Source organism: Ceratotherium simum, chromosome 5 (genome assembly GCF_057802395.1).
Source record: "Ceratotherium simum simum isolate JZ-2026a chromosome 5, ASM5780239v1, whole genome shotgun sequence".
NCBI classification, from domain to species: Eukaryota; Metazoa; Chordata; class Mammalia; order Perissodactyla; family Rhinocerotidae; genus Ceratotherium; species Ceratotherium simum.
Genome location: NC_141904.1, coordinates 5,742,249 through 5,855,287, shown reverse-complemented (window position 1 = coordinate 5,855,287; position 113,039 = coordinate 5,742,249). Strand labels below are relative to the sequence as shown.

General features: G+C 40.7%; 2 protein-coding genes and 1 pseudogene across 5 annotated transcripts; 2 read left to right on the top strand and 1 right to left on the bottom strand.

The window, feature by feature from the left end:
• Nucleotides 1–17,179: 17,179 nt before the first annotated feature.
• HPS3 (HPS3 biogenesis of lysosomal organelles complex 2 subunit 1) lies at nt 17,180–53,489 on the top strand. Of its 4 annotated transcripts, none has more exons than XR_015552138.1 (17): nt 17,181–17,444; nt 24,364–24,855; nt 25,411–25,582; nt 25,685–25,770; nt 28,786–28,978; nt 32,716–32,797; nt 35,262–35,416; nt 36,920–37,028; nt 38,825–39,006; nt 39,848–40,028; nt 40,915–41,148; nt 42,372–42,557; nt 42,904–43,092; nt 44,045–44,152; nt 48,430–48,636; nt 49,246–49,340; nt 52,648–52,792. XR_015552138.1 is itself a non-coding variant. In XM_004419265.3 (17 exons), exons 1-17 carry the CDS (start codon nt 17,228–17,230, stop codon nt 52,773–52,775), a joined length of 3,012 nt encoding a protein of 1,003 aa, XP_004419322.1. In that variant the 5' UTR covers nt 17,181–17,227; the 3' UTR covers nt 52,776–53,489. The 4 variants fall into 4 exon arrangements, 1 of the variants encoding a protein (XP_004419322.1); XM_004419265.3 differs by having other exon boundaries at nt 49,250–49,340; nt 52,648–53,489; XR_015552140.1 differs by lacking the exon at nt 52,648–52,792 and having other exon boundaries at nt 17,180–17,444; nt 48,461–48,636.
• On the top strand, nt 44,175–48,419 carry LOC147916954 (transmembrane protein 256 pseudogene; annotated as a pseudogene).
• On the bottom strand, nt 47,272–99,411 carry CP (ceruloplasmin). The gene is made up of 19 exons (XM_014788896.2): nt 99,269–99,411; nt 90,456–90,703; nt 88,473–88,685; nt 87,510–87,683; nt 85,402–85,656; nt 84,287–84,458; nt 81,221–81,360; nt 79,931–80,083; nt 78,264–78,475; nt 67,890–68,040; nt 66,337–66,549; nt 65,019–65,229; nt 63,516–63,655; nt 62,218–62,346; nt 59,286–59,392; nt 57,592–57,808; nt 57,023–57,162; nt 55,783–55,945; nt 47,272–47,375 (listed from the first exon to the last, which is right to left on the bottom strand). Exons 1-19 carry the CDS (start codon nt 99,409–99,411, stop codon nt 47,272–47,274), a joined length of 3,285 nt encoding a protein of 1,094 aa, XP_014644382.1.
• Between the last annotated feature and the right edge of the window lie 13,628 nt (nt 99,412–113,039).

Below are 113,039 nucleotides of genomic sequence, written 5' to 3'. Positions count from 1 at the left end.
TTCAGGTTTTTAATCAAGAGTTTCTAACTAGCTTTAACAAACTTGAAATGACATATTTTGAGTAAAAATAATTTTTAAGAGCTTTGTTAAACCTATACATTTTAATTAAGGGCATATGTTTATTTTTTTTTACACTGAAAATAGGTGAATAAATATTATTACCTTTGCCAGGGGTTCCTGGCCTTGGGCTGGGAATTACAGAGGTTTATGTGCCAGACACTGTATATACACATACAAACAAAAATGAATAGTACATGGCCATTAAGTATAAAAGATGAGTAATATACGTTCTCCAAATATACAAAAGAACATAATGCATGTCTTGCACTGGCTTATAAATCAGCAAAGTACACAAAAAGAGATACAAATCACTAAACTGCAAGGGAGATTAACAAAGTGGGGTAATAGAGATAAAATACTGTGCTCTGGGAACTAGGGAAAGGGTGTTTGTTCAGAGGCTTCCTGGACTAGTTAGCAGCTAAGCCGAAGGGGAATGATGAATAGATTTCAATGGGTGTGTTGTGCAGGGGTCTTCAAAGCTGGAGGAAAAGGCACCAAGTCACATACAACCAGCACATTCAAAAGATGATAGAGTACTTATTTTGGGTAAATGGATGTCTAATGAGAGACTGTACAAAACAGAGATACGAAAATCTCATCCAACTAAAGCCAGAAAGAATGCAGTTATGTATTTCTCAATATCAATTCAATAAAGAATCTGAGGTGGCCTACAAAAATAACAAGAGGGTAAATACTTTCCTAAACACTAGGGCTTGCCATGCTTTTTGCTGAGGTTAATTAGCCAAGAGGTTGTCCTGCTATCCACCACCCACCCCAGGAGTCTCTTGCAATCAATGCCACATTTAGCAAGTGTGATACTATGATTTATAAGAAATATATATTTGGTCATTCAGATGACCAAAATATATCTGTCATGTACATTTGGTCTTCATCCACAGTTCCTGGGTCAGAGCTCCCAAAACCCTTGGAATTTCCTAACTTTTGAGAGTGATAAATGTGTCTTTTGTTATGTTAGTGAAAGCAACTTTGGGACCCCACCCAAAGGCGGGGGCTGGTTGCCAGGAGAACCAGCAATGTGATCAGAGGATTGGAAATTTTAGTCCCACCCCCTGATTTCCAGAGAAGGGGGCGGGCGGGGGTGGGGGCTTGAGGTTGAATCAATTGCCAATGGCCAATGACTTAATCATGGCTACATAATGAAGCCTCCATAAAACCCCAATATGACAGGTCAAATTGCCCTTCTTTTTCTGGAGGGCTTCCACATGCTACCACGCCTGACCCCAAGCTCCACAAAGACAGAAGCTCCTTTGTTCAGGACTTTGCCCTATGTATCTCTTCATCTGGCTGTTGATCCTTTAATATCCTTTGTAATAAATCAGTAATCTAGTGAGTAAATAGGTTTTCTTGAGTTCTGTGAGCTATTCTAGTAAATTAATCAAACCCTAGAAGGGGGCACGGGAACCTCTGATTTATAGCCGGTCAGTCAGAAGTATAGGTAACAACCTGGACTTGCAATTGCCATCCTGAGTTCATGGGGGTTCCTGGAACCTCCAGTTTGTAGCAGGTTGGTCAGAAGCACAGGTAACAACCTGGGCTTTTGACTGGCATCTGGAGTGGGGGACAGTCTTGTGGGAGGGAGCCCTTTACCTGTGGAATCTGATTCTATCTCTGCGTAGATGAGGTCAGAATTGAGTGGAATTCTCAGACACTCTGCTGGCATCTGAGAATGCTTGTTGGTGGAGGGAAGCCTCCACATACACATTAGAGTTAGGTACAGGAACCCTTTGCAGAAAGAATCTTCCTTAATAGATATCCTCTCTGCCCAAAACAAACTAAAACTAAAACAACAGAAAACAAAACAAAAATCCAAAACAAAACTAAGAGAGACCCTCACAGCAAGTTTTAACCCCCCATAATTAACGTGGCCCCCAACGTATTTCCTCTCCCACCCCACCCCCCACATTAAACACCACATAAACAATAAAATAAAAGTCCACATCAACTTAAAAATCCTACTGTAATTCTACTGCATAACTAGAATGTTGTTATCCTCCTTTACCTATTTACAAAAACTATCCTCATTCAAAGAGCCAGGGAAGCATTACAAATACTGCTGCTCTAGATTTCTATCCTAGGTAGTTGCAAGTCCCAAAACAAACACAACAAAATTCCATATTTTTCTTCATCATCACAGAGGATTAATTATTCTAAAGGGTCTACAATCTAAATCCTCATCTCCTGATTCTCAGAGTAGCGTAGTATTCTCCCTCAGGTCATACAATTTAACCTAACAACTGAAAATACACACAAACATTAAAAGACACACAAAAATCAAAAGTAAAAAAAAATGCAAAAAAACTATAGACATTTTAGAAAGCACTTGAGAAATTAACAGTTTATAAAAATGGGGTAGAAATTTTAGGTGGGAGCAGAAAACTAAAATCACGCCATACTTTGCCAAAGTCTTCTTACAAAAAGCCACATCCTCAAAAATTATGTCTTAGGAACCTCTTAGGCTGAATCATACACGAGATAATTTTCAAGCCAATTCACTCTGCTTTTTTCCTCATGCTTGCTTCAAAGTCGCCGCCGGGGGGGGGAGGGGGGGAGAGTCATTCTCAGTTAAGAACCACCACCAAACATGATCTCACCTACACATGACTTTAAGTCCTGTATATATGCTGATCACTCCCAAATGTGTATCTCTAACCCTGACTGCTTCTGTGAGCCCCAGACTCATGTAATAGATATCTTAACCTTACAAATCTAAAACAGGACTCTTAATTCTACCTCTCCCCTTCCTCAACATGCTTATTCTTCTGGTTTCCCCCATTTCAGTAAACAGCATGTCAAAAAACTTGTAGTCTTCCTTGATTCTCTCTCTTTCACATCACACATCTTATCACTCCTATTAGCTCTACCTCCAAAAGATATCACAAATTCACATAATTCTCTCCATCTTTACTGTTATCGCCCTGTCCAGCCACCGCGGTTTCTCACCTGAACTGCAATCTTGTAATAGTCTGACTGCACTCCTTCCTTCTGTTTTCCTCATCCAGCCCTACTCCTGGTTCCATTCTTCATTCACCCAGAGAGATCTTTTTATGATGTAAATTGTATCATATCACCGCCCCCCCGGCTTAAAATGCTCCAATAAATTATCTTTGCCTTAAAATGAAATCCAAATTCTTCCACAGCACGTTACCTAGCCCCTGCCCGTCTCTTTTTACATAATTTCATACCACATCGCCCTGGGCTCCTTATGTGCTAGCAACACTGGCCTTCTTTCTCCTTACGGCATAGGTACCGTCAAGCTTGTTCAGACCTCTGCTTCTGAAATACCTGTTTCCTCTGTGTGGACCCCAGCCCTTTCCATGCCTGGCTCCTTCTCATGTTTCAGGTCTCAGCTCAAAAGCCACCTCCTCAGAAAGGCCTTCCTTGACTTTCTGATCTAAGTACTCATCCCTCAGTTACTCTCCATCCCAGGGGTCAGCAAACTTTTTCTTTAAAGGGCCAGATAGTAAACATGTTCAGCTTTGACTACCCAACTTTGCTGCAAAACAGGAAAGCACCCATAGACAATAGTTAAATGAATGAGTGTCTGAGTTCCAATAAAAACTTTATTTACAAAACAGACAGCAGGCCATAGTTTGCCTACCCCTTCTCTATCACATTGTCCTGCATATCAACTTCATAGAACTTACAACTAACTGGAATCATCTTGCTTATTTTCTTGATTACTACCTGTCTCCTTCCCCAAGATAAGCTCCACCAAAGAAAGGACCTTATATTGTTCACAGCTGATCTCACAGCACCTTGAAGAGAGTTTAGGTGCTCAGTAAATGTTTGTTGATTGAATAAATGACGTAAATCACCTTTTCTTGCATTTGATATAATTTATAAAAATAATCATTTAAAAGTCAGAGTCTATTCTACTATAAAAGATGCTTTCTCTTGTATATTCTTACATTATAGTTGAAAGAAGACAACTGATAATCCCCCCAAAACTTCTCAGAAACTTATCCAAAACTTTTTTTAGATATCTCAATTCATCCAGATCACTTTTGCTTCCAATTAGATCTTTTCCTATAATTTCATACAAAATACATCTATATTTTTACTTTTAAAATAAAGAAAGAAAATAAAGTCATACAAATCTGACAACCTTGACAAAAATTATAAGCCTAAAGGAGAGCAAGGAAGGTCTCCTTCACCAAACATTGGAGATAAATCTTATCCCCTTCTCGTCCCATAACCAGCTAGTCTCCCAGTTCATAGCCTCCTTTCCTTGTCCTCCTCTGCCATTCCTTAGGCTTTGGCACTTAGAATGTGGTCTTACATAGACCAACTATAATCAGCTTTCTACTTATTTTGTAGTTTTTATGGTGATTGCTACTGATCATTTTAAGTTTCTCGGGGGCATTTTTAGTCCTCTTTAACGTGTTTCTGGAATTAATCTGTTGATGTAACATGGAAGTTTTGAACAGATCACTGTGTAATCAGCAGTAACTTTTCAGACTTACAAAGTTTCAAATTATCTTCTGGGTAAAGGAAGTTATAAGGTGGTTTTTGGAATTTAGATCTAAGATTCATTCTACTTGTCTTCCAATTGAAAATTTACACAACTCTTAAAATGGGCAATGAATGCTACTATATTTTTCTTCTGAAGCTGGAGGCAGGATAACCTGAGAATATGAGGCTAAAAGAAGAACTAATAAGAAATGAGGCTCACACTTAGCCTATTCAAAAAATATTAAATCAGAGGCATAATGGATGGTTAACCTGTAACTCTTATAGGATTTATCAAAATTAAGGGGGTCTTTTCTCTCCAGGCAAGACCATACTTTAATTTCCCCCTCAGGCCTCTTTATTTTACTGCATTAGCTAAGGTAGTACTGAATACTGTTAATATTCAATTTTTCACTTGGTTTTTTGAAAATTATTTATTGGTCACCTCCTATGTGACAGAGCCTTCTACTAGGCACTGGAGGTGTCAAGTAGCTGACAATCTAGCTTATATGTGTAGGTCACAGTACTGTCTGTGAGTTAGACTGATTCAATTCCTATCTGCTTGTTACAGGAATACAGATTGGACTGCCCTATTGATCAGTCACTGGGAAAAAGGACACTTCAGAAGAATAAATGTTCTGGGGCTATAAGGGCCTCTCAAGCGGTACCCGTGTGGGAGGTTCTGCTGAATGATAGACCCCTCTCCCTCCACTGCCCAATGTAGTCTCTGTGTCCTGACACTTGTAAGGAAGCAGCTTGGACCCCTAGGATAGGTCTGAGAAATTAACAGTAACAAAGGCTTTCTCTATTTGGGAAGATTTTCTCCAGGTGTGGAAATCCCCCAGGCACTTAAACCCTCATACAATCCCCAGGGAAAGACCATCCCTCTACCAGCCTCTCCTCCAAGCCCTGCTATCGCCCCCCTTCAGTTACTCCACACATGGGAGCCAGCCCAGAGGGAGCTATGTTACTGGCAACCTAGGGCTTCTTCTGAAATGGAAGTCTCCTCTTCTCTGCTCAGCTGGAGGTCTCTTCTGTACTGTTCTCTATTTTTGATTGGAATAAAACCATTAGCCTAGTTCTCACTTCTCTCTCCCTGTGGGCAAACCAGCTCCCACCTATCTTCCTCCTGCCAAGGACACGTGCTACAAGCCCTGTGGAGCCTCTCCTTAGCCTGGCCAAGAACCTACCTAATAGGGAAATCCCTTACCTGCTGGCTCAGGCTGGCATTGCCTGTGTCCCCATCCTGCCTCTGGGAGAGCCCCAGAAGAAAACAGCTTTTTAGTTTCCCTGCCACTTCCCAGTCTGCTCCCCAACACAATATGCATGCTGACAGTTCTGTGGTTAGATGGAGGCTCTGAGTGTTTATTAATTTCTCCACCATAATCTCCATCTGGTTAAATCAACACAAGCAAACCTTGATTACACCCCACCCACTTCCATATTTGCATTTTCAAAGCCTGGAAGATGTGTTATTTCAACCATTCTCTCTACTTCTTTTTAAACTGTCAAGCTGGGTTCCTCTCTTCTATGGAGGAATCTCTTATCTCTCGGTGCCATTATCCATGGACAGATACATTAGAAATCCTTTAGTATTTAAGGGTCATGCTTAAAGTGTCACATCCTCCCTCCATAGGTTTAGTTTTGGAAACTAAACCAAGAGAGGTTAAATTACTTGCTCAAGAGCAGAGTGAAAAGGAACAGACCCGGTGGTGTGTAAGGAGAGGAGTGAAGGGCTTAGATCCCAGGGCAGGGACCTAGTTTGAGTCTGTGCCCTTCCCAGTATAACACAACATGTGCATTTGTGTGAATGTTTGTGTGTCTGTTTATCAGTACGTTGCAAATTATGAGTCTACATGCACATATTGTATAAACGGTTAGGAATCTCCATCCGTTTATTTTTAGAATGAGATAATTCATAAATAAAGACATCATGTAAGGGCCGCCCCGTGGCTTAGCAGTTAAGTGCGCTGCTCCGCTGCTGGCAGCCTGGGTTGGGATCCCACGCGCGCACCAACGCACCGCTTCTCCGGCCTCCCGCTTCTCTGGCCATGCTGAGGCCACGTCCCACATACAGCAGCTAGAAGGTTGTGCAACTATGACATACAACTATCTACTGGGGCTTTGGGGGAAAAATAAATTAAAAAAAAAAAAAGACATCATGTAAGAATGTTTGGGTACACGTGTGTGAATTTCCCTGTCTAGTGAATGGCATCACCAGAGCCACCCAAAGTAATCCATCACTCCCCCTAAAACCAATAACCATTCTTTTTCTAGCCTAGCTCTGAAATATATCTCATTGCCATAATATCATCTCCTATCCATCTCCACGGCTCCTATTCTAGCCCAGATCACTATCATCTCTTCCCACAATTCCCAACTCCAACTTCAATCGGCTTCACGATGGAGCGGAGTTCTTCTAAACCCCTCTTCAGAGCAGGTAAGGGCTGTGCCTAGAGCTCTAACGTCTCCACACTCCCCTGGGGATAACGTCCCCGTTCTGTTCCTGCTTTAGGTGGTCCTTCTCCCCATCCCCACCCTGCTCCCCCTCACCCTCATCTCTGTCCCCACAAAATGGTGAAGTCCTCTTGATTAATTCCGCTCTGTTCTTTTGACCTCGGGGGGACCTCTGGTGACCAAGGGACCTTCCCGGCCAGTGTGAGTTAGAGAAGACCTGGGCGCTGAGGACCCCTAGGTCTTCCGGTCACCCGCCTCTGCTTGGCACAGGGCGGGGTCGGGCGCAGCTGTGGGGATCCCCGCGCCTTCCGCTCCCTCCAAAATCTCCATTTCTCCGAACTTCTAATGACACCGTAAGCTAAAACACTGTGACAAGTCTAAACGAGCCTTCGCAGACGCCATCCCGGGGAAGCTAGAGACTGCCTCCATTCCCGCGGCGGAGGGAGAGACGGCTTAAGCCTACCCTCTGAGTTCCCGGTGAAAGGAGAGCTTCCAAACCCGGAGCGAAGCCCTCCGGGCTTTCCGGGAAGTACTGTCGCGGACCTGGAGGACGCATTCCCAGAGGATTCTGGGAATAGTAGTTTTCGGGCTTCGGATACGCATGCGAAACGCCGCTGGATCTCGCGCGAAGGAGTCACGCGTGCTCGTCCTCTGAGGCATGGGTTGGTGCAGCCCGAGGGAGCGCGGGCGCGGGTGTTGCTGCTCGTTCTGCCGATTAGTGGAGGCTCTGTCTGACTCTCCTACAGGATAGAATTTATTCCTTCCAAAGCTCTCAGTCTGGAAAGGGCTAACGAGCCAACTGACAGAACAGCACGGGTAGAACGGCATGTGTTTTAATTGCTGGGTTGGGCGGAAGCGGGCGGGTGGGAAGGTTTGTCAGAGCGCCTGAGGGTCCAGCAGACACCTGGAGGACCAATAGGGTGGGGTACGGCCAGGGCCGCGGTCGCTGGCAGGGGTTCTCATAAAACCACCAGAGGTCACTATTGACTAACTGTTTGAAGAGAAATTTAGTTAGTTTAAAACTTGAGGCCAGCGCTGTTAGTTTTACACACGTTGCTTAGAAAAATCAAACAATGTCCCAGGTAAAGGCTTCGATTTATTCAGCACCCTAAACGCAGAAGGATAAGGAGTCTGTTAAGCCAGTGGTTCCCAAACTTTTTTGCATATTGGAAACTTTAAAAAGTACTGATGCCTGACCCCTGTCTCCAGACATTCTGATCTCACTGTTAAGTGGTGCAATGTGGGCATCGGTACTTTTTTTTAAATTTTTGACCAATTTTCTTTTTTTGTGTGTGAGGAAATTGGCCCCTGAGTTAACATCCGTTGCCAATCTTCCTTTTTTTTGCTGAGGAAGATTAGCCCTGAGCTAACATCTGAGCCCATTTTCCTCTATTTTGTATGTGGGATGCTGCCACAGCATGGCTTGATAAGTGGTGAGTAGGTCCACGCCCCGGATCCAAACCTGCGAACCCCCGGCGGCTGAAGCAGAGCACACGAACATAACCACTACACCACTGGGCCGTGGGCATCGGTACTTTTACAAGCTCCCCAGTGATTCTAATGTGCCACAAAATTTGGGAACCACAGTCTTAAGCCTTTCTCTCAGTTTTAAGACAGGATTGTGAACTTGATCTAAACTTTATATGCATCAACTTCATAGGAGCAAAGCAGGAGTCCTCAGGAAAGCATTTCTAGGAAAGAGCTTGATGCAGCTCCAGCTGGAGACGATAACGGCCCCTCTGTGCCATTTAGTATGCCCGGAAACAAGAACCTCACTGGAGTGACCAGAGCATTAAATTGAAAGATGATAATAGCAGCTGTCACTTATTAAGCTCTTATAAAGTGCCAGGTATGTCTTACCTTTAACAAGTTTTAGTTCATTTAATCTTCGGAATAAGAGGTTAGATGCTGTCATTTCCATTTTACACATGAGGAAACTGAGGCACAGGTGGTTAAATAATTTGCCTATAATCACACAATACAGCTAGTAAATTGCAGAGCTAGGGTTATATCTAGGCAGTCTGTCTCCAAGAGCACAAACTCTTAATCACTATACTATTCTTCCTAATCCACAAACAGTGAAACTTGCCCTTTTCTCCCTGGAATCAAATCCCTTTTCATCCCTCATTCCTTCTTTGCTCTCATCTCCAAGGCCTATCTTTCTGGCCATTGTTCATTCTTAAATGACTCAAGCCTCTAGCACCACATGACACTGTGTGCTCTGGGGAGATATAGGGATATAACATTTATTTCCTCCCTATGTGGCAGGCCCTTCACTAAAAATGTGTGTATTCTCTCATATGAGGCTCGTGATAACAGTATCGCAGATGAAGAAACAGGCTTGGTGCCGTGGAGTAACTTGTTCAGCTGATATGGTTTGGTCTCAGGCTCTTTGCCCTGGCTTCACTCAGGGCATTTCTGTCTGTCTTACCTGGGTCCTCACAAGTATTTATCAAAAAGGAAAAGAAAGGAAAGGAAAAGAAGAAAGAAGGAAGGAAGGAAAGAGGGAAGAAGGAAAAGGGGGAAGAAGTTTCTTCTCTTAAAGATATTATTAATATTGTGGAACAGGTCCAAATGCCCTTAGTCAGAGACAGTGAAGACGTGGTTTTCCGAACATCATATCACCAGAGGGAATTCTGAAGCAGTATGATTTGAGATTTCCCTTTGGCTTGGGCTGGTATCCTTTTCTAAGGGGCAAGCTCTCTGTCTCACACCCCGTACAAGCATGCTGGCTTGTACGCAGTAACATTAAAGACTCCTCAGGTGCTTTCAGAGGTGGATGACATCTTAGGGGTCATCTTGGTCACTCCCCGCAGTCTGCAGATGTGGAAAGTCGGGTCGAGGGAGATTGAGTGTTAGCACCAAGATCACAGTGAGTTGTAAAGCTTGGATTAGAATGCAGGTCATCTTGGCTATCAGCTCAGTGGTCTTGGCACTCTTCCAAATTGAATAAATTCAATTTGTTGATTTGTGTGTTGATTTAATGTCAAAATGACCTGTCTTGTGGTTGATATATTTTACATATGGAAGCTTAGAACTATTTCATGAGATATTACCATTGTAAATAATTTTTGGCTTTAATAAGATTTCAGATTCATCCAGCCAAATAGTTTAGTGAATGGTTCTCAAAGTTTGCTCTGGACAGCAGCAGCATTAACATCACCTAGGAATTTGTTATAAATACAATTTCTCTGATTCCACCCTAGAATTATTGAATCAGAAACTCTAGAGGTAAGGCACAGCAAAATGTATTTTAACAAGCCCTTCAGGAGATTCTGATGCACACTCAGGTTTGTGGACCACAGGTTTAGTGTGAAGTGTCTGTCTGTTTGGTTTAAGAAATATATAACTACAGTCATGGATTGCTTAATGACGAGGATACGTCTGAGAAATGCGTTGTTAGGTGACTTCATCATTGTGCGAACATCATAGAGTGTACTTACACAAATCTAGATGGTATAATCTACTACACACCTAGGCTATATGGTACTAATCTTATGGGACCACTGTTGTATATGTGGTACATCATTGACTGAAATGTCGTTATGTGGTGCATGGCTGTATAATGAAAAGACTCATTTGAAAGATTTTGTATCAGATATCTTATTTATATATTATCTTGACTAGGACTTGTCTGGCCCAGAAACAAGGAAATGTCACAAAGTATTTTGTCAATAATCCAATTTTTACCATATAATTATTCTCTAGAATAAATCCTTTATTAAAAGATTTAGGATTAGACTGTCATGACAAAAGCAGTCAAAAGCCAGTAATTGCAAGTATATGTGTTTAACAGGCACATTCTTATTTCTAAAAAATTAACATAGGTAGTTCATACTTCACAAAAAAATAATGTTAACTCATGAAATAGATATATTTATAGCAGGTATAGTTAATTTATATGTGGTTGCCTGTGTGACAAAAGAAGGAATATGTGCTTAGAATGTTTGAATCTGAGAGCTCTGTGTTAGGTACAATTCATACAATTTCAGCAATAACTTAGCCCAGTAGAGGATGCTACCAGCTCTTTGAAGGTAGGAGTCATTCTCTATAAGGATATTCCAGAAGGGGCTACTCTTGAATAAGTTAGAAACTGAGTGAACTACGCATAACCCAGTCTGAAGGCCACCAGAAATGTAAATTGTCCCTTTGAGCAAAGGAGGCATCTATTCCATCAGCCTTGCTTTATTGGGCCAAAAGGTAGGGATAGAAATGTGTGTGTGTTTGTGTGTTTGTGTGTGTGTGTGGCATTGGGGGTAGGGAGAAATTTACTTTCTCAAAGGAAATGGGAACTGTAGCCCAGAGGACTATTCTGAGAACTTTGTGAGAATCTGTAACCTTTGGAGTTTACCTGTATTTGTTATTTACTGTCACTGCCTGTTTGTTTTGTTTTCCTAATAGTAATTAGGAGCAAATATGTTCAAAACTAAGAGTGCCTGAAGATTGGTTTTAGTAGTCGTCTTGTGGGGGAGGGAATCCCAAGGCAAAGAATGGGTAGTGATGGGAGCTGCAGAAGGGAAGAAAAGCCAACAACACTGTCCGGGCTCAGCTCAGGGAGGCCCTGGGTGGATAAATAGAAAGGCCCACGTGGGCGGCCTCTGGTGGCTGGGAATCAGGGCTAGAGGGCAGCTTGTGGCAACGTGGGCATAGGTGCCTTTGCTACCTGGCATTCTAAGCTAAATATCATTCACCCTTTCTTTAAAGTCCAGGACAAGTTCTGGACACCAAGATACTTTTGGTTGCTGTAGTAATCTACAAGGTCTACCTTAATAATATTTAGTATTTTAAACTTCTAGAATGGTTTGCCCACTCTGCCTTTTGCTCTAATGAGTTGGTCTCTTTAAGTAGAAAACTGAAAAGATGTGGGCGAAGTGTTGGTAAGAAATTCTGAGCTGGGGGACTGGCCCTGTGGCCTAGTGGTTAAGTTCAGTGTGCTCTGCTTCGGTGGCTCAGGTTTGATTCCTGGGCGCAGACCTACACCACTCATCGGTGGCCATGCTATGGTAGTGACCCACATATAAAATAGAGGAAGATTGGCACGGATGTTAGCTCAGGGTGAATGTTCCTCAAGCAAAAAGAGGAAGATTAGCAACAGATGTTAGCTCAGGGTGACTCTTCCTCAGCAAAAAAAGAAAAGAAAAAAAGAAATTCTGAGCTGGGATGTTTTGTTCCTTTAGACAAGCATTTCCTGAGTGGAGCTTCTCAAACATGTTCTGGACATTCATGTTTTTAAAACACAAACAATATGTTTTGATTTCTATAATTTTAAATTAATAAATAAGTATTGAAATAAAATGTCCCATTAAAGCAAAATGATAGGAAATCTCTTAAAAGTTTTTTCAGTGAGGAATTGGGAGTTAAAGGAGATCAGATGAGCATTTGCCGTGGTTACCCCAGTCTGTGTTGCACACTCAACCATGTGGTCAGTGGGTCTGGGAATGTCACCAGAAAAAGGAGGAAAGACATGGAGAGCAAAGATGGAGACAAACTCTGCTACAGCAGAGAATTCAGAGGATGACGTATTATGTGGAAGGGGCACTGCTCTCTATCCCTCCTGATCTCTGGATGATGGCTTGGTGTCTGTCCCCAGGCTTGTTAGATTCACTGATGAATGTTACAAATGTAGCAACTAACCCCAAACTTTTCTGTGGGCTGAAGGACAGCCAATCCAACTTCACTGCCTTTCCCAGTTAACAAGTGACAGGGTACTAGCCAATGGAGGGGTACTCACAGCACAGGTGTGGGTTGATCATGAATCAAGGGCATGTGGGATTTTGACAGCAACTCTCCATTTCTGTAGAAGCCATCGAACTGATCCAAACGCTACAAGTAGTAAGATTCACTTGAGTGAGAGATTATGATCTTTGTGTCACTCTATTGTCTGAGTGCCAGCCTCTGAGTGCCCTAGCTTTGCACATTCTGGGCTCTACGTGCTAGACCGTCAGTGGAGATGAGGGGTGCCCAGCGAGGCCCTGGCAGCCTTCCGAGGTCTCCACAGCTGGAACCCACTTCCGCTTGAGGCCTTTAAAATTCCTATTAATAACAAGGGTTCTATTAAAATAACATGTCTTCTAGAGTTTCAGTCGTGATTATTGTTCTTGTGATTATTCAGCAAACCCATAAAGAAGAAAAGTGAGTCCACGTGGTCTGTCATCTCTCCAGGCTGGCATCTGCTGAGATGTTTGTATTCTCCACTGATTTTCCAGAGTCAGTCCCTACAGATTGCTGCTGCATTCTGGTGACTGCAAGGCTTTTCCCTCCTTCCTTCCTTCCCCTCCAGTCTAGTGCTGGGTATGGCCCCCACCACCTCCACACTATTCCTGGCGGCTCTGCCCTGGGGTGCACAGGGAGGCCCCACCGTCTATTCCCACCTTAGAGCCACTTCTGCTGGGCCTTTGGCATCACTGTGGGCCAGCTCTTTGTCTTGCTGCTGCTGTTTTCTAGTCCTTAGCTCTTGGATTCTTTAAATCTAAGTGAGATTTCTGTCATTTCGCCCTCCCTGGGCCCATTTTGTGTGATGGTGGGGAGCCTGAGTTTGGGCAGAGCCAGGGCCCCTTCTCAGGGACATACACCTGCCTTTAGCTCCTTTGCTTTCCTCAAACCCTCCCTCTCTCACCTCAGTTTAGCATGCTTTGTCTAGTCAGTGATTTGAGAGGCAACCGGTACCAGCTGATGGCATAATCTTTCAAATCTTTTTGTCCTATGAATCCATCTAAACTTTTAAAACTTAAAAGACAAGAAGTAGATTCTCTGGTTCTGTTGTCATCCTCTCCCTGAGGGCAGTGAGTATATAATTCCTGGCTCCTGCTGCCTAAATTGGGGGGAAGGGTCATAGGTCACAGAAAAATGGCAGAAATAACAGTTATATCAACAATAAAAGAATAAGAGAATGTGCGAGGCACCTGCCACGTGCCAAGCACTGTCTAAATGCTTTAATGCGTTATCTCATCGAATCCTCTCCTCAGCCCTTTAAGGTAGGAAATGAGGAAACCGAGGTTGTGCGAGTTTAAATAACTATGACTATATGATAAGAAGGGTCCCATTCGACTGGGTCCAAGCTTGTTCACTCAGCAAATACTTATCAAGCTCCTGCGACATGTCAGACAAGATTCTAGGTACCAGGGATACAGCTGTGAAGAGGACAAAGTCTCTACTCTCCATTTGCTTCTTTTCTAGGGAGGAGAAGGACAAAAAGAAAACAATATATAATATGATATATAATAGGATGTCAGATAATGATCACAGCTAAATAAGAAAGAGAAAACTACAGTAGGGTGAGGTGATAGAAAGTACCCAGAGTCTGGGGTTGAGGGTATATTACATGGATGTCAGGGAAGTAATACCAGAAAAGACCTATAAAGAAGCTAGGCAGTGAGTCATGGGAAGATCTGGGAGTGAGCTCTAGGCCCAGGGAAAGCAAGTGCTAAGATCCTGTGGAGAGAATGAGCCGGGGTGGTTATGAGACAGAGAGAGGGCTTCTGTGTCTAGGGGGCAATGAAGAGAGTGGTAGGAAATGAGGTTGGAGGGAGATAATAAGGTTGGCCAGATAATGTAGGGCCTTGCAGGCCAAGCTAAGAAATTTTAGTTTTAATCTGAATATCATGGGAAGCCACTGGAATGTTCTGAATTGGAAAGTGACAATATCTCTTTCTCCCTCTGTTTCTTATTTTAAATTTTTTTTTTTTTTTTTTTTTTTTGCTGAGGAAGATTCGCCCCGAGCTAACATCTGTGCCAATCTTCCACTATTTTGTATGTGGGTCGCTGCCACACAAGTGGTGTAGGTCTATACCAGGGAACAAAACCTGCTGAAGCAGAGCGCGCCAAACTTAACCCACTAGGCCATGGGGCTGGCCTCTTATTTTAAATTTTTGAACAAATATTTATGAAGTATATAACTGAGGTTCATACAGTGAGCTTTACTTGCCTCTAAGGAGCAATATGATTTGGGGTAAGTCTCTTAGCCATTATATGTCTTATGGTCTTCAAAAAAAATTCCACATATTTAAAGTATACAATCTGTTAAGTTATGACACATGTATATACCCATAAACCCATTACCAAAATCAAGATAATGAACATATCCACCACTCCCAAAAGCTTACTCATGCTCCTTTGTAATCTCTCCCTCACGTCCCTCCCTCCCACTCAGACCTAGGCAATCACTGCTTTCTGTTACTATAGATTAGTTTTTATTTTCTAGAATTTTATATAAATAGAATCATTTATATAAATAATACTATTTTTGTCTGGCTCTTTCACACAGCATAATTATTTTGAGATCTATCCATGTTGCTGCGTGTATCAATAGTTCATTCCTTGTTATTGCTGGGTAGCATTTCATTATACAGCTAAAGCAAAATTTGTTTATCCATTCATCTGTTGGTGAATATTTGAGTTGTTTACAGTTTTTTGACTATTACACATATAACTGTTATGAAAATGTGTGTACAATCTTTTTAGGGATATATGCCTTCCATTCTCCTGGGTAATCACCTAGAAGTAGAATGGTTGGATCATATGGTAGGTAGACGTTAACTTTCTAAGAGACTGCCCAACTGTTTTTTTTTTTTTTTTTTTTTAAAGATTTTATTTATTTATTTTTTCCCCCAAAGCCCCAGTAGATAGTTGTGTGTCACAGCTGCACATCCTTCTAGTTGCTGTATGTGGGACGCGGCCTCAGCATGGCCGGAGAAGCAGCGCGCCGGTGTGAGCCCGGGATCCGAACTCGGGTCGCCAGCAGCGGAGCGCGCTCACTCAACCACCAAGCCACGGGGCCGGCCCTGCCCAACTGTTTTGTATCATTTGACATCCACATCAGTTGCTCCATATCCTCAGCAACACTGTTATGATCAGTCTTTTTAATTTTAGTCATTATAATAAATGTGCAGTGGTTTCTAATGGTGGTTTTTTTTTGTTTTTTTTTTTTAAAGATTTTATTTATTCATTTTTTTCCCCCCAAAGCCCCAGCAGATAGTTGTATGTCATAGGTTCACATCCTTCTAGTTGCTGTACGTGGGACTCGGCCTCGCGCTGGACGGAGAAGTGGTGCCTTGGGGCGCGCCCGGGATCCGAACCCGGGCCGCCAGCATCAGAGCGCGCGCACTTAACTGCTAAGCCACAGAGCCGGCCCTCTAATGGTGGTTTTGACTTGCATTTTCCTAATGACATGATGCTGAGCACATATTGGAACCCTAATGCCCAATGTGATAGTGTTAGAAGGTGGGGCCTTTGGAGATGATTAGGTCATAAGGGTGGAGCCCTCCTGAATGGAACTCATGCTCTTATAAAAGAGATCTCACAGAGCTGCCTAGTGTGCCAAAGTAAGACAGCATCCTTCAATCCATACTTACATATTTTCTGGATGAATTGGAAAGAGTAGCCACACTACCCACTTCATCTAAACCTGCAACAACAACAAAAAATTGGAATTGCAACCACAAACTTCGTGTTGAGATGTCAGGAACAGATACAAGGTACAGATTACAGGATGGTTCTAAGACTGAGAGCCCGTGGATAGAAGGCCCTAGCCCTAGCCCTAGGCCCTAGCCCTTCTATCCTCTAGGGCTCAAGCTAATCTTTGTCAACTACCTGGAGCACTAGATGATGTTCTCGGATTCTTACATTCAGCAAATATTTTTCTTTTTTGCCCAGCACGTTCTAGGCGTGGCTCTTTCCAACTAGACCACTCTAGAATTTCCAGTATTTCTGAGCACCTCTTCGGTGTGTTTAGCCCCGAGCTGAGCCATGTGCTCCTCACTTCAGTTTTTACAGCCCTATCCTCCAGAAGCTCACAGGCCACTTGGGAGACGCGAGTAATGCCCCTGAAGCAAGCACGAAATGCTACTAGAGAGCAGACGATCAGGTGTTAAAACGTACTCAAGGGCCTGAACACCTCGCCTGGTCCACAGGGGTAAGGTGAAAAGACCACGGGAAGGACGCAGCGGTCCCTGCGCCCCAACCGCTGAGCGCGGAGCAGCGGCCGGTACCAGGCGGCCGGGTCCAGGGCGCTGGGACCGAGGGCCCGCGGGGCGGGGCGGGGCGGGGCCCCGGCGCCCCACCTCGGCCTCGCCCGGGAGCGGCCTCTTTAAGCAGCGGGGCCGCAGGCGGGCCGGGCCGGCGCTCACGTGACCCGGCCCGCAGTCGCTCGCGGAAGTGGCCCGGCCTCCGCGCTCCCCGGGGGCCCCGCGGGGCGGCAGGCTGGAGCGGGCGCCGCCGGGCCGGCCCGCAGCCGGTCGCCGGGATGGTGCACCTGTACAACCTGCACCCGTTCGGGTCGCAGCAGGTGGTGCCCTGCAAGCTGGAGCCCGAGCGGTTCTGCGGCGGGGGGCGCGACGCGCTGTTCGTGGCGGCGGGCTGCAAGGTGGAGGCGTTCGCCGTGGCCGGCCAGGAGCTGTGCCAGCCGAGGTGCGCCTTCTCCACGCTGGGCCGGGTGCTGCGCCTGGCCTACAGCGAGGCCGGTGAGTAGCGGCGGGGCCAGGGGGCGCCTGGGCCCCCGCCTGGGGCCTCCTTCCAGGGGACCGAGAGTCCTGGGCGGCCGCTCGGGTGGGGAAGGGACCTCGGGCTTCCCAGAACCTGCCGGTGTCGCGGGGTCACGGCCGATTACTGCTGGAGCGCTGAGCTGTGCGGTTGTCGTGGTAACCACAGGTGTGAGCCTGCTTCCGGAGGGCGGGGCACGCTGACTGCGCCCCCTGGTCTCGCGCCCTCGCCGGAGAGGCCGGTGGTTGGCTAGCTGGGTTCCACTCAACCCAGACACTTAAAAACACCAAACTCTTTTAGTATAGAAAACTTCAGACACATACAAAAGTACAGAGAATAGTACTCTGAACCCCAAGTACTCCAGGCTTCAACAGTTGTCCCAAATCACGGCCAGTCCTCTTACTTCTATACCTTGATTTTTGAAAGCTCGCATTATATGCTGGTTTTTAAATCGGTATAAGCGGAACTCAGGTTGGGACCACCCCGCCCCCTCGAGCCCCCCCACCCCACCCTCGTCCCCTAGCATAGCAGCATCCACTACTCTTTTTCCACCAGAAGTGCCAGGCAGTACCAAGAGGGTACTGTTTGGTGTATCCCCATTTTGGAGAAATCCAACATTTAAAAAGAGGTATTTCTTCAGATTACAGAAGGATTCGCCATAGGAGTCTTTTAACTGCCTAATAATACACTTAAAGTTTAATTCCTGCTTTTCAAGAGGGGTGTAAAGGTTTAAATTGCAGTATTTACGCTGGAAAAGCCCGTGGCTGAGGTATTAACGAAGTGAAGACCAGGAACCTGGAGGATTGGAGATCTCCGTCTAATCCCTACTTTGTCTGCAGCTGGTTGGGTGTGAGTTTATAAAAACTTTTGGGTCTCAGTTTCTATTTAAAAAAAAAAAAGTAAGTTGAATTACTAGATCATTGATTTTCAGACATTGGGATTTTGTGGATCAGTAAAAAACTGTGGGGCACCATACCTATTACCTGACTATTCATTTTGTGGAGTAAAGATACGTATTTAAAAAAATGAAAAGCCTTACTGTTTACTGTCACCATTACTTATAGCAGAAGAAACAACCCCAAACATTGGATGTCTTTGCTTTATGAGCAGCTTACTATGCTCTTGTTTTTTCTTTCTGGCTAGTGAAGACATCAACTGGGTCCTGCACTGGTCCACAGACCTGTTTGAAAACCAGTTATTAGATGTGTAAGTTTTCTTTCAGCAGAAGATTCTGATTTTGGTATTTCTTATAAAATCCTTCTCTTAATGATTTCACAATATTTGTAGCTTCTCCATCCCACCCCTCTTTTAGGCACGGGAGTTCTCACCTTCAAGAGCTCTACTGACTGGCAGACTCACCAGTTTCAATTTCAGTGCGCGCGCGCGTGTGTGTGTGAGAGAGAGAGAGAAACAGACATCATGTTTACGTAATTTGCCCCATTCTTCCAAGTGTACGTTATTCTAGAATTGGAAGTGGCAGGCTGTCTGTAAACCTCTAGCTCTCTTGCCTGTCTAGTGATAGTTCCGGGGACCCTTGGATGCTACTACTTGTGCATAAGAATCACCTGGAGGAGCTTTAAAAAATATCGATGCCTGGACCACAACCTCAGAGAAACAGTGTCAGTTTCCTGGGGTGTGGCCCAGCATTGGGGTGAGTCTAATGTTCAGCCAGGATTGAGAACCACTGGCCTAGAGCCATACTGGCTGCGGTAGGCCGGGAATAGCATGGTAACCTCATTAATGAGGCCTTGAAAAACAAAGATGTTTTTATAATCCAGTTAGCTATCTTAAGAAAGTCAGGAGTCATGTGGTAGGACCTTAGCGTGGGTCATGTAGCTCAGGGGTAACTTTCAACCCTTGGCTTGAACTTCAGCCCCTGGGAGCAGCTTCTGTTAATCCACACGTAGCTGACTCCTAGCTATGCCGAGATCCAGGTAACTTGTCTTCACTTCTCAGCTTTTTCTTTTTGGTGTCTTTCTTCCCATTCACAGTAACTGGGACATGGGGATTCCTGCTCTAAGCGCCCAGTGTCTTCCTGTGTAGCAAAGCCCCCTCTGTCAAAAACGGAATGAGTCTTACATCAGCCATTTATATTTACGGTAAATGCTTTGCAGGTCTCTTACCCAAGCAGAAAACAAGGCCCTCGTCGCTGTCCGTTAGCACAGGTGTGTTAAACCAGCCCTAGCCTGTCTGTCACCTCCCTCAACTTTTCTAAAGTCATAAAACGTATTTTGATGCATCGTATATTTTTTCTGCCTTGGGATGTCAATTTTGTCATAGGAGTGCAGCCTTTTCCCCTTATCTGGTATTAGTGTTAACTAAGTTGATGATCTTGCTACACAAAAGGAAAAGTGTACTGATTTTTAAAAATCAACGACTCTCAGCTTAAATATGGGAATGATTTTTTAATTTACTTAGTGAAGACAGAGCTGTTGTAAATAAAATAAGTAAAACAAAGCCCTGGGCACACAATGCTTAAAAAAGTTTAGTTCCTTTCTCTTATACAGGGCTATAACCTCCACAGAATCCTCTAGACTTATATCTCCATTCTAACATTTTGAGAGACAGCATTATTAGGGAATGAGCCTTAGCTTTTGAGCTAATGAGATCCGGGTTTAAGTCCTAGTTCCATCATTTGTTGGCTGTGTTGCCTTAGGCAAGTTACTTAGCTTGTCTGAGCCTCAGATTCTTGATCTAGAAAATGGGGGAGGAGATAATATCTTGAAGGTGTCTTGTGAGAATTAACTGAGAGAACTCTAAAGCTCTTATCATAAGGCTTGTCAGGTAGACACACTTAGCAAGTTCTAGTTTATCTTTTATAAAGTAAGTTCTTAATTTCAAAACGTACAAGACAGTGCGGGCAGGATCTACAGTTTGCAGATTATATATAAACAGCTGATATATAGACTTTATAAATGAAATAGGCCTGTATTTATAAATGCATGAATAAAAAGGTCTTATTATAACTAAACAAATATTCTTAGTTTTAAAATTCATTTACTAACTTGAATATGACACCAAAGCACAGGCAACAAAAGAAAAAAATAGATAAATTGGATGTCATCAAAATTAAAAAAGTTTTATGCATCAAAGCACACTATCAATAGATTGAAAAGGCAACCCACAGAAGGGGAGAAAATATTTGCAAAGCATATGTCTGATAAGGGATTAATGTCCAGAATATATAAAGAACTCCTAAAACTCAACAACAACAAAAAATCCCAGTTCAAAAAGGGGCAAAAGATTTGACTGGACGTTTCTCCAAGTGGCCAAGAAGCACATGAAAAGATGCTCGACATCACTAATCATCAGGGAAATGCAAATCAAAACCAAAATGAGATACCACTTCATAACTATTAGGATGGCTATTATAGAAAAAGAAACTAAGTGTTGGTGAGGATGTGGAGAAATTGGAACCGTTGTGCGTTGCTGATGGGAATGTCAAATGTCAAGCTGCTGTGGAAAACAGAATGGCAGTTCCTCAAATAATTAAACCTTGAATTATCATAAGCAGTTTCGCTTCTGGCTATCTACACAAAACAATGGAAAGCAGGGACTTGTGCAGATATTCGTACACCAGTGTTCATAGCAGCATTTTTTCACGAGAGCCAAGAGGTGGAAGCAACCCAAATGTCCATAATAGATGAAAAGATAAACAAAATGTGGCACATGCCTATCTGCACCCCCATGTTCATTGGCAGCATTATTTACCGTAGCCAAGACGTGGAAACAACCTGAGTGTCTGTCGACAGATGAACAGATAAACAAAATGTGGTCTATCCATACAATGGAATGTTATTCAGCCTTAAAAAGAAATGAAATTCTGACACATGCAACAACACAAATGAACCTTGAAGACATTATGCTCAGTGAAATAAGCTAGACACAAAAGGACAAACAATGTATGATTCAATTTATATGAGGTACTAGAGTAATCAAATTCGTGGAGACGGAGAGTAGAATGGGGGTTGCTAGAGCCTTGGGGAGTGGGGTGGGAAGGGATGGGAAGTTATTGTTTAATGGATACAGAGTTTTTGGGAAGATGAAAAAATTCTGGAGAGGGATGGTGGTGAGATTGCACAGCAGTGTGAATGTACTTAATGCCATTGAATTGCACACTTAAAAGTGGTGAAAATGGTAAGTACTGAGGGAATTCTAGGAAGATAGAGGCCTCAGTGCATTTTTTTTTTTTCTGGTGAGGAAGATTGGCCCAGAGCTAACCAATCTTCCTCTGTTCTGTATGTGGGACACTGCTGCAGCATGGCTTGATGAGTGATGTGGGTCTGCATCTGGGATCCGAACCCACGAACCCGGGCTGCGAGAGTGGAGCATGCTGAACCTAACCACTGTGTCACCAGGCCAGCCCCCACAAGGCATCTTTGTGTGTGTCTGTGTGTGTGTGTGTGTGTGTGTGTGTGTGAGAGAGGAAGATCAGCCCTGAGCTAACATCTGATGCCAATCCTCTTTTTTCTGAGGAAGACTGGCCCCAGGCTAACATCCGTGCCCATCTTCCTTTACTTTATATGGGACGCCACCACAGCGTGGCTCAACAAGCGGTGTGTTGGTGCGCGTCCGGGATCCGAACCAGCGAACCCCGGGCCGCCGCAGCGGAGCGCGCGCACTTAACTGCTTGCACCACCGGGCTGGCCCCCACAAGGCATCTTTTGACCCCAGCTCCATCCAGACTGCTTCTCTGGAACAGAGTGAGCAAACTCATGGAGCCTGCAGAGTGTACTTAGGCGTTCTACCAAGCGCTCCAGGGACAGAACAGGTGCAGGCTCCATCTCTGTGGCATCAAAGGAACCAGCATCAGGAGAAGGCTTGCCTTTCTTGAAGTCTGGCTCATTTTGGAGGAGGAGGGGCCCTGGCCAGCCCAGTAAGTGTCCCAGAAAGGGCCTGCACCTGCTTCCTTGGTGCATCTGTATATGGGAAGTCAGTATGCTGACAGCAGTGTTTTCAATTTCAGTTCATTGGAAAAGGGCTTGTTTACCTAATAATGTTAGTATATAGTAGGTTCTACATTTGGAAGATCCTTGACTTGTTCCCCCACAACTCCCTCCAAAGTTCTAAAACTTAAAAATTTAAATAAAAAAACCACTAAAATAGAATATGTAAGAGTATATTTATGTAATTTGAAAAACATAGGAAACTCACGTTTAAGCAAGTTAGGAAACTCAAGCCAAGAAGGAAAGGTTACATCTCTGACTACATAAAAATTGTATGGGCAGAGATGCCATAAGCACAGTCAAGAAACAGACAATCGACTACCGAAAACGATTTGCTATTCATGGGCAAGAAAGTGTTAATATCACTTTTACCCAGAGAGCTGCTATTTCTTGCTAAGAGAAACAAATCAAACAACCTAATAAAAAGTGGGTAACTTGGGCCGGCCTGGTGGCGCAAGCAGTTAAGCGTTTGCACTCTGCTGTGGCAGCCTGGGTTTGCGGGTTCGGATCCCGGGTGCGCACCGACGCACCGCTTGTTAAGCCATGCTGTGGTGGCATCCTGTATAAAGTAGAGGAAGATGGGCACGGATGTTAGCCCAGGGTCAGTCTTCCTCAGCAAAAAAGAGGAGGATTGGCATCAGATGTTAGCTCAGGGCTGGTCTTCCTCACAAAAAGAAAAAAAAAAAAGTGGGTAACTTGCAGAAGAGAAATTATACATAGTTGATAAACATAGGAGAAGATGGCCAGCTTTATAAGTGGTCTGGAAAATATAAATTCTAATAACCATGAGAGTCCATGTTTCCCCCATCACATCGAGTTAAGTGCTAGTGAGGATGTGGGGAAACAGGCGTGTTCAAACAGTGCTGCTGGCAACGTGAGTTTATGTTATGTGATTGTGATAGTAATCTGGCAGTACCTATTAAAATTCCAAAGGTACCTGCCCTTTGGCCCGACATTCTCACTTTTACAAATCTATGCCATTGAAGCAAACCCCAGTAACTAAATATGTAGATACAGGCCTATTTATTACAGCATGAAGTATAGTGGCAAAAAACCTGGAAATACTTGAATGTATGTCAATAGGGGAATTGTTGAATAAATTTGGCACATGTATGTACAGGATATTATGCAGATATTGAAAAGGATGTTAGATATCCATGTATTGAGGGAAAGATTTGGTATTTTTAAAAGTTGCAGATTGTGAAATATATTTAGTCTAGTTCTATTTTGGTTAAAAAAAATAAAAAGACAAAATACCACTCTGGTCTATGTTTATATGAGAGAAAGGTGTAGAAGGACATGTATTAGGCCGTGTGTGTTAACGTTAGCTCCTCAGGGGCCTGTAGCAGGGGAGAGATTATTATGCTTTTCATTTTGCATCTCTTTACCACTTTGACTTCTCACAACAGAAAGTAATTACAAAATTACTTTGTAATTTAAAAAATCTAATAGAACAACAATTAAGGGAAAATTAACTTGGATTTAAATTTTATTTAATATGTGCAGCTTTGTCTTATTTCTCAGAGTTGACAAGATGTGACTTGTGGGAAGGGAGGGGTTGTAGTGTAAGTTCTGCTAACCTCCTCAGAGTTCCTTAATTTATTTTTAACATCACACTAATACTGCTGAACTCTGTCAGGAGCGCTTTGTTGGAGCTGTAGATTCAGAGCTACAGTAAACACTTAGCTAGGAGTAAAATGTAAAATTTCTATGTCAGCTAATGAATAATTAATAGTTATCTTAAGACATTAAAATGGGCAGAGATTGTATTTCCAAACCTAAATGCCTAATGTCAGTTAAAAATACACCTAAGATCCTGTTACTTCGGGTTTTGTTCTAGGCAATGTTTAACTCAGCCATTCACGTTAGGACGCATGAATTGTTCCTTGTATGGCACCAGGTCAGTCATTGTTTCTAATTACAAATTCTACATGTAATCTTATTTCCTTCTCAGGAGACTATTTGGTAGCAATTGAAGAGAAAAACAAAGCTACGTTTCTGCGTGCTTATGTGAACTGGAGGAGTAAAAGGACTGAAGGCTCCCGAGTGTGTATCCGCATGGTCGGACAGAACGTGGAGGCGCCCTTCAGTGAGACCCTCAGAGACCAGATGTCTATTGTGGAAATGCCGCTTTCGGAGGCCCCCTTGTGCATTGCCTGTTGCCCTGTGAAAGGAGACCTTCTTGTCGGCTGCACAAATAAGTTAGTCTTGTTTAGTTTGAAGTATCAGATCATTAATGAGGACTTCTCAATATTGGACTTTGAACGCTCTTTAATTATCCACATACATAATATCACGCCTGTTGAAATTTCTTTTTGTGTTGGATATGTCGCTGTCATGTCAGACTTAGAAGTCTTAGTCCTAAAACTGGAGTCGGACCCTAAAGATGAAGAGAGTGTTAACCCCCATTCACATGAGACCAGCAAGCCAGTGAAATGGGCAGAAGGTAAATGATGAATTTAGCTTGCTTGCTTGTTTTAGGTGTGGAGAAAACCCTTATTTCTGGCAATCCCTGAAGGGCTCTAATATATATATTGCCAAGCCACATTATTTATAGATTTGGTTATTCCTAATACTTGGGGTTTGGGTTGATGATCTGGCTGCCCGTATCTTATTCTGTAGCCTGTAAATGTATTTCAACATAATATTTATCAGTAGAAATAATGGAACAGCTGCTGCTAGATGAGGAGTTTCTAGTCCCAGTTCTTGTATTTCCTCGTTGAATGACCTGGAGTTAGGATACCGTTGCCGAGCTTCACTTTCCTCATGTGTATAGTGGGGACGATGATAATATCCTATTGTGCCATATCAGTTGTTGTGAGGAATAAATGAGTGAGTGCTAAAACTTTTCAAAACCATAGGGCCTTCTAAATATATGAGATGTGTGTGTATAAATAAAATTATTACCTGTTTAATTGGTGGGGAGATGTTATGAAATCTAATTTTCATTCAAGTAGTGCTTGGAGTTATTAAACTCTTTTCTTAAATTTTACTTTTTAAGGCATCAGTAATGAGACTTTGCAGCTTGAGTCAGATGATTTTGTTATCTGCCAAAAGCCCATGGAACTTCTTGGTGAAAAAAGTGAACAGTCGGGAGTATCTGTTACACTGGAGTCAACAGGATTAGCTGATGAGAAAATAAAATATTTCCACGTTCAGCACCTTCTCTATCGGTATTAGAAAGCTTTTAATTTACCAGCATTTAATATATATTTACCTACTTAAAGTACATGGAAATTAGATCTCTCCCTCTCGCTCTCTTTTTAAACTCACAGACGTTTTGCTCCTGATGTTTCGTCCTATGTCTTGTCTGATGACATCAAGTTGCATTCACTTCAGCTGCTACCCATTTACCAAACTGGTAAGTAAGACAGTGCTACAGTGCAGTGAGGTGAACAGGCTCTGGGCGGGGAGGGGAGACCCATATAGGTAATGGGTTCGGTTCTTCCACTGAGTCTTCCTGTGGCCTTGGAGCTTTCCTTAGCAAATACCTGTGAGCACTAGAAAGGAAAGTCGTGTCTGCTAGGAGAAGCCATGGAGAGGATGTGCCAGACAAAACCCACTGCCCTTCTTGAAATGGTCACTAGGCCCCAAAAGGGAACTCAGAGCCCTGTTCTAGCCAGGGTTTATCTGGGTTCCGGCTGGATGTTAGGCAGAGCTTCTGATGATGGCCGTGTGAGCCAGGTGGGAAATGTGGGCTGAATGGAAATTCATGCAGAGCAGTGGTTTTCAACCGTGCTGCACATTGGGCTTACTTGGATGCTTTAAAAATACTGATGCCCGGGCTCTACACGCTGGAGATCTTGACTTAATTGGTCAACTATGGAGCCTGGGTATCAGTATTTTCTGAAAGCTCCCCAGGAATCAAATGGGCAGCCAAGATTGAGAATCACCATTGGGTTCTGTACTTAGTCCTGGCCTGCTTAACATCTTTAGATGTTGCCTAGAGAAAGATATAGGTGTTATTCAGATTAAATGTGTTTATAACCTTCATTTATTTTTTTCTTTCTTTTAGTAAACATTTATTGAGTACCTGCTGTGTTGGGTGCTGTGCTGAATACTAGGGAACCAATAATGAGCAGAAGCAGGCAAAGGCCTTGCACTCATGGGGCTTACTGTCTGGTGGGGGGCAGACATTAGTTGACTATTACACAGCGAAATGAGTCTCTGTGAGAAAAGATCCTGCCTTGAGAGCCTGTAACAAATCTCCTGGCCTCATCTGGGGGCCTGAGAAAGAGGATATGAGGAGTGCGTGGGGCTGATTTGAGGACAGGGCTGGTGCAGAGGAAGCAGAAAGGCACTGTGGTGGAGGGAGAACCTTTTTGTTTGCGGAACCGGGAGAAGCAAGACTGGGGAGAGTCGAGCATAGGAGGGGTGTGTGAGATGAGGCTGGAGACCAGACAGGCCTGCAGCCAAGTGAGGGGGTTAACCCTTTATCCAGTGGCTTCTGCTAGCACTTGGAATAAAGTCCCAAATCCTTTCCGTGGCCTCCATGCTCCTAATTCTGAGCTCATCTTGTCCCGCTCACCCTGCTTAGTCTTCTCCATCCATATGGCCTTTCTCTGTTCCTCGGGTGTGCAGCGTGCACTCTTGTCTAAGCCCTGCTCTTCACTCTTCTGTGCTCAGAATGCACTTTACTCAGATCTTGCATAGCTGGTCTCTTCGAGTCATTCAACTCACAGCTCAGATGTCACCTCACCACAGAGGAGTTCCCTGACCTCTCAATTTAACTGTCCCCTCTCTATGTACTGCACAGTTTGTTTATTCTCCACCCCAGTCCCCATCACAGAATGAATGCAGTTACCTTGTCTTGTGCACTCTTGTATCCCCAGAACCTAGAATGGTGGCTCTTGGTAGGTACCTGATGAATATTTACTTAGTAGACAGATGAATGGGTGAGCTGGATCCTAATGGAGGAGTAGAATTTTTAGAAGATGGAAATTTTTGGTAAGATCTTAGAAAAGAGGAACTAACATGTGCAAGGTGTAAAATCATCATGTGTGTTTGGAGATTAGTGAGCAGTTCTGTCTGACTAGAGCACAGAGGTGTGTGGGAAAGAAGAGGGAGAAAACACTGGCAGACTGCTTTGGGCTAATTGTAGAGGGTGCAGAATTGGACTTCTATGCTGAAGGTGTCAATCAGAGCTATACATTTTTTAAAAACTTTGATTATGAAACATTTCAAGCACATAGATGTAGAGAAAATAGTACAGTGAACCCTGTGTATCCATCACACAGCTTCACTATCGTTCCTCAGGACCACTCCCTGCCCCATGTCAGATTATTTTGATGCAGATCCCAGAGTTTGTACCATTTCATCCATAAATATTTCATCATGTGTTTCTAAAAGAAAAGGATTCTTTTATTTAAACAAACCCCAAATACCATTTTACATTTTAAAAATATTCCTTGATATCATCACATATCCAGGGTTCGAATTTCCCTGATTGTCTAAAAATTTTTTTCTGTAATTTGTTTGACTCAGATTTCAAATAAGCTTCGTTGATTGCAATGGTTGCTGTGTCTTTTAAGTCACGTTTAGCATGTAGCCTCTCCCTTCCTCTCTCCTCCCCTTCTCTTTGCAGTTTAGTTAGCAAGAAACTGGACTGTTACTGTAGATTTCCCACAATCTCAGTTTTGCTGGTCAACTCCCTACGGTGTCGTTTAACTGTCCCTGTATCCTCTGTATTTCCCTGTGATTTGGTAGTTAGGTCTAAAGCTGCCATGTTCAGTATGGTAGCCATTAGCCACATGTTGCCGCTGAGCACTTGAAATGTGACTGGTCTAAATTGAGATATGCTGTAAGCACAAAATTCACACTAGATCTGGAAGACAGTACAGCAAAAAAGGATGTAAAATATCTCAATTTTTTTGTTGATTGCTTATTGAAATGGTGATATTTTGGATATGTTGGATTAATACAATACGTTGTTAAAATTTTGTCTATTTTCTTTTACTTTTTAAAAAATGATTACTAGAAAACTTTAAATTACTTATGTGGCTCACATATTTCTATTGACAGTGCTGGTCTAGACAGGCTTGATCAGATGCTGCTGCTGCTGATTTTTGCAGTAACACAAGTAGCGTTGAGTTCTCTTGGAAAGTACATAGTATGTGGTTGACTTCTTTTGTGATGTTAACAGCTGTTGATGATTATAATCTAGGTCTGATCATTTAGTAGGGGTTGCAAAATAGTGATATTCTAATTATATCACTCCTTTTTCATCTCTTACTGGCGTTCTTCTCTAGAGAGCAACTTCCCCTCAGCAGCTCCTTTGTTCTTCACTGATAGGCTTTTTTTGCATAGAAGAGTCAAGATATTGATTCTCTTTTTTTATGGTTTTGTGTTATTTACTTTTTTTCATTTTCTCATGCAGGTTTTCTTACTTCTGATAGAAAAAATTCATCTCAGGAAAAAGAGTTGCAGAGTCTCTTTTGTTTTTTCTCCTTACCTCACGTGGGCTATCTCTACATGGTTGTCAAATCTGTTGAGTTAATGTCAGTCTACCAGTATCCCGAGAAATCTCAGCAGGCAGTGCTCACGCCACAATTTTTGCATGTCATTACAAGGTATGTTACACTTCACTTTCTGGCCTCTGAGTCACTTATTTTTCTGTAAATTCTTGAGGCGCTTCCTAGATCTTTTAATGAGAATTATGTGAACCAGTATATAGCACTGTAAATTAATGATACACATTTGTTTTTTTTTTATGGTCCATACCTGCCTTTTCAATGTCAAAGATTTAGATTCTGGTTTTCCTTTGTTTTATTTTCTTGGACTGGATGTGGATCTTTGAAAGGAGGTATAAGATTCTTCATGAGGGAAGATTTTCATAGGGAATTCTAATGAAAAGTCAGTGGGGCTGACCAGGGCATCTCTTTAGATTTCTTTTTAGATTTCCTAATTTTTTTTTTCACTGTTGTCATATCCTTTCTGTATTAGTTGAGATATTTCATAATGGTTCAGAACTGGGATGGGGCCAGAAAGGCTATCTGATTCTACCTTCTGATTAGTACAGATGGGGAAATAGTCCAGAGGTTGGAATTGGTCAAGGGCATGTGGCTGGTTGGTGGTAGATCTCTTCTGAGTTATCTTTCTCTAGTAGGCTGCATGTAAACTGGGTTCCTGAGTAGGACTTGAATCTCATTTCCTTTCATCTCAGCAGTGAGTGGTGCTTTTGGTTCTATTTCCTGTTTTTTGAGCTTAGATTATGTGCAGGGCACTGCACTGGGCCTCTGGCCAGGCAACTGTGAATAAGATATACCATCTACTTTCTACAGCAACAACATAGGAGAGGCCTGGAGACACATGCACGGGACACAAACACTGGGAGTTTTGTGAAAAATGTCTTAACACTTTGTGAAAGTGCTATAGGCTATGGGAGGAGGGAAATTACTTCTGGCTGAGTCATACAGGAAAGTTTTTTGTGTTTGAAGTGAGGCCTGAAAGCTAGTTAGAATTGGACAGATAGAGATTGGAAGGGAAGGGCATTATAGATAGAGGGAAGGCTGTAAACAAAGGCTATGTCCAGTTTTGTGGGAGAATCCCATAATTAATTGCATAGGACAGCGACTTTTTTTTTCAGCTGAGTGGTAGTATCAGAATCTCCAGCAGGTGCTAGAGTATGTTTCAAACAGCACAGGACCCACCTGGAGATTCTGATACCCACTCCTAGTAGGGATGCTCTCCCCTCTTCCCCTTCCCTCGTGTAAGGAAAAATGCTATTGTGTGTTTCCTAAGTGAACAGTGTAAAGGTAGCTAGTCTTTTCAATTTCCAAAGTGTGTAGTGATCTTCTTTAAAAATAAAAAAGCTGAAATGTAAAGAAGTGATACAAATAATGCTTGAGAGATAACTCAGGGCCTTGGAAATTTAACTAAGGACTTTTTTTAAGGTTTGACCAAAGAAAGTGAGGTGATCAGAGCATTGCCTTAGGAAAATTAATGGTGGCCATTGTGGAGGATGGATTGAACATAGATAAATAAGATATTGAAAAGGTTCAGGTAAGGATAATGGGGGCTGCATTTGGGCAGGGCAGTTGCAGTGAGAGGAGAAGGAAGAATGGATGGGAGAGGCTTAAAGGAGAGAGTTACAAGACTTGGTATCTGATGGGATAATGCGGATGGAGGAGGCATGAAAAACCCCACCAGGGTTTTCAGCCTGGTGTAGTGTGGGAAGAAAGAGAAGTCTGGGTTAGACAGTTGGTTTGAAGTGCTTAGGGAATATCAAGAGGAAATGTTAAGTAGGCTTTTGGACACATAGGACTGAAGATTAGGGAAGAGAGGGAAGCTTAGACATGTTATTACCATCAAAAAAGAGCTGATTATCCAAGGATTGAGCATGGCCCCATGAGTATATAGACAGAGAAGAGTAGATGGGGAACTAAACTCTGGTGAAGGTCATATTTAGGAAGCGAGAGGAGGAAGAGAAGGATCTTCAAGGATGCAGAAGAACCTAGGAAACTATAGCAGCTCAGAAACCAAGGAAAAACTAAAGGGAGAAAGAAGGAGTAAAATATGAATTTTTGTCCCAAAATACTGATGCAAAAAACTCTGTTCTCCATCAGATTGCATAGATATTCAGGACACTGAGAATTTAGTGAGTGGACCCTCTAAACTTATTCCTCCTTCTCTCTTAAGTGTAAGGCATGAACCACTTGGGAATGTAGAGTCCTGAAAACACAGCATTATGTGGATTTGAAGAGATTTAAAATGTGTGGGTTTTGCCTGCCTCCAGGTGGGAAATTATTGAAGCTTTTCTTAATATTAGCACCAAAAGACACTCGGACATCAGTAACTTGACTCTGCAAGCATTGGACGTTAGAATAGCAGTTGTTAGCTAACAGAAGCAGATCGTATGCTGTCCACTGTTCAACAACTGCTCCATGTAGCAGCATATCCTGGACATCTTTCCATGCCAACACATTCGGTTCTCTTTAGTCTTCTCCTACACTGCCTCTTAGTATCCCAACAATAGCCAACAGCTGGATTACTGTAGGTGGAAGTGAGTCAGAGTACCCGGCTTTTTTATCTCAAGAACCTAAAGGACATTTATCTTTGTGGTCATAGCGACTCCCACTTGTCATTCTGGCCCCACTGCAGGTGCCCTACTGTCTCAAAGTCCCTTCCATTCAGTTTTCTTCCTGAGGAGCTAACTCTCAGCTCCAGAGTAGTGGTGGTGCTGCTCTCCCAGCCATCGTCGTGACTCCAGAAGTCATGTTCTAGAACTTTGTGGAAATGGACAGAGGTGGCAGTGGGCTGGGGCAAAGTGGAAGCCCAAACAAACAGGTGGAGAGTCCTGACTGACAGCTCCTCCATTGTGCAAAGTCTCCCAACTGTGAAAATGTCAGAATGCCTTTCTTGTTAAAAAAAGTATTTCTTCTAAGATCATTGTTAGTCCTTAAGATCATTTGCTTTAGTCATTTATTTTTTTATTTTGACAGAGTTCATTTTTACTTCTCCCACTTTCTCGTTTGTTTTTAAAAAATCATTCCTGTGAACCCACTACAAGATGGGTTTTGTAGTAATTTCTAAGTGAATTGCTAACTATTTCTGATATCAGTATTGGAGTGTTGACTTCTCCGCCAGTCACTAGCCATCTATTGTGCACTTACGGGGGTCCTAGGTCGTTTTCCTGGGGTTGTGGAAAGAGCTAGATAAGTGAGGAGACCTGGATCTGATTTGGCTCCATTCTCCAGAAAGGCCTTGGACCAGTCATGAACTTCCCGTGCCCTAGTCTTTAAAATGAGCTACTGGACTAGTTAATGCTGAAGATTCCTTCAGACAGTCTCTGATTGGATTTGTGTTTGCAATTCGTGCAGCAAACCAGGTGTGCTGCCTGGCGTAACCCAGGCTCGGTGTCCTCCTGGAGAGTGGGATGGAGAGAATAATCAGGGAATGTGGGTTCTCATCGTGGCTTTGACAGTCACCTCTCTGAACTTGGGGCAGATCCTTGGGTCACCGTTTTGCCTATGAAATGAGGTCATTGACCCAGATCCACGGTTCTTAACTAGGAGGATACATCAGGGCCACACGTGGAGCTTTGTAGAAATAGACATGTCTAGATTCAGCCCGTAGAGATTACATTCAGCAGGGTGAGGTGGGACCAATTATATATTTTAAAAAACACTCCATGGGGATTCCGAGTTACTCTCCTTGTTAAGAAGCAGTCTAACTTGTCAGCATTTGACAAATACTTGCGTCTTCCCCATCCCCGCCATTGTTCTGCTGGCCTGTGAGATCCTCCCAACTCTGGGCACGTTGATCGTGGGCCTCCGCTCTGCTCAGCGGCCTCTCTCCTCTTCCTTAGTAACAACCTGCAGTGTTTCACAGTGCGGTGCAGTGCAGCGGCAGCCCGAGAGGAGGACCCGTACGTGGACACCACCCTGAAGGTTAGAACTGGCTGTGATGACAGCGAAACCTCAAGATCGAGGGGGAACAGATGGGTGCTTGCAAATTTGCTGTTGGGTCTAAGGTTGACAACATTAAAGGTCTCAAGGTCTTGTTTATTGAATTAGAACTTTTGGATGTAAAATAATAAGCATTTTGTAATTCGTGGTTTAGATGACAATTTTTAAGATTACTTTGAAAACATTTCACTTAGAATTTAGGTATGGTGAATAGGTTTTAAAGTTTAGTAAAGAATATGTATAGTGTACCTTCAGAGAGAGCACTTCACTACTATAGTATATTACGATTTTATTCTTTTTTAACAGAAATATTGGTGGCAATTGTATAGAACTGTTAACAAAGCAGAACAGAAATCAGTATATTCAAGAGCACAAAACTGAATACAGTGCATTGAACTGATTTTTTTATACTGTTAATATACTGATAATTTATACTGTTATCAGATATGCGTGTAATTCTTTTGCCGTTTTACAAGCCTTCAGCAACCTGCTGTATTTCTGCAGTCTTAATCTAAGAGTTAATGGGTATGCCAGATCAATAATCTCCTTTTTAGTGAGAAGTAATATGCTTAGTCTCTGGAAAGCTCCTGACCACAAAATGAACGTAGGCAATTTTATGATGAAATTCTGTATTTTCTGACCTTGAGTTTCTGTTCTCAGAAATATACTGATCATTTGTGTAACATTCATCATATGCACTTTCACCACTGAAGTGTAAGCTGTTTGGATGAATGTTTGTTATGAATGACATGCTGCAGGGAACCCCCTTGTTATGATGGCCTGTATTTCATAAGTTCATTTATGTCCATGGGGCACCTGGAACACCTTTTTCTGGAAAAATCAGCGTTCAGTAATGATGGTTATGTTAACAAGCTAGCCCCCATGTGGTGCTTAACGTGTCTGAGGTACTCGGCCACTGTCACTGCTGCCCCCGTTGTGATCTGTGAGAGCGTTGTACGGACATCGTGATCGGAGCTCTCAGCACCTTTTGCTCTGGCCTGACCAGGCTGCCCGTCTGCCTTCAACCTCTTGGGAAACCAGAGCACAGCTGTCCCAGGCCTTTCTGTCTGTGTTTAGGATACACACATAGCCTTTTCCAGAGATTATTTTAAAAACAAAGGTTATGTCCCTTGTAAAAATGGACAGATTCTTTGAACCTCGCTTCTTCTCCCCCTGCCTTGCCTTGTTTTTTGTTTTGAACCTCAGAAAGACTTAGGCTTACATACATGGTGATGGCGGAGCGAGGGGGTACGTAATAGATTGAGGTAGAATCACTCTACATTTGAAAACAAACCGTAATTCCAGGTCTTCTCAGAGGGAAGGAACAAGGAAGAGAGGGAGGGAGGAAAGAAGAGAGATGGGCAGCTGCAGGGAGGGGATGCTGGCCTGAGGGCAGTGCTCCTGAAGGGGGCAGAGGAAAGGACAGGGATGGCCACACCTCGTGGCTCCCCCTTCTCTGCCATTCCACCACTCTGAAATCCTAGATGCCTCCCCAGCCAGCGCGCAGTCACTGAGCCCGCTTGCTCACTCAGGCTTTGGGAGCCCTAGTCTGAGAAAGGTTTCACAACCTCGGAGCCTGGGCCAAAGGGCACGTGGTCTTTATCTCCCTTTCCTCTGAGATTCTGGTTTCTTAGCACTAGCCAAGGCCACTTGAACTATTCTTAGGAATGAAAAATAGACGGAAGTGTTTCCCAAAGCACCTTGTACAAAGGGACAGTGAAGATGACCTCAGAATCAAAACAGCATTAATGGAGGAGAGGGAGGAGGCCTGGCAGCATCATTTTGTGAGCTCCCAGAAAGAGCTCTTGCATTATCTTTCTTATCCATTCCACTTGAATTAATGGTCACTTATAAGGACAGGAGCCTGGCTTCTGGTCCAGGGTTTCCTCCAGTTTACCTGACACACCACAGCCTGTCAGCCGTCCCAGGCAAAGTTCATACCTAAGGAGCTAGCAGTCGGGCCATCTGAAGGTGCAAGCATTTCTCTCATACACCCGTACACTAAGAAACCATTTTATGTACTCTTCATTCAGTAGAATGTCCTCTTACAGTGTCTGATTTTGGCCTAGAACCCTGTTTCGGGCATACCCCTGAGCCAGCCCACAGTTAGTGGGGATTCCCTGGGCGGCAGTTTACCAGCCGCCGGCTGTGCTCCTGGAGCCACTCTAGCCATGTTGGGGTTCCCACAGCTGTGAGGGGCCTCAGGTGCACCCGCTTCCTGCCTTCATTCAGTCAGCAGGTACTGAGTGGCTCTTTGGCAGGCAGATATGAAGTAGATAGTTGGGCACATAAGTTTGCATAGGATAACCTTGCTCTGATAAGAATAGGAATTTGGATTGTTTTAGGAGGGTGGGGCAGGAGAGATTTTATCAAGGAGATTGATTTTTGAAGATTAAAGTTCATGTACTTTATTCTTTGGCTAAATTTGTGATTTTTCCTTTACTAGGCTTGCCCACCTGTCAGTATGGATGTCTGTGCTTTAAGAATACAGCTTTTCATAGGCTTGAAAGCCATCTGTCACTTTAAAAACCACGTCGTACTTTTGACCAAGGCCGACCCTGAGGCCATTCCAGAGAGAAGAGAGTCACCCAAGAGGCTTCTGTAAGCGTCCCCTCACTGCCAGATATTCCTGCCAAAGTTTCTGGAATGAATTGTTCCTGGTATATTTTGTGTGTGTCTTTTTTAAATCAAAACTTTGAATGATCAGATGGTTTTCTGTGGTGTTCTTTTTCCAGAGTAAGAAAAGAAGATTCTAATGATCTCTGTAATATTCTTCATAATTGACCTTGAACTTTTAGAAGAAAATGAGTTATAAAATAGTTTCAATAAAAATCTGTGGTATTTCAGATAAGAAGCTAAAGGACATGCTCTTCTGTGTAATTAACACATAAGAAGAGCCTCCAGTGCTAATCCAAACTATAAGGCTCTTTGCTCTTTTCTTCTTTGAACTTCCAGTGGTTACATTTTTATCCAAAGATTATTTTCTGGTATTTCAATTCAAAAAAAGTTAACAATGCATTTTTTACCTTAAAGCACATTCATGATGTATGGATATGTGCTGATCTACCCTAAAATAAAATTGCCCTTTGATAACACTAATCTCTGGTTGACTCTTCAGTTTTCTGCTTTCACATTGTTACAGTAGAATGCTTAATTCCAGACTAGTTGTGCTTCTGTTCGAGTTTTTTATGTTGTGAACTTAGTGGCAGGGCATCAGTCTAATTTGAACATTCCTCTATGTGAAATTTAATCAGAAAGAAATCTGTTTGGGGGAAGAAACATAGTGTATTTCAAGTTGAACGTCGGTTTTTATTTTTAACATAAGTTTTTGCTTTTTCGAATTGTTTGAGCCTGTGCTTTGTCTCACCAGCAGGAGTAATCAGGTTGACTTGGGTAACTGGTCACTTAGTGTGGGCACAGAGTAGTCGGAACTGATCCTAAAAGCTGCTGGCGAGAGGAAAAACAACTTGTAATCGTGCATATTTGACATTTAAAAAGTGTTGTATTTTTTAAATGATTTTTAAAAAATTCTAATTTATTTGAAAATTGATTTGGTCAAAGGTCTACCTTTTAAAAAGATTGTGTACTACAGAAAATGCATCACGTAGTGAAAGCAAGAGATGAGTTAGTGCTTTAGGTAGAACTGCAGTTAAATGTGTCTTCTGCATTGTCCCAGCAGCTGTGAGTGTTCTGCCTGCTGCTCTGCTGGAGCTCCTGCTTAGACTTGTGGTGTGGGGCGTGCTGGACTCAGGAAGGCCACGTGCAGGAGAGCCTGGGTGTAGGGACTCGAACAGCCAAGTCTGTCTTCCTTTTGAGGGGCCTTGCCCGTTTTTTGAGCTTATTGCCCACTTAAGAAAGCTTGTGGAATGAATTGGAAGTGATTGGTTTGTCAGTATACAAGAGCTGTGAAACATTAAATGTCATAGCCTGTGTAGCGTTGTGAACTAATAAAAATCAACTGTACAGTTAATCACAGAAGAAAATGCTAAATGAAAATAATTTCATAGTTACATTATTTTAGGTATCCAATATTTACCATTTAAAATTGCCATTTGTTAATAATATGTCTTATTTTACCATTCTTGTCCTTTGTTTTGCTTTTAGTTCTAGAACAGGTACCGGTATTAAGCTCAAAACACCTCCTGTAGCTGAGGCTGGGTGGAACTTGTATATTGTGAATACGATCTCACCAGTGCAACTGTACAAAGAAATGGTATTCCTTTCAGACTTTTAATTCTTATTTGTAGAAATTTGGAGTGGAATTGATTCTAATTGTCGTACATTCAGAATGCCGCAGCCAACCCACTTCCAGGCTCTGTCTGACAGTGGAGCACCTATCTTCCTCCCCTTCTCATCTTCACAGCTCCTGGCCTTTGAGGAGCCCGTAGAAAGTCACTTCATTAAAATTCATTTCCTCCCTTGTTCATACCCACCCTCCCATGACGATCGATGAACCAGTCTAAACATAAACAGCCTTTGACCTTTACTTTGAACCCTAGCAAAGAGAACCATGAAACGGAGCTGAAAGAAATCTTTGGTCATTGATCCCCGTCTCTCTCTTCTTTGAAATGTTAGCAGATTGTCCTGGGGCACTGCAGCACTGTTCTGTGGACGGGGGCCCAGAGTGGGCGTCCTATTCTTTTTGTATGAGTGACAGCTGCCTACTCATCCCTGGCAATTTTTTTTAAATCTTTATTTTGAAATAATTTCAAACTTACAGAAAAGTTGCAAGAATAAGAATAGTACAAATAAAACCGTATATTCCTCACACAGATTCACCCGAAGTCAACACTATACCCCTTTCGCCTCTCTCTCTTTTTTATTTGTACTCTTGTACTTTCTAAATGCACACACACGTGTTTTTCTGATCCATTGGAAGGTAAATTGCGTGCATCATAGCCTAATGCCCCTGAATACTTCAGTGTGTTTTTTTCCTAAGAATCGGGATATTTGCTTACATAACCACAGTACAGTTGTTTGCTCCAGTAAATTTCACATGGACACAATACTTTAGTCTATGGTTCATGTTCCAGTTTTGTCAGATGACCCAACAATGGCCTGATAGCATTTCCCCGCTCTGGTCCAGGATCCAGTCTGGCATCGGGTCGTGTATTTAATTGTCACGTCTCTTTAGCCTCCTTTAATCTGGAATACGTTCATAGCCTTTCTTTGTTTTTTATGACATAGATATTTTTGAAAAATATATTTTTCCTCCTCCACCTTTTTGTTTTTTGATTTTTTGTTTCATGATTAGATTCAGGTTATGTGTTCTACTTCTTGGCCAGAATATTGTGTAGGTGATACTGTGTCTTGCTCAGGTATCACACTGGGAGGCATGTGATATCCATCTGCCCCTCGCTGGTGCTGGTAGTTTCATCATCAGGTCAAGGTTTTGCCTGATTTGTCCCTGGCATTTTAATGCTGATAATTATATTAGCTTTGCCCTGCCTTTTTGGTCTTGCTTTATTGAAAGTCCTAGACCTCATCTAGATGGTTTGCCTCCTGGAGTCTAAAAATACCGATTGACTCAGATTAGCTGGTGATAATTTTTATAAGCCCACTGTGAGTTACAGAAATAGATGTAGTAGAACCTAAAGACAGCAATTGAAAATAAGGGAGGGATACTCAGTCTGAATTTGAGAAGGATTTAAATCACAGAACTTAAAAGTTAGCTATTTCAGATATGTTCTCATCAAATTGTGATCAAATTATCACTAAGTTACCAGTGTTATTAGTATTGTAGTGCTATTTGTACCTTCTGTAATGATTAGTGCTGTTTAACAAGGAGCATTTACACTCATGTACGTATTAAACTGTCTCATAGATTGTGGGGAAGAAAACACTTCAGCTAGGCCTTATCAGAATGATACATAACCACTTTTTATTTTTTAGGATTTAATGTGTCCAAATATTAACTTTACTCACAAAATACATAGATATCCTTAAGAACTGGGAAACTTTTGGGAGTTTTTCTGCAACAACACGAGCTGTTTGCCTTTTTTGTTTTAGATAGACTACAGTAATACCTACAAGACTGCAAAAACCCAGGGCTGCATCCACCTTCTTAGTGAGGCTCATCTGCTAGTGCGAGCGGCCCTGATGGATGCCAGTCAGCTGGAACCTGGAGAAAGAGCAGAGCTTTTAGAAGCGTTTAAAGAAAGCTGTGGGCACCTTGGAGACTGCTACAGCAGGTTGGTGGTGCTCCTTGGAACCTTGTTAGGGAAGCCGTCTGAGCTTTGGGTGACTCTCCCGTTTCTGGCAGTTACCTGATAAATGGGGGAACGCGTGAGGAGAGGTGGTTCATGTATTCATTTATTCCACAAGCATTTGTTAAGCGCCTGCTGTGTGCTAAGCTCAGAAATACAAAGATGAATATGACCTGTTGCATGCCTTCAAGGAATTACAGTTTATTAGATGAGCAGTGAGTCTCAAGTTCATGAGTCTCCTACCACTTAGCTTAGGAATTTGAAGTTTCTTTTTAGGTCTTTGAGGGGGGCCCGTGACCAGGGAAATTCCCAGAGACAGCCATGTGACTAGTTTACTGCCTCTTAGCTTGAAGGGAGAGATACCAGATGGACAGTCAGTGATTTTAATCTTAGTAGTCAATGCTTGTGTGATGTCAGAAAAGTACACTAGGATCCTAGAATAGCGATTTTTATTTTTTGAGAATGGTGTTTATAAATCTTTTTGTGTATGATTCAAAGGCTTACTTGACTCATGGGAATGATTATAAATTAATAAAACAGACATTTCCCAGCTATAAACACCATTATTTTAGAGCCACATTATAAATATTAAAATTCACCTCTTGTTTTTCTATTTTTATTATGAGCAGACAAAAAAGAAACTACATTAAATAGAATGACTTTGCAGAATAAAACTTAGGAGCTTGTTCCAACCACTAATGGTGGTAGAAAAGTATTTTGAGATTTATGTCTTCAGGAAAACGTGACCTGTTTTATTATCAAATGTAATAGACATCCAGGCTTAAAAATGACAAATTTCAGGTTTGTTTTCCTTCCTTCCCTTTAGGCTTGACACCCAGCATTCCCACCTCGCCTTGCCATACTATAAGATGTCTGGTTTGTCTATGGCTGAAGTTTTGGCCCGAGTGGACTGGGCAGTAGAGGACGGGTCGCAGAAATACGAGAGAGGATTAATCTTTTACATTAATCATTCCCTGTACGAAAACCTGGATGAAGAATTAAGTGAAGTGAATACAGTTTTCTATTGAGTTATATCTAATATTTTTAACTTTTCATATTAGCAATTTATGTAATACCATTTAGAAGTCAAGTTCCAAATATTTTTCTTGGGTATTATATTCTTCTTTTCCTAAAAGGGTAACTAATGTGCCCTTTTATTCATTAGTAATCATAGGATTATAGCTTGGAAAAGAACTTATAACCATCTTCTCATACTTTCTCATTAGATAGATGGGGGAATGGGGTCCCTTGTGATTGAGTGACCTGCCCAGTGTGACAGTGGCATGTCTTTGGAAGAATGACACAGAACCTGGGCCTTGCCTTCCTCTTCTCATCTGCAGCCCTTTCTCCAACCCTAGATGCCCCACCCTTCATGTGTCTGAAGCTTCACTTATCAATTCCTGGCCCAGTGACCTTAAGACATTAGTAAGGATTATTTTTAGCCCCTCATGTATTTTTAAAAAGAGTTGAATGCAAATATGCAAAGTTGGATGAATGTAAGTTTTGAGAGAAATGAAATTTTCTCATATAAAGACCTCATTAAGTATATCTTGTACTAAGCTGTAATTTTTTATAATGGGCTTTCAAGTATAATTTAATCAAATATTTTCTTCTTCTGAACTCTTGTTAAAATTAGAAATGCTGGCCACAACTTGGTACATTTTTCACTGCTGTTTCTTCATTATAACTCAGCAAAGAGATCACTTCAAGTCATCTCAGGTCTCCCAGGTTATCACCATCAACTCTGTCTTTTTTAACCAAAACATAATAGTATAGTTTTATCTTAACTAGAATGTTTATATCTTGGCTTTGTATCGTTTTTTTTTTTTTTGGCTGATTTTGTTGCTTTCTATTGCTGACTGACCTTCTATTTCTCGTTCCTGCTCACCAAAGGAGTTAGCAGCAAAAGTGGTTCAGATGTTCCATGTGGCCGAGCCGAAGCAGCTGCCCCATGTTCTCTGTAGTCCTTCTATGAAGAATATTAATCCTTTAACTGCCATGAGCTATCTAAGGAAGCTGGATGCTTCTGGGGTTTCATCCATCTTAGTGACATTGACCAAGGCAGCAGTGGCTCTGAGAATGGGAGATCTGGACATGCACAGAAATGAAATGGAAGTCCATTCAGAGGTATGGAGCCCTGCCTGGTATGGGCTGAAACAGGACCTGGTAGTCCTAAAGTGTGTAGCTTTCTTCTGGCTTCTGTCCAGCTCATTTTTCCTTAGTCGTAAAGGAAAACAGACTTAATATTAGAAAGGAAATGACCCAAAGTGGGAGTGCTTGGGCCTTGATGAGAAGGGTAAATGGCAGCAGTGGGTATCCAAAGACTTTTCACTTTAGAGCCAGGTACTCCGTTCAGAGCACGGAGCCTGGTACTGAAGAATGTGCAGGCTCTGAACAAGTCCACAGCCTGATCTGGCACCAGGGATATGGTGTGTTCACTGGAAACAGAACAAAGTGATGTGTGTTCAGGTGAGACATTAACCATGAGCCTCAGGAGTCCAGTAGTTGCAGAAATAGCTGCACTTGGGACATCACAAATGACAGTATGGAGGACTGGGCATTCGAATGGCATATCGATGAAAAGGGAGCTTTCTCTTGGAAGAGAGGCCATTTAGGGACATGAATCAAAGATGTAAATCATTAGGGGAAGAAATTAAGAGGTGAGGTTAATTGAGCACTTACTCTATCCCAGGCCTATTCTAAGCCCCTTGCATGTGTTATCTTACTTAATTCTTGCAACAATGCTATGAGGTTGATGCTGTTATACAGGTGAGGGAAACTAAGACAAAGAGAGGTTAAATAGCTTGTCCAAGGTCACACAGCTGGTGAGTGGCAGAGCCAGGATTTGAGGCCGGCTCTCTGACTTCATACCCTGTGCTACCACGTTGTTTTGTTGCCTGACTATCATCAAATGCCTACAGTATGACTTTAGTTTCTGAAACAAGAAGAGCGGAAGTGCTTTATCACTGTACAAATGACACACTTTTGTCATGATGAGGAGAGCAAGTCAACACTGAGGTGGCCTCTGCTCTGAAGAGTAGAATTCTAGAAAGATGAATTTTCTTTTTATAATTTTGAAAAAACTTAAGGTATATTATTTTTAAATCAAGTAGACCTTACATTGTAAAGCTCTCTACGAAAATAGGACATCTTGATGCTTAATGAAATATTAATAACTTCTATAAAGACATTAACAATGATGTCCTTAGAGGGAGAACCAGTCTTTGTAGTTAAAGAAAAAATTGAGATTAAACTATTAAAGTTTAACCATGAATCTTGAATGCACTTGCATGTATTTCCAAGATGAATGCAATGTACATTTTGTTCCTAAATTTCTTTTTTATCTGAAGATGAAGTTGGTCTGTGGCTTCATTCTGGAACCTCGACTGTTGATCCAGCGGAGGAAGGGACAGATTGTTCCATCTGAGCTTGCAGCGCACTTGAAGGAGACTCGGCCTGGGTTGCTTGTGGCTTCAGTCCTGGGCTTACAGAAGAACAACAAAATTGGAATTGAAGAAGCAGATTCCTTCTTTAAGGTTTGTCACTTTGAAAATGTGATTGTTCTGGGTGACCTGATAAAACTGGTTGGGGGCAGGGAGTAGAATAAGAGAAGTGAGTTTTCATTTGTTTATTGAAAAAACAGACTTACACATAACCACTTTATAAAAGTACAGGTTAAAAGAATGTATCTAGAAAAATTCCGTTCATGCAACCTAGAATCTGTTTCCTGTTAAAATGCCTAAATTTGCTTTGCCATGACACTAATACTAATGATAAATTATTAAATGCATGGCCCACATGATGGAGTGCTATTCAGACCAGCTGTAACTTGATCAGCACTGTATTTATATGGGTTACGGGCACTTGTTTCACTGTTTCAAGGTGCTCTGTGGTAAGGATGAAGACACAATTCCTCAGCTCTTGGTAGACTTTTGGGAAGCTCAGCTGGTAGCGTGTCTCCCAGATGTGGTGCTTCAGGAACTCTTTTTCAAGCTCACATCGCAGTACATCTGGAGATTATCTACGAGGCAGCCCCCTGACACCATACCATTGCGAACATCAGAGGATCTGGTAAGATAATGGAATAATACATTCAATTAAACTTGTACGTTACACATTTCAATAATGTACCTTCTTATTTTTAATGGCTTGGAATCAAACATAGTTTATATTACCAGATGTCTTTTTTAAGCAGGAGTTAAAAATACACTTAAAACTTTTCCAGGAGTGAAATTGCCCACATTTTAAATAATTTTATTTTCTGAAGAAGGCCCCTCCTGCTCATGTCTCACTTACTTGCAGTGGTACCTCAGTAGCAAAGTGTGGGAGAGGGACCTTCCCCAGAATATGTCTTTGCAGGGGATGGTCACCGAGTGGAACATGAGGGAAGAGACGTCTGCAGGCCTCCCCGAGGGGAGAGGAACTCAAGAGGCTTGTGGGGGAGAGACTTCCTTCCTGGGCCCCATTTCCTGTGGGCTGCACACGCAACTGTTCTGCTGCCCTAGTGGCAGCCCTGACAGCTCTGCTCTTAGCCTTCCTGCTCGCCTCCCCTCCCAGCCCCGTGCCTCTGTGATCCACGGCTAATGTGGGTTCACGGGCAAAGGCACCAACTTCTTGAATAAGGGGGCTTTATGGGGGTTGCCTTGAGAACTTATGGAAGAGATTTTGCCTACCAAGGAAAGTAGTAGAAATAAAAATTATTTCCCATAATACTGTTAACTGTTTTTAAGTATAATTAGCTTAAAAGCAGTATTGCTCTTTTTGCCAGAAAGCACCTCTTAGGAATATTTTAAAGTTTAAAATATAAGGAAATATTTAGTGCAGATTTATTCAGTGAGAAGCAGGAGTGCGAAACTTTTTCCAGGGGAGTATGTCCTGAAAGACTTCCCTTCCTTCCTGGGAAAGTGTGTATCTGATTCTGTGACGTGACAGAGGATTAGCGATCACTTGCTTTTTGTGGAATGGGTGAGGAGAGTCTTGTTTTGTTGTATTTTGCTTACAATAAATTTCTTTTACATTTTAGATAAATGCCTGTAGTCATTATGGCTTAATCTATCCATGGGTTAATATCTTAATATCATCTGATTCCTTAGCTGATAAAAATTATACTGAAGACCTTTCAAAATTACAGGTAAATAAAAATACTTTTTCTTATGAATATGCATATTACAATATAGTGAAAGATTTAAATTTGGTAAGACCTCAGGTGTCCTGTTAATCTAGGGTGTATAATTTGGGGGCACAGTCGGTAGTTAGGCATCCTCAGGAGCTCGCAGGGAAATCCTGCCTCTGCCTGGAACTGCGGACAGGAGGGCTCTGGGCTCCAGGAAGGCTGGTTTTGTGGCTGGTAGATGAGTGAGTGTCACCAAGTCCCATGACTGTCTTGCCTCATTTTCAGGATGTGCTTGAAAACATTTTGTGAAATGAAAGTATGCCAAATGTTTAGCAGTGTTTCTACTGATGTGATTCTTTTTTTTCTAGTGTTTACTCACACATTTTAGGCCTCTAGCCCAAGCCAACCACTGCTATCTGTCTAATAGGAAATAGGTCAAAGTAGCCAGTTAGCTGGCTCCTGAAAAGAATTTTTTAAAAAAATAAGTGTAATCAGACAATATAGATCATTCTGCAAGAATTCTGACCATGAGGGTGTTCGTCGGGCACGTGACCACCCGTGGCCATGGCTGGACCAGGGACTGCTTTCTCTTGGGCGCCTCGTCTGAAGCCGGGGCCTTAGGCTTGGCCTCCTGTGGGGCGCACGGTGCCCAGTTCCCAATGCCTATGGGAAGGAGCTCTTTCATGAGGCCAGCAAACACCACTTCTTACACAGCCTGGACCCGTTAGCGGAGCCCCACTGCAGAAAGCCCCTCTGGGCTGGGTTACTGCTAACCCCTGGGACCACCTTATTCTGCACTAGCTTTTACTACCAGGCTCTGAGTGGAGACCGGAGACCCCAGCACCTGGACTTTGGCCCCTGTGAGAGGGAGCCTGCTACTTTGGGGCTGGCTTGCCTTGGCTCTCTGAGCTTCCTGTGTTTAATTTCTGGGTACTTTTTTGCGAGTTGGAGCAGAGAGGGGAGTAAAAGAGAAAGGCAAATAAAAAAAAATTGTGACCATGACAGTGTTTTGACTGGAAATGAGAAATGAAGTCCACATTTGATTTGGTGGGTCAGGCTGGGCTAGATGTGGATGTGATGTTATTTAATGTAGTTCAGTGGCCCAAGGACCGAATATAAGCTCCACATCCATTTTGTTCACTCTGCCCGATGTAGTGCCAACATATAAAAATTGAGATTTCAAATTAAGAATTCTCAGTTATGTTTCTTTTGAAAAATTCAGCAGAACTGGTAACCCTGGGCCCTCATTGCCTCTGAGACCTGAGGGCTGGAGCCGACTGGTGGCCTCCCTCCTTGGGCAGTGCTCCTGCTGGCCCGTCTGCCACAGTTCTCACCTCCATGGCCTACTGGTCCACATATGAGTGACTGGTGTCTGTTTTCCTTACACCCAGTCGCCTGCTGCGTTTTCATCATCTGTTTGGCCTCTGTTGGGCTTTTGAGTTTGCCACCCCTGATTTACCCTGGGAACTGGAGTAAGCATGGTGTTGCTTGTAGAAACCAGTGTGTCAAACGGGATATGGGGGTCAGGGAGGGCAGCTCAGGAGACCATACTGCTTCGACTCAGCCTCAGGAGTCTGTGTTGTCTCCAGAGATGTTGTCTTCAGACATTCTTAAAAAATTGCCAACCAAGATTCTTGCTGGCTCTTATCTCTAGTACCCTGATGATACAGAGGCTTCTGAGGGCTTAGCCCCGGATTCGTCCCACAGATACTCCTTGAGCATGTGCTGTAAGTGTGGTGCACAGCACTGGACAAGGCAGGCAGAACACACATGCTAATTACATATTTCAAATCATAATTGTAGGGCTGGCCCTGTGGCTTAGTGGTTAGGTGCGTGCGTTCCGCTGCTGGCGGCCCGGGTTCGGATCCCGGGCGTGCACCGACGCACCACTTCTCCGGCCATGCTGAGCTCGCGTCACACATACAGCAACTGGAAGGATGTGCAGCTGTGACATACAACTATCTACTGGGGCTTTGGGGGAAAAATAAATAAATAAATAAAATTAAAAAAAAATCATAATTGTAATAAGTGCTATTAAATCTCACCTGACAAAGCTTCAAAGCATATTTATAATCACTGCTTGAAAAAGTGTGATTCAGTGATCTTTTAAAATCCATTTTAAAGTATTAAAAAAGGGTACGTTCCTTCTGAGAATCTTTGTGTTAAAGGATGGAAATGTAGTCAGCCTAAACGTTTCTAAGTCCTTTTCCTAATTCTAGCTCTTTCTAGATTATTTGTGGGTTGATTAGTTTTAGTGGTTAAGAAAAGAATAAACGTCAGGAAACCAAAAGCTGTCACTTGTTTTCACCTGGAGGAATGGGGAGGTTCAGAATCACCTGGAGAGCTTTTTCAAAATTGAGTGACTCCCCTCCCCCCACCCCACTACACAGATGTGATGTGAGTCTCTGTCTCTTGTCCTCAATCACTGGAATAGTATGTGCAAAACCTAAAAACAACTATAAATCATCTACACATCAAAAAGCCTCTATTTGGAATGACACAGTGACTAGTAGATACCCTGCCCTTTGCCATAATTGCCGTGGTCCCTTTCCCCACCTTGCCAACCAGTTCTCCTTGGAGCAACAGGTGTCACTGGGTAGGTAGAGAAGACAGAGAAGTCTCTGGATTCGAGCCCTGCAGAGTCGGCTGAGGGTGAGGGATCCAGATCAGAGAAGGGAACAAATAGTGCATGTGTTTGGGGTTGAGAGGAATCCATTTCCAATACTGGAAGACACGGAGCAGACAACATTAAGAGTATTTAACTCTTAATAACTCTTAATAAGTGGTAGTAACCTTTGGACCATTTTTTATCTGGTGATATAGGTGTTTCTTATTTTTAAACTTCTTGATGATATGGATAAAACTAAGTAAAAGTTTATGGGTAATCCATTTCGTACCAGGCTTTGACTGGTTTCATTTTAACCAGGGTTTGGGTTACCCGTGCCTTTTTCCTTCCTACCCTGCCCATTATCCTGATTAATCAAGAGTTGAATATAGAAATCATCTGTGTTTTCTTTCATGTTGGGAGATCCTCTGAGTGGCAGGTGATCACCTGATGTCATGTTTGCTATTTCATTATCAGGAAATTATTCAGATGAAGGTGATTATTAAACTTGCAGGAAGGAAAGGGACCAACCTTATTCTCCTAGCCATTCCTTGGTAGATACTTGGAATAAAATAATCACGCTGACTGAAAATGGATAGTTCACGTTCCATATCCTCCTGTGAGTCTGAGAAGATGCTGTAGCAAAATGGATACAAGAAGAAGAAAATAAGGATGTGACCATCTCATCTTTATCCAGAAGAAAGAGACAGCAGAGATTATTTTGGTGGTAGAATCAAAAGTAGTAGTTTAGTTTAGTTTAGTAGTATAGTTTAAATGCTTAAAAGTAAAATATTGGTCAAGTTCTGAATACAAAATAGTACCTGCTCTACGTCATTCAACTTGTAGCAAATAGTATTATACAAATTATCAGGTTCTTAACAATTGCTTTAGTTTTCTTAAATGTTAAATTTTATTTTTGGTTGTATATGTATTACATGCTTATAGAAAATTTGAAAAATACAGGAAAGTGTGGAAAAGAAAACAAAAAGTGAGCTTTGTCTTCTCATCCAGTGAGCTGACTTCTGTTTCAAATTTCTGTGCTCTTCCAAAGGCATTTCTATATGTGCATGTACCTGTGTAGATTTTACAAAATGGATCATGCTCTGAAAATAATTTTGTATTGAGATTTTTTACTTATTTTATCATGAGCATTTTGTCATTAACTAGCCTTGGAAAACAGTTTTGATGGCTATATAATAGTCCACGATACGAATGTACCATAATTTATTTGCTTGTCCCTTCTTGTTTAATATTTAAATTACTTCTAGTTTTTCAATATTATAAATACTCTTGTGATGAATATCACTGGACATAAATCTTTGGCCACAATGTTGATTATTTCCTTAGAATACAGTCCTAAAGCATTAGTCCTAAAGCATTAGTCCTCCCCATTAGTTTTAATCTGCAGTCATCCAAAGTAAATAAAATCACGTTATTTTAAAAATGATTGCTTTCTATTAAACAGATTTTTATTCTTTAAAATAGAGGTGGTTTCAAGATTATTTAATACTTGAGTCCACTTAGACTTATTAAATAAGTGTCATATGTGTGTGCTCTAAGATTGCCTTCTTCTTTTCCCTTTTTTTTTTTTGTCAAGTGAGATTTAGTCTTTTTAAAACATTGTATTCTGTATGTTATGCTGCAGTGTTTGGCTGCCTCCTTCCATAACATTTCACTTTTCTGTTCATAGTCTCTTATGTGTGGTCCTTCATTTGACATAGCTTCCATTATTCCGTTCTTGGAGCCACTCTCAGAAGACACTTCGGCTGGCCTCAGTGTCCATGTTCTGTGTCGTACGCGTTTGAAGGAGTATGAGCAGTGCATAGACACGCTGTTTGAGAGGTGCCCGGAGGCCATCATTCCGTACGCTAACCACGAGCTGAAAGAAGAGAATCGGGTATGCTGCTCAGGTTACGTTTTCTAGGCTTGCTCAGTGATAGTCAGACTTGATAATCTTGTTGCCTTATCTGCAAAATGGAGACAGATTATGCGAGTCCAACCCACAGGGCTGTGTGGGTCAAATGAGCACATATGTTTAATATGTTATGTGTTTAGAGTACTCTTAGAAGCTTTTAAAATGTATGGTGATGCTACGTTATTTTCTTCAAAAATCTCCTGTTTGGTGGTGAAGTAGGCTATTACCTGAAGATTTGGGAAACATGATGCATGGTGGGAAAATATTTTCTGGGCTATATGGTCTTTGTTTAGAAACTAGAAGAGTTTTAGGCTTTAGGCCTCCCTCCCTCCCTCCCTCCTGTTTCTCCTTGAAAATAGCCAGGTATGTATGTATAGTATACATATTACTAGATTTTCACGTTACAAACCGGACATGTTACAGTGTAAGCAGAAGACCGGCTGCTGACATAACTTCTCTTATAACAAAATTTTGTGCCTTAACCAAAATGATATATTTTTGCCCTTTGCTTTCCTGCATAATCTTCTTATTTTCATTGGAAATCTGAATGTAAAATGCATCAAACTTAAAATTTATTCATTTTTTTCTAAGATAGACTTTGTGGTGGAAAAAACTGCTGCCTGAACTTTGTCAGAGAATAAAATGTGGTGGAGAGAAATATGAACTTTACCTGTCATCACTGAAAGGTGAAATGATCTTTTTTGCCTGATTATAAGTTTAATTAAGAGTCTTAGTTTTAGTTTCTGTAATTAGCGGAACCCTTGCTTTCTCTGGTTTTTTCATGTGATTCTCGAGTGAGGTGAAGAGGGTCTCAGCAGAATCCTCTGGAGAGCTTATTTTCAGATTCATGTGCCCCCACCCATCACAGCTGATGTTGATTTATCTCTTCTAGCTACAGAGCTGATGCTTTTTAGTTAATCTTTTCTAACACTTAGCAAATTATCACAGTCATAGAAACTCACAACCTCTGTTTTTTAAAAATTTGAATAGCAATTAAGATAATTACATTTTTTATTAATGATCTGGGTGCTTAATTTACTTCATGTAGGAAATTAAGATGATTATTAATTATAATTGTTAGCAAGTATTGAGCAACGACAGGATTCTTAAGGATTTAAAAGTTGAGGGTCTAAATTAAATTACAGCATAGGGAGTTATTTGAATTTTCGTAATTCATAGTCATTTATAAATCTTTTTATGGTTATCAGTTTCTGTACTCTTGTGTGTTAATATCACTAGTTAATTGTTGGCCCGATGACAAAGGGTATGGTTGTATCGATTTCAGTGTGCATAAAATATTAGAAATTGACAGGGTTGGAATTGTATTTTCCAGCTGAAGTCATTGGTTTTTCAAGTGTTAGGCAGAGCCAGTGGCCACTGGAGGGTGTTTTTCTGAAGAGCCCCATTTAAGTAAAGTTGTGTGTTTGTGATGGGGAAGACAAGGAGGTGACTTCATACTGGCTTGTTGTCCTGCCCCCTCCCTGGGGACTTTTGGTCTTCAGGAGCTGGAAGGGTCGGGTTTGCATGCCCCGCCCCACTTGCAGCAGGGGTAGCACACGCTTTTGTACTGGTTGTTGGTGTTGGTAGATCCCTTTCCAGGGCAGGTGTCCCGCATCTTCACACCTCAGTAACATCGTTATCTTAGCCAAAAGCGTCTTTCTTCTTCCTTTCTGATCCACATCCACAAACTGTGTACCCCTAACTTACGTGTAATCTTTCCTCCAAGTGTTCCATTTTTCTGTATCTTCAAAATGTGTGTGTGTGCACACGTGTGGGTGTATGTATATGTGTGGCTCCTGGGACTGTGCTGTGATTTACCTTTATTAGACTGTAATACCTCGAGGGCTGGAATAGAGTTTTATTCATTTTTCTGGTTGTACCCTCCTCCCCAGCAGTACGCCTCTCAGAGGAAGCATTCTGTAACTGTTTGTTGATTTAAAGGGAGACACCTGAATAACTTCAGGTCCATTTTCAAGGGAGGTCTTCCTGTCGGCAGCTGTAATACACTGGGAAGAGACCGGGATTGGAGTCTGGAGAATTGGAACTGAGTTCCGGGTCTGCTACTTACTGAGTGACCAGAAGCAAGCCAAATTTAAATATCCTGGGACTAATAAGAAGTTCAGGATTGACTCTAGAAATGAAATGTTAGGCAAAATGGCAAGATGGTAAGGTTGAGATGGAAGTCAGGGACTTATATGCTTAGGAGCTTGGATTTCTTCTCTCTCTATTACAGCATTTCTCAACCTTGGCCCTAGTGACGTTTTGGACCGGATAATTCTTTTGTGTGTGTGTAGGTGTCCCCTGTGCATTTTAGGGTGTTTAGCAGCATCCCTTGCCTCTACCCACTAAATACCAGTAGTACTGCCCTAGTTATGACAAACAAAAATGTCTCCAGACATTGCCAGATGTCCCCTGGGGTGGCAAGATCATACTAGTTGAGAATCACTGCACTAATGCAGAACCATTGAAACTGGGGTTGGCGTGTTTCCAGGAAATATTTGTTACTGTTTTTGTCATAAATGAACTGTGCTGATGATTAAAAATTCTCATACTATAGTAAATTACAAAAATAAAGTTTAAAAAGTCATTTAAAATCCCACCAGCCGGATATAGCTATTTTCAACATTTGACAAACGTTTTCTAGACACGCAGGAGGATTTCAAGTACTCTACAGATGTGAGATATTGACCTTCTTCTTGGAGTTATAACCTGTATCCGCCCCTCCCTGGTTGGCAGAAGAGGGAAAGTGGGCAGTGGCAAGATTTTTGTTGGCTCTGTAACCTCTCCACGCTGGCCCCCAACTCAGTTTTTTGTATCTAGGAAACTACTTACAGGCTCTGCATATAGGCTAAATAAACTGATTTGATAAGACAGCATTGATAATTCATGTTTTTCACATGGGTTTTACAAACTAGCTAGCAGTTATTGTTTCTTAAGTTTCTACTGTAGGTCTGATGTGCATCATTGTATTTTAATTGAATTCTCAAAGGACTCTGGAAGCGAGCAGAGGGCACCACTACATTGTAGATAAGGAAACTAGGACTCAGGAGGTTGTGACTTTCTAAAGTCACCCAGAAGGTAGGTGGGAGAGTCCAGTCCCTGCCCATCTGTCTGATTCCAGAGCTGGGCATCTGTCCCGTACACCACTGCCACTCCAGTCCTTAACTTTTTACCAACAAGGGCACGTCATTCCTTTCTGTAAAGGATGGTTTCGGTTGCTGGATATGGGACAGATGGCTTTGGATGGATGCACAGACACCTGAGCAGGGGATTTCATATTTCTGTCACTCTGCAAATGGAGTAAGGCGTGGGCGTGTGGGGTCACACAGAGAATGGTACTGAAGTAGGTTTACTGGGAACATTGTTCTTATATGTCACCCACTCTCTCCCCAGCAGAGGGCAGCATTTATGTATCAAGAAGCAATAGCATCATAAAATTGCATAGTTATCTTTACAAAACTATTTACTAAATTCCTTAGTATCGTACCCTAGAGCACATTATTTTGCAGTTTGGAAAAAAAGGTAATGGTCATGATAACAGATTTGTGCTTATTAATAACATGAAAATCTCAGAGAGGAACTGATTTAGGAAAATGTCATCCAACAATTAATAGCATTTCCTGTCCTAGCAAATAATCTTTATAAATTAGCTGCAGTATAGTCCTAACATTAAAAACACTAGTCAAATGATTGTATTTTTCTTTGGAGGTTAATAGAAGTATATTGAAAAATAACGTAAAATAACCCAGCAATGAAATAGAAAGTCCAAATTATATGGAACTAACATGAAATAAGCTGCAACGCCTTCGAGAAAGAATAAATAAGAAGTTGTTAACACCATAAAGTAGTCTGTGAAGTTAAGAGCCCAATTACTTTTCTTTTGTGCTTATACTGTTTTGTTACCTGAACTAGCTTCTAACTGATTGAGTGACAAGGGAATCGGATGAAAGACAGACTTGCAGTTCTAACTCAGATATTCTTTCCTACCAACAGAAGCACTGTCAGTTGTCGCTGTGGAGCTGGAACTGAGGGATTTCATGACTGTCCTCCCGGAAGATGGCACTGCAGCATTTTTCTTGCCGTATCTTCTTTACTGCAGCCAAAAGAAATCACTGACTTGAAGGTATCATTTGAAAAATACCGCAGTGGCATATGAGACTGAATTTAAAAAATTGAATGCCTGGTAAAAATATAAATAAAGAATTTTCATATTGAGTATGTACATACATTGCAAATGCTTTCTGGTTGCTTACCTTACCATGTAACGGTATTATTAGTTTCTTAATTTATGACCTGAATCCATTTAATTGTCCAGAATGTAAAAAAACTATAAGACATAAGAATTTCCTCAAAGAAGGCATATATTTTTAAAGATAGAGACTGACTTTTACTCCAAGGAACATCAATTCACGGTTGTTGGAGACGTGACAATCTTTTTCATCCAAAAAAGACAAACATTTTGCAAGTATGCTTGAAAGAATGTCACTCCAAGTGGTCCAGAATTTAATCTTCTTCATTTTTCCAGATTTCTCTATTGGGTCAGTTTTTTAAAAAAAACAATTTTCTTTGAGAAAGACATTAATATTTTCCCACAGTAAAATATTTCAAACTTTATTTTCTTGTTACTTTAAAAACTCATGCCATGTTTCTCTCTGAACTAAATGAAGTAGAAGTTTACAAAGCTAACTTTCTTCTTGTCTGGCTGTTAACATGATCTGTTGAATGCGTGTTCTTCAGCCAGAGCCTTGTTTCCATTTTTGGTTGCTGTGTATCTACTCTTGCTCTCTTGGCTAGAGTGTATGTGAAAATAAAGACATATATCATTGTATTCACAACTGTGTCTTCTTTTTTAACCTCTTATTAAACAATTTCGAGTCCGAGCTCAGCTCACTGATGCTGTGCTTTAACTTTAGTTAAGGCTGGGAAAAAGTGCTGCTCACCCGGCGTCTGCCTCAACTGTAGTTTGAAACTTTTCTCCTGATGGCAGCGTTCACCTTTACCAGGATTTGATCTATAGAATTGTTTCTCAATTCTGCCTTTCTCCAGTTCCAGATTAACAGACTTTTGACCATTTCTTCAAGGGTTCACACAACTCAGATTGATGTATTTTTATTTTATTATTATATTTTTAAAATTTATTTTTAATTTTATTATTCTTTTTATTTTTAATTTAATTTATTTTTAATTTTACTTCCTCTACACCTGTGCCCGTGTCCACTGGTTCATTAGGAATGATGTCAGCAACATGTTAGAGGATTGATGGGAATCCAGTGGTTGGAAAACATTTCAGTGAATCTTACTAGCAATCCTTTGAGGACCATCCAGGACCACATGTGGTCGTCGATTTTTATTTTTATTTTTTGGAATACAGTTTGGTAAAGCCCTAATGGTCGCCTCATGAGTAGCTTACATGAGTCAGTCATATTAGCTAGTGTGTTAGAGTCCGTCTTGTGTCATAACACAGTCTGTTGATCTTTTCATATGAAACAAGGGAACACGGTTTCATATGCACCCCCACAAATGCACCAAAGTGTAGGTTTCAGTCTTTTTTTAATGCTTATGGCCATTCCAAAGTCAACATTCTATTCAGCACTTTCACATACATTGTTATGAATCATTGTGTTTTCCTTTTTTTTTTTTTTCACTTATCACCAGTTTGTTCCTTTCAGCCAGACTTGGTCTCTATAGAAAGAGAAATTTTAAGACCATTATTAAAAATAGTATATATCATATGGTTAAAAAAATTAGTACATGTGCTTGGTGTGCTGGTGCCCTCAGTACTGCTCTTTGTAATTAAGTGTTTTAATGGAAGTTGTTTTTCATGGTACGAGGTGTTAGTGTAAGACCCAGGAGCAGAAATTAAAACTTCTCATTTGCAATAATGGTTGATCTTTCAGTGATTTTTAAGTTTTGACAATATAATATTTACTTCTGTATTTTCTTCCATTTATATGTTCCTTTTTATACCAGTTTTGAGGAGGAAACACAAGGTATTGTTTTTTCTACATCAGTTCCCCCTGTTGGATTTGCCATTACCAATTCCAACTGTTCTGAACTCAGCAGACCCAGGAAGTACCACAGTCTGCAGCCACAAAGGAGGAATTGCACTCTTTATACAACACGTTTCCTTAGTGCTTATCCATAAAAGGGCCGTCCGTCTTCCTGTGTTTTCATTGTGCATGTGTGTATGTGCCTACATGGGAGGGAGTGTTGTTGCTGGGGTCAGGGGAATAGAGAATTTAGATTCTATATTCTTCCTGGATTTTTGCTATGTTCTGAATGTTTGTGTCCCCCCAAAATTCGTATATTGAAAACCTAACACCAAGGTGATAGTATTAGGCAGTGGGGCCGTTGGGGAATGATTAGATCCTAAGGGTGGAGCCCTCATGAATGGGAATGCCCTTATAAAAGAGTCCCCAGAGAGCCAGCTTGTCCCTTCCACCATGTGAGGATACAGTAATAAGTCTGCAACCTGAAACGGGCCATCCCCCCACCATGCCGGCACCCTGACCCCTGACGCACAGCCTCCAGAACTGTGAAAATAAATTTCTGTTGTTTATAAGCTACCCGGTCTGGCATCTTGTTATAGCAGCCTGAATGGACTAAGGCAGTCTTTGACAAACAATAATCAATAATGCCTTCCCTTCCTCCAGAAGCACAGAAAGACACTGTTCTGCCTGCCTGCCTATTTGAAATTATATTGATTATTTAGGGGTTTTGAGGGGACCTTTCTTGTGTACCAGGTACTACCTAGAAAAAAAGTTAATGTTTTCTATTAGGAAAGAAATTAAATTCTAGATGTGTCTTTTATAAATCATGGTTTGTTTCTTCGTAAATACGACTACTCCCTTATATCCGTTTTAGGAATAATTACACTGCATCAAATTGGTTTCAATTTGTATGAGCTTGGAGACTATTGGTACTGTTATCAGTACCAGCTTTCAGAAGATAAGCAGTCTCCCACACCATTTAGCAGTAAAAAAAAATTCCTGTTTGCAGGTAGAGAAGGAAGAAATCAGGGTGGCAAATTCACAAATGCTCCATATTGTGGGAAGTATTTAGGCAAAGAAGTGCATCTTAATTACATTTGTGATGGAGGACTTCCAGACTTACTAACTGGATATTCACCTTCATTTGGTAGAACGGTGTAAGTAGTTTCCATTCCGGCGTGAATGTGGTCAGTCACGTGGCAGTGGAGTAACCAGATCCCAGGTGTCATTGGAAGCATTTCTAGGGTTTGGTACGTCCCGGGGAAGATGTCAAAGACATCAGAACTATAAACGCCCCTGTGCTTAATTAGGAAATGACAAATAGTATATCATGTTTACAGTATGTGAGAGTTCATTCAAATAATCTTTCACTGGCCAGCTCAGGGATTTTACGAAAATGGATAAATCTGTTAAAAAAAAGTGAGACTCTGCATATTTCTATGTTTAATACAAACAGTGAGATATGTGGTCCTTGTATTCCTGCTAAACCCTTGGCACTATGGGCTGTCCAGTGGGGGTGAAGGAAAGGTGTGATAAGTGAATTCATCAGTCAGGACCACCTGTGGCCTTTTTATCAGAGCACTTGAGTCACACAAAGGAACTTAGCTATGGCCCCATTTCAGCCCTGTTCTCACTTTTGCTGAACCTATCCTAGATTAGTTTGTCTGTGAAACTTTAGGACAAGGAGGATAATGAAGGGAGCAGAAGAGGAGACCAATGGCAAAGCCAGAACCATAGGCAGTTCAGGTAGAGTCTCGACTAGACAGCACCTGGGGGATGTTTCTGCAGGGGTAGCATTGAGAGTCCAGTAAGAATATAGCATCTATGTACCAAAACACAGATAGAAAAATGGCCTTTTCTACAGTGTGCTTCATGGTAGCTTCTGAATTTCCTATATTAACTCAAAGGTAAGCAAAAAGCATTTCCAAAAGGGCTGTTGACTCCTGCTGAAATCAGCACTTGGTGAGAAGTCAAAGCAGGATTAAGATCAAACTTGACACCAAACTGATGATCATGTTCCCTTCAGGCCATTTAAGATCCAGAACTTAGAACAGGCAAAGGTTATAATAAACTTTTGATCCATCATTATGTGAACATTCATACCCACTCTGCTAACAGTTCCATTCAGATGCCTTGCCCAGGAATACGTGAGCAGAACTCCATGAAAGTCTAGTAAAAACAGTTAATCAAGGAAGAGCCCAACGTGTAACACGGGTTGGTGATGGCAATTGAAATTGCTATGTGCGACACTCTGAAAATAATTCAGTTGTGTCTTGAAACTTTCAACTTTTCATAAGTCTCTATGAGGAAATATTTTCTTCATTTGTATTAAAACATTTTCAGATAGAGCAAGCATAATGACCATGGGTGGCTCTTACCTTGTATTGGAAGCTGTGGCCATGGAAATGTACCGTGTGCAAGTCTATTTCATTGCCCATTCCCATCAGATACCAGTTGACTTGGTCTCGCACACGCATTGTGAGGCCTTGTAGGTTCCCAAACATTCTTCCGTTAATAGCTGGGGAAAGCACAGGATCGTTTATTACCTTTCAGGATATTTTAGACCAACAGCTATTTCACAGAAAAGATGATTATTAGGCTAATGTATGGGATCTTTTTAAAGTAACAGAACCTATTGCACTACAGATGGGGGAAATGGATACTTGAAGGTCAGTAATGTCACACTGCTTTTCTCGTCGCTTAGCACCAAAAGCCTTAATCCTAATTGTGAATTTATTTAAAAGAGAATGAGATTTTGCAATTGGGAGAGAAGTTAATAGATAATTTTGAATATAGTCCCCTTTTTAGCTTGGAACAGAATTCCACCTCATGTACAAAGTGAGGCAGAAGCGGTTTATTATGAAATGAAACAAATGAATAGTCTCAAAAGTAGTCGTATTTGAAAGAAGAAAAGGGAAAAAATAAGTTTTAGAATACTGTATCATACCATGCATTTTATTGCTTTCTATGAATGCATCATCGTCTTTTTTTACTTTCTCAGGGTGATCAGAGTATGTTTTGATGTTGTCATCTAAGTACCAAGATTCATTCTCATCAAAAACAAAAAACAGAAGGGAAAATTCCACTTTCTTTATGGGATGGAGTCCTTGCAGGTAATGTTTCCGACAAACAATCAGTGGGCCAATTAATCCACTATAGAGATCCTGAAAACAAGCAAAAACTTCAGTCATCTTTGTGATATAGATCAGGATTTCAGAGAACTGAGACCTTATCGCCCACAACCTCAGAAATTTTGGAGGGACTGATTTAGGTGGTAGATGCTGCCCAGTGTGGTGGTGTCAAGTCAGTAATTTTCCACTTGAAGTAGGTGAATTGGAACAATGACGAGTACTAGGTAGGTCTTGTGGGTACTGCTGAAGTAACAGAAATGTGTGCAGAGGCCAAATATTGGCTCAGTTAATGAGCAGCAATTTGAAAGAACCCCAAATGAACAGTGTTGATTTGCCTATTCCATAAGCCCAGGACTACGCCAGTCACCAAAAATCCAGAGATGAATCAAACAAAGCCTTTGCCCTCCAGGAACTCAGTCTAGTAGGGAAAAGAGAGGAATAGAAGAAATGAACCACTTGCTGCCATGGAGGGACGTAAAGGAACACAGGGGAGGAAGACCACAATTGACTTAAATTTACGAGAAGTTTGGTTTGGCTGGGTGTCAGTAATGGCAGATTAGGTCTTGGAGTGCCTTTGAGCTGTATCATGTTCAGGAATTTTAGATTGTCCGAGGGGTCATAGGTAGTCACTGAACAATTGAACCTGGAAGGGCAGTGTATTTGCGTTTTAGACCAGTCATCCTGGTGGTAGGGTGGAGGTTTGGAGGGGACGAGACTGGAGACTGGGAGGCCATTGCAGTAGTTGAGGCAAATGACAAGGGCCTCATCTATGGAGATGGAGAGAAGGAACGGACTGAGCTATATGCAGGTGGGGGAATGGCCTGGGTGAGCCAGGGGGAGGAATTAGGTTCTTCATATCCGGGGTTCTAGCTTCAACAAATGAGTAGATTGGTACTTGTGGTGCTAGTTATTACCACAGGAAGGTCAAGAGGAGGTGGAGGGAGATCTCAGTGTCCATTTTAGAGGTGCTGAGTTTCCAGTGCCTATGGGATATGCTTATGGAGATGTTCAGTAGGGAGGTGTATAGACAGGTCTGGAACTCAGGAGAGAGATTTGGACTGAACATCTAATTCCACAAAAGAATCTTGGTACATGTTCTGATTTTTAGTTGTTGAGTGCTTTGTTGGCTTTGAAATATTTAATCAAACAGCAGCTTTCGCTGTGCTGTGATTGACTGCTGAGATCATCATCGTTATTATCATGTAAAATAGAGCTCTGAAATCATGTCCCTCAGTTTGAGTTTACATTTTCATATCAAAAGGGAAATAAAATACTGTATTGATTAGTATTTAATTCTGTTACCCATAATCAGCAGTCACAGAGTTGATATAGTTATAACTGTATCCTTAAAACAAACAAAAAAAGTGAAACAAAAGCGAATTGCAGAGCAGCTCACTTTCCTGGGATTTTAAAGTAGAATTGGACTACAGGAAAACTGTTAACCTCATCTTCCTTCAATTGTGTGTCTATTTTGGGAATTTTCACAAAACACAGATAACTTAAAGTTTACCTTAACTTGATCCACAGTTGAATAGTAAGCCCAGGGAACACAAGCAGAATCCTCTATTCCAGCTCCAGATCTTTCTGGGATTTTCCATATGTAAGTGCGAGTTTCACCTAAATTAATCGTGTTAATGTATCTGGTTATATTTAGTATTTAGTTGATATATATACTAAGTCTTCATAACCAGTGGCCCAGAAACTGAAAATGTCAAGGTAATTAGTTTTAAAAGTAGTGGAACTTGAGGCCAGCCCCATGACCCCGTGGTTAAGTTTGGCGCCCTCCGCTTTGGTGGCCTGGGTTCAGTTCCTGGGTGTGGACCTATACCACTCGTCAGCAGCCATGCTGTGATGGCAACCCACATACAAAATAGAGGGAGATTGGCACAGGTGTTAGCTCAGGGTGAATCTTCCTCAGCAAAAAAAAAAGTTGTGGAACTCAAAATTGTTTTCAGGAATTTAGTTTTAAGACAAACTGTAAGACATTCTTTTCTATCTTCTTCATCAGTTATGAATTGACTAGCCATGGCACACGCAATACCACAAAAGCCCGGAGGTGGCAGTTCCAATACCACAATTTGAAGAAACTTTTCAACAGTTCTTTTCTCCGCTTAAAGTCTGTTTCTCGAATACACTTTTTTCTTCTCAACTGTCAAGTGATTTCCCCAGTGCTAGCACCTTCTCCACAGTCCCCTCTGTGTCTGTGTATCTGGACCACCCTGTGTAATTTCCTCTGCCTCACCATCGTCCTCAGTGATTTCACAGTTCCTGGCGAGGAGCCATTTGACCTCTTGCTCTCATGGGTCATGACCTGTCACAATGACCTCCTCTCTAGTCCGCCCCATTCTGTCATACCATACACTGTTCTGTCACAACTCTGTCACGTACAGGGCACAACCACACCTTGGACCGTGACACTTTGCAGATGGTGGTTGCTCCACCCTCCTGTTCTGCCAAGGACTTTGCCTTTTTCCGTTTGCTCTGGGCTCTTGTCCAGCCTGATCTCTGTTTCCAGTCACCTCAGGGCTCCCCACACAACTGCTCACTAGACCTTGGCTTCTGGCCATGGCCACTCACTGTCCACTCCATTTATGTAACCTGACCACTAGGTAGTCACGCTGTCAGACTTCAGTCAGCTGGAGTCTGAGAAGCCTTTCCTAGGTTTGTCAAGCAGGACATGAGGGATGGTCTCAAGGAAGAGGTAAAGTTTTCCTTTTTCCTCAAGCCCTCCATCATGCCCACCCCTGCGTCCTCGCTCTGTTTCTAAGCAGAACATTTCACTGAGAATATAAAGCGTAGATTCACCACCTGAACATATTGTCTCTTCATCTATACTTTCATTCTCACAAGCCGAAAGATAACATTTCCTCCGTTCCCATTCCCACCCCAAGCCGCTCTGCCACCCTTGGTCGACGCCCAAAACCTTGGCGCTGTCCTCGACTCCTCCTCCCCTAACATTTCCTAGCCCCAGTCTTTCAGCAGTCCTTTCAGCACCACCTTTAAAACAGAACCAGGGCCAGCCCTGGTGGCCTAGAGCTTAAGTTCATTACACTCTGCTTCGGCAGCCTGGGTTTGGTTCCCGGGCACGGACCTACACCACTCATCTGTCAGTGGCCATGCATTGGCAGCGGCTCACATACAAAAAGAGGAAGATTGGCAGCAGATGTTAGCTCGGGGTGAATCTTCCTCAAGGAAAAAAAAAAAAAAAAAGTGAAATATATTAAATTAAAAAAAATAAATAAGTAAAATAGAACCAGAACAAGACAGCTCACCACATTAGCTGCTTTTATCCTGGTCCAGGTCTCCTTATTTTTTTACCCAGATTATTGCTGAAGTCCCCTAACTGACCCTTGATTCTGCCCTTGTCCCCTACAGTAACTTTTCCACATCAGCCAGAACAGTCCTTTAAAAAGGGTTCATCGGAACATCACTCTCCAGCTCAGACCCTCACATGGGATTTTAGAATCAAATCTAAGGTCCTAACCGTGGCCTCTGAGGTCCCCCTCCCTCCTGCTGCATCCGGCCCAGCCCTCCCTGGATCTCATCTCCTCACATTCTGCCCCTGTTTGCTCGCCTCTGGCCTCCGTGCCATTCCTCAGATGCACCAAGCCAGCTCCCATCTCGGGACCTAGAATGCTCTTCCCCCACACCTCCCTGTGGCTCGTTACTTCTCATCATTTAGGTGCCTTCACCTTGCACCTCCTCAAAGAAGCTCGTCTGACCGCCCTTCCGAAAATAGCACCCTTGTTACTCGGTCTCTCTCATCCATCTTGATCTTTCTCACAGCACTTGTTACAACTTGATGTCGTGTATATATTTATTGTGTATCTCCCTTGGAAGAATGTGAGGGTCATGAGGGCAAGGCTTTTTATTTCTATTCCCCTAAGTTGACAAGAGCAACTCTATAGAGTAATTTATTTTTTCTCACTTGATAAATTTGGGAACTGCTAAGTTACTGAGAAATGGTCCCTTCCTAGAAACCAACTTTACAACTAATAGAAGAAAAATACAGTTTTTATTAAAGAAAGTACACACCTGTGTTTAATCCACCTCAGCTTTTACTCTGTGTTAATTAAAGAAAGCTGTATGGAGCTCCCAGTACATGCCAGATATTGGACTACACACGGGGGATTTGAAATCCCCTCTGCCCTTAGGGCCCTGTCTGGGGCGGTTCTAGCTGAGCACGGAGAGATCTCTGCTCACTCAACCTTGAGTATCTGTAGATGTCCATACCCTCAGATTCTTTCCATATAGTTCTATGGATTTTTTTTTTGGTACGTGTATGTGTCACACACACACAGACACACCTCCCCGTGTCCTAACGTCTTCACCACCTCCCCCTGCACTTCCTCAGGACGCGCTCGTTTGGAAGGCATACGTCCCTGATCAAGTCGTTTGTGGAAAGGCTGTTGAGTCTGTTAAAATGCACCCCCCATGAGTACCTGGTGAAGTGGGAGTGACGGTGGGACTCTCTGTTTTCACCCCATGGGCATGTATGGAGTAGGGCCTTGATGCCATGTTTTTAAAGACGATTTCAACTTTGTCTCCAACATCCGCGTGAAGTTGTGGACCTGGCAAGAGCGAAAAGGACAAGTGACTTATATACCTGTCAGATTGAAAGTTCTGATTTAGGAATAAAAGCAAAGATCAGGTAACTTTCTTAGCATTAAGGTTGGAGTCTTTTTCCTGTGGCTTCTTGCTGTAGTTCTCTTGGATTTATGCCTGGTCCCAGAAGATTCGGGATAAAAGCGCTGGTGATGCCTGCCTCTACAGGTGGACACCGTGGTGCACCTCCTGTCTGGAGTCCTAGGGGAGGGTTTGGCCTGGAAGTCTCCTGCAGGGTAGTGGCCTGATCGTGGTGAGCCGGCTGTGCTCCCGCCCTGGCCAGGCGTCATTACACAGCACTTGCTCGCATTTCCCAGCATTTGGACTTCCAGACGGGCCTGAGTGTGAATTTAGGACCGGACTGCATTTGAAAGGGTGGGTGGGGCTACTCCTCCCATCTCTGCCCTCTGGCCTGTCTTAGCTGTCTCCTGCCTGGGAGAACCTCTGCCACTCAGCAGCGCACCACTCTCCCTGGTGTCTTCCTCCAGAGCTGAGGATAACCAGGCCGCAGGGGACTCTGACCGTGTAGGAACACAGAGGGGCTGGGAGTGGGGACCCCTGCACTTGATGACTTTCAAGAAAATTCCCAAGACCAATGTTGATTGAGTTCTTAGACTTTCTGCCTTAAAGTGAAATACTGAAGGCTGCTTTCCCCTGCCTTTGCGTGGTAACACTTTTTTCTTTCTTAATTCCTTGTCTGTATGTGCATTTCTTCTTGGAGTTAGTTGTTTATATCTTCATTTTAAAAGTAAATAGCTATATATATATATATATATTTTTTTTTTTTTAGAGGAATGGGATAACAGAGAGAATTTGGTTAAGAATTTCATTAGAAAGTAATTTCTAGGAGTTTCACCAAAACTTTAGGCATCAAATTGAAAAACACCCAATATATACTATTTCATTAGTACATGGGATAACACATTGTTTCTGACAGAAATAAGTAATATTTTATTATGCCATATTCTTTAGTAAATGTAGCCTTCTCATTTTTACTGAGTAACTTACATTTTTTATTTTTATTTGAATAACTTTGTTATATGAACCGAGAAAATTAAACCCATAGACCTGGACTGTCACTGCTTGTAGTGGCACGTGCCTAGCCCCCACCGCTGGGGGAGCGTCCGAGTCCTACCTAGAATTCCCAGGTGCTCCTCTTTGGCCGTTCTCTCCACTGGGACGCTGAATGTGCTGTCAGTGAATTGCCGATACACAACCTTCTTGTACTTTGAGCCTATGTAAAATTCTTCCTTATCTAAAAATGCATTCGAAACACTTAAAACACACACACACACACACACACACACACACACAAAACCAAGGTTAGTATTTGTCTTAATGAAAGTGGAAGTTGGGTTTTAAATTTTGAATAAAAATGTAGTTTATAAGTCAGTATGCTCATTTTTAGTATCACTCTCCCATGCCAGCAGGAGAAAAAAAGACTTTGAAAATAGACAGGTGTGGTAGAAATTGCCCTGGCTAGGAGTGAGCCATCTGGGAGCTGGCCTTGACTCTGCCACCAGTGAAATGACCTCCTGCTCGTCACTGCCTGTCAGAGCCTCGGTTTCTTCACCCCTAGAAGGAGGTATTAGATGAGATCATCACTAAGGTTTCTCTGTGGCTCTAGAATTTTATGAGACCAGATTTCACCAGTGAAGTGTTCTCTGGTTACTGCACTATTTCTGGTTTATAAGAACTAAAATGGCCCTAGTTTTCCAGCCATTTCCTTTACCTGAAGTTTCCATCGACTTCTAATGGCTCCTGTAGCCTTTTGACCACTTTACCCCAGTCACCGAAATAGCCTTTACTCCTTTCACCACGAATCATACTCACCATAGCAGCCAAACCCACTGGCTAACCAATGCTTAGCTGCAGGTCTCCAGTGGTGTTGTGCGCCCCAGATCTGAGCACACGCCCATCCGATCTCTCCAGTCATGTCCACAAAGGGTTAGTGCTTGACATGGAAGACGGCAGAGGGGAAGGGTTTGGGGAAGTATGAAAGGACTGCCTAGAAGTGTCAGGGATGCTGCTCTAAATGTAGGTCTCCAGCTCCAATAACCACCCTCTACTTATAGTTATTCATAACATAGATTCATTACATTTCCATAATGTGCATCTTATTAGTGGTTTTGAACCATATTTTCCTGTAAATTCTTAGAGGGCAGAGATTATATCTGCTATACTGCCCTCAATAATGTGAAATATTCTTCCCTACATAATAATTTTAAGAATGTGAAATAACTGATTAGCAGACTAATAAGGAAATCTTTGGAGGAAAGAAAAGCAGCAAATAGTTGGTAAGGAAAATAATATTTTAGTTCTGAATTTGGGCATTAATTTTGGTTTCAAAATTTGAAAATCAGTGACAAGATAACGGGCGCACGAATATGAGAAGACAGCCCAACAGAAAAAAAAGTAAGATGAAGACTACGAAGAATCAAATGAGATATATGGAAATTTTCCTGTGAGAAAACTGAGAGAAGCAGAAGTTAATGAGGAAAGGCTCCTGGGAAGTGTTTTGTTATTCTTTCTGTTGCTATTGTTTACTGCACCTGTTTGTTTTTCTGAAATTTAGCATAATTCTTACTTCTCTGAAAGAGAAAATAGAAACACTGGGAATCTGAGCCGGGATAATTACTTCAGTTCTTGTAAGTGGTGCAGCTCCTTCTCCCATTCCCTGCCGGGGGAGTAGTCCCATTCCAACTCCACCGCTGCGACGTAGTAGGTCCTCTCTCCCCGGTAGTAGATGTTTGAATTCTCAGGCAGCTGCTTGCACTGGTTCACAGTGTAGGTTTGCTTCATGCCACCCGTGTAGTGATCAGTTGTGAGGCACTCAACCTCAAAAGTCCCTGGAATGGTAATGAGAAAGCATGTCACTCCTTTGCTCAGTGCCTTCTGTGGCTCCTCAGCTCATTCAGAATCAACACCAGAGTCCTTAACACAGCCCCACACCTCTGATCACATCACCTACTACTCACTTTGCTCCAGTCACATAGGCCCCTTTGCTGTTCTTAGAACAGGTCAAGTGTATGCCTGCCTCAGGGCCTTTGCACTTGCTGTTTCCTCTGCCTGGAACACTTCTCCCCAAAATATCTGCATGGCTCATGCCCTCACTTCATTCAAACTTCTCCTTAATTGTCACATCCTCAGAGAATTTTTACCTACCTTCCCTCATCACTCACCAGCCCCTTGCCCTGCCCTAGTTTTCTTCCTAGTACTTATAACCACTTAATAGAAATGTGTTAATATACTTGCTCATTGTCTGTCTTCCTGCACTAGGATTTCAGTCCTGTGAGAGCAGACACTTCATCTCTTTGTTCATTGTTGTATTTACATTTGTCTAATGAATAGAGGAAGAGGTGACACTGGACATGTCTTACATTTTAGTGGCAAATAATGAACGAAATAAAGCTTGAAGAAGGTTAGTATATTTTTACTTTTTGGTTAAAATTCCTTCTTGTTTGTTTTACTCATTCAGAGCCAGGCCTGTAGGTGTCTCTGAACTTGCATGGCTATAGTTCTAGTACAGGATATTCAATTGCAAACAACCAACAAGTCGACACTACATCTAGGCTACAGAGAAACGACAAAGACAAAAGGTTCAGATACGGAGTCTTCAGCGGAGTCATTCCCGTTCTCGTCTGATTTGCCAGCTATCTTTAAAGGGACCATGAGTTAAAAGGAGTGTGTCTTGAGGGTTCTACTATGTGGAAATGGCAGCAACCAGAGTCGGCTCTTTTCTTGTCCCTCCCTCCCCTTCCCCCCACAAACAGGAAATGGACCCCTCTGGCCTGTACTTAGCTGACAGCGGCCCAGACAGACGTGCTCTTCCCAGGGAACGAAGGGCACTTGGCAGGCTGGGGGAAGGAATGAGCTTATCACCCAGCTCAGGATTTTAAACCAAAACCACACGAATCGATCCAATAGAGACTTGTCTTGACTTTAAGGAAATATACCTTCAGTGTCAGGCTGCATGAAGAGTGTAAGGGTTGTTTGAGGGAAGAGATTTGCTGTGTCTCTCCTTTCTCCTCTTGACAGATACGTGTTTCCTGAGAAGTAAATCCCGTGTACATCGGCCTCATTTCCAGCACTGAACAAGTACCACACGACCGAGTCTCCTCGGCACATATTGAGACCAGGCTGATTGCCGTACATGAATCCATTCATGGCTGTAAAAATTGGAAAATAACACTTTGAAAATGGTTTGTCTTATGTCCTCCTACATGACAACCTCCCAGACGTTCCAGAGCCGACTCTATTTAATTTTTAAAAGACCCATTCCTGCCTGCCACACACCCCCCCCCCCCGCCCCCGCCACCCCTTTAAATGTCAGCAGTGTGCCTGCAACCCCTTGCTGTACCCAGTGTCTTGGGAAGGAGCAGAGCTGAGTGCAGGGGTCTTTAAGTTCTGCAGCCTGGGAATCTCACTGTTCTTCCCAGCTAGCCACTTCTCAGTTCCCTCAAGGGTCATATTTTCAAGCACCTAAATGTATGAATAATAACTGCTTTTCCTGGGCACTGTAGACTGGGAATGTGTTGTTGCTCTAGATGGAAAATTCTCTGATTCATCTTGAATAACAGGTAAGACTATGCGGGAAGTTTTCTCTCACTGCCATTTCCAGTGGATAATATTCTCTACTCCTCCAAAATGCAAAAATGCAAAATCAAAAGAAGTATTTTGAAGATTGTGGGTACTGTAACTAGTGTCAATCCAACTAAAAAACAACATCACTTTGTAACACAATGTTACATTTTTTTCTTCTAGCTACAATGGTTTTCACATGTTGTCCATTAGTGGTGTGGGCATTTTGAACGATTAGCTCACCGTCTTTAATCCCTAACTGCGCTTTAGAATTACACTGGGAGCTCAAAAGTAAATCTGATGCTAGGTTTCAATTAAATAAAAATCTCTGGAGCGTGTCCTGAGCATTTTAAAAATAGTTTTAAGAGTTTTTAAAAACTCCCAGGGGATTCTAATGTGTAGTCAAGGGTGAAAATCATTGAAGTTCGTTGACAGCAGAGTCCATATCTTTCTTCATACTGAATAATAAAATGAGCCTGTCATTATTAAGACACAGATGAGAAAAACATCTAATCCAGTAGTTCTCAAACTTAGGCATGTATCCGAACAACCCGGAGGGTTTGTTAAATGTGAATTGCTGGCCCCAACCCAAAGTTTCTGATTCAGTAGATCAGGGTTGGGGCCCCCAAATTTGCATTTTTAACAAGTCCCTGGGTGTTTCTGAGGCTGCTGATCCAGGGACCACATTTTAAGGACCATGCATCTAATCGACATGTTTTGTATGTTTTATTATTCTGAATTAAGTGAAATGAGGAGTAATTGACTGATACATTAAAAAATCAATGATATTACCATCAGAGCACTATTGTATTTAATCATTTATTGAAAATTAATCAATGGGCAAAGCTACTAGCATTTTGGTTTCATTGAAAGCATGACATGTGCAGTACTGAAATCACTTGATATTGGTACATGAGGCAGTACTTACAGTGCATCTTATTAGATTCCTGAAAGTCTGCGTTTTCCTTATCCACCTTATCAGGTGCAGTTGTAAACATTCTAATATTATCGTCCAGGAGTAAGCTCTCATTCTCATCAAACACTGTGGGAAACAAATAGAACTCCTTGTCTACATCTTTCTGTAAATCAAACAAGAACAATGAGGTGAAGACAGAATAAGTAAAGCAGAAAGACTTCCGTGTACACAATACTACTTGTGCACAAACACACTAAAGGAAGGACAAGAACAGAAGTTTCCATTTCTGTCTGTAAATGGGCCTCACGAAATACTCCAGTTGACCACCAGAGTTGTCATGAATATCTGTGTAGTGGATTTTGGTTCAACACAATAATCTAAGCCTCTCTCTGCACGTAAAAGTCCCGACTCTCCTCTCCCTACCTTCCTGCCAGCTCTGCCCATACCAATTGAACCCACCAAAAGCAACTGTTAAAATAGGGGGGAACATGTGCCTGTGCTAGAAACTAGGGAAAAAGCTGTCCATAGTCATGAGAACTCGAAGAATGCCCATGAAGCAGAGCAGGGGGATGCAGATAAAGGAGTCAACTTAAGTGAAGAAATAGCCTGTCAAGTGAGCCGGAACAGGAATGCACACGGTCTCCAGCCATCTGGACAGACATCCTCACGCCTCCTCTCCCCAACCCTGGTGAAAAATAAGGAAGCAGAAATGCTATCTGGTCTATGAAATGATTCAGTAGTTCAGAAGAAGGCAATCAGTCTAAGGAATCAAAGCATATGAGCCCCTGAGAACAAGTTACTCCCTCAAAGAAGAGAAAGCTTTAGAGACTATTGCATATCTTTTTCCTGAGATCAATTTTTCAGATGAAAAACATGATTATCAAATTTTAAAAATCCAACTAAAACAGAGACCTGAAAGTTAGATCCTGCAGAAAACTGAATCAATGATAGAGATGATCTTAAGAAAGCTCCCATAAATCAGAAGATTCAAAGATTAAAAATAGACACATAGTAAGGATTTTAGAGAGAAGTTATAAAAGAGGGAGACATAATGATAATAAATAATAATGGAAATGTTCACCACCTTAAAGGGAAAAGACTAGAATAATCATATTAAAAAGCTTCACTAAAAACAAGGCAAAATTAGTAATAGAGACCTATATCTAAAAATGTTCTGGCAAAATTTTTGAATTTCAGAGATAGAAAAATTTCTACAATAATCCATTTTAAAAGTGTTATCACAGGTTGGACTTCTGTAGTACAGTAAATGTCAGAGGAAGATGAAGTAGCATTTATGGTTTCGAGGGAAAAAGACTATTCTATAAAAATTCTAAACCAGGCAAAGAACAACAAAAAGACATTTTCAAATGTGTGAGGATTCTAATAGCGGATGCTGCAATCACTTATGTGCTGATCTACAGAGAAAACTTCAGACAAAAGTTTACAGGCCACATTTTCTGATCATAATGCAACAAAACTAAAAATTACTAATAAAAGGGCAAAAATTAATAAAGTTGAAAAGATCGTATTTGATCCAAATAGCCCTTAGATCAAAGAGGAAACAGAAATGAATTACTAAGTATTTAGTAAGTAGTGTCCATGAGAAAACTACAAGTCGTAATGTATGGAATATAACTAAACTTATAAACTGAGAGTCTGAAATGGTTTTTATTTTAAGCAAAACCAAATAAAAATAAATGTTGTAAATATCTGAAAATTTTAGAAAAATAAAATGAAGAAAGAAGAAAGGAATTAAAAAAGACAAAAGCAGAAGTGTTTAATAAATTAGAACACAAATTAAGATAGCTAAACATAAAAATATATTCTTTGAAAGGATCAATGAAATACACAAACCTCTAGCAAGTCTAATAAAAAAATTGAGAGAGAACCCATATATGTCACATTATGAATGAAAAAGGAATATAACCACATATATGGGGGGGGAATTAAGACCATTATGTACAATAAATGTGATCAGTTGACTTAGCAGGATGCACCAGAATAGACCAATATCCATGGGTGAAATAAAAGTAGTGATTAAAACATAGACAACAAAACTGACTACTTTTTACAAGTCACACAGTCAAAATAGCTTTCAGGCAAGTTCTTTCAAATCTCTAAGGAGCAGATGATTCCTATCTATTTAAACTGTTCCAAAGTATGAAAAACATAGAAATCTGGCCAAGTTATTTAATGAAGATAGCATAACCATGATATAACACCTGACAAAACACACAAAATCTAAACTAATGTCACTTATAGCTTAGATGAGAAATTCTAAATAAAACACCATCAAATTCAACACTAGTATATAGAAAAAAAACACGAACCTCAAGTAATATTTTTTTCCCCAGAAGTGCAAGGATGGTTCAATAGTAGGAAATCCTTAATGGAGTTAGTCACACTCATAGGTCGAAGGAGAGAAACTGTATAATAATTTCAACAAAATCTAAAAAGAAATTTTTATAAAATTTGACATTCTGGCACTAGCTGATCCCTTTGTTTTTCCCCCAGATCTTTGAAGGCTGCCTCCTTGAAATTTAGATCTCACCTCAAATATTACCTCCACTTTACCTAAACTAGGTTTTCTGTTCACTATCATGTTACCCTATTTTGTTTTTTTAAAGCACTTGTCACTTTCTGAAGTTATCCATTTTCATTTTTTTGTGTTTGCTTATCTTTTCTCCTTCCCTCCCCCAACCCCCCCTTCCTCTTTGTTACCCCACACACTAGAAGATAAACCCCATTAGAGCAGAAAACTGACCTGTCTTATTTATCAATGAATTTTGTGCCCATCACAGGATACTTTTTAAGCAGTTCAAGTAATTTGTTTGTTAAATAGAAAAACATTCTCAGTAAACTAGAAATAGAATTAAAAATACTGACTAGTAGCCAATGTCACATTTAGTGGTAAAAAAATAGAGATGTTCTCATTAAGATCAGACACTAAACAAGGCACTATTTAACAATATTCTGAACATTCTACCCAATCTCAAGCCACATGGCTAATAAGTGAAAAGGCCAGGATGAGGACTTTTAACGCGTCCTGTAGGCCTTCCTGTGTTGTGATTCCTCCATTTGCAAAACAAAGATGGTGAATTATGTAGAGGATAAAACTCACATTTTAAATCTCAACTTACTGAGTATCAGTTTCTCCTTTGCAAAAATGGGGATAACAATACTTAGCCTCTTGGGTTGCTGTGAAGGTTAAATGAAGTAACGTGGGAGAATGCCTGGAGGGAGTTCAATAAAGATTAGCCTCCTTTATTTCTTCCCGAGGTAAGCACAAGATCAAAGAATGGGAATCCAAAGGTAGAAAACCATTTCTTTTCAGTTACATATTTAAAATTTTTAAATGATAGCATTACCACTTACAATAGCCAAATAAAAATAAAATATCTAGGCATAAACTTAACAAAAAATATCCAAAACCTACATAAGGGAACCCATAAAATACTCCTGAAAAACACAAAAGTAGACTTGAACAAATGAAAGATATATGTTCTTATGTAGGGTGACCCAACTTTATAATGTTGTCGGTTCTTCTTAATTTAATTTGTCTATTTGAGACAATACCAATAAAACACTATCAGGCTTTTTTTCTGGAGCCAGATAAGTTTTTATAAGGTTAATTAGAAATAATAAGTAAGCAAAAATAACCATTAAAATGGTGAAAAACAAATACGACGAGGTATGGCTACTAGTTATTTAAACATATTATAAAGGCTCAATAATTAAAATAGAATGGTATTGGTACATGAATAGAGACCAATGGAATAGGATAGAAAATCAAGAAATAGACCCAATTGTGTATGAAAATTTTAGCATAGGATAAAGGCAGCATTTAAATCAATGGAGAAAAGTTTGACTTTTTAATAAATGGTGTTGAGATAACTGGATAGCCATAAAGAAAAAGATAAATTTGATCCATTCCTCAACTGTACACCGGGATAAATTCTACATGGAACAGAGATATAAATGTGAAAAATAAAACCATCCAAGTACTAGAAGGCAGTATAGGTGAATTCCTTTATAACCTGGCATTGGGAAAACTTTCTTAACTATGACTCAAAATATATAAACAATAAAGGAAAATATAACAGAAATAAAAATTTTGCAAGGCAAACAATAACATCTATAAGATAAACATAAAGGCAAATTACAAACTATGAGAAAAATTAACATCTAGTATCTCAGACAAAGGATTTCTATCTCTAATACACAAAAAGCTTCTTAATCAGTGAAGAAAAATAACCTTATAGAAAAATGGGCTAGAGATATGAATATTTCACATAAAAGAAGTGAAAATGGTTCTTAAACATTTGAAAAGATGCTCAACTACTAATAATAAGAGAAAAACAAATCAAAATTACAGAGATACTGTTTATGTCACATCAGATTGGTAAAAATCTCCAAATTTAACAATATACTTTGTACTGTGTATATAATTTCACATATACCTGGTGGGAATACAAAACAGCACAATTCCTATGGAACGGAATTTGGAAATATCTAGCAAAATTATATATGTATTTATTCTTTTCCCAGTAACACCACTTCTAGGAATTTATCCCAAAGGTATGCTGGCAAAAATACAGAGACATATGACAAGGCTACCTATTGTATTGTATTTGTAAAAACGAAGACTAGAAACAACCCAAACACCTGTCAAATACTGGACTGATTGTATAAACTGTAGCATGTCTACAAAATGGAGTAATATCTACTGTAAAAAGGAATGGGGAATATCTCCATATGTTACCATGGAGGGACTTACAGATTATTGTTAAGTGAAAAAAAAAAGCAAAGATATGAATAGATACACATACACATTTGTTTATTTAAAAAATAAAAAAATAAGAATTAGACCAGAAATCAATGATATTGAAAACAGGAAATCAATAGAAAAAAATCAATGAAACCAAAAGCTGATTCTTTGAAAAGATTAATAAAATCAAGAAGCCTTTAGCCAGGCTAAGAAAAAAAGAGAGAGAACACAAATTACTAATATCAGAGATGAAAGGTGGGGCATCACTACAGATCCTATGGGCATTTAAAGGATAATAAAGGACTACTATGAACAACTCTATGGCCCTAACTTTGAAAACCAGGATAAAATGGATCAATTCTTGAAAGACACAATTTCCCAATACTCACACAAGAAGAAACAGACAATCTATCTGAATAGGCCTATATTTACTAAAGAAATTGAATCAGTAACTAATAACCTTCTAAAACAGAACACACCAGGCCCAGGTGGGTTCATTGGTGAATTCAATCAAACATTTAAGGAAGAAATTGTACCAATTCTCTGCAATCTCTTTCAGAGGATAGAAGCAGAGGGAATACTTGTTAACTCATTCTATGAGGCCAGCATTACTCTAATACCAAAACCAGACAAAGATCTTACAAGAAAAGAAAACTACAGATCAATATCTCTAATGAACATGGATGTAAAATATCCAACAAAATATTAGCAAATAGAATACAACAATGTACAAAAAGAATTATACACCATATCAAGGTATGCAAGGCTGTTTCAACATTTGAAAATCAGTTAATGTAATCCATCAGATCAATAGACTAAAGAAGAAAAAATCACCTGATCATATCAATAGATGCAGAAAAAGCATTTGATAAAAGCCAACATCCATTCATGATAAAAACTCTCAGTGAACTAGGAATAGTGGGAACTTCCTCACCTTGATAAAGAATACCTACAAAAAACCTGCAGCTAACATTATACTCAATGGTGAGAAACTAGAGGCTTTCCCACTAAAATCAGGTACATGACAAGGGTGTCCCCTCTCACCACTCCTTTTCAACATCATACTGGAAGTTCTAGCTAACACAATAAGACAAGAAAAGAAAGTAAAAGGCATACAGATTGGGAAGAAGAAAGAAAACTGTCTTTGTTCACAGATGACATGATCATCTATGTAGAAAATCTGAAAGGACTGACAAAGAAACTCTTGGAACTAATAAGCGATTATACCAAGATTGCAGAATACAAGGCTAATATACAAAGTCAATCACTTTCCTATATATCAGCAATGAACAAGTGGAATTTGAAATTAAAAACAATACCATTTACATTATCGTCCCCCCAAAATTAAATGCTTAGGTATAAATCTAACAAAACATGTACAATACCTATATGAGGAAACCTACAAAACTCTGATGAATGAAATCAAAGAAGAACTAAATAAATAAAAAGATATTCCATGTTCATGGATAAGAAGACTCAATACGGCCAAGTTGTCAGTTCTTCCCAACATGATCTACAGATTCAATCCAATCCCAATCAAAATCACAGCAAATTATTTGTAGATATCAACTAACTGATTCTAAAGTTTATATGGAGAGGCAAAAGACCCAGACTAGCCAATACAATATTGAAGGAGAAGAACAAAGTTGGAGTACTGATATTACCCAACCTCAAAATTTGCAATAAAGCTACAGTAATCAAGACAGTGTGATATTGGTGAAAAAGAATAGAACAATAGATCGATGGAAAGAATAGAAAGCCCAGAAATAGACTCATATAAATAGAGTCAACTGATTTCTGATAAAGGAGCATAGGCAATACAATGAAACAAAGATAGTCTTTTCAACAAATGGTGCTGTAACTAGACATCCACCTGTAAAAAAAATGAATCTAGGCATAGAACTTATACTCTTCACAAAAATTAACTCAAAATGGATCACAGACCTAAATGTAAAATGCAAAATCATAAAACTCCTAGAAGATAACATAGGAGAAAATCTAGATGACCTTGGATATGGCAATAACTTATTAGATACAACACCAAAGGCATGATCCATGAAAGAAATAATTGATAAGCTGGACTTCATTAAAATGAAAACTTATGCTCTGTGAAAGATAATGTCAAGAGAATGACAATCCACATACTGGAAGAAAATATTTGCAAAAGACATCTGATAGAAAACTGTTGTCCCAAATAAACAAAGAACTCTCAAAACTCAACATTAAGAAAACAAACAACCCAATTAACAAATGGACAAAAGATCTTAACAGGCACCTCACCAAAGAAGTTATACAGATGGCAAACAAGCATATGACAAGGTGCTCTACATTACATGTCATTGGGAAATGCAAATTAAAACAACGAGATATCAGTACACACCTATTAAAATGGTCAAAATCTGGAACACTGACAGCACCACATGCTGGTGAGGGTATGGAACAACAGGACCCTCATTCATTGCTCATGGGAATGCAAAATGGTATAGCCACTTAGAAAGACAGTTTGGTGGCCTCTTATAAAACTAAACATACTCTTATCATACAATCCAGCAATTGGGCTCCTTAGAATTTCCCCAAAGGAGATGAAAACTTATGTCCACACAAAAACCTGGACATGGATGTTTATAGCAGCTTTATTCATAATTGCCAAAACTTGGAAGTAACCAATATGTTCTTGAGTAGGTGAATGGCCAAACTGTGGTATATCCAGACAATGGAATATTATTCAGTGCTGAAAAGAAATGAGCTATCAAGCCATGAAAAGACTTGGAGGAAACTTAAATGTGTATTACTAAGTGAAAGAAGCCAATCTGAAAAAAAAGCCGATATGATTCCAACCATATGACATTCTGGAAAAGGCAAAACTAGGGAGAGAGTAAAAAGACCAGTGGTTGCCAGGAGTTGGGAGTTGGGAAGGGTTGAATAGGTGGAGCACAGAGGATTTTTTGGGCAGTGAAAATACCCTGTATGATACCATAATGATGGATACATGTCATTATACACTTGTCCACACCCACAGAATGTAAACCCCGAGAGTGAACTGTAATATAGACTATGCACTTCGGGTGATTATGACGCGTCACTGCAGTTTCTTCAGTTGTAACAAATGAACCACTCTGTTCAGGATGTTGACATTGGGGGAGGCTGTGTGTGTTTTGGGGCAGGGGGTATATGAGAAATCTCTGTACCTTATCCTCAATTTTGCTGTGAACCTTAAAGTGCTCTAAAAGAATAAAGTCAATAAAAATACTAAAAAATAATAAATAAAAGAACAAGCTATGAAGTGAAATAAAAAAATTACCTGTAGTGAGGGAATAGGTGAGAGGGGAGAGAGGATAGAAGCTAGACTTCTTTAAATATACCTCTTTTGGTAGATTTGATGTTGGAACCAGGTAAATATTTTACATAATTATAAAATAATATTATAGTTTTAAAAGCAATGCCTAAAAATATAGAAGTAAAATAAATTAAACAAACCTGTGTATCTGGTGGGAGGCAAAACTATACTGAGAGGAACTATTCTAAATGACTTTAAACTTGTAATTGGACTGAACATCCCTAGTGGGATCCACCCAAAGGTAGATGAAAAGGGCTGCAAACAAATCTTAAACTGTTTTCAGTAATTATATTGTCAGCTGTAGTGTTATAATAGCGATTCTGAGCCTGTTGTCTGTATAGTGTGGGATGAACTGAGTAAATCTTTACCTTGGTATCATTGAGAAACTAAGATTTTTCAGTGCAGTTGAAGGGCGATACAGATGTAAGATATAGATAAAATGTAATGAGGTTGAGTAAAAAACAAAAAAATTCATAGACCTAAGTTTGAATAGAAAGTATCAGTATGAACTCATGATGAATTTTATCTTAAAAATTTTTTTTTCCAGTTCTGCCCTCTGAAAAGGCCTAGAAACGATGATTAACCCAATAGCAACGAGCACTCTTAGTGCCCAGACTATAGTTGTCAAAATAATTTCTTACTGAAAAGACCAGGGCTTTTTGAAAGAAATGGCTGATTCTAAGCCTGGCTCAGAAAATGTGCAATAAGAACCTAAGAAGCTTCAAAGACTACTAAATTCATGCAAAAATGAAGGTGGCAACCTGAAGAAGGCCCCCCAGGGGCCAAAAAAAATAGGATAGTTTGAGCATCAATAAGGATGATGGCAACGAATCGAAACACACCAAATAGGCTTAAATCCATGAGTTCACAATAGTACTTACAAAGAAATTATTAAGAACCTTTGAAGTATGCAGAGGAGAACTATTAATTTGAAAACTTGCAAATAAAGGGAAAGAATCAAGCATTTGTTGTTCCCTTCTTATATAATATGTACCTCAGGGTAACAAACAGCCCATTAAGGGAAGTTTCTGTTTATAGAAATATACTAGCTAATAAATAAAGACGGGATGATGGAGTCAGAATATTACTATTATGCAGCCCCTGATTAGTTTAAGAATCCAGGAAATGGTTACTAGTGGCTGACAACATCCCCAAGTGAGAGACAATTATCTATTATACACTCTCTGATAGAAGGACCCAGCACCACACACGAGGTAGTCTTACAAAAAAAAAATGTAACCCGAACCCGATGAAGCCTGTAGATCTAGCCACTTGTTTATAAGAAATAGAGGAAAAGGGAGAGTAACACATTAAATGACACAGGAATGCAAACATTCTAGATGTGGGAAAAAATCTAGACATGGGAAAGTTCTACAGGATGAATGACTAGCAGCAGAAAAAATGCAAGGAAATAATCTTGAGAAACATATCATCTGATGGTAATGTGTGTAATTATTTGGGTATTGATTCAAACAACAAACTTGAAACAATTGAAAGACAACTGGGGAAATGTGAACATTGACTGATATTAAGGAATTATGATGATTATTTTTTGTGTGTGTGTGAGGAAGATCAGCCCTGAGCTAAAATCCATGCCAATCCTCCTCTTTTTGCTGAGGAAGATTGGCCCTGGGCTAACATCTGTGCCTATCTGCCTCCACTTTATATGGGACGCTGCCACAGCATGGCCTGACAAGTGGTGCCTCGGTGTGCGCCGGGGATCCTTGCCGGGATCCAAACCCGGGCCACCAGCAGTGGAGCACATGCACTTAACTGCTATGCCACGGGGCCGGCCCCCTATGACGATTATTTTAAGGTGTAATAATTGTATTGAGGTATTTTAAAAGGATAAAAACCTTATCTTTTAAAGGTTTATATTAAAATATTTATTTTAGAGATAAAAACAAGGAAGCGGTTAGGTATTTCTATTTCTAGGTCAAACAGTCATTTTCTCATTTCTAAAAAAATGTTTTAAGCAATATTTTCCTCAGTGAATGTTGAGTGACTTATTGAATGTTGAATGATGTTTTTTTTGTGTGCACGTGTTGAAGTCTAATTGTATTATAAAAAGCTTGGATTCCAAAGAAACCTGTTTCTAATTCATCTTGGAACAATCACCGTAGCCAGAGAGACTGCACAATAAGATCTAATAAGTCTGAGAAAAATTAATAATAAACATTATGCATAGAATCCTCACTGCCTCAAAACCCAGAATTTTCCTTATAATAATGATAATTCAAAGAGATTGGGAAATCATTTCATTTTCCCTGATTGGACTTACCTGTCTCCCATTTTCATGTAAACTTCCTTTTTTGCATATTTTCATTGGCCCAATAAGCCCAGTGAATATATCTTTGGTGGGATCCACAGCAGAATAATACATCTTAGATAGACAGACAGGGTCTTTGTAAGTGGGTCCCACTTCTTTGGGGACGGTCCATTCATAGGTGAATGTTTCTTTGGGTGCCACATGGGCTGAAGGAGGGGGCACACCTGTAAAAAGGCCATATTGGAGAAGTTAAGTATGCTTTCTAATGTCGTGATTTGATCCACAAAGTAGACTGGGTTTAATCTAGGTAACCCACTTCTGAGTTCTTTGTTGTGAATTAGAATGTGCTCCTACTTATGCTCTTGTGTCAGGTCACAGATTGGCATGATTTCCTCCAGAAAGCCTCCTCTAAGCTTTTGTCTGAGATTGGTGCCTGCTGTGGTCCAAATGTTTGTGTCCCCCGCAAATTCACATGTTGGAATCCTAATGCCCAATGTGATGATGTTAGAAGGTGTGGCCCTTGGGAGGTAATTAGGCCATGAGGGTGGGGCCCTCATGAGTGGGATTAGTGTTCTTCTAAAAGAGAACCCACAGAGCTCCCTAGCCACGTGAAGAGACAACCAGAAATCTGAGACCCAGAAGAGGGCCCTCATCCAACCATGCTGGCACCTTGAGCTTGGACTTCCACCCTCCAGAACTGTGAGAAATAAATTTCTATTGTTTGTAAGCCACCCTGTCTGTGGTATTTAGTTATAACAGCCCAAATGGACTAAGACAGTGCCTATCTTTGTGCCCTCACAGCCCCTGACACTGTCTCTAGCACATTTCATGTTATATTGTATGCATTTCCCCCCCAAACACAGCTTAACTTTCTTAAGGCAAGCATTGTTTCTATATTCCCATCAGCTAGAACAGCACCTGGAAATAGGAGGTAATCAATGAATTTTATATTGAATAAAACTGAACTGAAAATAATTTTAAAACTGAAAGGAACCTTGCAGAGAATCCTGTCAAATCCCCCAATGTTACTCTTGAGGAAACTGAAGCCAAAAAGACTGAATAACTTCCCCACAGTCACACTGCAAGGGTAGCAAAGCCACTAGTCTTCTTTGGTCAGCCTTGACATATAAAAATATCTAAATACATCCACATAATGGAATATTTTGTATCATTAAAAGTATATTTAGAAAATGCTTAAAGTGCTAAGAAAAACTCTGGGTACAAAATTATAATGATAAGTATATTTATAAACTACAGTCTCAACCACATTTAAAATACGTATTATATGTGCACAGATGAAAGAGTGGAGGAATTATATAAAAATATAATCGTGATTGTCTATAGAACTATGGGTAATATTTTTGGTTATACCTTTTTATACTCTTCAAATATTCTAAAATGAACATCTAATCTTATAATTGCAAGAACATTTTTCAAATTTAGAAATCATCCAAATAGTACTCTAGAAATGTATAATTGATATAATCCAAATAAGTTACTACCATTGTCAATAATCATCCAATGAAGGCAGGACAAAATTCCATAAACCAGTTGAAAGTGCTTATGTGAGCAAGTTCCTCAGAAGTTCCTGCCCTCAGTTTTGCAGGACGGTTTTCCCGGGGTGACCAGCACAGACGGTTATTAAACATAGTTGTTTGGTTACAGAGCACTGTACTCACTTCCACTCGAGGGGTTGTGATGTGGGTCATAGTATGTGCCCTCGTTGCTCTTACTGAATCTCACCCCAACCGCCTCAATACTGAGGGGATATGCTCCTTTGTTGTGGAAGGTGACTCTGATGGTGTCTCCCACCTCTGCCCAAATGACGGGACCTAGGGAGGAAGAGACAATTATCATCCTCCCTTGGTGTGTAGCATACGGAATACATAAGACACTTATTTTCTTTGGCTTTCCTCTGGCGAGAACCACCGGGAGCAACATGCTTATTTGTGGCAATGGGAAAGCTTGCTTTTTTAAAAGTCATTATCAGTTTGACATGGCTAGGCTGGAAAAGACAAGAAGGGCTTTTTGATTCAACTTCAGGTTAACGAAATTTACCATTTTACCCAAGTCAGTTCACAAGCTTTACACATCAAACAAAGAACTATTCAGTGTCTACGCTCTCCTCACCTAGTCTTCTGTTGGTTACATGTGGGTTATTTGTTAGGGGGTGTTAAAAATGTTGACCACCCAAAGGGGTGAGTTAAATTGTCTTGGATGTGAAGAGTAACACTGTTGTGGATATTCCATCACCAAAATTAATATTATTACCAAATACAGAATAAAAACATAGATATATAGTACATATTTTATATTATACATAAAATGATATTTATTGAGAGCTTCCTAGGTGCTTCTCTGAATACACATGTCTATGTGTATTAACTCATTTAATCCTTACAACAACTTTATGAGGCAAGGGCTACTATTACTGTTCCCATTTTGTAGAAAGGGAACAGGCACAGAAAATCGAGCACTTTCAAAGGTCCAGCAGCTAATAGGGGAAGAGTGAGGACAGTCCGAATCCACCCACTATGCTATTCTGCCCCAGTACCTGAGCAAGAAGTGGGCTCTGGGCTCTGCCTGAGGGCAGCCTGCAAAAGGCTCTAAGACGGACTCAGCCTTCTCCTTAGTAGCCTGGATTTTATTTCTAAGGGAATGTACGTTTGGCTAAGTGCAGAGGCTAACAGCTTCGTTGTCTATTTAAACAAAGTCACATAAACACACAATTCCCTTATTTCTTTGAAGAAAAAAAATCATCATTGGAAGTCAGCATGGCTTTTAATGATGAAGATTTACTATTGGTAATTTACATTTGGAAAGTAATCAGCTGCTGCACTTTATTGATGATTGATCGTCCACGTTTATACGTAGAAATCACGCTGCAGGTCCGGAAGTTTCTATTCTTTCTGAGGTTGGTGTAGCCCCGGGAGGAGTACAGTAATCGTATATATTCTGCACAGACTCACCCAGGATGCCAAGATGTTCCTCCTCAGGGCCTCTCTCCTTTCGATGCACGAAGGAGGCATCTGTGTATTCACGATAAACCAACTTTTTGTAAGAGCCTCCAATTCTTGTAGCACCACGCTCAAAAAATACCTCCGAATCACTGCCAAAAGATAAGAGGTGGCGTCAAAGGCAGAACGAAAGCAGGTGTTCACATAGGGTACTAACCAAAGAGAAAACTTCTGGCCAGTGCTTGGAGAATTATTCTCCATGATTTAGCAAATACACAGAAGCAGCAGTACGGACCACTTCACAGCAGCACGTTCAGTGAAGGATGGGAGAATCGTGAGGAGAGGTTTCACTTTTTCAAAGGAAGTGAAAAAATTTCAAGAGGGCCCATGGCCCTAACAGTTAATAAATTGTTCTCCAATTGAATCTTTTTAACAAATTATGAAATGTTTAAAAATACAGCAGCTACTGTTTGTTGTATATTAGTACCAACCGGTTGCTCAGGAGATTTCATTTATTATCTGAAACTCACATGACAAAGCAACAAAGTTGGGGTTATTCTCGCCATTTTACAAATGAAGAAATTAAATCTCGGAAAGGCATTTGACTTGCCAAAGCCACCCCATTCATCTCTTCTTCCATTTGACAAGGCTATTGAACACCTGCTCTTTGCCAGGAACCCTGCCATGTGCTGATGACATGACCACGAGCACGCTGGACCTGCCCCTGTCCACAGGGACTTCATATCCACCAGAGAAGACAGATTATGAACCCATCAACACAATAACGTGTAATAAGCACAGAGTGTTATGGAGCATTTCTCCTGGGTGAGGGGAAGTGAGGGGGAGAGGCCCCAAAGGCTTTCCAGAGGGAATGATTTTTTAAAACTATCCAGAGAAATGGGGTTAAAAAGATGAAGTTTTGTGGTGGGGAGAATGGGGCAGGTGTTTACCAAGAGGAAACAGCTCAGGGAAGGCTCAGAGGAGAGAGTGAGCATGGCGTGTTTAAAAATGTGACAGGATCCTAGCATGCCGGGCAGGGCAGAGTTGCTGAGAAGGAGGCTTGGAGAGATGAGGGCTGGGCAGGATGACCAGGTTAACGTTTCAGTACTCCATCCCAGGGCAGTGGGAAAGAAAGCTTTGAAAGATTTAAGCATTCAGGATTGATGTTTTAGAAGGCCCCTCAGGCTGCTGCCTGGAGAATGTGTTGGATTCTGCAAGACTGCAGTAGGTAGCCCAGTCAGGGGGCTGCTTTTAAATCTCAGTGAGAGGTGGTGATGACTTTGGAGGTATTGGCAAAGAGGATGGAGAGAAAGAAACAATTTTCAGAGATATTCAGGATATAATGAGGCAGAACTTCAGGAGAGAAGGAGGGATTACCACTCGTGGAGAGGAGGAAACTCAGATTTGTAGGGAAGACAATGGGTTCAGATTTGGACATATTGATTTGGAGGGGCCTCATCCAAGCGTGGCATCCATTAAGCAGTTCGAAGGGCAAATCGGGAATTTATAAGAGCCTTCTGGGCTGGAGATGCAGCTTTGGGAGTCATTGCATCCAGAAGTCAGTGTAGCCTGAGACTTAAATCTCTGCTGCAGGAGTCACAGACCTGGGTAGAGCCAGGCCCAGCTATTGACTTGTTGTGTGTTGTTGAGTAAATTACTTAACCTTTCCAAGTAGATGGGTGGCAAACAAGGCTTCTTTGGGGAGGTGATGTTCGAGCAGAGACTTGGAGCAGGAGCATGGCATAATCTCACTGACATTTTCGAGAGGTCATTTTGACTGCTTGAGGGAGAACAGACAGTAGGAGAGGGAGACTGAGGCAGGAAGAATGGCTGGGAGGCTGTGGAAGTCATCAGACACGTACAAAGAGTAGCTTGTGTGCATTGAAGGCACTATCAAGAAAGTGAAAAGAAAACCTACAGAATGCGAGAAAATATTTGCAAAGCATATATCTAATAAGGGATTAATATCTAGAATATATAAAGAACTCCTATAACTTAACAACAAAAAAACAAACAACCCAATTAAAAAATGGTCAGACTTGAATAGACATTTCTCCAAATGGGCCAACAACCACATGAACAGATGCTCAACATCACTAATCATCAGAGAAATGCAAATCACAACCACAATGCGATACCACTTCACATCCATTAAGATGGCTATTATCAAAAAAACAGAAAATAAATGTGGGCAAGAATGTGGAGAAATTGGAACACTTGTACACTGCTGGTGGGAACATAAAATGGTGAAGTCGCTGTGGAAAACAGTATGGAGGTTCCTCAAAAAGTTAAAAATAGAATTATCATAGGATTGAGCAATTCCACTCCCAGGTGTATATCCAAAAGAATTGAAAGCAGGGATGCAAACAGATGCTTATACTCCAGTGTTCATTGCGGCTTTATTCACAATAGCCAAAAGGAAGAAACAACCCAATGTCTATCAACGGATGGATAAATAAAACGTGGTATGTGCCTGCAATGGACTATTATTCAGCCTTAAAGAGGAAAGAAATTGATACATGCTACAATATGAATGAACCTTAAAAATATTATACTAAGTGAAATAAGCCAGACAAAAAAGGATAAATATTGCATGATTCCATTTGTATGAGGTGCCTAGAATAGGCAAATTCACAGAGACAAAAAGTAGAAGTTATCAGGGGATTGGAAGTTATTGTTTAATGGATACAGAGTTTCTATTTGGAATGATGAAAAAGTTCTGGAAATGGATAGTGTGATGACTGTACAACCTTGTGAATGTACTTAATGCTGCTGGATTGTACAATGCTATGTTTTCAGAAGTGGAAAGCAAATGAGTTGATATGTCTTATTATACTCAGTGTTTTCTGAGGACTTTGTAGAGCATTTGATAACTTTTAAACCTATCTTTTTTAATGTTGTACTCAAAAGTCATATTTCTCAAACTCGGACTCACATCAAACACCTTAATAAATATTTAGCAGTCTAGTTACTCAATTTCAGCTACCAATTAAAATTCTAATTGCTGAATCAGCCTTTTGTGGTTTTTTTTTTTAGGGGGAGGCATATTTTGAAATAATAGTCTTTTTTCTGAATTACCTTCCAGGTGCTGTTAAGTCTTCTTTGGTGAAGGTGTCTCTGCCGGAGGGTGCGTAGTTCCAGATGATTTCCTCAGCAGCGATGTAGTAGTGTCTAACATGTTTTCCAAGGATGTCATCCTCTGATGAAGGCTTGTTACAGTCTCGTACCTGGAAAAAGGCCTGCAAACCAGCTGAAAACCACACAGAAGGAGACATTGGTTAATGGAGCCAATGTTTCTCTCTCCTATTGCCTTGTAAACACTGCTGGTGAAATGACAGGTGGAAATTGAAGAAATAGCTAGAAACAAGATTATAAACTAGAATAAACAGTTGTAAATAAATTATTGATGGAAAATCCAAGCAGTTAAAAAACACTTCTCTATATGGCACAGAGAAGAGATATTAAATACTAGTGTTTTCAAAAATATGGGACCAGTTTCTGTGGGATTTCACTTGGAAGTCTTTTGATGACAAAAAAAGACACATTAATAGACAAGTGATGAAGAGAAGCTTTGCCGTATTTTAAAGGATGGGGGGGTGGAGGAGGAGGAATAGAATGAGCATGGAGGACTGTTGTTCTCTCAGACAAAACAGTTATGCACCTGCTGCAATATTGCAAACTAATGTTTTTCAAGAACTAGAAATGTTTTATTGCCTGGTATTGAAGAGATGTAGGAGAGCTTTAGCAAGTTAAGCCATGGAATAGCTGGACTCAAATAAACAACAAAGTTGGTTATATTCGATCGAACCAAGTCAAAAGACAAGCTACATTTCAGCACAACGTACAAATCCTCTGGTGTTTACAATATTGTGTATTGTACAAAGCTGAGAAATTGCATACAGTACTATACTTTTAAAGCAGGGCTATACATTTAGGGCCAACTGTTCTTTTCCAAAAATTCGCATATTTTCAGGCTTCATTACTTTATAAGTGTTCCAATCCTTTAGTCTTCTTTATTACATTATGATGCATACCATCATAGGAATAAAATTAAGTGACCAGTTTAAAGCTCAGATCATTCCAAAGATATTTAGCTTTTAGATTCTGATTCCCAATAATCACCCCATTAGTAGTGTCACTGAGACAAGACTCTTTTTTCAGCTGACAGCTAATTCCAGGTAACGATGCCTTACCTTTCAGATGGTTCAGATTCTGACAGCTAAGCATCCATTCTCCAGGGTTCTGGGCCACCATAGAGGCATCAAAGAGGGTAGCAGGAAAGAGATTGATTGTATCAATACGGTAGTTCTTATTAGTCAATGTTTGCCCGTGGAAGAAAGCTGCGTGCACATCAATTTCGTTACCCATACCGAAAAGATACCATTTTACTCTGTCCTCTGCACACATGGAGAGTCCTGGGAGAGTTCCAAAAGTGTATCCATTCACAGCTGTAAATCAAGAGCAGAGACTGTGACTAACAGACACTGGTGCCTGGGATAGTCACAGTTAGCTCTACAGAAATAGAATCAATTTGGGATGGAAAATCTCTGGCACACATGCTGCTGTTCCTCCCTCCTGTACCCACATCAGACATTGCTAATCAATCACAGCACTCTTTCATTTTGCACCTGAATTCAGCCTCAGGATTCTTGTCAACACAATAGTAATAGATGAACACAACACTGACGATAAAATCTATTTGCTCTTTTTGCTATACACTATACACATTGGTATGTATGTGTGTATATTTGTAAATACAAATGTGTGCATATATACATACATGTATACAAAATGTACACACAGATGGTGAGTTGAAAAAAGACTGAAGTTTATATAGAAATCAAATTAATCATGTTGGTAGTGGTAGTATGGATGATTTCAATGTTTTCTTTTTGCTTATCAGAGCTTTTCAAATTTTCTATGGTGAATATGAATTACTTTTATAATAAGAACACAAAGAAAGCTTTTTTTTTAAGATTGGAAGACAAAATTGGAAGAGATATGAAGGAGGAATGCAGGAGAAGGACAGTAGGGACCAGTGACCAGAGCCACAAACACCTAAAAGTTCAAAAGCAGGATGGCCTGAGACCCTTCGAAGAAACGTAGGGTCACTGTTCAAACTGGGTGGTCCCAGGCGTAAGGTGGAAATCAGTTCTGGAAAGCACCGTGAATGCACCAGATGCAACAGAGGTACCAAACCAGAGCTGTCTGGGCTAGAAGTTTGAGTATCTTTTTCTAACATCTGTTTTTGTTAGCACATAACAAAGGCAGGATTAAAGTATGGAAAGAGGACCTTCCAGCCAGAAATAAGCAAAAGTTGGAAATAAAAATCTGCATTTGTTAATTACTTTATTTGCCTGCTTTGGTAATACAGTTATTTTTGTATTTTCAGTTTCTGAGTAGAGATTATTTTGAAGAAGCTAAGCACAAACAAACAACAATCTATATTTATGGGTTTAGTGGTGTTAAGGGATTTGATTTCTTGTGCAAATTCTGAGTTATAGACAACCTTACTAAGCTCATTACTTTGTGTCTGAGAATTAAGGAGAAATCTAGGCAGTAGAGAAAGCATTTCTAGAAGAAATAAAGTGAACTAAAATATAGAAAAAAATCATGCAGAGTGCAGAGGGACAGTGTACATGAAAAAGAAATACCTTTTAGAACCAGTGGTTTGAACTATTTTCCTAAATATAGTTCAATGCCTTACAATAGTATAATTTTAAGCATTTAGTTTAATAATTTTAGGCTACCTCAAATAATTTTTAGAATGAGCCTGGAGGATAAACAAATATATAAATATAACAGATATATGATATAAAAATAACAGATTAAACTATAACTAGTGATGTTTTGTCTTTATCAGTTTGGAAATAATTTGGTGTATCTGGCCTTATTAGAGTTTTTTGTTTTTTTTTTTAATGGAATTAATCATCTTCCCACCAAATCTGTTTCTCTCTCTCTTTTTTTAAATTTTATTTATTTATTTATTTTTCCCCCAAAGCCCCAGTAGACAGTTGTATGTCATAGCTGCACATTCTTCTAGTTGCTGTATGTGGGACGCGGCCTCAGCATGGCCAGAGAAGCGGTGCGTCGGTGCGCGCCCAGGATCCGAACCCGGGCCTACCTGGCTTAGAGTTTTGATGTGACCTGTTTAACTGAATATGAAGTTGCATGTCCAATATGCTGCATTATCAGGGCCACAGATTAGAAACACGCTACTTATTCATGCGAGGGAATAAACCCAGCAGAATAAACAGATCCAGAAAATAAGATAAAGTTAACACGTCTTCTGCAATCTTACAATACATTCGGTTACTCTCCTGGAAGTCTTCATCGTCTTTGTCAACTTTGTCTGGTTCAGAGCAGTAGGTTTTAATGTTGTCATCTAGGTACCAGCTGAGATTTTCATCCACCACAGAAAACATCACCGCAAATTCCTGGTCAATGTTTTTTTCTTTTTCTTTATCCAGAGAATCTGAAGTGAAAGTTACTATTTTAGTAGAACTCAATCTTTACCCTGTATTTTAGCATGTGATTTATAGTTTTTAAAAGTTTTAGTATTTATTTTCCCAATAAACTACAAATCTGGACTAGTCACTCCTGTTTTACAGACCTGGAACCACTTAGGAAATTTATGTTCGGTATCCTGGGTTTGGAGGACATATATATATCTGCATGCATCCAGACACTCATATATCTGGATGTCCACTGACCACATAACTAGTAAATGCTTTTTGGCCAATGAGGAGGTTGAAATTCAAAGTTATGTATGCATCTCCCGGAGTAAGCCACAAGCTGAGGCAATAAGTCTTTACAGGTAACTAATTATTGTTCGAGTAAGAGTTCGAGTTCAAGCTCTTGACTTACGTTGTCTTTTTCATGATGTTAGAGATAGGTACTGTGATATTATATTTCCCAACATAAAACAGCTAACTACAGATCTCTCACCATGGAGGCCTCTAAGGGAGTCACATTTGGTAAAGTCACATGTCCCTTCGACACCATTCTTGGAAGTTAGACACAGCAAACCTATCCCCAAGGAGAGCATATTTCTTGCGGTTTAGCAATGTGTAAAAATGCTTGTTCCATTTATCCCTCTTCTCTTTATCCTGCCCTGTTCTTCCTTCCTTTTTTCCTAGACTCATCGCCTCTCTACCTTACCTACTCACTCATAACACAGAAGACTTGACTTATACTTAAAAAACAAACTACCCTGTATCTTGTCTTTTGGTCATATATGGTGAGTAATAATGAGACAATGTACCTTTTTTACAGACTATTAAAGGTCCAATGAGTCCTGAGGCGATATCTCTTGGAGCATCAATGTGGGAGTGGTAAATCCTGGTCACACAATTGGCATCTTCCTCACCAGGACTTTGTTCTTGGGTGGCATGCATTATGTACGTATACTGCTCACCTGGGTGCACTTTGTCGTCTGCTTTTTGAAAAGCTGTGGTATTATCAGGGTAAATGGCCCCTAGGAAGCAACATGCAATGAAATTACAAACTGATTGTGTTTGAACTTAAATGAGAGAATAGATGGTCCATTAATTCATTCAGCAAACGTGTATTCAACATCTAGTATGTGCCACCTTGGGGATGCAGTGATGTCCTATTTGAACACAGAGGAATGAGAAATAAATTTTGTTATTATTTTTTATACTTGACAGAGCCTTCAGGGAGCAGTAATAGAGAGGTCAGGAGAATAGTGACTTTTGGTTTGCAATTTAAAAAACCACTTTTCCTTGGGGTCATGATATGGAAAGCATGAGCAAAATGGCTACCCTCTCCTATAATTTGAAATTTCTTATATGATATCAGATTTTTGCCAGGGGAGTGACCACAGAAATTTTTTATTTTTTACCTTTAATTTTGGAAATTTCCAGACGTATGCAAAAGTTGAGAGACTAATATGATGAACCTCCATGTACCCATCAACCCAGTGTTAACAATGATCAACTGAAGGCCAATCTTGTTTCATCTACACCCACTCCCGCTCACTCCCGTCCCCATCTCCATCGAATTATTCTAAAGCAAATCGCAGACGTCATGTCTTTTCATTCACGAATACTTGAGTATGTATCTCTAAAAGGTAGGAACTCTGTTTTTCTTTTAACATAACCACAATATAGTTATTATAAAATAATAAAAAATGATTAATGCCCGAACATACCATGAAATTGTAAAAAAGAAATAAGATGGCAATCAGCCTTTATGCTCTGAATGTAATTGTTTGGTTCAGAAAAACAAACAAAAAATATCTGGCCAAAACATTCACCTTCTAAAGCAATACCTCGTTAAAAAAGAAGACTAATAATTAATCAAGTCTAATTTTATCTTAATTTCCAGACTTGATCCTTATAATTTCAATGAACTGTAGCATAGCCTCGGCATTTTTGCTTATGATAATAGCTGACATTTACTGAGCTGTTACTGTGCACCATCATTGTTCCTATTTTATACACGAGGAGACTGAAGCACAGAGAATTTAAGTAACTTACCCAAGGTTATTCTGCCAGTACAAGGCGAGGCTGCCCTCGAACCTTGGTCTGTTAATTTCAAAGCCCTTGCTCTTGACCACGACAAAATCCTGCCTCTTTTCATTATCATCTTCCAGTCCTACGAATGTGATCACAGGTACCAAACCTACTCTTTGTGCTTCTTATACCATCTTTAAGGCTTCTGAGTCCTACATTCAAATGGCCCTTTTAGTTAATTGTGTCTTAGATGTGACTCTGGGGTCACATGCACCATTTGGCTGATGTATGAGACTACTGAGCTGCCTTAGCTGGGACAGAGTTTATCCAAAGTTAGGGTGGGAGGTGACAATGGCCACGGTATGTTCACACATAGGAACTTCAGAGATAAGACAATCCCCATCTTGAATCCTTTCTTTTCCCTCTGAATTTTTGCCTCTTCTAGGCCTTAATGCACATTGTCTATTTCTCTTATTCTGACTATTTTTCTGGAAAGGAGCTGGGTACTGGGAAGGAAGTCCCAGCTCTCACTGGCTCTCACTATATGAGTCTACCTAGAAATCCCAGAAACCACAGTCACACTTCACACAAGCAAGCACAACGAAGAGAAACACAGCATTACTGTGATGAACCAAAATATCTATCAATAAAATAGTTTAGAGCTAAACAACACAGTTAAAGGTCTTATCCAGGAGGGGAGACCATAATCTTAGAGGTTAAAAATTGTTGAAAAGTAAGGGAATTCCAGCTAGAATATGAGCTGAACTTACCCTCATGTTCTTTATAGTAAGTTGCTCCATGTGGATGAAAAGTGTAGGGCCTAGAGGCGAAGTTTTTTAAGTGTACATGAACTTCATCACCAATTTCAGCTTTGATAATAGGGCCTAAGAACCCCAGCCAGACAGGTTTTTCTATAATCGTCGTAAAGGTTCCATCTGCGTACTGAAGATAGAGGGCCTTCTTGTATGTCCTTCCAATTCTGTTGGGGCCATTTTGAAGATAGATATCAGAATGTTCCCTGTAAAGGAAAAAAGACAACTCTATCAGAAATTCCTCATCATTTCTAGGAATAACGTTATAATTAAAGAAAAACTAATGACCATCTCACATTAAATGTTTGCCCATCGTTACAGGATGCCTCCAAAAAATGAAGACGAGAGCTGGCACTTAGCCCTGCTATTTTAATTATGTGAGATGTCCCACATCAAGGATGTGGCAGAAAACCATCTGTGAAGGTGCGGTAAAAATATGATGTATCGTGGAGCCAGCTGATGGTGTAGTGGTTAAGTGTGAGTGCACCGCTTCAGCGGCCCGGGGTTCACAGGTTTGGATCCTGGGCACTCACTGATGCACCACTTATCAAGCCATGCTGTGGCGGTGTCCCCTACAAAGTAGAGCAAGATGGGCACGGATGTTAGCCCAGGGCCAGTCTTCCTCAGCAAATAGAGGAGGACTGGCAACAGATGTTGGCTCAGGGCCAATCTTCCTCACCCCCAAAAAAAAATATATATATATGATGTATCTTACTGGAGTATTTTCTATATGATTTTCATTTTAAAACACAGAGGCATTAAGGAACAGAACACAAAATAAAAGTGAAATGTTAAGATAAAGCAGTTGAGACATTCCTCACTTACGGTGTCTCTCTTTCTGCTACCGGAAAAATTTGAGTTCATAGACAGCCTGGATATATGAGACTTCAAAGTATGCGTATACATATATATTTCTTAAGTAAAGTAAAATTAATGATGCTAAATTAATTCCATCATTCTTATTTCTTTTAGCAGCACTAAATCAAGGTTGGAATTTATGCATACAATGTGTATGGGTTTTAAAATTACCTTTGGATTCAAATTACCCCTGTGTTCTTTTAATCTCTTGCTGCTGAAAATACTTGAACATTGAATGTTTATATTCTGGTTAGTGGCTGATTAATAGTTGCTCAAAACTTTTCTAAAAATATCAGCAAACTAAATTGTAGCCAGAAAAAAAAAAAAAGAGAGTTTGGTATTCAAACTTTTGAACTGATTCTTATGTTATTGTCCTTAAAAGAAGGCTCTGGAGAGCTCCATGGGATCCATTTGGGGGCAATGCCATCTAGCTGTTTAGGAGGACCCACCTAAAACCTGGACTTTGGCAAACCTGGCACAACCGAGGTCTCCTCGACTAGAACAGAAACTGCTAACACTGAGGCTGATGATCTGGGGGTGTGTGTGTGTGTGTGTCTGTGTGTGTGTGTTGCTCCCTTTCATCTCAATGACCTTTGATGTTTTACCATGTTCCACTCACCCCCGTGGGGCCAGATAACCTGACTGAGGAGTAAACTTTGTCTTGTTTCCTCAGCTGTGAGCTCATCGAAAGAGTGAGCGATATTTTTCTTTCCTTTCTTCAAGACAGGAGTAGAGTTTGCCCAGGAGCTCTGGATTTTCATCTGCGGAGTTTAAAGGCCTGGTTTTTCAAAAATCTAGGGCTCTAGCCTATTGTTTCTTAAGCTCTAATGTGCATGACAATCTACTGAGGACGTTGATAAAATGCAAGTTCCTGGGCCCCCGCCCCATTGATTCTGATTCTATGCGTCTGGGGTGCGGCCCAGGCACTTGCATTTTATAACAAACACCCCTCCGCTCTGGGCTCATGGATAACCTGAGTGGGGAGGTTCTGAGGTGAAGGGGACGAGAGCTGCTCTATCCCAGAGGTAGTGGGATTCCTGGAGACTGTGAAACAGAACGGCGGCAGGTTCTGTTTCCAGGCCATACCCTGGTAGTAACCAGACTTCTGCCGCCGTGGGGGCATCACAGTAAGCCTGAGTGCTGGGACCAATGGGTATGGCCACTTGGCAGTGGTCCTGGTGGCTGAGTTTGTGCAGCGGGAGCGAGTGTTAGAAATAGCAGAGCCACCGTGTTCTGGATTGAACACGGGGGCACGGACAACGAAAATCTCATAGCTGTCACCGAGGACCCCAATTTTCCTGGACTGTGTAAACGCCAAGATTCTCAAATTGTTCACTGAAAAATGGATGAGATGGGGTCCCCTTCCCCTACGTGGCGTGAGGAGAGTCAGGCTGGAAGTTAGAAAAATAAAGAAATGCCATCTTTTGTACCCAGTATGGAGTGGCGAATCTGTGCTTCTGCCTTCATTGCGCCTACTTCTTTTCATTTTCTAATTGTTTGTTGCAGTTTCCATTTTGTTAGAACAAAACAAAACAAAAAATTCAGACAGGCTCCAAGAGACTCGAAGGACATCAAAATGCACGAAAAAAACAGCACGACTGGTGTGAATTCTTCCCCGCAAACTGCAGCGTGGCAAACTGCAGCGTTAGTATGGACGGGAGTAGTCTTTAGTCTTTTTTTTTTTAAAGATTTTATTTATTTTATTTTTTCCCCCCAAAGCCACAGTGGATAGTTGTATGTCATAGCTGCGCATCCTTCTAGTTGCTGTATGTGGGACTCGGCCTCAGCATGAACGGAGAAGTGGTGCCTCGATGCGCACCCGGGATCCGAACCCGGGCCACCAGCATCGCAGCGCGCGCACTTAACCACCAAGCCACAGGGCCGGCCCAGGACGGGAGTAGTCTTAACAGATGTTTTAGGAGCAGCAAAATGTGGAGGCACTGAAGACCACTGAGATTAAAGGCAGAATCACCCAGTCCCTCCTGCCGAGAGGAGGCCAGCAAGAGCACGGCTTCAGTCAGGACCACGGCTGCAGCGGCCAAGCCTACGGTGCAGACATGGCTCCCCTTCCTGGTCCCACCAGAGGAGCCTGGCCGCTGACTCTCACACAGGCCCGGCTAAGCCCCAGCGCAAATTTTCTCCAGTGTCTGTACACAATCCTATTGCTAGAAGACTGGTCCCAATAATATTTAAATAGAGACTCTAATCTGTGTTCTCTCAGGCCCTGTTGATATACATCTTACATAAGGCCAAAGTTTAAAAATAGCCCTCAAACTCTTAAGGCTTCATTTAAATACGCTGTGTATTGATATTTTCTGAATGTGCCTATAAAGCACTTAGAAATACGTCATCTCCCACTTCAATGAACCTCAGCGGGCTTTGTCCAAATGCTTTCATTGCATTGACATTCTCCTGTATTAATCATTTCCTGAAATAGGAGGAACCTTGCCTAAACTTTGGGATTAATTTTTTGTATACAAAGATTTTTGAGGGGTGAAAATTACTTTTAAAAGAATTGAGCTGAAGTTATAATATATTCAGGGTTTTTAAAGTTTGGAATTCCTATTAGATACATAGCAATATACAAGGTACGTTTCCCATCTTGTCTTCTTTGTGGCACAAAATAGTCTTAACCAAATTGGGAAATATTTTACATCATGCAATACTTGGGGGGAGGTCTATTTGGGAATGTTCTGTCTTCAGAGGGACATCAAAGGGTGATTAGGGGATGTTTACTTAATTTCAGGAGCACAGCTTGGGGACAAAGGGTCAATTACTGGAAGCTTGCAGGAAGCTTGCTAGACATTCAGTCTAAAGAATCTATTACAGTTCTTTGAACCAAACAAATAATTCATATTAATTGTAGTTCTTCCTGTTGACAACTGTAACAAGCTCTTTTCTACTCATTACAATAGATATGTCCCCCTCACCCCACCTCAGTAATCACATCCCTCTTCTTCAGCCCCCCAATTCCTATAATCCTATAGCCGACTCCTATAATTTCTGGTAGATTCAGACCCCAAAGTGAGTTTTTAATGGTAGGGGAATTAAAAAATTTTTATACTCCCTTAGTAAGATAATTATAATGCTACTCTCCCCCATAAATTCAGAATTCACTCAAATGATCTTGGTTTATGTTTAGACATGGTTGCTAAAATGTGGGTAACATACATGAAAAGCGTCTGGATTCTTGGCTTCATTAATGAGACATAGTATACGAGTTTACCATGGCTGCATAACAAATCATCACACAGCAGCTTAAAATAACACCCGTTGATTATTTCACAGTTTTATGGGTCAGAAGTCTGGCATGGCATGACTGGGTTCTCTCTTCAGGGTAGGACAAGGCTGACATCAAGGTGTTGGCTGGTCTGAGTACTTGTCTGGAGGCTCAGTGGAAAAATCCACTTCCAAGCTCACCCAGGCTGTGGGCAGAATCCAGTTCACTGTGGTTGTAGGATTGAAATCACTGTTTCCTGCTTGCTGTCAGCCGAGGACCTCTCCCAGTTCCTAAGGCCACCCGTACTCCTTCTCAGTGGTCCCTTCCATCTTCACGAAGGGAATCCCCCTTCCATCCTCAAGTCAGCAACAGTTTGTTGAAGCCCCATGAGACCTCTTTGAATCTGACTTCCTCTTCTTCCACTAGAGAACTCGATGCCTATCGTTTCCCTATTTTAAAGTCAGCTGTGCCATTGAGTAGAACATAAATCATGGGAGTGATATCTCATCATTTTCACAGATTCTGGAGGTTTAGGGCAGGACATCTCTGGGGACTATTTTAAAAATTCTGCCCACTACACATCAGAATCACAAGGCAAATAGTCAAAAATTAACTAGTGGACAAAGACTCAAGCTAGGTGTACATAGCACAAACTTAAGTGAATTATAGGTCCTAACTGGCCTGGCTTCACTAGCACAGCATGAAAACAGCATCTGGTTGTCAACCTTCTTTTGGATATGTTCTCAGGGAAAACAGCAACTGTGATAATAAATTGTAGAGCCTGAAGAGTGTGAAATGTTGTAGTCTCTTAATGAGCTCATTCATAACAGGCCGTCCTACATGAAGTGTTTGTTCCACACTTGGAGTATGAGTCATTATAGTGACTTCTCCAGATAATTTTAGCTAATAATTGTACTTCTTTAAGAATCATTTTAAAAACTTTAAGACCACTTTTGAAGAGGTAAAGTGAATGCCTTCAGTGCAAGTTTTTTCTTTAAAAATATTTTGTTTGCTTCCCTGGGGATACTGGAAAAAAATTTCAACTTTTCCTGTCATAATACTAGTAAATATTAAAATTTATTGAATACTTTTGGTATCCTGATCACTCAATATCATAATTATAATACTTATCATTATACCAGCAGAGGGAATGTTCTGTTTGTTCTCTCTTTGGCAGAATTTGAGCTGTTATTTCTTCTTGGTCATTGGTTCTGCTTATAATGACATCTTCACTATGCCACTTCTGATTTATTTCTCAAACCTACCATGGGCTGGAAAACTAGGTAACAAAGTGTGCGAGAACTTTATGTTAAATAAGAGTCACGAAGCCTGAGTGAGAGCCGACAAAGTCAGTGCAAAAGGGTTTTGCAATGGCCATTCTTGTGCTTAAAGAATGTTCCACTTACTTCTAGCTTTCTGTATGTCACCAGGAAAATAAGCAACTTGCAGATAACAGGAGTATTATTTATTGCTATTATATAGCCAATAAACTCAATAAATATTTAATCAATGCCTATTGTGGGCCCGGAATACACTATTATGTTTGCTACGTGTTTTTTATATGTATGTCTTTTATTCTTATTTAAATATAAATAACTTAGGAGCAGGAACTATATTTTATAGGATCTTTAACTATTAATTTGTTGAAGTGACAGATAAGGCACTGACCTAAGTAAATAACAGTACTGAATATAAGGAAATTACTTTCCACCTCATCTCATCAGAAATAAACATTATTGGTATTCATACAAGAGAGGTAAACTCTATTCTTCTAGTAAAACTCTATTTTCCTAGTAAGAAAAAATCCGTACATTTTTCTCTTTTAATACCTGTCAGTGTTTTCAGTTTCATTGACCCTACATATAAGTCTATAAACTGACTTTTCCTGTTTCATTTTACTGTCTGAGTTATTCTACAGTGTGAATCTGTCCACAGTAGGAGCAAGTGAAGTTTTTACAACACAGCCTGGAATTTCTTCTAGCTTCCTATATACATTTTATTCATTCATTTTCCTTTACTCACAAATATTTATTTAGTGTCTCCTGTGTTCTAGGTACTAGTGACCAAGCAGTAAACATAACAGATGGACTTCCTGCCATCTCAATACGTATTTTCCTCTGCATTGTCCCAGATCTTCCAAGTCAACGACAGCTTAAACCCAATTCTCTGCCTAACACCCGTCTTGCCTTCTTCCAACCTTGTTTCTCAGCCCACGTATCTCCACTCCTTTTCAGCTTTCACACGACAAGGAAGCCAGTCATATCTGGTGATATCCTACCGTCCTTTGCTGACTGGGTTGGTGCTAGGTCTGAACATTTTATATCCTCCCCAAATTCCGTTTGCTGAAATCCCAGCCTCTGCTGTGGTCGTATAGGAGACGGGCCTGTGGGAGGTGCTTAGGTCACGAGGGTGGAGCTCTCATGAGGGGGATAAGTGCCTTGTAAAAGACCTCCGCGGAGCTCCTTAGCCCCTTCCGTGGTGTGAGGACACAGTGAAAAGGCTATGAACCGGGGAGAGAGCTCTCACTAGAACATGACCATCAGGTGCCTTGATCTGGACTTCCGCGCCGCCGGCACCGTGAGAAGTAAATTTCTGTTGTTGACGAGCTGTTCAGTCTGTGGTCTTTTGTTACAGCAGCCTGAACGGACTGAGACAGCGGGACATGCTGGTAATCGGAGACAAGGGAGGAAGAAATTGTGACCTAAACTCATCTGTACAAAAAGTTTGGCATAGTGTTGGCAAAACTGCTGAAGCTCTAGTCAGTATTCACTGTTCAGATGTATAAAGAAATCACAGGTAGAGGGAGCAGAGCCGACCAGAGTTTGCGCGACTCTAGGCTCGTGTTGAAGCCACAGGAGATTATCAAGCCAACGGTGCATAATGTGCCGATCTCAGATAGGACACAACAGTATTTAAAGACAAAGGAATGCTCTTCCCCCCTGCAAAAAATTCTTAACAAACTCCCTCTCTCTTCTGCTCTCTGATTTCTAGAATTAGAAACTTCTTTATTGAAACATGCTCGCGACAATGTCTTGGGCTTAGTTCATGCCCCATAAAGCAGACTTGATTTTTGATCATGAATAATGGCAGAGGGATGGTGGTTGGGGGCTTGGAGTAGGACAGTACTTTTTTTCAAATGTCTGACTTTTTAAAAAATGTGTCTGGTTTTCCTATAAAAATTGCATATAATTTGCATTATATTTAATCAGGGAAAATACTGAATCCGCACAAAATAATGGTTCTGGTGAAGCTGTGAAAATATATCATATTTCTAAGAAGAGAATCCCACCTCAAAACCAGGTTTAAAAAAAAATTGCAAGATGTACTAGTTTTATTTGTAATCAGTTATCTCTAGATCAGAAACTTTCCTTACTGTATATTACTAAACTACTAACTTAACACTTAGATATTATTATCAGCTATGCATTTATTTTTTACTGTGAAAAATTTCAAACATACATACAGTTAATGAGAAGAGGATATACCCATCAACAGAGTCAACAATTATGAAATTTGGCATACTTGTTTAGCTATTTTTTAAAGAGACAGTCTTAGCTGGTCATTGGGCTCATTTGTTACAATTAACATATATTTTTATGTTAAATATAATACTAAAATACATTTATCACCATTAAAATACATTTTTAAATGTAGTGAATATTGGTCTTGAGTGCCAAATTTCAATTTGGTAGTAAATATTTAATTAACATTATTGAAAATGATGACCTCATAGAAGAACTAGAAGGACTTACAGCTAGAATATACAACTATGTACTGGGGCTTTGGGGAGGAAAAAAAAAAAGAGGAAGATTGGCAACAGATTTTAGCTCAGGGAAAATCTTTCCCAGCAAAAAAAAAAACAAACCCCCAAACCAGAGGTGGTGATGGCAGCAGGAATGGAGGCAAAGAAAAAACAACAAAAATGATGACCTCAGTATAGATAAACTTCCATTACAAAAAACTTCCAGAACTATACTCCTGTTTTTCTGTATGGTGAATATTGCTTGAAATAAGGGGGCTTTCAACTAAAACATGAAAACCTTTAAGTTATACAGAGTTTTTTTGGGGGGGTCATCATAATGGATATCTCACATTTTTGCACATATATGATGTGCCAAGCACTGTACTAAGAGCTTTACATGCACCAACACTTCAGACAGTCCTATGAGGTATTCTCGTTATCTCCATTTTACAGATTAGCATGCCAAGGCTGGGAAGGATGAGCGCAATGAACCGTCCAGAGTCACACAGCGAGTATTAGGCAGACCTGTATCTTTTAAAATTATATTTGATTTCCATAAATGATGTTTTGAAGGATTAAAAAGCTTTTTATGCTTACCACTAATAATCAGTAAATGGTATAACAAATACAACATTTTATACGTCCTTGAAATTAAGAAACTTCTGCATAAACAGACAAAAAGACTGATGGGAGGTGCAGTAACGACCAGAGGAAGTAATAAGAAGCCCGCAGGGTTCCCCAGGACCCAGGGGAAAGAGCAGGGCAGCCTCTCAAAGACAAAAAACAAAACCCAGGAGTTTAAAGGAGTTTTATTAAAGCGTCTTGGGTTTCAAGTCCACATTTTGCAGTTTTTGTATATAACAAATTAAAGGAATATTTTATCTTATTGGCTTTATTTTTTTTAATGATAATTTATAAATTGGTCTATAAACAAGAAAAATAGTGACTTACGTGTCAACTGAAACAAGTTTCTTTTCCCCATTGTCAGAGGCATAGTTCCAAGCTGTTTCAATAATTCCAATGTAATAATGCTTATTTTTCGCCCAGGCTGAGTTACTACATAAAAGAAAAATACCAAGCAAAAAAATCTTCATTTTTTTTTTTCCTCTTGGAGTCCGAGAAGCAATGAAATGAAATCAGAAGCAGGCAATTTTATAAATAAGGCTTTCTTGCTTTATTTGCTTGATTGACAAATTTAATGTTGCACAAGAGTAAATTGTTTCCTTAAAGTAAATAACGTTTTCCACTTCGGTTCAGTTCTCGTAAACCCAGAAAAAGACTAGTTTTCGGTTGCCAGGCTTCTCTGATTACAAATAAAAAGTCAACAGTTATTGTTGGAGGCACTAGAGTGTGCATAACTCTGTGCCTTCATCCATTCATTGTGTAAATTCCAGGAGGGCAGAGATCGTCTCTGAATGCTCTCTTTGTTCCTCCAACAGTATGTCCCAGCACAGTGCCCTGCACACAGGGAACTTTTAATAAATCAGAATGAAAATTATGCAAAATGAACCAAAACGTGTAGCTCTTTACTTTTGAAAAGCCTAACAATACTTAATTGCATCTTTAAGATACAATATTTAGCATGGCAAATTTAAGTACTCCAAAATAAGAATTTTATTTTGAAGGATTTATCTATTTTGTAAGCTCTGAACATATCAGCATAGAAAATTTACCAGATTATTCTGTATTGCTATATGCAAATAACTAGCAGAGCATATCAGGGATTGATAATTCTGTTTTATTTTTATTCTTATTGAGGCAATATTGGTTTATAAAATTGTAGAGGGCTAACCCCAGTGGCCTGATAAGGTTAAGTTTGGCATGCTCTGTTCGGCAGTCCAGTTCGGTTCCTGGATGTGGACCTACACCGTTCATCTGTTAGTGGCTGTGCTGTGGTGGTGGCTCACATACAAAAAGAGGAAAATAGGCAGCGGATGTTAGCTCAGGGCGAATCTTCCTCGGCAAAAAAAAAAAAAAAAAAAAACTTAGAGATTTCAAGTGTACATCATTATAATTCATCATCTGTATACTTTACATTGTGTTCACCACCAAGTCTAGTTTCCATCTGTCACTGTACCAATACCCCTTTACCCATTTTGCCCTTCCGCCAGCCACCGCCCCCCCGCCCCGGTAACCACCAATCTCTTATCTGTATTTACAAGTTTGTTTGTTGTTGTTGTTGTTTATCTTTTACCTCTTTTCTGAGGGAAATCATAGAGTATTTATTTGTCTTTCTCCATCTGAGTTATTTTACTTAGCATAATACCCTCAAGTTCCATCTGTGTTGTTGCAAATGGCAAGATTTCATCTTTTTTTATGGTTGAGTAGTATTCCATCGTAAATATATACCACATCTTCTTTATCCATCCATCCATTAATGGGCTGTTTCCATGTATTAGCTATTGTAAATAATGCAGCAATGAACACAGAAGTGCATATATCTTTTCGAATTAGTGTTTTTGTATTCTTTGGATAAATACCCAGAATAGCTAGATCATATGGTAGTTCTATTTTTAATTTTTTGAGGAACTCCATACTGTTTTCCATAGTGGCTGTATCAATTTACAGTCCCACCAGCAGCATACAAGGGTTCTCTTTTACAAGGATTCCCTTTTCTCCACATCCTCTCCAACACTTTTTATTTCTTGCTTTTTAATTATAGCCATTCTGACAGGCATGAGGTGATATCTCATTGTGGTTTTGGTTTGCATTTCCCTAATAATTAGTGATGTTGAACATCTTTTCATGTGCCTGTTGGTTTCATGTGCCTGTATACTTTCTTTGGAAAAATGTATCCTCTGTGCATTTTTTAATCTAGTTTTTGTTGTTGTTGTTGTTGTGTTGTATGTGTTCATATTTTGAATCTTAACCCCTTATTGAGTGTATGATTTGCAAATATCTTCTCCCAATTTTCAGGTTGTCTTTTCATTGTGTTGACAGTTTCTTTTGCTGTTCAGAAGCTTTTTAGTTTGATGTAGTTCCATTGATTTATTTTTGCTTTTGTGTCCCTTGCCTGTGGAGACATGATATTCAAAAAGATACTGCTAAGACTGATGTCTAAGAGCATACTGCCTATGTTTTCTTCTAGGAGACTTATGATTTCAGATCTTACCTTCAAATCTTTAATCCATTTTGAGTTATTTTTTGTTTATGGTATAAGATAGCCCAGTTTCATTCTTTTACGTGTGGCTGTCCAGTTTTCCCAGCACCATTTATTGAAGAGGCTTTCCTTTCTCGATAATTCTGTTGTAATTATCAAAGAAATCAGACATAAATAAAACTATCTTAAAAGGCAAAGGTTGGGGCCGGCCCCATGGCTTAGCAGGTAAGTGCGTGTGCTCCGCTACTGGAGACCAGGGTTCGGATCCCAGGCGCGCACCGAGGCACCGCTTCTCCGGCCATGCTGAGGCCACGTCCCACATACAGCAACTAGAAGGATGTGCAACTGTGACACACAACTATCTGCTGGGGCTTTGGGGGAAAAAAAGGAGGAGGATTGGCAATAGATGTTAGCTCAGAGCTGGTCTTCCTCATCAAAAAGAGGAGGATTAGCATGGATGTTAGCTCAGGGCTGATCTTCCTCACACCAAAAAAAAAAAAAAAAAAAAAAAAGGCAAAGGTTGGTCTTAGTAAATATGAAGTGTCCTAGTTTATTAACTTGGGATTTCTCTCTTTGATGTGGATATCAATTTTAGGGTAAAATGTTATTTATTAAAACCCTGTCTTTAGTCATGACGTATCTTTATTTAGCTGAAGAAAATCTGATGATAATGGTGTACGTTTGTGCTAATGTAATCTTTTTCTCTAGAATACCTCAACACATTAGGTAGGTATTTGCCAAAAGTTGTTTATAGAAATAGATCGGCCCAGGAGAAAGCGCCCTGATGTTTGAACAATTCATTCACTTGGCGAGCATTATTGAGAGCGCCCACTGTATGCCTGGCCCTGTTCTAGCACTGAGGGGAGGCAGCGAGAATACAGGAGACAGGAACCCCTGCCTTCCTTGACTTCCAGTCCACTGGGAGACACCAACAGTATACAGTGAGGCGTGAAGTACACAGTATCAGCCGTGCACCATGGAGAAAAATAAACCAGGAAGGAGAACAGTGAGTGCTGGGGAAACCCCAGGAGGAAGAGCTAAATCTGACAGCACCACATTACTTAACCCCAGCCTCAGTTTATTCATGTGTAAAATCTCAGTCTCAGAGAGCTGTTGTCCAGACTAATGAAATGATCCATGTTAAGTCACAGTGGAGAAGCTCCTCTCACTAGCTGGTAATAACCTTAACTAACTGTCCTGATACAGAAAATTGAGTCACAGCACCCAGGATGTCTCAAGACCTCCTTCTCGAGCCATGCCCACTGAGAGGACCTAAAATCTTACCCAGACTCCACTGGCCAAACGCTGTGCCAGTACAAGGTGCTATTCCTTTTAAAAATTGGTGCCCAGAGGGGCTCCTTTCCCCAAATGGTTCCCACAAAGGGGGCATCTTTTAGCAGTTCATTCTCCCACAGGGGGCACTTTTTCTCGAATGGGCATGAAGCCGCTGTATGAGCCAGCAGCTTTCCGGGCATTTCCTTCTTTCTCATTCTCTGTTCTATTTCAAACTCAGCCCCATGGGATGGAAGGACAGTGACCAGAGCACAGTAACAATCCTTGAAGTCACTTCTTCCAACAAATTCTACCCCAAAACACTGCTCAGAGAGTTACTGAGCCGAGGGCTCCAGAACGCACTTGTAGCCCCCTCACACTGGTGGTGAAATGAAATGGCTAAACAAGGACACCCCCGACCAGCACGAGGGAACATTTTATGGTGTAACGCAGGAAGGGTCATGAGGTCCATATTTCTGTCCTGTTTTGTGAGAGTCACCCCTCCCATTACAGGGCATATAGCTGCTGTGTGGCAGGAAGCAGGGAGAGTGCTCTGAGCCTCAGGACTGTCTAAACAAGAGGGAGAAACCACCGGGAGCTAATGAGCAACCAGCCATGGAGAGAGTTGTTTAACACTGCAAACTTCAGTGACTCCCGAGTTGGGACATAAAGTGAACTTTGAATAATGTTGCAATTGGGAATTTCTGCACTCAAGAAACGCATTACCACAGCATAGACTGGGGTGAGACGAGAAGGCAGGGGGCCCACCAGGAGAGGCTCAGCAGACTTAGAGCATTGCCAAGAAAGAGAAGAAGAGAGGACTCTAGACCAGGCCAAACAGCCTGTCCTCTAGCTGTGTCCGTGGAAAGATTTTTACCTCAGGACCTCAGGCTATACTTTCGTAGCTTGTTGTAAATAATTACTATATGCCTAAGTTAACTGTTTAGTAACCTGAGTAGACTTCCATAGCAAAGTTTTAATCATTTTCCTCAATTTCTTTTCTTGTCGCCTTAACAATTTCTGGACTGGATGAGTCTTACCTGCATTTAGCAATCAAGATTCTGGGGCTTATAATGGCTAAAATCAAGGAAGCAGTCTCCTTCACAGAATATCGCTTCAGCTTTATTTCTATCTGGCAAGAAGCAATCTCTCCTTACCGCCACTATTCCTGCTTCTACCCTCTAGTTTATTTCTTGTTGATCCATAACAACTGGCTCTTAACCTCTACTCCATGACGTCAGAATTGTTAAGAAACAAACCACCAAGGACAGTCCTTCACTCTGTGACAGCAGGAGACACCACCTGTAAAATAGCAGGTCATTCTGTCCCTGCCCGGTCAGACCACCATGTACTGTCTTTTTCACTGGAGATTGTGTAACTCTGGAATTTTATCAGTGAGTGTGGTCACGTACAGAACTTTGATAATGAGTCCCCTGTCTTGACCTAGCGCAATGCGAGCATGGCTGATCCTCTTCTCCTCTGTTGGTCAGCTCATGCAGATGGATCTTTGGTTGCTCCATCCCCTTTGGCCGTCCATTAGTGGGTCAAGACTCTGCTCATCCTCTCCTTGCATATAGAGAGTCACAGGCAGGGAAAGAGAGAAAGCCCAGACTCTAATCTAGCAAAAGCCTTCGTGGTGTTGATGTCTACAGTACTATGGGAAAGGGGATTTTTTTTTTTAATCGCATAAGGATTTCAATTATTCCTTCATTTTTGTTCTCTCACTACCTTGAATGATGAAGAAATCAAAGCATATGATTTATTAACAGTGAAAGAGAACCACAATACTAGAATTATTTTTACAAAAAAATTAAAGAATAGCTTATTCACAAGGCTTGATTAGATAGAACTTCAATGTGTGACTTTCTTGAAATGTCTTCTTCCCTTGCTGTGCTCAACCTCATTCCCTCTTGCCTCTATTCTGTGCTGGGAGAATACACTCTGGATAGTTCTTAACACTTTGATTTGTGCCCGGGTCTTAACTTATAAAAGGTGACTGAGTGATGACACAAAGAGGCCAATGCCATTAAAAGAAAAGTTTATTGTGACTCACAGTTGCCCTGGAAATGAGAGGGACACATGTCATGCAGGGCCACAGGGGGAGGCACCAGAGCTGTTCAGGAGGCAGAAGCAATAACTGGAAAAGCATAGGCCGCAGTCTTTAGCGGGGTTTCTGCGGGAAAGACAAGGCAGGGCTGAGGAAGCAGCTCAGAATTGACTACTTTCAGTAATTACAGTGGGCTTTGGGGACTGTCAAGGGACTGGTTCTAGTTGTCTGGTACTTGGCTCTGGTTGCTTTAGGGCAGGGGAAATATTGGCGTGGTGTGTGAGAGATAAAGGAGGTTGTTGGGAATAAGGACTTGGGATTGGTTGGTTTGAATATGAAAGTCTGGCTCACCAACAAGTTGCTGACTATCTCTAGGAATTAACTAGCTCTGGGAGGGACACTCTCTCTCCAGCTAGCAAGGCCCCTCAAAGGCATCATAAACTATTGAAAATTAAAAATATGATTAATACACATTTTATATCAGAATTATCTATTTCTGTGACTATCTCCTCAATTAGACTGGGCCTCCTTGGGGCCAATGACTGAGCCTTGTTCTATGTTGAATCCCAAGCACTTAACATAGTGCTTGACACCTGGCTTAATAAATACAGAAAGAATGAATAAATGTTAACTGTAATATAGTCACGAACATTTATTAGATTATTACTAGGTGCCAGCGCAGTGCCAAGGGCTTTATGAATTATGTTTCATTTAATCCTCACAACAACCAATTAGATAGATGTATTAGTTTTTTATTACTGTTGTAACAAATTGCCACAAACTTAGTGGGTTAAAACAACATAAATTTACCATCTTACAGTTCTATGTGTCAGAAATCTGACACGTGTCACTGGGCTAAAATCAAGGTGTCAGTGGGGCTGCATTCCTTTTTGGAGGCTCTAGGGGAGAACATATTTCCTGTCTTGTTCTGGTTTCTAGGGGCTGCCCACATTCCTTGGCTCTTGGCCCCCTCCCCTCTTCAAAGCCAACAAGGGCAGGTTGAGTCCTTCTTATGCTGCATCACTCTGACCTTCTCTTCTACCTCCCTCTTCTACTATTAAGGACCCACCATGATAATCCTGGATAATCACCCTATTTTAAGATTAGCTGATCAACAACCTTAATTCCATCTGCAACCTTAATTCACTTTTGCCATGTAAGATAACATACTCCCAGGTTCCCAGGATTATGATGTGGACATCTTTGGGGGCCATTATTTTGCCTACAGAATACCACTGTTGAAAAACGAAACTCAATTGAGTAAACGTTGAAGATCTTATTGGCTTTATTCAATGATTCATGAATTGAGCAGCACCCCATCTAGCAGGTAGAAAGGAGCTCCAAGGAGCTGTACAAAATGAACGACTTTTATAGGCAGAAGGGAGCAGGACAAGGAGGTGATACTAGCAAAGAATGGATTCGTTGTAGCAAAGTCACTTTCCTTTAGAGGAGGGCAAACATCTATGAGGCAGATTACATCACCAGGCAGACCAGGTAATTCCAGATTGACTGTTTTAAGATTCCATTCCTAGGAGAGGCCATAACTACAATTGAGTATTAGGTCTCAGTTTGGTGACGTGGGGTTTAGCACAAATGCCTCCATTTTGGGGCCTGTGGCCTTTTTTTTAAACAATTCCCCCCTTTTGATCAGCCTCTTAGCTTAACTGAGAGATGTGATAAAAATTTAAGGCATCAGCACCACGCCAGCTACTGCTCTGAAGTTCTTGCAGTTTTTGCTGATCCTCTGTGCAATACTTACAGGTCATGGTGTCTTTTTGCTGAATCTCTGTAGAATTCTCAGGTAACAGCCTCAGGTTCACATTTTTTAAGTCGATCATTTTCTTCGTTCCTTTTCTGATGTTTCAGTCTTAGGGAGATTATTTGCCTGGTGGTTAGCAGCTGCGAACATGCATTGAAAGCTTTTGCGAGAGTACGGTGCACCAGGGAGACTACTAAAACTATTATAAGCAGGATAATTCCCCATGTTGGGGGTGCACTTCAGAGCCATGGTCTCCAAGACCCAAACCAATCAAAATTAAGTAAGTCAAAGAAAGAGCCTGTTGGAGGAGTCACTTTCTTAAGCCAAGTGACTTGCTCAGTGACCTTATGTAGTTGACTTTCAACTTCCCCAGAAGTGTTAATCCAGGCGGCAAGTGGTGTTGGCCACAGCACAGACACCTCCTTGCTCAGCTAAAACATAATCAAGGACTATCCTATTATCAAGAACAACTTTGGCCAGAGAGTCTGAAGATTTTTGTTGGGCAGCTATTGCTTTAGCAGCAGATTCTGCAATATCGTTGAGGGTTAAAGAGAGGTTCCTGATAATAGCCTCATTCGTACATACTCCTAACCAGGGAAGTAGGGACTTGCCAAAAGAAGCAAGGCCTAAATCATGAATGCCTCCTGGCAGGTCCATTCTAACTTGATGATGTAAATTCAGGAGAGTTGACCAGTGAAGTGTCTCATGATTGTGGACAGTTAGGGACACAGTTAGATAACCTAAGAGGCATTGCTCAGTTGTGTGCCAACCATCTAGGCATTCATGGGCCCAAGGAGAATGATAACTACCACTGACAAAGATAAATCCTCTTGGGACACAAACCACTCCTGCTAAGGTAGCACTATTAATGGACTCGTTCCCAGAGATTGCTGCATTTGTCCCTTCAAACCAGGGGTCAGTTAGGTTTTCAGCACGTTCAAGAAGTAAATCTTCTAGCCTGAAACAAAAAGTTGTTCTAAATTCCTTGCAAAGAAGGGTGCTGTTGGAAGGTCTTTTCATGATTTGGGGACAGATCTGATTTAGATAATCGTAAGAACATGGGAGTGCAAATGTACTACAATTGGTGTAGGTATTTGCGTCTAATTGGGCAAGTACAGTTATGATCAGAGAAAGGTAAAACAAGGCACTGGATGTTCTGGCTGTAAAATTCAGACTCTGTAAGTGACTTCTAAGGGAGGTCAATTGTAGTTTATGGTGACATTGAGAATAGAAGAAAAATTGGTCTGAGGGAGGACCAGGGGGTCTCTAGCATCAGGAACCAGATCAGAGTTTTTTTTTTTAATGACAAATCCAGCATCTGAAAAGTTACCCTCACCTTAGCAGTGGCCTGAGAGTTACAGGCGATGGTGTTATCTCTCCAGACCACTGGCAGAGTAAAGGAAAGAAAGAGAAAAAGAAAGTGTTTCATGTTTAGTTCAAGTATGAAGTCTTGATCTGGTGTTTTGGGTGGAAGCAATCTACCTTAATGTCAGCTCCTTCTCTTCCTAGCCAATTTGATTTGAAGGTCTCCAGCATTTGCCCAGGATCAGATATCAGGTAAAGCTTTCTTTACCTGTAAAATTCGCACCCAAGTTTCGACATCTGGTAATTTGGCAGTACTGTTAGCGATCAAGACTTCTTGGTGGGGTCCTTTCTATGAGGTTCACTTGTGCAAAAACATCAGAGTGAAACAATAGCTGCCTGTAAATGACAAAAGACTTAAAAATGCCCATTGTTCAAGATCCGATGAGAGGTCATTATTATGGACGTGACAAGGAAATTTGGTTATTTCTGTAACATACAACATTGTAAGATAATAACTAGAATTATTACTGATAACATTATATCAGGACATATCAGACTGTAGAAATTTCATATAATTTCTGGAACAGTTATAACATATACTTATACAAATACAACATAAAGAAGGTTTATTTGACAATGCTTCCCACGTAATTTAACATACCAAATAAACCTATTTCTTTTTTAACATCTCATCATCTTTAAAAAAGAAGAGAAAACAAATCTTTTGAGATGTTCCAGGGGGCCCTCTGGGAAATCTCAGTTAGTTTGAGGCCAAAAAGACTTCATTTAGAGTTTGATTTTTGGGAATTTTGTCAAAAATATCCATTTAACCAAAATGACGATAGAAGATATTAAAGACAAATACAAAAGGCTACATAGTTGTGAGCAAAACTTAGGTCTTTTAGCATTGAAAAGATTGGGTTTTCTTAAGTAATCAAAGACCTGAAAGAGACAACACGAAGCACAGTAAATTATTTTGGTAAAACACAATATTTTGCTGTCCAGGCAGATTACTTCAAAGGCAAAGAAACTTTCACAATCTGTTACCAGAAGCAGACAAAAAGTACAAGAAAACTTTGTCCTTTTAACTGGGAGAAAGCCAAATTCTATTTTTGTACCAGTGTATTTTTGATATTAAAACTCATTTTCTGAAACTTAAATAAATTTATTCCAATCTTAGCCAGCTTGACTATGCATAAAATTTCTTTCCCCAAATTCCTTTTCTATAAACCTTCTACAATTTTGTCCTGTTGTTTTCTCTTTCTTAATCTACAACAATCAATTATTCTACTTCCCTTACCTACTTTCCATACACAGTTGCTGCTTGTCGCTCTGTTATTTCTAAGTAGTTTTCATTACATATATTGATTCAAACTCTTAACCCTTAGAATCGTTAATTCCTAGTGAAAACTAATAAGTAAAGAATTGTGGATTGGCATTCTGTGGATTGGCAGACTTATAAATACATTTTATAATTTCTCCAAGTATGTTCCTCCTCATAGTAAATTTTCAATGTGGCACAAAACATGTTTACTAATAGACCCAAATATCTTAAATTTCTTGGTAATAAGAAGCCAAAATTAGATAAACCTATGTTCAGTAATTAATGTTTCATTGTTTTATCTTATTTGGAAATGATCTAGATATTCAGTGATTCCATCATTTAACTTAGTAAACCTCAAATGGTGGAAGTTTCCAAAAAGATTTTGGAAGTTATTTTTAAGTATGCATACCATAAAACATAATTATTGTTGAAAAGTTTACCTAGAAATTCATACCCTACTTATATCTATTTAATTCATTTGTTCTTAACAATTATATTTAGATTACTCAGGAAAATTTCATTACACCAAGTTATTTTTTCCGCTGACAAATTTTATAACAGAGATAACATGAACTTACTTGACTAGTTAAACTCAGGTAGAATAAAAGTTCTATGTCTGCATTTTTTGTGTGTGTGTGAGGAAGATCAGCCCTGAGATAACATCCATGCAAATCCTCCTCTTTTTTTTGCTGAGGAAGACTGGCCCTGGGCTAAAGTCTATTGCCAGTCCTCCTCCTTTTTCTCCCCAAAGCCCCAGTAGATAGTTGTTTGTCATAGTTGCACATCCTTCTAGTTGCTGTATGTGGGATGCCGCCTCAGTGTGGCCAGACAAGTGGTGTGTCGGTGTGCGCCCGGGATCCGAACCCCGGGCCGGAGCGCACGCACTTGACTGCTAAGCCACGGGGTTGGCCCCATATGCATTGTTTTTAATGCTAATAACTCTGAAGATATATCTATTTTAATTAAACCAAGAAAGTTAAACTATTTTTTATTTACCAAAGATTATCTCAGATCACGTGAACTTGAAAAATACTTGGGTTAGTTTCTATATTTCATAGAGTTTTAGGAATCCAAAATTCATATATGTGCTTGTTTGTTTATAAGTCAATTAAATAGAGCTCTTTTACAAATTAATTTTAGCAATACCGTCCAGAGGTAGAAAAATATCACACATCTATAACATACATACATAGACATACATAAGCATTCAGACAAACACCAACAGAGATCTTATAGCTTTCATTTTAAAATTTTAGCCATGAGACAGGTATGATAATGCAAAACTTACTAGTTTATAAAAGAGTAGTTGGATCCAAATTGTGTTTCTGGCAGATGGAATAAGTTGAGGTTACATGCTTAGATGGCTAACGCTTTTTATCAATATCTGTTGAGAGGACACTTAAGTTTTTTTATTCACCTAATTTCTAAAATAGCCCCCTCCCCTTTTTTTTTAATGAGAATTACTTCCCTGAAGTTTGCATTTCAAAGAGATGGCCTAGATAGGAGTTCCTGCAGAAGGCCAGGTAGAGCATTTACATCTTAAAGGCACAGGGAAAGAATGCAAGTTCCTTTAAGAACTCTTGTTTCCTAAGGCTAGAATTTTTACACTATCTACAAGCCTTTTGAGATAAATAGGTGAGGTTTGGGGATTGGTGAAAAGGTTAGGTGGACTTTGAATTGTTTCTAGAGCTGCATTTTTGGTTTTGCAAAGATTTGTAAGATAAGGACAGTTGCTTTTAATTCCTCACAGAGTTGGGTTGCAGCCTAAATGATATCAAGAGGCTGAACCACCCATCCAACTACATTATCTTCAGTTTGCTTCTTTATATCAAGGATAAGATCTTCAACTAAGATGAAGATCAAAAGGACTCCCATGTTCTAGATTGAAAGCTTTGTCTTTAGAATCTTTTTCTTTCCCTCTGGGTAATTTTAACTAACAGAAGGCCTAAAAATAATGTTCCTGTCAGCCTCTGAATGTCAGCTTCCAATTTGGCCAACTTCTGACCATAGAGCTACTTAAAAAAGCGTTTCAAATATCTTGTCAGGTTTGAGACAAATAGTAAATATTCCTGGAGTGTTAGACAACCCCTTGGACCCAAGAGGCATGCCCAAAGAGAGTGAAAAAGAAATTATCCTCTCCAGATCCAGAGCTACTCCCAAATGTAGCCAAAGGAAGGAAAGACTTAGCCAATTCCACTGAGGGCTGACAATAGACTCTAGCCACAAATGGAGTTCAACTCACATTTCTGTCCAGCCATAGCTAGCTGCAAACGAGGTGCAAAGCAAATTTTTGTCTGGCTGTATTTTGGGGCCTCCAGCCCAACCGTTACCAAGCCAAGTTCTTAGAACACAAAACAGGACAAACAAGAAGGTAACAGCTGTCCCTGGGAGAGAAACGATCAATAAATAACGGGTATGGATTTGGGAAAGGAAGGGGACATGTGAAGTTTTATGTTCCTCTCTTGTGTGGGCACTATAGACAGAGATTTGGGAGAGCTGACTCTGGTAAGAATTCTCACCCTTCACTAGCTTCTGCCAGTTTTCCCAGGATCCTATCTGTAGGCTCTGGTATCTACCAGAATTTGGCAAGGTTTTCCATGAATTTTAATTTTAGTCTTCTCTTGGCTGTTTAAGTGAATAATGTAGCAGTCTACCATAAAATCCCTCAGAGTCCCTTCAACCCTGGGAAGGACTCATATGGGGGCCCTCCTTCAACGGTAGTTATGGGGGTGTCTGTAAGGCCACTAACTCAGCAGACTTTTGTTTGTGGTTGTGTAGTTTCTTCAGAGTAGAAAGACAATTCAGAAGATTAATAAAATGAGTACTCAAGTCAAGGAGGATAGAGGGGAGCAGTAGGAGTCATGTCAGTTTTTATGGTCTTTTGTTTTAGGTACCTCTTGTGCCTTTAACTTTTCATTAACCTTTTGTAGCGAATCTTTCACTGAAGCTATTTTGGAATTTTGAAGGCTTTTGGAGGCTTCTGCATGCCAGTTGAAATAGGTATCCTATTCTGTGTGTTTGATTTGGGAGGCTTTGCTTTCAAGCACACTTCTTAAATGATCTTATCTAATTAGAACATTCCTCATAATGACCATTGTAATTTTAGGTTGTCTTAGTAAGATTTTGCCATTTTTGTAGATATCTACAGTTTCCAGGGTCACAGTTCTTAGGCATAAAGTAAGCAGGTGTGCCAGAAGATGGCACACTCAATTCTTTGGAACTTAAAGATCCCATTTCTTTAGCCAAACACTTGGATCTCTCAGAACCAAATTAATACCTAAGAGGGAGGTGCCACTGGGTGGGGATTGTGTGGTGCTGTACGTGTACCTTGTTGCACAGAAATTTTCTTGAGGTTGGTGGGTGACTAGTGTCAATCTAACCTATTCTGTGACCAACTTATCCTAACACAGGAGTCTTAGAGTTAGGTGGTAAGTGCTCTAACAGCTTTTAAGTGCTTGACCTGTACCCACAATTTTGCTGCTTTGGGCTTCTGAGATTCCCCTTAGCAATAGCCTTTACCTCATGTGCACGTTAATATACCAGCAGTAACCAAAGAGATGTTACTATGGACTGGCCAAGAGAAGGCTTTGTGCACACTGCCGGCAATTGCCAATGTGGAACTGGGAAAGGGGGAAAGGACTGAACCAGTAGACCCCAACAAAGGCGACTGTGGACTGGGACTCCAGTCAAATGGGAAACTGCAGACTGAAACATCTGCAGTTCCCACTGTGGAATCTGGACTAAACCAAGGGCTGGGAATTCCAGTCAAATGGGGAATTGCAGGCTGAACCAAGGGCTGGGGGGCTTGGGTTCCAGGTGGAACTGTCGGCTAGCTCAAGCTGACCTGCCCTGGCCTGGAAAGCCAGTTAGATCAGAAGCTCGAGGCAAAGAGAGCAAAGCTCAGAACCAAGAGGA

Excerpts from the sequence above, each read along its gene's own strand:
- HPS3 (XM_004419265.3), top strand. The coding sequence starts at position 17,228 with ATGGTGCACCTGTACAACCTGCACCCGTTCGGGTCGCAGCAGGTGGTG. Across the intron at positions 42,558-42,903 it reads AAGCAGATTCCTTCTTTAAG|GTGCTCTGTGGTAAGGATGA; the intron begins GTTTGTCACTTT and ends CACTGTTTCAAG. Across the intron at positions 48,637-49,249 it reads AGCTGAAAGAAGAGAATCGG|ACTTTGTGGTGGAAAAAACT; the intron begins GTATGCTGCTCA and ends TTTCTAAGATAG.
- CP (XM_014788896.2), bottom strand. The coding sequence starts at position 99,411 with ATGAAGATTTTTTTGCTTGGTATTTTTCTTTTATGTAGTAACTCAGCC. Across the intron at positions 87,684-88,472 it reads TTTAATAGTCTGTAAAAAAG|ATTCTCTGGATAAAGAAAAA; the intron begins GTACATTGTCTC and ends CTTTCACTTCAG. Across the intron at positions 47,376-55,782 it reads CACCGTTCTACCAAATGAAG|CATCTTCTCAGACTCACAGG; the intron begins GTGAATATCCAG and ends ATTTTGCTACAG.